Raw genomic sequence first — 121,896 nt, forward strand, 5'->3', positions numbered from 1 at the left:
TATTTTTAGATTTCCAAATTAGCGGATAATTTGTGAGATACAGAGGCCAACTTAGTTTTTTTTAAATACGGACCTGCATTTTTTATTTCAGATTTTGAAAGAACTCTGTCTGCTGAGTACAATGATATATCACACTTTATACTTTTCTTTTGTTGTTCCAACCAAAAACAACAACAAAACTATTTAATTATTATTTAAGATAATTTCAAGTCCGAATCTGTTTTTTTTTTAATTATTTAGTCTGATTATATTCATCGCAACAATCTTGATCAGCGCTAATTAACATTGAATAAGGAAAATCGAGCCAATTGGAAGATTCAAAAATAATATCCAGGTCAGCAACCCATATAACACACAATATCCGCAGGATATCCATAGAATATCGGAATAATACCATACTGTCGGAATAATATAATACCATACCATCGAAAAAAAACGGCGTCAGAGGTGGCTTGGAAATGAAGATTGCTGTTATTTTGTATGTAAAATTATATGGGAAATGTCATCGACCGTAATTTTTAAGCCAACTGAACGCCGTTTTCGCCGACATAATAATAAATATACCTACATTGTAGGCAGGGGCGGATACAGGAATTTATTTTAGAGGGGGCCCAAAATGAAAAGCAATGTAGAATATGCTTTTTAGGGCGCCATTTTTAACCCAAAAGCCTAATATTTTACACATTTCAAAGACTTTAGGGGGGGCCCGGGCCCCATGGGCCCTCCCCCTGTATCCGCCACTGATTGTAGGTATATTTTAGAGCTGTTAATAAAAATATCCAATGAATAACGTCAAAATGTGGTTAAATAAAACTAAATTGCGAATGTTGTTACTATAAACTAAGGATGAAGTAAGTATTGTCAAATAACAGTCCTCATATAATGTCCTAAAAATATTCTATAATGCTCCCAACATCCATCCTTGTATTATCCTATAAATATCCTAAATAATCGTAAAAGGTTTGCCTAGGGATGTCTTGAAGATGACTTTTTTTGTCCCATCTGAATATCCCATAAACATCCTCCTCTGGTTTTTGGATATCCATAAGATATTTACTCTATCCTTGGTGGATATCCTCAAGATATCTATAGAATTGTGTTGTGTTATATGGGAATTTAAAGATATTATTTTTAACTTTTTTTATTGTGAATTTGAAATCTCAGTGTGCGACCTAATAATATGCATAATATTAATCGTGGTTATTATAAATAAATCAACTTTTAACAAACTACTTTCTAATGTTCTACATGTTTGAAAGGGTTACCACCCTTCCTATTGCACAAATTTATTATTCGTTCAGTTTTATTTATAACTCTTTGAACATATCTTCTTGATATACTTCCGAATGCATTTTATACTTTATACTTTATTGTAAATGTTGAAAAATATTAATTTGGTTTGGTTTGGATTTTTTTTAATTTTTATTGAATTTGATTTTCCGTATTCAATGTTTTACCCCACGTCATTGTTAAGTTTGAAGGTTTATCAATATTGTAACGATCAATAGATTAAATATTAAAAAAAAACCAGAGCCGGACTTGAAATTAGTTTAAATAAATTGTGTTCAAATGTCCGAAACAAAAAAAAAGTATAAAGTATAGCATATCATTGTACTCAGGAGACCGAGTTCTTTCAAAAACTGAAATAAAAAATGCAGATCCGTATTTAAAAAAAATAAGTCGGCCTCTGTCTCTCACAAAGTATCAGCTAATTTGAAAATCTAAAAATACCGTCAGATAGCCTTAGTAAAGTGGCTATGAGAATGTGCAATTAGTTTTTTGATTTTCTAAAAAGTAACGACGGGAAAAAATAAAACTGATTTTCAAAAAAATCAGTTTTTTCCAAAAAAACTCAGAAATCCTTGAAATTTTTAAAAGTTTTTTGATGGCATCTTGGTGAACATCCTAAGGTGCAACTTTGCCCCAATTTAACTATCTTCGTATCTATTAAGGTTTCCAAGATACCAATGCTCGTACCTCGAATTTGTAGCACCCTGTATATCTGTTCCAGCACTTATGGATTCACGCACAACATAGCATATTGGCACATTTTAAAACTTTTATAGTACTTTTAGTAGGTCGATCCCACTTCTGATGTCAAAATGTAGTTTGAATTTTCCAAGAAAAACACTGGATTTCCTTATAACGCTTTTATTCCTTAAAGTGTTGTTCTTTTATTCAATAATTCCATCAAATTTACGATTGAGAAAGAGAAAAACCTCTGTCTGTCGTTTCTCGATGTCCTTGTTAGTATAAATGGAGGATCTTTCGAGATTTCTGTATACAAAACACCCACACACACGGGACAATATTTAAGTTTTTAGTCAAACCATTCTGGAGCAACCAAGCATGCATATGCAGCGACCAAGCATAACTAAATGTTGAACTAAATAATATTAAAACGGATTTGCTGTTACTCTTGAGAAGCCCCTAGACAAAATTATATTAAATTATTATTATTTTTTGGTTTATCGACCTGAGAAGAATGCTCTCTCTCTCTCTCTCTCTCTTTCTTTCTTGACTATTCTATATGTAAAAGGAGCGTCAGAAAAGATCAGGCGAATAGCCAAAAAATACAGCATTAAAACTGTCTTCAAATCCGAATCGACTCAGAAGCATCCAAACAAAAACAAGGCTGGAAACGTTGTGTTAATCAAAATAAATAAAGAAAATGGAAGTCCGAAATTCTTTTAGTAGACTGTCTTTAATAAAGATTATGAATTACATCTTAGAGAATGAAAAAAAAGAGAGAAAAACTACGCCGATTTCATAAAACATGTTTGTCCATCTTAATAAATTTATTACTATTCAGAATTCAACAAATTTTGAAGGCGTGATTTTGATTATGAACTAAAAATAGACAATTAACATATAAATAAACAAGTTTAGTTCTTTTTAACGCCCTGTTACATAATTTTTCCTGATAATCAAATCAAAATTGATTGAAGAACATTTTAAACATTAATGTTTTATATTTAACCCGATACACTTATCTTTATTGAGCTGCATTTTACAACACCCTCTATCGAAAAAAAGTCATTAAATTAAGTATCATTCGTTTCAACACTAATGATAAAAAGAAATAAACGAATGTTATTGAATAATTTGTATGTATATAATTTGAACGTAAAATATATTGTGATTAGTCTATGTAATTTAAAAAGAGTTAATTTAATTTATAAACATCGATAACAAATTTGGGCTCAAAGCAAATATTACTTGTGAAATTACTACTAAAATTTTTAGTTAATATATGAAATATTTTAAATAAACAATTAATTCAGATAAATATATTATATTAATGAATAAAAATGATGGCAACGAGGGGTCGTGTCTCACTGCTGGAATTACCTGTACATTTTCTTGGCAGTCGTTGGCAGTACGTTCATAGTGCACTATGGACGTACCCTTGACGTACCCATAGAAAACTTTTACAATTAAAATTATGGGATTATAGGTTTGGTGCATTATCGTAAATAAAGATCGTAAATAACGAATGCATACAAAATATACAAATACACGGGTTCAAATGGCGAGTAAACGAAAAAATTAGTATATAATTATTCTAAAAGTGTTAGAAAGTATAATTTTTGGAAATTCTAAACAAAAAAATAAAAAGGTAAATATTTTGATATCTTCAAAAGGTCTAACTTGCATTATAATTTATTATTCCAGTTAAAAAAATTGGTGCCGGGAGGCACATATAGCGGCCCATACTTGATATTTTTTTTATCTCAAAAACTGCGACTTTGACTGATTTTGATGTTATTACAAATTTTGATTATGAATGGTTAAAATCGATTTAGCGGTTTTTGAGTTATCGTGTTACAGACTCGTCAGAATTGAAAACCGCGTTTCGCTAGCTACTGTAATTTTGGAGTTACGATTTCTTTTAATTTTAACCCCCTCCTATACCCCCTTACCAACCCCCACCCCCACCCAAAACTAATGGCCAGATTCTCGAGTGTCACAGTAGTTTTGTGCCAAATTTGGTTAAAATCGCTTCAGCGGTTTTTGAGTTATCGTGTTACAGAAGGACAGACAGACAGAGCATGGTTCTGCTCGAGCATGGATGCTTTCGAGCATACTTGCACAGATTCAAGAGAGGTGACTCCGAACGATGCCCTCTATACGAGGAGATAAGGACGAGGAAAATAGACGGAACAGAAGACAGACAGACAGACAGACACCATGGAAATATTTTGTACAAAAAAAATTACCGATCTTAATAGTCTGTTAGTATGGTCGGCTAAAAAAATTAGATGAGTTCAACTATAGCGAGCACAGTTTTTCAGAAAATTCAACTTTTTGCGAGTCTAACTCACACTTGACCGTTTTTTGATATTAAGGAGATGTTTTTAACTAAAATGTGTATTTACATTATGTCCAATTTTTTTGAAAAATATAGTTTCATTAAACTATATATACTTGTGCTTTTATTACCGTTTTTTAATCTGTTTCTTGGGAATAACTTCTCAGCACGCGTCTGGCTGATGTTTAGTGATCAATATTTCTCACTGATAACTTAATCTTGCTTAAGATTTATCTTGAATAATGGAGGAACTGACATTTTTGTATGAAAATTAATTGTTAATGCCTTATTTACTAATCGAAAAAAACAAACCAGACATACTAATCTTTTTCTTCTACTTTAAATGGAAAATAACAAATAAACGTGATTGATGTTGCGTATTTTGGTTTGTTTGGAAGTTTTTAGTTTGTATATTGTTGATTTCAGATTGATAATGTATAGGTATGTAAAAATTGTTAGTCTTCGATAGGCAAGCATACTTAAGAATTAAAATGAGAGCCATGCCATTACTGTCATTGTCAGGAATCCTCACTTTGGACAGACTCATAGACAAACAAATAAAAAGAGACTGGCAAATTCTAAGGGCAAATTAAATGGCAAAGAGAGGGACAACGTTCCCGTAGCGCAACTCAGAACGCAAAATTTCGTTCTATTTATGTTGATCTGCGCATTGCGTCTATTGGGCCCACTATCTCATTCTAATATAACAAGAGAGAAAGAAGCAACCATATAAAACGTAATTTCTAAATAGAAATTAGAACAATCGCCTTTCGTTTTCGTCATCATGACAACCAAGATGACAACATCATGACAATTTGTCATGTTTGTTAATTTTTCTTTTGGTGATTTACCTTTTTTTCTAAACTCTCCATTTTATTGACTTATGAATATGGATAGGAAACAAATTCCTTTGTTCCATATAGGTATTTATATTTTGTTACTTATAATTTTAGGTTATACCGTATGATCGAGAAAAAACGGCGTCAAAGGCGGCTGGGGAATGACTATCGATGCTATTTTTGACGAGGTCGAACTCTGCTCAAAGTTAATTAACTTTATTTTGATTTTTTTAGTTAATTAAAATTCTTCTTCTTTTCACTTTAAAGATCTTCAAAAAAATTAAATTTTAATTAAATTGAATACTAAATGTAGAAAATCTAGAAGACAATAGTAAGTTTCCGGATACAGAAATCTATATCCAAAAAATATTTTTTTCTGATAATTTGAACTATACCAGATTTAATTAATAAAAAATCTATATTAGGTAAATCCAGTAAATCGTAATTAATACTAAATGCCTCTTTAAAAGTAAAGAAGAGAAAAATCAAAAAGCAGGGCCATGTAAGTGAAATATTAAAAATGGTTCCAGCAAAAGTTTCCCAATTATGACGGATGATGGCGCTGATCGTCAAAATTTTTGGACAGGGATTTTGCTTACCGACAATACGACGTGAGCTACGACCGGACCAGGACCAATCAGAATGATCAGTCTTTCTTGGACATTTGCCGCGGAAGTGTGTGTTAATTTCTGTTGTGATAAGTGTGGTTGTGTTTGCAGTTTGATTTTTCGGTTTTGATATTATGTTAAAATTAATTTTGAAGTATTGTATCACCTGGTTTTATGTAATAGTACTTTTTTTAGTTCTATGATCTGATATGTTATGATTTGTTAATGTTTAACAATGTTATACCAAAGAGGTTATACTTAATATATCAATTTGCATAGCCTAACTTTTTTATCAATAAACTTTGTAGATTTTCAGATTATTTAATTCCTTTTGTTTCCGTTTGTAATTTTATTTTTAAGACATATTATGTGATTGTTTCACATCAGTATTATTACTTTTTTACTTATAGAATATCTACAGGTGTGTATAACCTCTAAGAAACAAATTAAATGAACAAAACTATGTCCAAGAAATAGTCTATTGTATAGAGGATTTAAGGAAAACCTTAAAATGTTTGTACAATTTGTTTTTGAATTTCTTCTAGGTTTCTGCATCTTCGGTCAGTGAAAGTAGAAATATCATCAGCAGTTTTTTCAGTCCATAAGATTCAACATTTAAAAAAATACAGGGATACTTTTAATCATTAATTACTCTTAATTATTCTTTTTTTGAGATATAGGCACTATAGGCAGCAAAATATTAGCCTTATAATCCCGGAAGCTGTGGCCAATAAATTAAATGATAAATAATTGTAAATTGTTTATACATATATAAATCACTTGTTTTAAAATAAAAAATTGGCATTTTAAATTTTATATTGTATTTATTTATTAAATGATAAAATTAAAATATTTATATACTACATGATCTAACACTGTAAGTCTTAGTTTCTTTGGTTTGGTTTACTGTTTGCCGAGTACTATGGGTATAGTTCATTAAATTAATAGATTCTTTTCTTATGATTGACATATGCATATTAATTGTTTTCTTAAGTTATGTTACAATGAAACTCACTTTATAAACAGTATAATATAGGTATTTATTTTCTTTCGAATGGTATTACAAAATATGTTTTACTGTGAACCCTACTAATTAATATACTATGCCTGGTTCAAGAGTCTAAATCTGTACTTATTACATTATCATTTAATTTAATAACAAACCTAAAATATTTGTCTGCGACTTACTAAAAAAAACAATTATGATTTTCGAAAGTGATTAATACAGCTTTTTGTAAAATTATACATTACTTCTTGATGTATGTATTATATTAATTCATTTATTTACTTAAATTGTTCCAATGTGTATATTATTTCCTACAATCTACCAGTAGTTACGTTAAAAGTTAAGTATGTAAATAAATGACTTAGGAGCCTAAAATTATTGAGATTAAATAACGTAATATATAAGTAAATAAAATTGACAATACACCAATAAAATATTTTAGCAATAACCATTGATTCCTGCATGGAACTTTACTTGAACACAGCATCACCAATTTTGTTTTCATTAAATTCTCTATGCAATAGATTATTTCTTGGACACAGTTTTGTTCATTTAATTAATATGCTTCTTGGAAAACAGAAACTTAGGCATACACAGAAACAGATACTCTATAAGTAAAGAAGTAATAATAAAGGGATTCGTAAAAATAACTATCTCACCTTATTGCTTCTAGTACTTCAATTTGGTTTGTTTATATTTTATATATGTATAAATTGAACATCATCCACCAGAAGTATCAACAATTATGAGTTGAATATTGCAAAATATGACCATATTAGGCAAAATTTAAAAGCCTACAATTAATTTTGTCGATAAACACGATACTTCTTCCATCAACTAACGGATTATTTACTGGTATTAAACACACATTTTTATTTACTGCTATAATCAACGCAATATTAGTAAATCTGAACGGTCTAGTGTGTATGAAACAATAATAAAAGGCTAATCCGTACATTTTAACAATACAATAATCAAAAATGTTGTCGAAATGTCTCGGTCACAGGTCTCGGTCGGAGGCTTGTCGGACGACGAGATTTAGTTAGGTTAGAGCCTTACTGGTCTTGCTCTTCTTTATTTTAAAGGCGTTTACTGCATAAGGATGATTTAATATCGATTTTTTTATTGAGTAGAACTGGTGCAGATCGAAACATTTGAAAAACATTTTTTGGAAATAGATATGTGTATCTGGAAACTTTCTATTCTTTTCTGGTTTTCCTATATAAGGTATTAATTTTTGACAAATTTTATGTCAGTTCTCAGTAACTGACGTCTAGAGTTCTAACTCGTCAAAAATAGCATCGATAGTCATTCCCCAGCCGCCTTTGACGCCGTTTTTTCTCGATCATACGGTACTATTTGTTATTTTATTTGCTGCAGGAGCCAGTATCATCTATTTTCTATATGTATTGGTGCCCCCTTTCTCTGATAGATATGTTAAAGACACCCGGTAAAATAAAAGTAAGTAGTTATATTTATCATCTTAGTAAGAAAAAAGTAGAAGTATAGTAGTGTCAAAAATATTTCGAACCTCTCTTAACATAACAAATTAATACAATTGATTTTTTTCATTTTTTGGGTAGGTAGTTTATAGCTGGTTTATAGTAACCAGAAACTGTATTAATATACCTATTTTACTATTGTTTTAGGATTAAAACTGGACTTGAAAATGGCTCAGGATCATGATTCTCGTACAGTCTTCTTTGCTTGGATATTCACTTTATTATTGCAATTAGGCAGTTTTTTCGAAAATGAGATTTTTAATGCCCTTTAAAAAAATTGGCCGATCGTTTCCTGCAACAGTCAGTTCTTCTGCAGTTAAAATTGGTAGGTGGGTGGAATAAACACTGTTATTTTTTGTTATTATATTATAAAAAGTTTATTTATTTTTTGTATAAATTAACTATAAATTTTATTAAAAACACAATTAAATCGTATACTAACAATGAAAATGTAGTATCCCAGTCGATCGCAGTGCCTCTGCTGTCAAACCGAGGAAGCTGCTTAAAAGTGGGGACAGAAATTTCAAATTTGCCCATTGCCGATAAATCTCCTTTTTTAAGCCCTCCATAAATACTACTAATAATGGCTAATTTAAATTTTCCGCCAGCCAGAATGTGCGATAATGTCTTACGATACGTTTTATACCTATCCCTTTCTTTTTGATATAAAGCACACATAATAAAGAAAGATAGCAATAAAGACGTACGTCCTGCTATGATCCTGCTAATTGGTTTCAAAATTGTTATTCTGAGTTGCGCTACGGGAACGCGGTCCCACTTTTTACCATGGGATTTGTCAGTCTCTTTTTATTTGTTCGTCTATGGACAGACTATATCTCATTATGTCTCATTATAAAACCATGTTGCTAAGCAATCCCAATTTAAATAACACTTTACCTACACAACTATAATATTATTGCACAGAAAGACATTAAAATATGATAAAATTTATTATTTACGATTAATATGCATAATGAAAAATAAAATATTTTGACTAATGTGACCTAATATAACCGGATTTTACAAAATTATCTATGTAGTAGCATTTTTATCACTTCAATTTGATTGATATTTCAAGCAAATAACATTAAAAATAAATTCTACATATAAAAATTTCGAAAATTATTGTAATGCATTTTCGGTATTATGTTTGTGTTTTTCGAAATTAGATAAGGTTTTTAACAAACATACAGGATTAAGTTACCTATTTTCTTAAGTAGGTACAAGAAAACTCTCCGCATTTTTGTATTCTTTAGTAATCATCTCATTCAGTTATTGAATATAAAATATAGTAGTATTTTTTAGAATTAGTTGTATATTTTTATCCTTTATACGTAAATATACTGTTTATACGTAAAAAAAAAACTGTTTAAATATTTTTTGTTAAAGAGGACCAATAATTAATATGATCCGAGTATTCAAACTACATTATTTGACTGTTTACGCTGATTAATAATAATTGCTCCAAATACTAAAAAACTGAATTTTGTATGTGTATTAGACAGTGTGGTAAAAAGTAATACCTTATAAATTTTATTTCACTTTTCGACCGAATGCTTATTCCCAAGTAGCATCTATCTGACTTCGAACTAAATCTGACCTGAAGCGACGTCAGACTTTGTGCAAATTTAGGTAGGGTGCTGGTGATACGACCGGTGACGTCGCTTTCCTATTAAAACCGACGTCGTTGGATCCGAGTCGGTAAATCCAACGATCTGTCGACGTACAAAATAACAACGTACCATTTTTATTAATTTCCCAACGTCGTTCCCACGTTGGCTTGCACGACGTACATATACTTGAACTAGCCCGACGTCTACCCGTTGTCCGAATAGGATACGTCTCACTGATAATCTCTAAAGTAACGTCCAATAATATTTTGTTGTATTTTATGTTCATATTTATAACGTATCTCTATTTACGTCCGTAAATACAACCCATTAAGTAGCATTTGCGACCTAATGAACATCATCAATATAACCTAATAAAAAGTTTTTGTAAACATACTTAATTTTTTTATTATGCCTAAAAACACTAAAAAGGCATTTAGACATACATCTACATTTTACAGAAAGAGGTCGAGGCTTTTGCAAAATAATAATAGTAGTAGTGATGTCTTGCCTCCACACATAAATGCTTTTTATCCGGAAGAGATGCTGCATTACACTGGTGCATCTTAATTTCATTTTTTAGCTTAGGAAACCAGCAGACTCCATCCTCCGCCCACATGTGAGGTTAGGCTTAGTGGCTGCCCATTTTTTTAAGGAGAAAACAAAAACTAAAATATAGTTGCACAAATCCACAAATAACTGATACGCAAAATCAGGTTATGTGGCGTACGTTGGAATTATATACGTCATAATACGACTGCCGGTCGTCCGGTTTGATGACTTCGGTCGTGTGAGACGACTAATGTTGGAGACTCGGTTAGAATTGGTATATTGGTGGTTCATATTAAGTCGGACACAGAAATCCACCATTCTTAACAAGTATCAGATTGTCAGCCATTTTATAATCGGTTTTTGTTTCTAAAATTTATATTCACATTTCGATTTCTAGTAGAATAATATTGATAAGGTTGAGTTTGGGGGGAACCACAGTACAGTTTTATGATTAAACCAGCTAGAAAATTAAAAAAATATTTTGCGAGATACTTTTTTATAGATATTTTTATTTCATAAATCTACCTAATTTTGAAGGCGTTCGTTGTTTTCCGGAGTATTTTAATCAGATGTATCAAAAAAGTGACTTCCGTTGACAAAACTGATGTCTGGATTAATGATTCAGAATTATTATAATATGAAATTAGATAGGCACTTATAGTTATATTCGAAGAGTGATTATGAATCCATTTGTAATTAGGTAGTTTGGTTAGGTTTTTATGTATTCTTGGTAGCGAATATGAAACCAAACGTAACGTAAGTGCTTAGCGACGAATTTTAAGTAACTAAAATCCAACGTAATATGACGTTGGAAATTGGTAGGATTATATTCCCTATTAGGTCAGATACCGACGTCGAGGCGACACGAATCTGTATTCCCCATTTAGGTGCAAATAAGGGTCGTTAGGCGGTCGAACCGACGTTGGTACCCGACGTCGGGTTTATTGAACGCGACGTATACCCGACGTTAGATAACGTCCAAATGCTACTTGGGTTTATAACAACAGAGACGTTCATTTAAATAACTTATTATTGTATTGATTTCAGAGTCAAATCAAATATTCCATAGGTGTATATGAGGTCTAAATTATAAGAAAATGCATTTTCTACAAAAACTTTAAAAGATAGGTAAAGAATAAATACAATTTGATATACAATTAAATTGCGCATCTGATTCACGTAAAATATACAGGGTGTTCCATTTAAATTAAACAAGTTATTGCCGTTTAAAGCTAGTAATTATTTAATATAAATTTTTGGACACTCTGTATGAGGTAGTATAATTTTTATTATTTTATTATTTCAATAAATTAATATTCTTAAATATTTGGTATTAAAACCTTAATACCCTTGGAGAAATAAAGCCTTAAAATTTTTACTGCAATTTCACAAAATTGAAAATATTTCAAAAACGGTAAGGTTTAAGTGAAATAACCCTTAGTCAAATTTTATGCCTTTATTTCAATCGTAGAATCTAAAAATAGAATAATATACAGGATATTCCATTTAAAAAATACAACTATAATATTTTTTACTTATTTGGGACACTCTGTATCTTCTAAAATTATTTTTAAATTGTAGCTCTAATAGTCCTTCAACGAACTCAAAACTAATCTAATCGTTTAGCTACAATACTCCGTGTCGTATGTGGTGAACAACCCTGTATATTCTTGTACTATTTTCAGTGCTGTGTCAATATAAGTTGTGTCTAATACTCTTATTATTATAATAATTTTATTTTTAATTTACCTATACAGGGTGTCCTAGAAATAAGTGCAAGTATTTTAACTGGTAATATAGTTCAACAACAGAAACACGTATGAGGTTTTTTTAGTGAAAAAAAAAATTTGAAAATTCTAAATTTTTGGAATTTAGTTAAAAAAGTTTTAGTTAAAAAACATAATTTTTTGATAATATGGCAACACAGGTATTAGATTAATTTTGTGTGAGGTTCAAGTTAACGTCTCCTTTCTGCTGCAATGGCTAAACTGGACGGGACCTACTTTGTTTACGCGGAATCCGAACCGCGGTCCTCGGCCATATCATGGTCAATGGCCTACTGACTTAGGAAGTGTCTAAATTAACTCTTACTCACGAGATATCCGATCTCATCCGGCCTTGAACCGGCGTGAATGAGCAGTGTGTATCAATAGATTTTACACTTTTCCCTTGGACAACAGCACGATGCAAAGTTTCGAACCGGTCACCCGTCCATCCACTAGCATCGCCCTCTGTCGCTTAACTTCGGTGTTCTAATGGGAACCGGTGTTTCGACGTAGCTGGGCCGTTGCCCATTAGATTAATTTTACAAGAAACAAGTGGTTCCCAAAATTTTTGCAAAAAATATTTTTTTTTTGGAAATTTTCAAAGTAAAATAACTCCCTTATTTTGGACTTATTTGAAAAACGATAAAGAGAAAATATGTTTCTTTTATCGAGATCTACCACCCCTTAAAAGAACTTATTTCTGGGACACCCTGTATCATATAGTCTGATTTTTTTAATATTATAGCATGCTATACAAAGTAAATTGTAACTTAAGTAGATTTTATTCAATTTTCAAATTTGGTTTTATATTTGGAAAATGGTAAATATGTCAACAATTTATTTTGCAGATTTTATCTTTTAAAAAACAAATATTTGTTTCTTTTTTGCGGTAACTATTACTAAAAATATGCAAAAGTACTAGTTATGGTTATTAGTTAATAATAAAACAAATAAAACTATATTGCTGGAGTTATTGTGTTTTTTTTTTCAAAAATAATATACGTAGCGTTTGAGGTCTCTAAAAAGCCATAAATGAACGTAAAAAACAATTAACGTAAATCGGTAATTTGTTTACGTAAATTATAGAAAACATCAAAGAGAAGCAAATTGAATATTGGAGGTCAAAAACAACCTTTAATAAAAGGTCAGATATAGAAACATTATAAACAACTTTGTCTTATCCCGATCATCAGATACAATAATAATTGTTATGACGTTATCGAATAAAAGACTTTTATATTAGATAATGGGTAAATAATATTTTTTGTATGATTTGAGTACCTAAATAGTAAATATACAGGGTAATAGTGCGTTGGGCATCTGTAGCTCCTAGAATAAAACACTTGCGAAATTTGTATAAGTGCAACCCTAAGGTATGTACGAAGATGTATTTCAGAAAAATATTTTAACTTCTACAGGGTGGCTTAAAAAAGTCCGGATGATTTTTTTAACTGGAACACCCTGTATATTATTGCATTTTGGCTTTCTTTCAGATCACTTCACATAATCCTAAGACGTAAGTAAATATATTTTTCGATAGTTTCAGAGATATTTAGAAATAAATACAATATATATTTTTCAGCCTTTCTTAAAAGAACTATTAAAAATACAAGAACTGTCCTGAAATAAAAAAAACTATATTAGGTATTTACTTTAGATGGTCTTTACTTATTTTACTTTAAATATCGTAATCTTAAATCATACAGGATGTTCAAAACTCTACGCCAAACTTTCTTAAATATAAAGTTATTTTTCTTCGTTTTTTTTTTATATGGAACACCCTGCATATCATTTTCTCAATAGATGGAGAATTGAAAAATGAACATTATTTGTATTAAGAGTATTTGAAATTTTTTAACGGTTTCTCAGATATTCCCAGTTTTATATTTCATATGGCATTTTCCGCAGTAAATTTTTATCATATGATAGCCATTGAAAATTTCAAAATACCTTAAATGCAAAAATGTTCTCCGTTTAATAAAAAAATAATATACAGAGTGTCCCATTAAAAAAAACAAAGAAAAATTACTTTATATTTTAGAAAGTTTAGCGTAAAATTTTGAACACCCTGTAGAATTTTAGGTTACAATATTTATAGCAAAGTTAGTATAGACCATCTAAAGTAAATAACTAATGTAGTTTTGATTTCAAGACAGTTCTTGTATTGGTAATATTTTTTTTAAGGAAGGATTATATATATTTTTTATTTATTTATTAATATCTCTAAAGTTATCAAAATATATTTACTCATATCGTAGGATTATGTAAAGTGGGTAGGTACCCATTAAATTAAAGTTGCATCCTTGTATATACGTATATTGCATGCAAAACACTGAAATGAATTTATTTTAAAAGAATTCTTCAATAATTTTCAAAATTAAACAAAAGCGCATTCGCCATTTCGTCATAAAATAAACCTTGTTGAAAAAAATAATTTTTCAAACAGTATATAGAGATTGAAAAAAGACAGAAATATGCAGGTTTTACATTTCACAATCTTATTTAATTATAGTAATTAGGAATATTGTATTTGTAAATGTATTTTGATTATACTGCTGTATTTCGCAAATGCATTCTTTATTGTAAGATTGTTAATTTTAAAGGTACTACGTTCTACGAGTTTAGACAAATTTTAAAGCTTTGGCGTCATCTCTCAATATAGTCAATTACTCTGTTTGCTTAATAAAGTTCCATAATAATAAATTTAAAAAATATCTATCTGTTTAATTGGTTGCCTGTACAACTAAAATATCGATTTTCTGTCCTTCCGGCGTTGCCAAGGTTATAAACAAATTATATTTCAAAATAACTGTTTACTCTAGAAGTATTTCTCCGAAATTCTTTCCATTTTTTTGTCTAATTTTTTGGTATAACTTTAAAAAATAAATTAATTATAAAATAACATGTTAATAACATGAATAAACAAATATTTCATGCACTGCCGTTCTTTAAAAGATCAGCCTGGGGACTTTTGTTTACTTCATCAGCTGTACATAGTTAGATATTGGGTTAGATTCCGTTTCATATTTTGTCGGTTGATTTTTGGTTTTAACTCTTTGATTTTTGGTATTATTTATTATTGTAGTGCAAAAAACTAATTATTTTGGTGTTTAAGTGACATAAACTACTACCAGATATATGGTCACTCTCGGTTTCGCATAAAAAAATAGAAAAATTGAAAAATTACACGTTGTGTAAGTGATTTAACCTAAAAGTGCCCACACATTTTTTACTTATCGTGGTTTTTGTGTGTGTTTTTTAAGACTCTAACAATTCATCAATAAAGCTTAAGTGGAGTGTGTTTTTGGTGCTATGCCTCATCTTTGTTGTGTTCCTGGTGGAAAGGATAGTTATACTAGGCAGCCTAAAGTGTCCGGAAGAGCAAGAAAAGTGGGGAGTTATAAATCAAGAGAATTCTATTGAAAATATCTTTAATAAATTTAAAAATAATATTCTCCCATGATGGTATTAATGAAAATTGGACAATTATGTTTATTTTATTCATATTGTGGAATCTCCACTCCAAGTGTTGTTGGTTCAGCTTCGATAGATTCAAACACTTAAGTAGGTATGATGATCTAGGGAAAAATAAAGAATATGTGTATTAAAGATCATGAAAAAGATTATTATTTTGAGTTCAAATTTTAAAAAGATTTTGTAAAGACAAGACTGATACAGTTTAAACGAAGAATGTGTTTTTGTTTGATAATATATAATGTATGTCAAGCATAACATATATTTGTTCAGTCATTTTTAATGAATAGTGTTGATTATTTATAATACCAAATTAATATCAAATATTTAAGTGATGGCTCAATACAATACGAATAAAATAACAATAAAATTGGTATATTTGCATAATACAAAATTAAGTTTTAAGAATAAAGGTGTTACTAAAAATACTAAGAAATTCATATTTCTTTGTTTTAATTGGTCTAATGTTATTTACATTTTACGTAAGAATTATACCGTATCATCGAAAAAAATCGGCGTCTAGTTGGCTTGGAAATTAACATCGATGACATTCCCTAAATAACTGTACACATAAAATAATTAACTAGAATTTTACAATCTTGGAAAATTTGATATTCTTGAACCTTGTTTCTAAATATTCTAAATTTTTTGATTTTCTTAGGATTTAGGTTCGGGAAAAACGCTGATTAAGTTTTCATTTGGTTTTTCATTATTTTTATTTGGTTTAAAAAAAAACGTTTCGGCTAACATTATAGCCTTCATCAGTGTTGTGTTATATGAAAAAAATAGTGTCGAATATAATCCAAAAAATTACATATAAAATATTCACACCACGCACATAATGTTTACTGCGTACTCCATAGTCAATGTAGATAATTTTAGTGTTAAGAATAATAATTTTAAAAAATATGTGGTCATCTTTTGATAAGTTTATATTAGTTTATTAATTGCAGGAAACATTATGAGGTGTGAATTATATTGTATATGTAATTTTTTGAATTATATTCGACACTATTTTTCTCATATGACACAACACTGATGAAGGCTATAGTTAGCCGAAACGTTTTTTTAAACCAAATAAAAATAATGAAAACTTAAATCAGCGTTTTTCCCGAACCTAAAAATCCCAAGAAAATCAAAAATTTTAGAATAATTTTACTTATAAAATGCCAGCGATCTCCATTTCATAGCCATCGCTGACGCCTTTTTTTAGATAATATTGTATTATTTTTAAATATAATTTTTCGAACATTGATACTTGCAAAATATACATATAAATTTTGTGAATGCAAATAATAATACATCACTATTAGTAGATATTGAATGTTTTTTTGTTAAATTAGATCGATTTTCAAACCCCAAAATTTAAAATATATGTATTTACATTTTACCCATTATCTTATGTACCTATACATTATTTGTATATTGTAAAACATTTGCTGCATTTGTATGGTTCATAGTTTATTTGCCAAAGTATTTATTACTATAAATAGGTATATATGTTGTAGTTATTAACTGTATATTATGTATATTTAATGTAAACTATATCATTTTTAAAATACAAACCAAAAATCTGAGGAATAATTATGTTTTCCATGTATTCTACAACATATTTATTAATCCGTTATATCTAACTAGCGTGACGTCATAAATCTCGCCTGTGGCTGATCTTTTAATAGAAGGCACTGTTTCATGGTATTTTATTCTAAATAATTTCATCTGTGGTTGATGGAAATTTTTCCAGAATTATAGCTTTGAGTGTTAACCTATAGATGGCGCTAATTTGAAATATTGTTTTATTTTTTGGAAAAACGCAGTTATTATTTGAATAGGACTTAGGTGAGGGGTTAATATAAGTATTTTTGTATAATGAAAATGTTTTAAATATTATTTCTTACTGTAATATCAGATATCAAATGTGTTTAATCTAAAATTGGGTCAAATTGTAGTTCTTCTGATTACCACTTGGAGTGCATTTTGAACAGAGATTTTGAAGTTAAATTTATTCTGCGATTGGCAGCCATGCTTTAATGTTTTTCCTTTTACTTTTTTCTGGATAAATGGGGAATTACACAAGTTTGTCTTTGGTATTTTTTGTTATTAACTTTGTTAATATGGTGTTCTGTGCAGTACCATCAGAATTAACGTTCTAAAAACGTACAGTATCTTTGAGGTAGACCGTTGGTAAGTAAAATCCTATGTTAGTTCTAATGCTCTAATTTTCGAAGTAAAAGGTTATAATTTTATTTTTAGTCTCGATGGATTTATTTTTGGTAAATGATCAGCTAACTGAGAAACTTGCTTACTACCGTACCACTCATTGCCAAACAACACAAGACGAAGCTTTCGATCTTTTGGGATTTACAGACTTGAAAGCTGTAGTAACCATGAGCACATCCGATTCAAAAAAACTCATTTTGGGTAAATTAAACTTAACGAATATTAAGAAAGAACAACTACCAACAACTACCTTAAAAACGGACCAGTCAGGTGGTAAATACATTCATTTAAATGGCCAGAAACTGAAAGTTGTGCCTCAGAGTTTTATACCGAAAGAAATAAAACAATGCACTATGGTGCTAAAACACCAAATGGTTGATATAGGAAATTTAAATAAACCGCTCAAAATACGCGTAATCAGCAGTGTGAGCCACCTAAATAATAGTGATACACATTCAACTGATAAAATTGATAAGCCCAAACTTGTGTACGGTTCCTGTAAAAATGATAATCAGATAAGAAACAAACATATAAATCCCGATTCTGGTGAGATTACCAAGCACACTGAGAGTAGTTCCTCTACGGCTGAGTCTGTGAAACCCAAAGCTTCACTGAACTGTGCTCAAGTTGACAGTGAACCACCAGAGGAGGCGGAGTTATATCAACTGATACCGTTCAGTAGTAGAGTTGTTCCCAAACTGCTCACAACTAAAAATATTGAAATATTAAACAAGGTGAAAATGCAAGCGTTAAATTTGAGCACGAAAGATTTGAATAAGAGTGATGTAAAAAAGAAAGAGGTCACTGATAGTTCTGTTCAAACAGATATAGTTACTACTAAAGACCAAAATGTCCAGACAGATACACCAGCAAGTGTATCAATGTTGGATAGGTTTGACGAGAAATTTTTACGGTGGTTGGACTCTGATGATATGCCCATTATTAACAACATAAATTTAGGAGAGTCAGCTAGGTTAAGGGATTCACCTGTTTTGGGTAACTGTGTTAATAGAAGTGTGTCGGGAACAGTAATTGTCAATGAAGAAAAGATGTCAAAGAAGCTGAATTTTTTCAAGGATTTGAAGAATTGTTTGACTCCTAATGCCGTTGGAAACATGTAAGTTTTATTTATTTTTGCTTTGTTTTTTTTACACGTTTAGTTATTTCAAAAATTTGATTAAAAGTCTTTTTATTTATTGTTTTGTTTATCAAACTACCAGGCAATCCAAAAAAAAATCAAAGTCTGTGGTTTTTGAAATAATTTATTTATTTTTTTTTTATAAAAAATGGAGATATAGAAAAATATGTCCAAAATAATTATTTACCTATCTAGGTACATGGTAAAACTTAAATTGTTTGAATGTCATATCATATTGGCCCTAGCTGTCATAGAATTGAGCCATTAAAAATGATCATAAATCGTTTTTTTTTCAAATGAAAACCTACTTTTTTTTATTTCATTAGTGAAAAGGTTTTTTAGTTCATTAGTTTTTGATTATACATGTTCCTGAACCTAAAATAAATCGTTTTTAAGTTATTTAAGATTTAGTTTTAAAGCGTATATTTTTCTGGTTTTTATCAAGTAGCCTACGTTGTTTAAACGTCAAGCCATGTAAAACAATATATCTGGCCATGTCATATTGCGACACATGGTTAAAAATCACTATACCATGGGGATCGTCATTTCCAGACCAACTTTGTGCGGTTTTTTTTTCGATCATATGGTTTATTATTAGTGATGTTAATATTTCGGAAACTTTTGATTGTTGCAGGAAATTTCCGAAACTTTCGGAAATTTATGAAATTTTACAATTTTACATATTTTTTGTTGATACAATGAATAAATTAGATAGACATTTGATACCAACATGTAAGTGAAAAAAAAACAATAAACATAATATTAGTTGTTATATTTTTAATAAACAATACATAACTCCTATAAGTCATAAACATAACATATCAAAAATTATTTGGTAACATTATTTGTACTTTGTACAGGGTTGGTCAAATTCGACGCTTTTAAATGGAAACACCCTTTTCTATAGGAGGTAGACGAAAACTAATATCGGTATCTGGAGCTCAATTTTCATCAAAAACATTATGGTAAAAACCGCACATCAATATCTGTTACCGTTTCGGGGTTACGGGGTGTTTTTTAAAAATGTGCATTTTTAACAAATCGCTGTAACTTTTTTGCTATGGAAAATTTTGTATTTCTATGAAGACATTTCCAAAGCACGTTTTTACGTAGAATTTAATGGTTTAAGTATAATTTTTTTAAAATTAATAATTTAAGAGTTATCAACAGAAAAATTGATTTTTTATTTGGGACACCCTCTATATTTTTAATTAGCTGAAAAGAATTTAAAATTGTCTTTCCAAAAATATAGCACACTTGATATTTTGTTATAATCCCCTTCGAAATACAGAATTTTTAAAAGTTTGCCACTTTTAACTAGTAGGCTTTGGACCCCTTATTGATGATATGCCCTTAATGGAACTCGAAATCATGTTTTTCCAGCAAGACGACGCGACGCACCGCCTCAGAATGCTAAAGTTATCAGCAAATTTTTGCAGTCAATTTCAAGAATAATTGAATAGCTAACCAAGATCCCAGCCGTTGGCCGTCGAGGCCGCCTGACTTGGAGCCCATGGATCTAATCCTATGGATATATTTGCGGACGAATAAAGGTTCCTTATCCCTCCGTATAATCTAGACAAGAATTAGAAATACTTAGTTGTTATGAGGGGGTATCTTTCACTCATTCTGAGTTAATGAATTACGCGAGAAATGTTCAAAAACTGCCCCGTCTGTCCATAACAGAAGACGGTCGATATGTCGAACACCTGTAGCAAAATCTCATGTCTTGGTTTGCTATTTATTTTTATTGGTATTAGATTTAGTTTAAGTGTGTTGATGTTGGTTAAATATATTTTAAATTATTATAAAATTCTACATCTCTCTTTGCAAATATTATTTTCGTTTTAATTGATGCTCACAGCTACAATTTTTTTGCATTACAGCCGGTGCCGTTCAAAGCCTACTAATTTAAAGCGGGCGAATTTTTATATACTCTATATCTCGAAAAGGAATCGAGCAAAGTATCAAGTGTATTATATTTTTGGAAAGCTAATTTTAAATTCTTTCCAATAAATTAAAAATGTACAGGGTGTTTCATATAAAAAATAAAATTTTCTGTTTATAATTCGTAAATTATTAATTTTAAAAAAATAATACTCAAACCATTAAATTCTACGTAAAAAGGTGCTTTGGAAATATTTTCATAAAAATACAAAATTTTCCATAGCAAAAATGTTACAGCGGTTTGTTAAAAATGCATATTTTTGAAAAACACCCCGTAACTCCGAAACGGTAACAGATATCGATATGCGGTTTTCACCGTCATGTTTTTGACAAAAATTGAGCTCCAGACACCGATATTAGTTTTTGTCTATCTCCGATAGAAAAGTAGGGTTCCCAACCGTCCCGGTTTGGCCGGGATTAACCAGGAATCAGAAAGTTTGTCCCGGCGAAAGTTTTGCCTTGGCCGGGACCTGATGTTATGTTTTATGTTTAAAAATTAAAAAAGTGTGTACTACGCACATAATATATTTTAATTTCTAATATTTAATGTTTTGTTTCAATTATTTAAAAGCTTAAAAATAATTGTCCCGGAATCGCCGGTGCTCAAGTTGGGACGTTGGGTCAAATTCGACGCTTTTAAATGGAAACACCCTTTTCTATAGGAGATAGACGAAAACTAATATCGATGTCTGGAGTTCAATTTTTGTCAAAAACATGATGGTGAAAACCGCACATCAATATCTGTTACCGTTTCGGAGTTACGGGGTGTTTTTCAAAAATGTGCATTTTTAACAAATCGCTGTAACTTTTTTGCTATGGAAAATTTTGTATTTCTATGAAAACATTTCCAAAGCATTTTTTTACGTAGAATTTAATTGTTTAAGTATAATTTTTTAAAAATTAATAATTTAAGAGTTATCAACAGAAAAATTGATTTTTTATATGGGACACCCTGTATATTTTTAATTTATTGAAAAGAATTTAAAATTACCTTTCCAAAAATATAACACACTTGATATTTTGCTCGATTCCTCTTCGAGATATAGAGTATATAAAAATTCGCCCGCTTTAAATAAATAATATTTGCTATGGGTGTTTTTCAAAAATGTGCATTTTTAACAAATCGCTGAAACTTTTGCTATGGAAAATTTTGTATTTCTATTAAACTATATCTCATAACAATAAAAATAAATAGCAAACCAGGACATGAGATTTTGCTACAGGTGTTCGACATATCGACCGTCTTCTGTTATGGACAGACGGGGCAGTTTTTGAACATTTCTTGCGGTATTCATTAACTCAGTGGGGGTGAAAGATACCCTCTCATAACTGCTAAGTATTTCTAATTCTTGTCTAGATTATACAGAAGAATAAGGAACCTTTATTCTTCCGCAAATATATCCATAGGATTAGATCCATGGGCACTAAGTCAGGTGGCCTCGACGGCCAACGGCTGGGTTCTTGGTCAGCTATTCAATTATTCTTGAAATTGGCTCCAGAAATTTGCTGATAACTTCATCGTTCAGAGGCGGTGCGTCGTCTTGCTGGAAAAATATGTGTTCGAGTCCATTAAGGGCATATCATCAATGAGGGGTCCAAAGCCTACTAATTAAAAGTGGCGAACTTTTAAAAAATCTGTATTTCGAAGGGGATTATAACAAAATATCAAGTGTGCTATATTTTTGGAAAGGTAATTTTAAATTCTTTTCAGCTAATTAAAAATATACAGGGTGTCCCATATAAAAAATCAAATTTTCTGTTGATAATTCTTAAATTATTAATTTTAAAAAAATTACACTTAAACCATTAAATTCTACGTAAAAAGGTGCGTTGGAAATGTTTGCATAAAAATACAAAATTTTCCATAGCAAAAAAGTTACAGCGATTTGTTAAAAATGCATATTTTTGAAAAACACCCCGTAACTCCGAAACGGTAACAGATATCGATATGCGGTTTTCACCGTCATGTTTTTGACAGAAATTGAGCTCCAGACACCGATATTAGTTTTTGTCTATCTCCTATAGAAAAGGGTGTTTCTATTTAAAAAAGTCGAATTTGACCAACCCTGTACATAAACCATGAACTATAACTATGAACTTAAAACAAAACAAAAAAGCACGAAATATAAATTTAAAAAACGTAAAACACAAATAACTGAATTATTCTATTCCGGAATACTTTCAGGCGCAGAGCTGGTCCCATCTTCATAGGGTATTATAGTAGTAGTAGTAGTAGTAGTACTGTCTTCGTCAGTTTTTATTTCCAAATCAGGTATATTTGATGTATCATCTGGTTCTGATTTTGAAGGATGGACCTCTACCTCTACGGGTTCTAGTAGTTCTGGAGGAGTTTCATGTTGTTGCATATCATGTTCCATATCCACTTTTTGTTTTTGTAGTAATAATTTATTGTTATGAGCTACGAACATTATTTTGCCGGCTCTTGGTGCAGTTAAGTTGATTCCTTTTAGTATGGATAAAACTGTTAGTACCTGAAACTTCTCTCAGTGGCTGCAGATGACGTTGGTAAAGACAGCAGAGCAACAGCTAAATATTTCAACTGACATATTGCTTGCCACCAACTTAGACAGTCTACATTTTAACTGACATCCAAACGTAGTCGAGAGCCCATAAACCCGATTTGGCGCAATAATTTGTTACAAGACTGTGTAAAAAATGGCTTTTATTATTGACAAACTGAGGATGTTTGTTGGTGATATTGTTGATAAATTCCATAGCGGCTATGTGTTCTTCATTGTTAAGTGCTCTCCCAGGAAACAGAGGGGCGCAAATGCATTATTCTTAAGAGCCATACGTTTTCTATTTTGTACTTGGAGAAGCATTCTTTTCTTCTGATTTAGAGTAAGGCGGATTTGATACACTTTCTTTAAATTTTTGCTCAATGTCTTGAATTTTGAAAAGAAATTTCTTGCAGAATTCGGATTTTTGCCAATATTCGCGATTTTGGGACAGAATATTTCGGAAATTTCCTGCAAAATTCGAATGGAAATATTCGCTACCAACATCACTATACAGGGTTGTTCACCACATACGACAGGAGTATTGTAGCTAAACGATTAGATTTTTAGAAATTGTAAGTTTTGGGATCGTTGAAGGACTATTAGAGCTACAATTTAAAAATATTTTTACAAGATACAGAGTGTCCCAAATAAATAAAAAAATATCAAAGTTGTATTTTTTAAATGGGAACACCCCTTTATATTATTACATTTATAGTTTCTACGACAAGGAAACAAGAAATAGCCATCTTATCTGGATAGCCAAGCAGCGTTAAAGGCGATCAACTCCAGTATCAAATCAAACTTGAAATTGGTCAAAGAAATGCATAGAGAAGCTGAATAAATTAGGCAAAGAAAACAAAAGTCCTCCCACACTGGGTGCCTGCTCACCAAGGGATAGAAGGTAAATGAAAAAGCAAATAATCTTAGCTAGGAAAAGGGAGCGAACACCTGACTTAACTGGACCAGAACTGTTCTGCTTTCCAAGTGGTAAACTAACTCAAGGCGGGAACTCAAGAATCCTGTATATTCCATCCGCAAACCTGGAAATGGAATTCTTGCAATGGTCTAAGACACTCAAAGAAGTTTCTGAGGGGCTTATGATCAAGAAAAAAATCACAGATCTTCTTGGGTCTGAGTAAGAACAATCTTCGGATTGTCAATGGGTTTTTAACATATACATTGTCTCCCTCAACAAACACCTCAGTAGATTCAAATCCATGAAGCAAACGGTGAATGCAGATTCTGTGGGGGAAGATGGAGAAATTCCAGTACACCTCATCACTGAGTAAGTGCTGAGACGACAAACCATTCGTGCCATGAATTTTGGTAATGACTGATATTGAGATGGAGAACTACCTTCTATAAAACTGTCCCAGATACTCGGCTTTTGTCAAAAGCCCTGGGACTGTAAGGATGAGTTATGATTCAAGAAAGTGGGGACACAATGGATCTGTAAGGTCGAAGTGATTAACCCTCCCCACTCATTCCTAAATTTATCTTAAAATTTATGATTAGAAAACATGTGTTTTGACAGATGTCTTGAGTTTACACTAACTCACAGTTTTGAAATATTTTCACTCTTTGTGAATTGGAATCAAAATTTAAGTTTCATTTCTGCCAGGGTATCAAAGCTTTAATACTAATATTTACTGAAGTTTATTTATCGATCAGTTGTTGTGCTGCAATAATAAAAATTATACTGGTCTTTTACAGAGTGTCACAAAAATTCCATTTTAAATAATTATACCTCTAAACGGCAATAACTTGTTTTACTTTTTAAATTGAACACCCTGTATATTTTATGAAGAATCAGATGCACAATTTAATTGTCTATCGGATGCTGTTATACCAAATTTTCTAAAACAGCAAACAAGGTTTCCGTTAATGAAAACTCTGCATTTTCTTGTAATTATAAAACTCAGTTTATCAATATACATTTATGGAATACTGACATTTCTAGTTATTTTTAAAGGCTGTGCAGAATTTTTAAAGTACAGATACTAATATTGTCGATATAGTTTGTTTATTTCAAATTAAAAATTAAAAAAGAGCTTGTTAAATATTTGTTAAAGGACCAATGCCATATGATTCAGTATTCAAACAGACATCTGATGAAGCTGTTAAAGTCTTGAAATACTTCTAAATATAAAAATTGTCTATCAAATTGTGTTATACCATTTTTTACTATCTTCTTTCAAGTTTTCCGTAGAAAATGCATTTTCTTTGTATCTAAAAACTCATTTTAATAATATACCCAAGAAATAATTGACATTTTAGGATTATTTTTAAAGATGTACCAAATTTTTAAAGAGAGTACAGATACCTAATATTGTCGATATAGTTTTGTTTATTCCATTTAAAATTAAAAAGAAACTGTTTAAATATTTTATAAAGAGGACCAATTAATATGACCTGTGTATTCAAACTACATTAATTGACTGTTTTGCGTTGATTAATAATAATTACTCCAAATACTAAAAAAACTGAATTTTGTATGTGTATTAAACAGTGTGGTAAAAAATAAACACCTTAGCAAAAATGATATTTCATTACTTTTGACAAATGCTTATTTATAACAGAGACATTCATTTTCATAACTTATTATTATATTTGATTTCTGATTCAAATCCACATTTATTTAGAATAATTTATTAACGAATACAATTAAGTATGTAATTAATTAGTATTTTATGTAAAATAGTGGTATATTTAATTAATGGTATACCTTTTTATAAAGATTTAAATAGTTTTCTTTTTATAGCAAATGGGCTAATAAAATATATATTATCATTTTGCTAAAACGATAATATTACTAGCCTGTACATTTTGTAACCTTTGTTGCTTTAAAACAATCTAAAATGTCATCAATATTCAAATTAATTGATAAACAGGGTGTTATTACCGTTTAAAGCTAGAAATAATTTTAAAATAAACTTTTTAGACACTCTGTATGAGTGTAGTATTATTTTATTATTGCAACCTAATAATACTTCAGTCAATACAAATAAACTTCAGTAAATATTTAGTATTAAAAACTTTGTCACCCTTGGAGAAATGAAGCCTTAAAATTTTGACTGCAATTTCACAAAATTATGAAAATATTTAAAAGCCATATGTCATTGAAATTAAACAAGCATTGCTGCTTAAAAGCTAGAAATAATTTAAAATAAATTTTTAGACACTCTGTATGAGGTAGTATTATTTTTATTATTGCAACCTAATAACTGATCAATAAATAAACTTCAGTAAATATTTAGTATTAAAAACTTTGATACCCTTGGAGAAATGAAGCCTTAAAATTTTGACTGCAATTTCACAAAATTGAAAATATTTCAAAAACGGTCAGGTTTAAGTGTGATAAACCTTAATCAAATTTACCTTTATTTTGATCGTAGAAACTAAAAATGTAATAATATACAGGGTGTTCCATTTAAAAAAATACAACTTTGATATTTTTTATTTATTTGAGACACTCTGTATCTTGTAAAAATATTTTTAAATTGTAGCTCTAATAGTCCTGCAACGAACCCAAATCTTACAATTTGTAAAAATCTAATCGTTTAGCTACAATACTCCGTGTCGTATGTGGACAACCCTGTATATTATTAATATCAACTTTTATCACTATTATCAAGATATCACTAAAATTCTTCTCCATTGATTTTAACTCATTCAGTATGCTTATACCCTTTAAATTTTCATGGAAAATATCCTTGTACCCTTTTGAGTTGTCCTCCCGGTGTCCTCTTACCCTCTACAAGCTCACTGTAAAGAAGAGATTTCGGTAGGCGGTTTTTTTGCATCCTGCATACGTAACCGGCCCATCTTAAGCGAGATTTAGTAATCGTGACTTCAGCGCTCTCGCAGCTATCGTTTTCAAGAATCGATACGTTTGAGACATGGTTTGAGACATTTGATTCTTGACAGTCGTCTAAGATGTCTCCATTGCAACTTGTTTAATGCGTTCATGTGCATGTCTAGGGCTTGACCTCGTCAAAATTATCCATCGATTGTCATTCCCTAGCCGTCTTTGACACCGTTTTTTCGATCGTGTGTTATTAAATTTACTAAAATGTGTGTTAAAATAGGTACATCTGTACCTACCTAGCTATCTTATAGGTGTATTTAATAAATTTAATACATGTGTGACGAACAGATGGAAAAGAACACAGATAGGCCTAACTTATCTTAAAAAAAATAATGTGTGATGCTAAGTAAACAATTCCAGATAAAATTCTAAGTAGAGTATAAGTGAGATGTGTTTCAAAAATAAAATGTTTTAGCGTAATTTGAAAGATAACAAGGATTATTTGCTCATAAAAAAAAATTGGAATTTTACTAATATTCGTTTTTTTTTCTTGTGAGATGAAATTTGAAATGAGGTGGAAATTTGAATGTATTATAACTGAAAAGTAACGTATCTATCATTAAAATATATTAAATTTATCTTATTTAACATTTTGGCAAGTCAGTGAAATTAAAATTTTTTAAAGGTTCCTATTACAATTATTTATATATTTTTATATTGTATAACATTAAATGTATGTAGAAAGAAAAGCAAACTTATATTTTAATTGATTTTTTGGATCTTTCATATTTTGTCTTCGCATGTTGAATTGTCTTATTCATGGTTTCAAATTTCTCTTCGGTAAAGTTTTGAAATCTATATCCAATCATTTCTAAAGTAGTAAAAATAAAAACAATCAGTTGTAATAAATAAAGCAATGAGAAACTTACCTCTTGTAACAGTAATTTTTGAGGCCCCTTTATGTCCTTATTTTAAAAATTTCGAATGATTATAACATCATTAAAAAAATATTATTGAGAATAATTAATACTGAATATTATTTGTGATTTTATCATTAGATTGATATACTCGTATCCTGATTTTATCTACTGCAATTTTCAGTTGGCTAAAAGCTAACCTAAAACATAAAATTTAGCTTAAAAACAAACTAAACTAAACAAAATTTGTTTATTGGCTAAGTATTATTAAAACACACATAATAATAAAATTATACTTACATTTACATTCATTAAAATCTCATTTGAAAAGCATAAAATGTGATACCAAAATCGTAAAAAAAACAACTGTGTTACCCTAACCTAACTTCTTATACCGTGTGATCGAAAAAAAAACGACGTCAGCGATCAGCGATGGCTATGAAAAGAAAATCGCTGTCATTTTATATGGGGAATGTCGAATGTCATCGATATTCATTTCCAAGTCAACTAGACGCCGTTTTTTTCGATCCTATGGTATATTTGTTATATTATTAATTAATATTAACTTGCGCGGATCTTTCATTTGAATCTTTGTTGCAATGTTGCAGAAAAAACGTTTTAATCACCATTCAAAAACAATGTTTCTGTAGCAAGGTTTCATCGATCACGACACAACGTTTAGAAATCAACATTACAAAGCAAACTGTTTGGGGATTGACTGCAATGTTGCAAATGCAATGTGAGGTTTTTTGCTTGGTGGGTACATTTCCGTGATTTTTTTCGTAAAAAATGTCTCTTGGTAAAAATCGCTACGAGCAACCGTTCTCAAGATATTTAGAATGGAAATAGTCAATATATGATGTAATTATTGACAAAAAATAAACACGCGTTGTGTTTAGTTACTTGACTGAAATCATAAATTTTTATTTTTTTAAATTAATCATAAATTTTTCACCGAAAAAATGATGATTAAACAGTTTCTGTTGAACTTTTGGCACAAAAACATTTCAAATTTTTGATTTCAGTCTAATAACTATTTAGTCCGCATGTTTAATTTAATGTCAATGATTAGGCAGGTATTCATAATTTCGATTGCAAATATCTCGAGAACCATTACTCGTAGCGATTTTTACCAAGAGACCTTTTTTTACGTAAAAAACGTCGTAAATGCACATTTTTTTTACTCAGTAGTTTTATACAGGTACAGACGAAAAGGTATTACTCTTCAAACGAGTTAAAAAATATGTAGGTGGCGCCCTCTACAAGTAGGAGTCATATTGACATCAAACTCAAATTTCTTATGTCAAAAAACTCCCAGACGCCAATTTTCACTAGTAATACCACTAGAGGTCAAATTATTTCCGGAAATTTTTTCGAGCTCATGAATATTTTGAAAATTATCCCGAGTCGAAGACGATATTCATGAGCGAGAAAAAATGTCCGGATTTAATTTGACCTCGTGTGGTATTCGGTAAGAAAATTCCACACCAAATTGTGTTTGAAAATCAAATAATTAAAATGTATTTTTCGATTTTTGGTCGAATTGATTATTTAGTTACTATGACAACTAAGTGACACCCAAACTGACCCAAACCTAAAAACTATTTCAGTTTTGAAGCTGTCAAGCGGCACGGCTTAAAAAAATGTTTCGCTTCGGTCATGAAAGCAAAGAAAATATTCGCCAGGAAATTAAGCAGTTGACACCCGCGAATACTAGGAAATCGAAGGCAAGCGTATGGAAGCAGTTTACAAACTTTCATCTCAGCTTTGTAATTGAAATATTATCAAAATTATCATGTAAACAAATAAAAACCAGACTCTCTAAAAGATATTCTGTCATTATAAACATAAAAAAAATTCGCTGTTAGGTGTCCACAAGGAAAACATTTCCACTAAAATGTATCCGCTGCCATGGTGATTTGTCAAAAAACACGTTTTGATTGGTTAAAAATTACAGGTGTGGAATTTTCATCCAAATATTGACGTTAGTTCAGAAATTATTTGGAAAAAATCGAAATAAAAATCAAACTTTTACACCCTGTATCTCCGAAAATAAGCATTTTAGGACATACATTTAAACAAACTTTTTGACTTATTTTTATCTGCAGAATATGCTGCCGAAATTTCCGGAATACAGTTGGGACCACCCTGTATACACTTTCACTACATAATATCAACTTTTCGCCATTATTTCTTACTGTTAAACGAAGCTAATTATGAAAAATAAATCTTGTTCATCAAATTTTAAATATTCACGATTCATTTATTATAATTTATTTAAAAAACAGACACCAAAAATAATGTTTTAACGGTAATTTTATGACCGGGGAATTACTTAGTTAGTTATGCATTTAAATGGTTCATCGTCAATATCGTCATGCCAGCTTGCGTTTCATACAGGTGAATCCCCGTAAAACCATTGAATTGGAACTGCATTTTTGTTTATTTTTGGCGCTTATCTATGAGGGATTCCCCTAGGAAGCCCCTCGATTTTTTGTTTTGTTTGTTGTTCCTGCTAATTTTGATAATATTCCTCGAAATTATTTGAGTCCAAACGATTTATTTTGTTAAAGCCTTGTTTATAGTATGATAGTGTGCAATTCATCTTTTATTTACAGGAATTTGTTTTTTTATTTATTACTTCAATTAGGGGATTTATTAATAAGTGTTTTTAAAAATAATACCAATATGTTATAATGTGATTTATCAAGAAGTTATATTTTATTATGATTTTTTTTCTATTTTTTTTACTACTTTAATTTTTTTGAACGTAATTTTTAGCCGACCATACCAACGGGTAGGTATGGTAAGAGCTATTAAGATCGGCAAAAAAAAGGTTTTTTTAATTTCACTCAAAATGAGTTATTTGGGCCACAAATGACCTAAACGAGGGGTAAACCGCAGAGGAATTATGGTGTACACTATGAAGGAATTCTACAGGAATTCCAAGGAATTACGAGGAATTCCAAGAAATTCCATAGGAATTACTAGGAATTCCAATTATTTCCGTAAGAATTCCAAGGAATTCCTTAGAAATTTAGAGGAATTCCAAGCAACTTTATAAAAAATTAACGAACATTAGTAAACCATGAATACTATAATAGGTAGTACTAAATTTAAAGAAAAACATTTTGCAGGCGATTTTTTACTATCCGTTTTTCGTTTTCGCTTCCAAAATTTCCCAATATCAAATATCTACAGGTCAGATATTCTTTTAATTTAATATTGTACCCTCGATTATATATCTAAAATATTTTCCAATAGTACGGCCGAACCATCCCCGAGAGATCTACTTATAACGTTCCCTGATTTCGCCATTTTAAAGAAACCCTCATAAGATTTTTTTATTCAGTACTCCAGAAAGTGTAAAGTTGATTTTTTCATTTCCTCGGAATAATACCTAGGTATATACTATAGGGAAATTAATACAACTTTAGGTGCACTTCATCAATGATACCATGCGTAATCTTATGGAATTTACTGGTGATCGTATTATGACGTGCAACTGAAGTTTTATTAATTTCCTTTCCTATAGATACGAGTATAACTAGGTACCTATCGTTTTCAAAAAATCCCGAGAAAAATTAATTTTAATAAGTAAGTGCCGACATATTTCCAGTATTTTCACCTCATGATCCCCTATTGGTCCTAAAATTTAACTAAAAAAACGTAAATCTCGTAATAGTACTTTTTATTGTAAGATCTAGTACTTATAGAGACATTAGACATTTATAAAAATTACCTGAAAATTCATAGCGGAACTGCGAAACCGAGGTGGCAACGCTGGTTCAGACTGACAGAGTTACCGAGTTCGTACCAAGGAATTCCAAGGAAGACCTTGAATGATTGACCTTGACCTTGAAGACCAGGAATTCCGAATTACGAGGAATTCTGAGGAATTATTTGAGTAAAAGGAATTACGGCGTACACTTTTCCCTCTGCGGTTTACCCCTCGGACCTAAATATAAAATATTTTCATGGTGTCTGTCTGTCTGTCTGTCTGTAACACGATAACTCAAAAACCGCTAAACCGACTTTAACCAAATTTGGCACAAAAATACTGTGGCACCCGAGAATCTGGTCATTAGTTTTTGGTGGGGGGTGGGTGGTTGGTAAGGGGGTATGGGAGGGGGTTAAAAATTTTAAAAAATTGTAACTCCAAAATTACAGTAGCTAGCGAAACGCGGTTTTCAATTTAAGATTAGGAATAATATTTACAACAAAATTTGTAATAACATCAAAATCAGTCAAAGTCGCAGTTTTTGAGATAAAAAAAAAATTGGAAAAATTCCTTTACTTTGAAACTAAAAGAACTGCCTACCAACCTTTTATTAACATATTTTTGTATGAGCGGCTATACGTGCCTCCCGGTGCCAATTTTTTTTTGACTACTTTAATTTTTTTGAACGTAATTTTTTATTATCGACTCTACTGTAAATAGCAATATTACCAATTAAACAGAAACTATAAAATTTTGACATTTTGATTTTTGCTTTTGACATTTTCCTTAAAAAATGTTGTTTTTAAAAGTGACACCAGAGTGACACTGTCAAATCATGTAAACTCATGAAATGACTAAGTGGTTATGTAGCGTCTTTCAATATTTTTTTAATTGTTACAACCTAAATTGGTATTAATAACTCAATTTCTAAGAAATTAATTACAAAGAACTTTTGTAAATAAATTTAACTGTCATTCTATGTTGTGAAATCCTGAGCCATATTGTGACCACTCAAGTTAAGATGATTATAATCAGTGATATTATTACCTAGTAAACTCAACAGCTGTTTTGATTATGTAGCATCGTAGGTATTGTTTAAAAAATATATACTTATTATTGTTACCTATTTACATAGGTAACAGGTATGTAGTTATACTGCTGTTTAATATACCAAGTGTCAAAGTCGATTTTAGAAGTTCTATAAACAAAAATATAAATTTTCAAAGACAATTTAAAGAACTGATTCAGCATTTTATTAATAAATATTTTTATTCATTATCATGTGCGTATTTTAATCGATTTTATATGCGTTATTCTGTGAATTTTTGTTAATAATAAAAAAAGATAAAATTAAGGTTGTTCATAGAGAACAAAGATGAAAGTGCCTACCTGTAAACACAGCTTCATTGTGATAATTTTTTTTATCGGATCAGATAATATAGAATGCCTTAAAAGGATTATAATTATTTAAGTTGTGATAAAAATGGTGACAAATATAATCAATTTCTTTCCAAATTTATTTTTATTCTTCCGGATCTATAGTCTGTCCAACGAGAAGATCCTTGACAGTGATAGATGTGTCTGTCGTTTTAATTTCAAAGTAGTTTATTTTATTTTACAAAGAAATAAGTTGGTACAACTGGAACGCATAGCAGGAAATTAATATATGTATTTAAAATTTGACTGACAAGTATCTTCAAAATATTGTGAGAAAAACTATATAAAACTGTAAAAATGTAATCGAGTTATTTTATTTAATAAAAAACGGTATGTGTTAATACAAAACAAACAAAAACAAGACACCACATACCAAAAAATATAATTGAAAAAAGAACTATTTCTTACTTTCAAGCTTTATGAAACTTCCCGCATTTATGATTATATTTATCAATATAACTTATGGACAAATACAAATTTGTAATATTGTGCAGGAATAAATAAACACAACATAAATAAAACAAACTATTTTATTAATGATAACACTTACCAAATTTTATACCTCACAGGTTGATTAATTAACTTTAATCTTAATTTTTTTAAACCAGTACCTTTTGACATTATTTTTCTGCAGTACTAAAATCCATTATTTACCTATCGTGTGATGTCGATATTTTACAGCTACTCCAGTTTTTAGTATGTGTTTAGTATGGTCCTTCTATCATATTCGAGAGGCACTTATCTACGACGAGATGGTATACGAACTTTATTGATAGTAACTTTATTGGTGTATCTGTATAAGACTTTCTGCCTGGGCAGCGAGTATTAACCATAAACTGTGCTCTGGGTTCTACAGTTAATTTTCACTCAATTTTTCCTCCACTTGACTTCAAAAGACACAAAACACACGTAATAACACGAATCAAAATGCATCATCTTCCAAAACGCAGGGTATTTGACAAAAGTTGTCACAAAATTATAACCTATAATTTGGCAAGACTTTGACAAACGTCAAAAATCTAAAGGCGGGTTCATACGCATCGGCGTCCGTTTGTCGTTCATCGTTCCGCCAAACCAATAAAATTGAAATACGATCTGTCATTTTTGAAATAAACCAATAAAACTGGTTAAAAACAACAAGTGACGACGCATGACGAATTTATATTTAAACCCATCCATAGTTAACTTAAAAATTATTAGAAACTTTTTTTAGTAAAATAAATAGATTGGTATGGGACGTCATCTGCCTTTCTTTTGTCAATCTTACCTGAGAAAAAAAACAGAGTCTATCTAGTATTAATGAATGGCTTAACCCCTACTGGCGTGGTGGGGTCTCGCGGACCCTGATCAAAATTTAAACCTCTGTAAAATGTTTACGTTTAAGAATTAGGCCTTGCCGCTCCATTTACCTTTAAGTTAGGGTACCAACATGCAACTGTTTAAAACGCATTTTATTTTATCAAGTATTGTTCCTACCAGCGGAGGCTAAAGTTTCATTGGTGTGGCACCACCACGCCAAGAATTTTTCATTATTAGGATAGTCTGGGTAGTCTAAAAAGTGTGCCTCACTGGGACGCTAATTTTGAGGAAGCATTAATTGAGTGGTTTGATGACCTTAAATAGGCTTAAGTGAGATGAAGACCATCGAGACATTGATTTTTCTCCGAAGAGTAACAATAACTCCGATTCTGAATCTCTTACTTATAGAAGAGAGAAAATTGAAGAATCAATACCAGAAAAGAAAGAGATGTGGTATATTGCAAACACATGTCAATGAAGAAATGACAAAAAACAAAAATCTCATGAATCAGATGTGCACGATCCATGTGCGGCAAATGCAGATCCTATGTAGCATGAAATATGACCATGATTGGTAACAATGAATTTAAAAATCGCGCCTTTGATGACGTAATTAAAAGTTTATTTGGTATCGCTTATAGGTAGACGTACGCAGAGTTCCATGTAAATGATTGTAAGTCGACTGGCTGTCTAATAAATATGTTGTGATAATCTATATATATAAATCTCTAAGTCCTGACTGATCACTGACTCATCAACGCCCAGACCAAACCCTTGACCCTAGAAAGCTGAAATTTTGCACAGGGGTTCCTTTTATGATGTTTACGTGAGATAAGAAAGGATTTTTTAAAATTCATCCCCTAAGGGGGTAAAAAGAGGGGTGGAATATTACAATATTTTTTATTTAAAAAACGGTTAAGTTTCCGAAAAAACGCTTAAACACGTATATTTTATTTTCTTTTTTACATATTTTAAGATTTTTTAAAAATTTATACAGGGTGTTTCAGAAAATATGACCATTGAGTAATCACGATTCTGCTTAAGCTGCTTGACGTTTAATGCTGATTTTGGCAAACGGATTGACTGTGGAGTGTAGAGGTTCGATAAGGAAGGGTTTCTCGAATCTCAAATTCCAAGAGGGTGAAAACGCCCCTCAAATATTACAATATTTGTTATTTAAAAAACGGTTAGTTTTTCGGGAAAACGCTTGGACACGTATAATTTATTTTGTTTTTTACATATTTTGAAATTTTTTAAAAAATCATACAGGGTGTTCCAAAAAGTTGGGCAATTGATTAACCACGATTCTGCTCCAGTTTGTATGTTAATGGAAATTCTTGCTTTGCTTTATCATATCACCATTACAAATGATTAATTCGACGCGAACGAAGTCGCGGGTACATGCTAGTATCTAATAAAATTAAACATAATACTAATAAGCATCTATCATGATTTTAAAAAAGATTCTTGGAATTATTATCGATATAATTCTTGTTTATTTTCCAGGCCTATTCACGAAGGTGTTATCAACAATGATCTGATGTTAGTAAAAAGAATGTGCGCCGTGTTGAAAGCCTTAAGAAGACCGGTAGACCTGGAAAACCACAATGGATGTGTAAGTATTTAAGATAAGTGAAGAATATAGACCACAATATCACAGTTGTTTCTCGACATTACTATTTCACATACAGGGTCCGGAAAAAGTGCGTCGGGCATCTCTGTAGCTCCTATAAAAAACTTGGGAATTTTTTTTAAGTGCAGTCCTAAAGTATGTAGGTACTAGAATGTATTTGAAGAAAATATTTTAACTTCTACAATATGGCTCAAAAAAGTGTGAGTGTACCGGAGTTATTTTTTTTAAATGGAACGCCCTGTATATTATTGCATTTTTGGTTTCTTTTCATAATCCTAAGATATGTACTTATAAATATATTTCGATAGTTTCAGAGATATCTATTAATAAATAAATAAAAAAATATATACCGGGTGCGTCTGAAAAGTGACTCACCCCTATAACTTTTTTATTTTTTCAGTTAAAAAAACGAGATTTGGTATGTTAGTATATGACATAAATTAGGATTGATTGGCGTATTCAATTGTTTTTGGTCACTTCCTATTTCACCGAAAATGACGACAACTTTTGATTTTTAAATGGCAATCTCGGTATTTTTTTTCTTTATTCGATAGAAAATGACATTCTGAATAGAATGACATATCCATATGTCAACTTTTGACATTCTCGCTTATTAAAAAATTGTATTTTAAAATTCAATCTAGAGTGCCATGGCTATGTTAAAAACACTAATTCTCCATCAAGGAGCCTTGGAAAAATAGATTTGATCGTCTAATTTTTTTAGTGTCTTGTCCTGGCGAGTTAGAAAATGCTCAAATCGTATTTGTAATCATATCTCAATTTTTTCAAAGGGAACGAGGGTGGCTCATTAGCATATTTGGAAAAAGCGTTTTTTTACGAATAATTTGATACCACTCACTTGGTATTTTGAGTCAAATTGTCGTTATGAACCGCATGTTTCAATTTCAAATAAACCATATGCGAAAATGTCAAAAGTTGACATATGATATGTCATTCTATTCAGAGTGTGATTTTCTATCAAATAAAGTAAAAACAATACCAATACCAATAATAAAATTGCACTTATTCATTGAATTTAATTATTATTAATCATGATAATAATAATATGAATGAAACTACAAATTTTTATGAATTAATTTTTATATAGTATCGAAGTTCAACTACCTTTTTTAATAATAATTTATAGTATTATTATTTATTTCTAAAAGTGGCGTAATTTTTCACAATTTCATATCTTACTAATAAAGATGAGTTGAATTTTATTTTAGATTAAAATATCTATCGGCTGTAAAATATTGATTTTACAATGACTGAAAATCGTACGAGGAAAGGATTTTTAGGAAGGCGAAGGTACGTCTGATAGAGTTTTTCTATGAAAACTTATATCAGTTAAAAAAAATCATTAAGTGGAAAAAATATTTTATGGGTATATACAGGGTTGTTCACCACATACGACATGGAGTATTGTAGCTAAACGATGAGTTTTTACAAATTGTAAGTTTGGGGTTTGTTGAAGGACTATTAGAGCTCCAATTTAAAAATATTTTTACAAGATACAGAGTGTCCCAAATAAATAAAAAATATCAAAGTTGTATTTTTTTAAATGGAACACCCTGTATATTATTACATTTTTAGTTTCTACGATTAAAATAAAGGTAAATTTGATTAAGGTTTATTATACTTAAACCTTACCGTTTTTGAAATATTTTCAATTTTGTGAAATTGCAGTAAAAATTTTAAGGCTTCATTTCTCCAAGGGTATCAATGTTTTTTAATACTAAATATTTAATGAAGTTTATTTATTGATCAGTTATTGTGTTGCAATAATAAAAATAATACTACCTTATACAGAGTGTTTAAAAATTTATTTTAAATAATTATTAGATTCAAACGGCAATAACTCCTTTAATTTAAATAGAACACCCTGTATATTTTACGAGAATCAGATGCACAATTTAATTGTCTATCAAATTATATTATACCATTTTTACCTATCTCTTTAAGTTTCCGTAAAAAATGCATTTTCTTGTAATTTAGAACTTATTTATCAATATACCCATGGACTATTGACATTTTAGATTATTTTTAAAGATGTACCAAATTTTTAAAGAGTACAGATACTAATATTGTCGATATAATTTGTTTATTTCATTAAAAAATAAAAAAAAAACTGTTTAAATATTTGTTAAAGAGGATCAATTAATATGATTCCAGTATTCAAATTACATTAACTGACTGTTTGCGTTGATTAATAATAATTGCTCCAAATACTAAAAAACTGAATTTTGTATGGGCATTAGACAGTGTGATAAAAAGTAACACCTTAAAAATGATATTTCATTTTTTAATAAATGCTTATTTATAACAACAGAGACTTTAATTTGATAACTTATTATTATATTGATTTCTAACTCAAATCCACATTTATTTATAATAATTTATTAACGAACACAATTAAGTATGTAATTAATTAGTATATGGGCGGAAATAATGGTGTTATATTTAATTAATGGTATACTCTTTTATAAAGATTTAAATAGTTTTCTTTTTGCATACAAATGGGCTAGTAATATTATCGTTTTGCTAAAAACGATAATATTACTAGTCACTAGTCTGTACATTTTGTACATTTGTTGCTTTAAAAACAATCTAAAATGTCAATATTCCATGGATATATTGATAAATGAGGTCTAAATTATAAGAAAATGCATTTTCTACGAAAACTTGAAGGTATAGGTAAAAAATGGTATAATACAATTTGATAGACAATTTAATTGTGCATCTGATTCTCCTAAAATATACAGGGCATTCCATTTAAATTAAAGAAGTTATTGCCGTTGGAAGCTAATAATTATTTAAAATAAATTTTTAGACACTCTGTATAAGGTAGTATTATTTTTATTATTGCAACACAATAACTGATCAATAAATAAACTTCATTAAATATTTAGTATTAAAAACATTGATACTGCAAAAGATTTTTACTGCAATTTCATAAAATTCAAAATATTTCAAAAACGGTAAGGTTTAAGTATAATAAACCTTAATCAAATTTACCTTTATTTTAATCGTAGAAACTAAAAATGTAATAATATACAGGGTGTTCCATTTAAAAAAATACAACTTTGATATTTTTTATTTATTTGGGACACTCTGTATCTTGTAAAAATATTTTTAAATTTTTCCGTTCATAAAACCATGCTTCCATTAGTAAACAGCGCGTTGAATTTTTCTTCTTCTACACAATTTTTTCAACTGTATTAAGTAATACCTGTTTTTTTTATTGGAAATCCGCAAACGGCTAAGTTTTCAATCCAGGTATCATTTTTTTTTAATTTCTCTTGTTAATCTCGTTAGTCTTTGTCAGATTTTTCTCTAGAAGTTTTAATTTTGTCATGATAAAAATGATTCAAAACCACTTCATTCACAAACTATTCGAAGATTTTAGTCATTCAAGTTGTTTAAATTTTTCTTGGATGATTTTTTTCCATGAATGCTTATTTATGATCGCTATATTTGTTTTGATTAAACTATTTGGTATTATACATCATTCTAGTTTTAGGAAGAGGGAAAAGTTTCTAAGGAACAAAATAATTGGGAAATTTTGTTATATGCGATTTTTCCACTAAACGATAAAATTTCGTTTTTAGGTATAATCGGAATTTTGTGTACAGATAGGTATATTGTATTCGTCGTAAAGTGTAAATATTTAGTTTTAAGGAATTATTGAATTAAGGAGTTATATAGAGGGTGACCCGATAATAGATGTCAGATATAAACTTTGTGGATATAGCCCAACCACTTTAGTTGAAATATGGCGCAGTTTTTTTTTTGTAAAAAGTATTTTAAAACAGCGTACCTTAAGGGTTGATTAATTAACTTTAATCTTAATTTTTTTAAAGCAGTATCTTTTGACATTATTTTTCTGCAGTACTAAAATCCATTATTTACCTATCGTGTGATGTCGATATTTTACAGCTACTCCAGTTTTTAGTATGTGTTTAGTATGATCCTTGTTTATATATTCTTAAAGTTGCCCAACCGACTAGACAAAATGTGCTGCCAACTGAAGGACAAATCGTGAACCTTTCGGGGCGGAGTCAAAAATATCGATTATTTTCGTTATTTTCCTCAGAGTAATGTAATAATATAGCCAGGGTTTCTGCGAACTTTAATAGTGATCAGCTGATTAAGAAATTTAAACGAAACTTTTATTTTATTGTAAATTGTGGATTATTTTTGCCTGTTATTTTAAGAATTCTAAACCGTATTAACAAAGAAATTATTATTTCGATATGTTGGTACATTATTTATAATTTATGATAATGCTAATTGCTGTTAATTACTATTTTAAAAAAAGTTACATACCTATTTTAATTTGATTTAATGCAGGTTTATAAAAGAATCATTTCATTCTTAGATTATTTTATTCTAAATTGAGTGCTTTACGAATTTTATGAATTTTTTTTGTGAAAACATGAAACTTTTTACATTTTTGATGCCAACTAATTGGCAAGGTATTATTGGTATGGAAATTAGCCAAGAAAGAAAAGAATTGGCTATAACTTGTAATTTTTCGAAAAAAACATATTATACCTATATCGCTGAAAAGCTTAAAAAATGGCGCTTTTTATGAAGTCATGGCCAACTATGGTTTCCATTTAAAAAAAATATAATGTTTGTGTCATATGTGAAAAATTACAGGCTTTAGAAAAATTACAGAAAATACAAACTCATTAGGTATGTGATTATCTACAACTTTTATCTGAAAAGTTTTTGTCTAAAATACCGTATGGTCGAATAAAAACGGCTTCAGCGATGGCTATGAATTGACGATCGATGATATTTCCCATATAATTTTACATAGGTATAAAATGACAGCGATCTTCATTTCATAGCCATCGTTGACGTCGTTTTTATTCGATCATATGGTAGATTATAATGGAATTAGAGACAAAGTTTTAAAATAGCCAAAATTTGTTTTTTTCGAAATATCTAGTAAGCCTTGAATTTCTCCGAAAAATCCGAAAGGCGCATATTTATGACCCCACAAAACTGCAATTTTTTTCCCATTTAACTAACTCTATCTCCAGTAGTTTCCGAGATACCCATAGTAAGAAACTCACTCTGTTTAGTATTTAGAAACTAACTATTATTATTATTTGACTAGATTAATTTGATTAATAAAACCCGATTAATTTAATTTAAAATAAATTTGATCAGATTTTTTCTTCGTATATTCTACTACCAGAAAACCAAAATTATATGATAACGCACTTTTCAACTAAGTTGAAGGAAGATAGAGTGTATCTATCACAATACTTAATAGAATTACTACAATTAGAAGAAAAACAAAAAGAAAAAATACCCAAATACCTTCACCTACTACTCATCTACAAAATAAACTAATATAATCTCTTATAAAAACACTACACAACTACTTCTTCACTACTTCAACCACTTCTACACTGAAAAAATTATCAAACTTACTAATTAATCAAACAAAAAGAAAAAATAACCAAATTATCCTTTCACCTACTACTTAACTGCAAAATAATAAACTATAAAAACACTACTAAACTATTTTTGGTATTCTAAACTAAACATTATAATTAAACTTAATAAAATTAATCTAATTTTACACTACAACCACTACAACTACAAAGAAATAAGAACATTTTTTAAAACTAGGAGAAACAGAACCTCGATACGTGCAACCAGTATAATAGATCAAGCGGACAAAGAATATAAAATACTTTAAAAATGTGCATTCAGAAAGAAAAAATATCTCGAAAATTATCTCAACAAACATTTTTTTTTCTTATCAGTGAAAAGCATCGGCCTCGTCGGCCTTGCGAAATTTGTCGGGTATTTACAATGGCCGAATTGTATAATTACCAGCTTTTATAGTATATCTAATAGACAAAAAGTATCTGGTCGATTAGTAACCAATTGGCACAGTCCGAAAATTATCGATTTTTATTTTCGCTTCTGTTTTTATTGGTCGCTTCAAAATTCAGAGTAACAAAAAATATTTTTCTGTAGTAAAAGACTGTGAAATACGCCCCGCCATCTGGTGTTTTACATCCATAAACGTATTAGGTTGAGCTACTTTAAAAATTCATATACAAGGGTATGATCCTTCTACCATATACGAGATGCACTTACTTATCTACGACGAGATGGTATACAAACTTTATTGGTGTATAAGACTTTCTGCCTGGCAGCGAGTATACTGTGCTCTGGGTCTACAGTTAATTTTCACTCGGATTTTTCTTCCACTTGACTTCAAAAGACACAAAACACACGTAATAACACAAATCAAAATGCGTCGTCTTCCAAAACGCTGAGTAATTGACATAAGTTGACACAAAATTATAACCTATAATTTGGCAAGACTTTGACAAGCGTCAAAAATCTAAAGGCGAGTTCATACGCATCGGCGTCCGTTTGTCGTTCATCGTTCCGCCAAACCAATAAAATTGAAATACTATCTGTCATTTTTGAAATAAACCAATAAAACTGGTTAAAAACAACAAGAGACGACGCATGGCATAGTGTGTATGCCAGAAACAATTCGAAATATGTCAAGGTCGCATTTCGTCGCCCAACTTTGAACGCATTTCGATTTATTTCCAGTTGTCTTAATCCACTTCGGTTTGCCTCGACCTACTTTCAATTCTTAAAAGCACCTGAAAACTACTCGTGAGGAGGGCGAGGGGGGATTTTTTTGGCGTTTTTTATCGCCTCGTTCAATTTTGTTTTGTTTTGAGCTATTTCCAAAACGTGTCGGTATCTATACCCGAGGCAAAGTTTTTTTTTGCATAAATCTCAGTGAAATAGGTAAACCTAGACGTTCCTAAAATAGCTGTTATTACGATGATATTTCGTTAATTTATATTGATATATTTTTTAGAATTTTTAGAATTTAGAATGAGTAGGAGGGGGGTTAATCACTTCGACCTTACAGATCCATTGTGTCCCCCTTTCTTGAATCATAACTCATCATACAGTCCCAGGGCTTTGACAAAAGCCAGTATCTGGGACGGTTTTATAGAGGGTAGTTCTCCATCTCCAATATCAGTCGTACCAAAATTCATGGCACGAATGGTTGTCGTCTCGCACTCAGTGATGAGGTGTACTGGTGTTACCCCATCTTCCCCACAGAATCTGCATTCGCCGTTTCTTCTTAGTTTCAATCTACTGAGGTGTTCATTGAGGAGACAGTGCCCTGTTAAAAACCCCGTGACAATCCGAAGATTGTTCTTACTCAGACCCAGGAAGGTCTGTGATTTTTCTTGATCATAAGCCCTCAGAAACTTCTTCGAGTGTCTTAGACCATTGCAAGATTTCCATTCCAGGTTGCGGATGGAATCTTCCAAGTTCTTGAGTTCCGCCTTGAGTTGGTTACCACTTGGAAAGCAGAACGGTTCTGGTCCAGTTAGTGGAGTGTTCGCTCCTTTCCTAGCTAGATTATTTACTTTTTCATTGCCTTCTATCCCTTGGTGAGCAGGCACTCAGAGTAGGAGGACTTTTTCTTTGCCTAATTTATTCAGCTTCTCTATGCATTCTTTGACCAATTTCGAATTGATTGATACTGAGTTGATCGCTTTTAACGCTGCTTGACTATCAGATAAGATGGCTATTTCTTGTTTCCGATAGTTCCTATCTAAGATAAGTTGTACGCATCTCTCGATAGCGTAGATTTCTGCCTGTAGGATACTAGGGTAAGTGCCCATTGGTTCGGAGTAATTAGCTTAATATATTGATATATATTCCACAGAATTAATATTTTGTATTTGTATTTGACTAAGGCCGCTGCTCCACTGCGGCCGCGAGGGCCTATTGTGGCTCAGTTTCTACAAGCTCTTTAATAGAAAAAGAGCATTAAAGTTCACCCTCAAAACCCAGCCTTTTAACATAGGCCGTTATGTCCGAGGGCGATATGTCTGCTAGGTCTGATAGGTCTAGCGTGGGTTTGCCAAACGCCTCAAACCTGGTCCTGCCCCCAGCGGGGCAGGTACGCATAACGTGCTTCATTGTTTCGTCATCTTCCATACAGAGTCGGCATTCGGCGTCTTCCACCAGTCCCATCCTCTGTAGGTGTGATCTCAGCCGGCAGTGGTATACTGCAGTAATTGTACGCGCTCCGTTCCTACCAGCCTTTAGGAGTTCATCTGTTCTACGTTTGGTTGGTCCTGCTAGGATTGTCTTGGCATGTTCCATTCCGGGACTGTCATACCAGTCCCGAAACGTCGCACCCCTAACCCATTCACAGAGCCTATCTCTTGCGAGATTTTTAGGTACGCTAAGTGTCGGTTCTGGGCCCACGAATGGTGAGCCTGCACCATTTTTGGCGGGGGCATCAGCACGTTCATTTCCCTCTAGGCCGACATGTCCCGGTATCCATATTAGCGACACTTTGTTCCTATCTCCTAATATATTGAGTAGTTCCTTACAATGAAGAATCGTCATAGACGTGCTTTTCGTTGCCTCAAGTGCTTTCAACGCGGCTTCACTATCCGAAAATATGCTTATTGTTTTCCCGGTGTATTGCTGTTCTACCAGCAGTTCCACACAGGTTTCAATAGCATATAGCTCAGCTTGGAAAATTGTGGTGTGTTTTCCAAGACTGTGGTAGATCTCAGTCTTTGGACTGCTGCAGTAAATTCCTGCGCCTGATCCTTTATCACATTTCCGCATGTAATAAGCCGTTTCTCGGCTTATCCCATTCGGAAACAGGACGTTGTAGGTGCGCGTCAAGAGTTGCATTGGTGGTGTGAGATCCGAGACCATTCCCAGAATCTCATCCGATTGTAGTTCGTCTACTAGTCGGTTTTGTATGAACATGATTGTTCCTTGGCTCTCTCGTGCCATATTTAGAAACCTATATGTAGCCCATCTCGCCTCTCTCTCCAAAAGAATTTGAAGTGGTAAGTCGAGTAGGGTTTCCATAGCTTTTGACGGCGTAGAATGAAAGGCACCAGTCACCGCTAAGCATGCTTGTCGTTGTAATTTTGACAGTTTATTCTTTGCCGTTGATTGGTTGGCTTTCTGCCACCAGACAACTGCGCCATACGTGATAATAGGTCTGATGGCTGTCACGTATAGCCAGTACAATTAATATTTGAACACGCGTTAACTTTTCGCTTAAACTGCAGTAATATAATTACAATATTTTATGATTTAATGTTATTATAACAAATTAGTATATAACATTGTATATATGTTTGTTTACGGCCTTAATTGGTTTAATATAAGAGTAGTATTGCTTGATGAATACTACTGGTAACATTATCAATATATCCGCTTGGTAAAATTATTAATTGACCCGATGTCAACAAAAATGGTTCACGGACATTATTTTATTTTTATTATTTTTTTTTTAATTTATTATTTTTTTTTATTTTTTTTTATTTTTTTTTTTTTTTTTTTTTTTATTTTTTTATTATTTTTTTTTAAGAGAAATATGTAAACGATACTTAAATCCATTCAACTAGTATTTATTATGCAGGGGGGATTCAGACAATTAATATTAAAAAAACAAAACTAAATTCGTAAATTAAACTTTGCTACAGACTACAGTATAAATGTTACTTTACCACAACCAGAAATAATAAATAATTAGACGATTTTTTAAATAATTTTCGGTATATTTTGTTCGTGAGGCGCAATATCGTCGATTATAAGCCGATAAATGGTAGATCGCCAGAGTGACTATCTACTCTTTTATATTTTTTTTACTATATTGTAATTAATAATATTAGACATTGATTAAAACTTAATATTCTTGTGGAATCTTCGAGGAATAGCTAATTTAATTTACCATCGGTAACTGTTTTCATATCAGTTTTTCCATGTTTACTTATTTTTCTGAAGCCAAAACAGCGTTTGACTCAAAAAAAAACGGCTCAACTTTCGTTTGGCTGAAATCTGTTATATAAAAAATGACTTTATATATGCGTTCTAGAAGGCGTTAGGAGTACAAATATACAAAAATTTTCCTGCGGAAATGCGTTATTTTCATTTTTCGAATTTTAGTATAGCCGAAATCTGTTACATCAAAACTAGTCTTCGGGGTGTGTTTTAGACATTTTTCTAACATAAAAACACAAAAAAGTGCCTGCGGAAATGTTTTATTTTTATTTTACGTAAAAAAAATGCTTTGACTTTAGAATAGCAGAAATCAGTTACATGAAAAATGAACTTATATTTGTATTATACGAGCCTTTACGAGCAAAGAACTACAAAAAAATTCCTTCGGAAATGTGTCAATGTCATTTTGTGCACTTTGTTTTTCATACATTTTTCAGTTTAGAAGCTTACGGGACCCGGGAGCGAATAGGGGTGTTGGGTGGGGTAAAACATATTTCGGAGGAATAACAATTCTTGTAGAATAGATAATAAGACATCTGTCTAGAGCAGGTCCAAAAATACAAATATCTCGGCTCTACCATAAATTCTGAAATGGACCCTGATCAGGAAATTAAGATCAGAATTGAAATGGCTCGAAATGCATTTATGAAATATTCCACATTGCTCATAAACAGAAATTTAAACCTTGTCATCAGGTTGAGATTCGTGGAGTGTTATGTGTGGTCGGTGTTAATGTACGGAGTAGAAACTTGGACGCTGAAGACTCAAATGATTAAAAAGCTCGAAGCATTTGAGATGTGGCTCTATAGGCGCATTCTGAAGATACCTTGGACTGATAGAATAAGCAACGACGAAGTGTTGAGACGCATAGGCCGAAAACGAAAACTTCTCACAATCATTAAGATAAAGAAAAACATCTTACGTGGGACACATATTACGCAGTGACAAATATCTACTGTTACAAAATATTATGCAGGGCAGAATTGAGGGGAGGAAGGGTATCGGCAGAAAGAAAAAATCCTGGCTCCGAAACATTAGAGAGTGGACAAATCTTGGCGTTGGAGAATTGTTCCATGTTGCAAAAGACAGAGAAGAATTTAGAAAAGTGGTCGCCAACCTTCTATGAGAAGACGGCATGGAAAGAAGAAGAAGATAATAAGGTTCTTGTAAACTCTAAGTATCTCTAATGTTGCACTTATTCTTGTTTCATGTTCAAAAAATCATTGGATCATGCAGTTTTCTTTGATATTTTAATAATTAATTGTGATTTTGCAAAAATATTAGATTGGTTAGCATTTGGGTTGCTTTGGTTAGCTTTTCTTTGTTAGATTAACACCCTCCTAAGCTGTGGTTTTTCTATTTTAATAATTAACTGTGATTTTGCAAAAATATTATTAGATTGGTTATGATTTGGGTTGCTTTGGTTAGTTAGTTTTTAGACACTTTTAAAATGATTTTTTTTGTTCAAAAGTGATAAAAAGATAATTTTTTATGTATTTATGCTTACAAAAGTGGAAAATGAAAATCAAGCATTTCCGCAGGAAATTTTTTAATTTCCTGAGTTTGTAAACGCTTCTAAAAGGCAAAAATATATTTATTTTTTATATAACTGATTTCAGCTATTCTAAAGTCTAATAAATTTCTTTAGAAAATGAAAACAGCTTATTTTCGCAGGAAAATTTTTGTGTTTATATGTTCAGAAAAATATTAAAAATAAAACACAAAATGTATTTTTTATAGCAGATTTCAATTATTCTAAAGTGCGAAATTTGGAAATTACGCATTTCCGCAGGAAAATTTGTGTTTTCCGTGGTTCACAGTAGCTTTTTAAAGACAACATTTTTTTTTCTAATAACTGATTTCAGCTAAACGAAAGTTGACCCAAAAGAACTCTGTGTGAACACTAGCATTGACTGTTGGAGGATCGTAGAGGATTACTTTTTTGAAACCCAGCATTTACTTCTTGCAAACCAAATAGATATGTACCAATCGGCAGTAACAGTTCTTTAATTTTGTAGAGGAATTGTTGCTACATCACCCGCTTTAAAAAAAAACTCAAATCTGTGAATTTGAACAGTTTCTCGTAACCTACATCGTTCCATTAACTAATAAAACTATAAAATAGTTATTCAACGTCTGTTTGCCTTTTTAAATATTTAGTTATTTACAATGCTCTTATCGTTGGCGCATGCATTAAACAAATTATTTTTAACAGTATTTCCCTTGATATTTTAAATATTTATCGCTAATATATCTGTATCTGTACAGTTTTTTATTATTATATTTACTTAATATTTTCAATTAAATGTTGAGTAATTTGAGTAAATATAAATGTAGTTTTTTTTAAATTTAATTACTACTTATTTTTATTTATAATATATTAGATTTTATCAGAAAAAGCGTTTCACTTTTACAGTGCCAATCAAACGAAAACACGTGTTACATAATCATTTTTCAGCTTATTCAACCATCTACAATAAACTAACCTATAGAATTTCTGGGTTAAAATGAAAGACAGGATTTTTAGCTCAATTTTAAAAGGTGTCGGTGCACATTCAAAGTTTTCCATTTCAATAACACGTAAAAAAATCTTTTTCCGTTAAAAGTGCCATAACTTTGAAACGGTTTACGATAAAAAATTTTACATCGCGAATTCTTGTAGAGCAGAAAATTTACAAAAAAATCTGTCTGAGAATAATTTTTTTCAATTCAATAATGCGTATATTTGAAAGCTTTGAAAAGTGAAAAAAATCAAAATATACACTTTTAGTGTTATTGATTAAAAATTTTCATATTCAGCAAAAAAACTAGATTATTCTCAGATAATTTCTCGATTATTCTCAGATAGATTTTTTAGGAATTTTTATGCTCTACAAGAATCCGTGATGTATTTTTAACATTGAAAATGTTTCTGTTGTCCTATATAAGGGAGCCCAAATCGAATTAAAATGCTACATTTGCCACACCATGACGTCATATATACAAGGGTATAGGAAATCTCGGCGCAGCGGCGGCAGTCGGCCAGCGCGCGCGCAAAAACCATTACATCGCTAATTGTTTATTGATATATCTTTATTAGTTTAAAAGCAAAAAATATGGGGTTTGCTTTGATACCTTGTCAAGACATAAGCGAAACTTTTAAATTGTTTCTTTTTTTCATTTAGGCCTTCGTTTTTCGTTAAATGAAAGTTATATTAAAAAAAGTCTATTTTTAAATCAAATTTTCGCATGATTGAAATGAGTTATTCATGTTTTTTTAAAGTTTTTTTTGGTCATAAGCGCTAATGGAAATGTTTTTTTTTTAAATAATTATAAAAAATTACTCCCTACGAAGACTTTATTGTGTACTGGATCAAAAAATAAGTATTTGTTTTCTCTATACGGTGGTATTCATATATCGATTTTTGATGATAGTGCCCTTTTACCCGGTCTAATTTTGTACTACTTTCGGAATAAGGGTCCCCATATCATGTACTGTACTTCCATCCCTGAAAAATTCAGCTTGTGACACCGAAGGGAGACGTAAAGTCAAAATAAGCTTTAATCTACCTACATCATAGGTAGGTGTAGGTACTCTAGGTATATTCTACCTAGACAGTAGCTGACAGTAGTAATTAATTTGTTATCCGATAAGTAGTTGTCATCATATAAGTTTAATCATCTTATACCTCCTATAACGGTAGGTTTTGGATTTTTTCCTGATTGGTTTGTTAAACAAAAATATACTGGGCATATAAATGTAAAGTTTTTATTATAAAAAACAGTGATTATACAATTTATTTGCAGCCCTTACACTGTTTTCTGTAAGGGGTGTAACCAGGAGTATATTTCGTAACCTCTTACGATATAAGACGGCACAAGTGTTTTATTACTTAATGCTTAGATTAAAATTTAATAATATATTTGTACATAAAATAAAATAGACTAGAAAGTAAATTAATTAATATTGACGTAATTACTAAATAATTACAAGATTTTTTTTCTATTTATTTTAGTGTATTTTTAGTCACCTAATTATAAAGGAGAGATATCTAACCATTGCATTATTTTACTCACAAATAAATGTTTTATGGTTTTTATTATAAAACAAGGATTAATTTATTATACACCCCTTAACCCAAATACTCCAAGGAGGATATTGCGTGACCCCTTATTTAAAGTGGACAAGCTTTATTAGTCAATGTTTTAATTACCCAGCGTCTTTAATAAAAATCTAATGTAATTTTTCATAGAAATGATCTGACATAAAAAGCAAATTTTATAAAAACTTTTTGATTATCTACAAGGAGTAAACCGCTGACAAATGTCTGTATACTAATGCCAAAGTAATGCCAAAAATACAAATTAAATACCAAAATTTCTCATATAGTGCCCCACTAATGCCAAGCTGATTCCAATATAATACCACGAATAATATGTAACACATTTGTTTAACGAATTAACCTGTAACAATAGCGGTAGGTACGTGCACAGATTTTTTCCTAGGTAACTTAAAAGTCGTTAAAAAGTCTAATTATATTTAAAGAAGATATAATTCCAACTAATTGCATTATAAGGCCAATAATGCACAAGTAATACCATTAAAATTTTAGCGTTTTTAATTTGTGTAACATATTTTTATTTCAAAAATTAACCTGTAACAATAGTGGTAGGTACGCGCAAAGATTTTTTCGCTAGGTAACTTATTAAGTCGTTAAACAGGCCTATAAAAGCTATAACAACATAGGTAACTAATATTTATAATTTCATTCGAGTTTTAATCTCAAATAATAAATGTTTTTACTGGTGTTTTCTGAAGTGTTCATTATTAAAATTAGATATTCTTCAAGTTATGTGAAGTAATAAGTAATGTTTCCGGTGAGACCGCGTATATGTCACCGGATTCTGGTTAGTATAGACTTTTTTCTATAGAAAGAGTTTTTTCTATATTTTTCTTTCAAAATAAGACTAATTTCTTCTTATTCTTTTAAATATTACAGTGTTTCTTTTTCCTAAAATGTTATACTTAATTTTCGCTTAAAATTAAAAAATCACAAATGGAGGAAAATATACTTTTTGGAGTGAGTTCATACCGCCAGCTTTAGATACATAAATATTAGCACAAAGGTTCGTTTAAACGACATTAGTGAATTAGCTACACCAAGCGATTTTAGGAAATTCATCCTCTCAGAGAGTAAAATTATGTCGGAACAGTTTGTTGTATGAAAATTCCTTACTATTTGGTCTAGAAGAATGAAATCCTACAAAAAGAATTAGAAGAAATATTTGAAATTCATCAACCAAATGGGTAAAGTTAGTAAAAATTTATATAAAACTTGGTGACCTCTGGATTATACACATAAAAATTGGCACAAAGATAAAGCGAATTTATGAAATTTATACACTTAGGGAGTAGAATAGGGAATGAAAGTTTGCTGTTCGAAAATGCAATACTATAACATTATAAACCAGAACCAGTATAAAATTTTATACAAGGGTTTATTTAGTGACATCATAACGAAATATATCTTCCTCAATTATCCTTCAAAGAATAAAAAATAACCTATAAAGAGAGTATTAGTGCTCTTAATAAATAAAAAAAAAGATGAAAAATAAAAAATATCTATGCTCACTAGTTCTCTATAAAGAAGTAAAAAATCATTTAAATCAATGCATGAACGATTCGAGTAAGTAGTAATTTATTAAATTATTTTATTTAACTGATTAATTTTCATTGAAAAGGAATTTTTGTAATTCGCCACTATATTAGTTAAAAACTAAGAAACTCATATCAAATTTAAGTTTTGCGATTTTGACTTAAACTTTTTACAAAATCTGAACACATTTTAAAAGAAAAAAAGCTTTTGATAATATTTGTGTAGATTGACTACAAGTTGTATAACATAAATTTCTACGACCGGTCTACCTAGTGGTCTGCAGCATCGCCTTGTGGTGCAAACGTGGGCCTGTTAATCTGTGACGTGACGCACAACAGCCAAGAAAAACAGAAGCGTGGCTAAGAATTTAGTAATTTAAAAAAAAATGTCTTTTAGATATAGTAGTAGGTATTAAAAAGTTTTGTGTTTAAATGGGGTTTGCCTTTAACAATTAAATTATTATTTACATCGACAAAACTTATTAGCTATTACTACCGCTTTCTCGTTTAAAATATTTTAATAAGGGTGCTATGCGTTTTTTGCAACGGCTATATCTATGACAATGTCAGGAAATAAATAAGTAAATGTGGCAACTTGTCATTTTTTACTGAATTCCCAGCGGGAAATTTGAATTGAATTTGAAACTCGATTACGTAACTAAAAGTTTAATTGGTCTCGTTATATGTTTATCATTTATTCTTTTTTATTTGGTTTAAATTTTGATATACAGGGTGTCCCAGGCTGAGCGTATTTGATATCATAAAAATAATATAAATTCATAAAATGGCAGAGAATTTAAGTATGTAATAAAAAATGCTTGTACCCATTTAAAGTAAGAACGTTGCTGTCAACTTCCGGTATTTCCGGAAGTGCCGCCGTATTGAAAATATTTTTAATCGAAAATTTCACACCTCTACTTTTCAACCAATAACATGCTTTAATGTTGACTAGTTACCATGGCAACTGAAAAAATTTCCGGAAATTTTTTCGAGGCGCCACGAAACTTTAGTGGAAATTTTTTGACAGTTGAAAAGGTAAACATAAGATCTACAATCATAATGTGAATGAACTACAATGTCTATATATTGAAATATTACCCATTTGAGTTTTAGCATTTGATGTAACTAAGGTTGGTAATATTTTTTATTTAAGGAAATATGTTAGATATACCTACATATGAATTTCTTCAAGAAATTGCCATGTTCTAAAAAATATAGTTCTGCCGCCTTTATTTAACTAAAGCTGGTATTTTTCGGGTGTTATCTGGTTTTATATTTTCAATTTCTTCTTTAATGACTTGTTGGTTTACTTTTCCAAATCGCGACATTTCGCTATACACTTCTTACTCTACGTACAGACGTTTTAAAACTAGTAATAGCTTAATGACAGAATCGCAAACAAAAATGACAAAACACATAATATGTCAAAAACATCAATACCTTGGCCAACTTAACAAATTGAAATTATTTTAAAATGTCATGTTGGATTAATATTTTTTTTTTCAAATTTAGGTGTGAAATTTTCTTACCGAATACCACGCAAGCTTAAATTATTCCTGGAAATTTTCTTTCGGGCACGAATATTTTAGGAAAATTATCCCTCGTCTTCGACTCGGGATAATTTTCAAAATATTCTAGTTCTCTAGAAACTTCTAATATGCACGCTCAGCCTGGGACACCCTGTATATGAGTGCATTACAAATTATGTTCTATGAAAGTACTATTTTTAATATCGGATTATATACTTGAATCAACTCTACCACCTGTACTTAACCGTTAAAAAAATAATATACATATGTACTATCTAATAAAAACGGTACGATTATTTGAGCGAATCGTGTGTAGCTATTTGTATTTCATCATTGGGTTTAAGTAAAATATCAGTTTTTGGTACTTACCCATATGATAAGTTACGTGTTATAATATTAGCATAGAATGCACACATTTATTTATCTAACTACTTGTAGTTTTCATTAATAATTATTTATATTTTTCGACCACTTACATATTCCAAGAATAGTGATTTTTTTTTAGTTAATTATAGTGACAAAATTAACATATGACAGCAAATTACTGTACTAGGGTCAAGCAAATGACATTTAGGGCTTGACCTCGTCAAAATTATTGTCGACTGTTTGACGCAATTTTTTTTGCGATCTTACGGTATTTTTAATTAATAGTTCGTACATATTATAGTCTTATCAGTTCTTGTGATTCTAGCTAGATTTCTGAGAAGGAATTTCTGCTTATCTGTTAAGATTTTTATTAGACCGTTCACAGCCACATAATCCTTATGTAATTTTAGTGAGACGATTTTCAATGCTGAATTGAGGAAAATAACAGCACACGTATTTGAATTGGAAAAAAATCTTGTTTGAACATAGATAAGTTTGATAAGAGTATTATTGGTGTAAAGCACAATAATAGTAAAATAACTTTGAAACCACTCACTATGAAGTTTCTAGGAAATGGGAGAAATAGAATTAAAGACTGTTCAGAGCCATATTTCACCGATATGTCATCGTTATTTGTCAAATAGGAGTTTTAGAGTGCGTCTGAGATTGGTTCATATTGTTTAGAAGACGACTGTGTAAATAATAATGTCTTAATTAACAAATTGCAATACTATGGATTCAGGGGAGTGCCGCTCGAATGGCTCAAGTCATATCTTGGCAACAGAAGGCTTACCAGGGTTTTAGTACTTGACCCTATTTTGTTTCTGGTGTTTATCAGCGACATTAGCGGTAAAATCTGCCTCTTTGCGAACGATACTAGTTTCACTCGGAGGGGCCCAGATGTTACGGCACTATATAATACTATATCCAGTGACTTACATCACTAAATTTAGGTGCGATTCTAATCTCCTATGCCCCAACCTATTAAAAACTAAAGTTTTGTCATATAAAAGTACTATACAACCTTTTGTACTTAATAACACCACTATTAACGTCGTGGACTCTATGAAATTCTTAGGACTTGTTGTAGACAACTCGTGAAAATGGACACATCGAAGCTTTATCAAAGAAACTAAGCGCTGCCTGTTTTGCGCTAAGATCAGTTTCTAAGGAACTGAACTTATCAACCTCTAGAATAGTCTATTATGCCCTTTTTGTGTCACATCTTCGTTATGCTCTTCCATTCTGGGGTACTTGCTGCGCGACAAAATTTGATCGTATTTTCAAACTTCAAAAGAGAGCAGTTCGATATTTATTGGGACTGAACAGTAGAACTCACTGCCAGAATTTCTTTAAAAGTTTCAAAATACTGACTCTTCCTTCTTTATTCATTTTTGAATCCGTTATTATTATACTATTACGCGAAAAGCAACTTTTTTTCAAAGCCTACCATGACTTCATTGAATCATCTCTCATTTACTTGTTCACTGTTACTAATGTCTTAATTATTAGATCTGGTATTATGGTATTCTGGTATTTCGTCGATTTTAAAATAAACTAACTGTTTCTATCTTATTTTTTTGTTAGAATGGGCATAATTAAGAGGGCTACTGATACCGTGTTGTCAAAATAAGGTAATTAAGTGCTTATTTTTTGGTATTTATTATAATTTTGCTAATATCTTCGGTTTGAAAGAAGATATCAAGATGCGGTTTTCGCAGAGTTTTTAAGCTTTACTATCAGCTAAAATTACATATACAGTAAAACCCCGGTTATCCGAGGTAACGTGGGGGACATCCTCCTCGGATAACCGAAAACTCGGATAATCCGGATTTATTAAAAAATAAGCACCAATACATACTTTAAACGGTTTATTAACATTTTTAACATGTAAATACATAAGTACCTACATATGTAGATACAATCTACATTATAAAACAGTGAAATAAGTATCTATGCGCTGCTGTTTCATATTGCATCTTCTTTTTCTCGCTGCCATGTTTCTCCATCTGTTAAGAAGAAGCAAATCTGTTGGGGTTGCCTCTGATTGTTGTTCGATATACTTCAGAGCTGTTTCCAGAGAAGCAAAACCTTGATGGGTAATCTTAGTGGCTTAAGGCTGTTCATCCACCTCTTCGTCATAGTTATCGTCATCTGATTTTTCGAAGAAAGACGTTCGCTGAGAAACGCATTCGCTATTTCTTCAATGTTCATTTCTTCTTCTAAATCATCTGCTGTAACCCATTCATCAACGTCTTGTCTTGTCACATTTTTGCAACCTTTCAAGTTTTGCATTAATTCTAATAAACTTTCTTCTTCTCCTCTCTCGTTTAAATTTGTACAGGACATTTCTCCGCGGCTTTTCCATTTCAAAGCCAATTCATTTAATGGAATATCATCTTCACTGTCATTATAGTCCTCAATATCAATAACTTTCGACCAAGATTTTTGAATAGTGGAACCGCGTACAGAATCCCAAGCTTGGCTTACCCAGTAAATAACATTTTTTAGTGTAATCTTTCTTATCCCAGTGATAATATCCTCTTTTTTTTCTGTGCATTCTAGTAGATGTTCAAGATATAAACGCCTATATTTTTTTTTATCTTTTCGAGGACGCCCTGGTCCATTGGTTGCATTATACTGGTTACATTTGGAGGAAAGAAATTTACAATTTCGCCCACGTGGAGTCCTCCAGGGTGAGAGGGGGCATTGTCCCCCCCAACAAAATTGCTTTAATAGGGAGGCTGGTTCTCTTCAAAAATTTAGTCACAGATGGCACGAACTCTTCTTTAAACCAGTTAGTAAATAACGTCGCATCCATCCATGCACTCTTCTGACTTTTGTAATAAACTGGTAGGGCTTTGGGTGAGATGACTTTTAACGCTCTTGGATGTGCAGACTTGCCAATCACCATAAGTGGAATTTTGTGATTATCAGATGCATTGGAACATGTCATTATGGTTAATCTTTCCTTACTTCTTTTGTGCCCAGGAGCTGATTTTTCCTGTCGAGATGCCAATGTTTTTGATGGAAGCATTTTATAATTCAAACCACTTTCGTCACAGTTATAAATTTGATCACATGTATACCTACAATATTTGATTAGCTTTTTAAAGTCCTGTTTAAATTTTTCAATTGATGACACATCAGCAGAAAGTTTTTCTCCATATATAGTCAGTTGTCGTACACCGTACCGTTTTTTCCAGCGGTCAAGCCATCCAGAACTGCCGGTAAACCTATCTGTCTCTGGAAATTGTTTACTAATCATTATTGCTTTCTGCTGCAAAATGGGACCTGACAGAGGCACACCTTTTGATCTTTAATGAGTAAACCACGTAAGCTTCGTTATCTTTTTCATAGTCGCCTTTTTTCATTAATTTTCTTCTTGAAGACGAAGAGTGCTATTTTAGTGCTGTTTCTGTTCCAAAAATTCTGTTCCTGAAAATTTAAACAAAGCAGTTGGTATACACTTCACTAGAACTCCACCCAGATAAATCATGCGAGTACATACGTATACTACTTCTCCCTAGTGAACGCAATAACGAACTGCATTCACTCAAATTTACATGCTGAAAGAGTCCAAAAATATAAATAAGGGGAACCACTCACACCGGCCAAGGGGATTTCCCGTCGGTCCCAACGATTTTAAACGGAAATATGTAAATATACATATACATTACAGAGCATAGACGCGCGACCTCGGATAATCAGGGTCTTTAGATTGCATCGGTTAATCCAGAGCTCTGATAATTGCGACTCGGATAATCGGGGTTCTACTGTACTATTGCATTTATTTATTTTTTTTTGAAAAAACGCACAATGTTTGTTAAATTGTAAGACAACGCCTCCTAGCGTCTAGGTTCAAAAGCTTATTATTATTGTTTATATGGTACAATATAGAGTAAGAAACGCTCTTTTAAACGAGCCCTCGTTTGTTGGATTCCGATCATCCAGTCCAGAGTTATTAATATTTAAATAAAAACAGATCTAACCTTCCCCCACCACTTTATTTTGGTAGATAGGGGAAAATGGCTCTAACAAAAAATATTCAAAATTTACTGAAGATTATGAAGCTATTACTTATAGTACACCTTATCTAGGCAAAATTGTGTAAAAACTCCATTTTCATATTTTTTGTTGCAGTTGCGCCCCCTAGCGGTTGTTCTACAAACTTGACAATAATTTCCAGCAATTTCTCATAGCCCCTTTAGTTACAAATATTTTTTTCCGTAAACCCTACGGCTAATAGTTTCCGAGATACAGCCGAGAGCTATTCTTAGTGGGACACCCGGTACAATAAAGCGTTTTAATTTAAAAAAAATATATTTTGTAGAATTATTAATTCTGAAAAATAAGAAAATGTTGTGAAATGAGGAAGAATAAATTCCAAGAAAAACTGCGAATATGAAACGGAACAACATTTCTGGGTTTACTTATAGTTAAGATTTCTACAAAGTCCTTACGAGATTATTTTATTTCTGTTAATACCATAATAATAAAAATAAATAATATAGATAAAAAAATATCGTCAACGAGATACAATATAATAATGAAAATATAAACCTAAGTCCGTTAACAGTACAGTTAAAATTGTTTAGATAAAACTTTAAGTGTAGCTATTGTCAAAAAGAACAATACAAATAAAGATAAATCTCGAAATATTTGCATTTATTTTAAATTTGTTTTAAAAACACAACAAAATGAAGTGATTATCTGAATTTTACTGAAAATTTGTAAAAATCACCCAACGAATTGAAAAATTATACCGTATGTCTACCTAAGTATTTTATTCTAGGAGCTACAGATATCCGACGCACTATTGCCGAACCCTGTATAGGAGTAATAATAATAAGTTTTTATTATCCATTTCAGACGCCTCTTCAATTAGCTGTCATTCACAATTCTTCGCCCGAGATTGTCGACGTTCTGCTTAACTTCGGAGCCGATGTTGGTGAAGCGGATGGAGAAGGAAACACCATTTTACACATGGGTGCCAGATTTGGTCGCCACCAAATTTTAAAAGTCATTCTGTCCCATCCTGTATTTAGTTCGGTTAACAATCGTCCCCTAATCGACAGTTTTAATTTTGACGGTAATATCTTCCTTCGTATAGTGTGAATATACCGATCTGGTCATCGGAATTGCGTGGCCTGGATTTTAACGTGTAAGACAGCGACGTAGACAGCTTAAATTAAAAATTAAATGTATTGAAAAGAGATAAAAGTTGGGTTGATACATTTCTTCTACGCGGTATTGCCGGATTTCGCATCAAAATTCAAACCGCACAAGTAGGCGTTTACGAAAAATGTTGCATCTAGGGTTGGAACCGTATTTTTCACAATTAGTTACTTATTTTACTACAGCTGTAATAGATTATATTTAGCTTAGATAATATTATCTTCATTTCAGTAGTATATGTCAAGGTTTTTAAAATTGTTTTTTTTTCTACCGCATTTTCCTACCCAAGTAGCATTTTCACGACTTGCGACCACATGTTTACTAATCACAACGTTGGATTAGTTACAAAAAATAGTTAGCTCCCTACCTTGGGTATTAAAATAAATTTAAACGTTTTTATAACGTTGTGCCGACGTTGGACTAGTACTACAGCAAAGTAGGAAGCTTCTGCGACGTCGAATAAACGTTGTCTTGTAACCTTTTTGCTTAAGTGATCTTTAGGTGATTCGGACAACGTAGTTACAACGTTGGACAATATAAAGTTTTCCGACGTCAGTTTCAGGACCTATTCCAACGTTATGCAAACGTCGTCTGTTTTACTAATTCCAACGTTGTTTAGATTTCCTTATTCTTACGTTGGTAGGACGTCGAGTCACTACCTTTTTGCAACTGTATTGAACCATAACCTTAAATCTTAAATTTTCACTTCATTGTTCTGTTCAGTCAGACAGTTCAGTGCTGTTTTTGTTTTTATAAAAAAAACTTAATTAAAATGGGACATAAGAAAGGTACATAAAAAACTAAATTTAAATATATATCGACATATATTACCGATAGTTTATCCACTCCCTCGTTTATTTAGATTATAGAGGGCGGCACAAGCTAGATTCTAGGATGACTAAATTAGGCAATCTTGCGACTAGTATACTACCTGTTAAGGCCGAACTGCGACTTTATTAGTCCAGTATGCGACTACTCGAACTACTCCATCTTAATCTCCAAAACAACAAAGTGAAAACCGCCATGTTGTTAAATAAGAAAATATTTCGTTCCTAAAATAGCAATTCCTGCTTTTTGAATCCATTAACTTGAAATATTTGACCCTAAAAAACACGCGGAAACAATTTTTTCGACTGCGAATAAATTATTTTCATTTTACTAAAAAAAAATTCAAGAAAATTTTTAAAACTTCTTTAATTTTAAGGCCCATTAGTATTTTTCAAAGTAGAAACAATACATTTATCAATAAAGTTGTTGGCGTTTAACTTTTTTGCCTTGGGTATCGAGTTACAGAGTCGGTTAAAGCGTTTCACTAATTATGATCTTCAAACATCCTCCACACTTAAATACTTTTCTTTTGTTTTCCTTCACTGCCATCTGACATATGTCTCTAACTAAATCGTAAAAATAATATTTTTACTATAATTATCCCAATTTAATATAAAACGCGACTTAGACGCCATATTAGTTTTGTATTTCTGTGAATTAGGATTTTAAACAACGTTGCAGTTTGTACTAAATTAGGCTTCTAGCCAACGTCGGTATCCAACGTCGTTTCGACCCAAAAATTATTCTCCAAACTAGTGCAGACTAGGGTTGGCACGAGGTTGTGCCGACGTTGCGCCCCGACGTTTGGTCACGTGACACAACGTTGTCCCGACGTCCAAATGCTGCTTGGGTACACACGTTAAAAACCGGCAACACTGTATGTAGGTTTTTATTTTTCCTCTGTCTGTCAACCGGTCATTTATATTTATTTATCTCTGTCGCATGCATTAAAATACAGACCACGCAGATGAACTGTCCAGGATGGTATATAACGGGTGCGTCTCAAAAGTGGCTCACCCCTATAACTTTTTTATTTGTTCAGATAAAAAAACGAGATTTTGTATATTCGTGTATGACATAAATTAGGATAGATTGACGTATTCAGTTGTTTTTGGTCACTCCCTGTTTCACCGGAAATGACTAAAACTTTTGATTTTTCAATGGCACCCTCGATATATTTCTACTTAATTCGATATAAAATGACACTCTGAATAGAATGACATATCATATGTCAACTTTTGACATTTTCGCATACGGTTTATTTAAAATTGCAACATGCGGTTCATAACGACAGTTTTACTCGAAATACCAAGTGTGTGGTATCAAATTATTCGTAAAAAAATGCTTTTCCTAAATATGCTAATGAGTCACCCTTGTTCCTTGGAAAAATTGAGATATGATTAAAACTACGATTTGGGCATCTTTTAACCGGCCAGGACAAGACACGAAAAACATTAGACCATCAAATCTATTTTTCCAAGGCTCCTTGATTAAAAATTAATGTTTTTAACACAGCTCTTGATTGAAATTTAAAACACGATTTGTTTTTAAACGAAAATGTCAAAAGTTGATACATTGATATGTCATTCTATTCAGAGTGTCATTTTACATCGAATAAAGTAAAATTATACCGAGGGTGCCATTAAAAATCAAAAGTTGTAGTCATTTCCGGTGAAACACGAAGTGATAAAAAACAATTGAATACGTCAATCAATCCTAATTTATTTCATATACATACTAACATACCAAATCTCGTTTTTTTTATTAGAAAAAATAAAAAAGTTATAGTGGTGACCCTTTTTCGAGACGCACCCGGTATATACATAGTGTGAACCAGCCATATGTGAATACTGTATGATCGAGAAAAAACGGCGTTAGCGTTGTCTGTGAAATGAAGATCGCTGTCATTTTATATGTTAATTTATATGGAAAATGTCATCGATCGTCATTTCCCAGCCAACCGGACGCCGTTTTTTTTTGATCATACGGTACTTATTCGAAATTCTTTTAGGATTGACACCGTTGATGATTTGTTGCTTGGCCAGTTGGACAGAGGGCGTTTATCTGTTCGTCAATCACAGAGCGGAAGTCAACCTAAGAGATCAGACGTCAGGACGCACAGCACTGTTTCATGCATCCGAAGCGCACAGTGGTAAGCTATGCCCACTGGGGTCAGAACCGGGAAATCCCAGTACTGAAAGGGAATTCCCGGTTGTTAACCGGGACTCGAAATTATTAATTCCCGGTTCTTTCGGTACTTTCGGGGCTCGGTAATAACCTTGTTTATATATTCTTAAAGTTGGTCAACCTCTCGACAAAATGTGCTGCCTCTGGTGAACAAATCGTAAAGCTTTAAAAGAATGAAGCATGTGATTAGGGGCGGAGTCAAAAATATCGATTATTTGCGGTATTTCCCTCAGAGTAATGTAATAATATAGCTGGGATTTTTGCGAACTATAATAGGGCTCAGCTGATTAAGAAATTTAAACAAAACTATTATTTCATTGTTGATTTTCGATTATTTTTACTGTTATTTTAAGGATTCTAAACCGTATTTAACAAAGAAATAACAATTTTCAATATGTTGGTACATTAATGCTAATTACTGGTAATTATTAATACTTAAAAAAAGTTACATACACTTACTTTATTTCGATTTGACCCAGGGCTATAAAATTTTATTTCATTCTTCGATCGTTTTATTCTAAATTGAGGTTTTACGTTTTTAAGATAATTTTTTTTTGAAAACAAAACGTTTATACATTCTTGATTAATTTTTTTCTTAATTAAAAATACAACTTGGCACTTGTTTCAATAATATTATTTGACATTTAAATAAATATTATGTACTTAATACACCATTTAAATCTTTATTACACGAAATAAATCTTTCTTAGCGTAAAACATGGTCAGAGTCAAATTTGCTTTAACTTTGTACCATATGAAAAAAAACGGCGTCCAGTTGGCAGGGAAATGACGATCGACGACATTTCCGACGGTCGACGATATTTCCCACATAAATTTACATATAAAATGACAGCGATCTTCATTTCATAGCCATCGCTGACGCCGTTTATTTTCGATCAAGAATTATAAAAACTGAAAATATCATTATGTTTTAACTCACAAAGCCCGTTAAACCATAAAACTTTCTAGTATATTGTTTTATTAGGAGTAAAAATGACACTTTTCACAAAAGTCATTTTTACTCCGAATAGAACATGCTATTTTTTCAAACGCCACAAATAATGTTTTAAACAATTTCAAACGTTCCAAATAATATAAAAATATTTAAAACTCATACCTTGTAAGTAATTATCATGATACAAAAAAACAAGGTATGATATTGCGCAGGTTGGTCACCACGTCACAGGTGATAAACGGCAATATTGGTCGGCAAGCTCCACGCGTCAATTTGACACATAATAAATGTGTATAATGTGTCATAACTTTTCAAATGTCCAGCTCGATGATTTTACATAACTTTAGGGGTTATTTAATTCTTCCCTATTTTAGGTCTTTTTTTATTAGTGGCAATTGAACAATACGGATATTTTGTTGTATGGCATATGACGTCACAGGCGATATGCGCAAACTGAACGAAATTGGAGACCCTATCGACCATACCTTGTTTTCAAGTTTTCTTTGTACCATGAGTAATTATATATCGAGAAACTATGGTTACGGCTCGTTGAATTTGAGACTTATGTCATTTTAATAATATATTTTCATACTTTTATGCTTAGGCGTAAAGTGCTTTACTTTTATGCCTAGGCGTTAAAATGACTTTTTTATATTGTCAATCACGTCGCAAAAATTAATACTTTTGTGACGTTTGAAAAAAAAATAATATTTTGAAACTAACTGGTATATTTTTCTGCCACAACAAAGTTATTATACAGTGATAAATGATAAGATCATATTGAAATACGCTACTGGGTAAAAAAAATTCATTAGGAATATATCTGCGTGTAGTGGTATTTTTTCTATAGATATCAAATTCCAGGCAATTATTAGTATTTCTAATAACTAATACATCTAGAAATGGTAATCTGTCGTTGTTCTCAATTTCATGTGTAAATTTAATGGAAGGAAAACGATTATTTAATTTAGAAATAAAATTATCTATGGTGTCTGAATGTGTGTCAAAAACAGCAAAAATATCATCCACATACCTAAACCATACTCTTGGAAAATACTCAAACTGATTCTTAGCTTCCACTTCAAACCTGCTCATGAATAAATTAGCCAAAAATGGAAACAATGGATTACCCATTGCTGTACCTTCCCGCTGTTCAAAAAAGTTGTTATTAAATTGAAAACAATTTTGTTTCATACATACCGATGTAAGCTCAATATATTCAATCACAGTTTTGTTGTCGAGACCAATTGCGTTCAGTAATTCCTTCAAGTAGCCCAAAGTATGTGGAATTGGAACACTTGGGAACAACGAAGATACATCAAAGGAGACCAAAATTTCACCTTCACGCAATGTTATATTTTTAATTTTATTAATGAATTCAATATTATTTTTAACTGAGAAAGAAGGTTCATGATTAGGTAAATTTTCGAACTCCCTTGATAACCATTTTGCCAAATTATAAGTCGGAGAACCTACAGCCGGTTTATGAATTTTTGGCAACGCATAGAATTTTGGTAATGAGGGATTGGATACTTGCAATTTTCTCTTTAAAGAAAAATCAATAAGGTTGTTGCATTCTTTTAAAGTTTTTTTAACATCTGTTACCATCTTAGACAAAGGATTCTTTTTCAAATTTATGTAAGGACCCCTATCGATTAAGTTTTTAACCTTATCGTAATAGTTTTTTTTTTATCCAATATAACAACTTTATTTCCCTTATCAGCTTTTAGGTAGAAACAATCTTTGTTTTGCAAACTCTTGACAATCTTGTGCTCATTGTTAGATTTTAATGATTTACTTGAAACGATATTTTTTGATAACTGATTTCTACAAGCCTCTCTTGTAAATAACTTTAGAAGCCTTGGGTAAGTGCTGAATAGCAGTTTCAACACCCACGACGATTTCCTCCAAAGCGCTACCAGAGTTGGGCAATGCAAACTTTAAACCTTTGTTTAATAAACTGAGCTCTTGTTTATCAAAAGTCTGCGAAGAAAGATTCTCTACAGTATATTTGCTGGATCTGTGTCTATAAAAGGAATGCGGACAAAAAACATTTAAATAAACAGCAATATATTTTATACGTCGACTTGACGAGTACGTCACCGCAAATCGCTCCGCCCACTCATTTTATTGGCCATTTGCAAATTTGTCGAATTTTTATTGATGGGACGCGTCGTCTAATTTTTTACGAAAAACTTCAAGGGGATATCGTTTCCCCTCTCACTGATACCCCGTAGCTACAGAACGGACAGACGTACTGTACTATGTTTATGTCTCTCTGGAAAACATGTTTGTTTTTAGAGCTTTTTAATTTTTTAAACTTATTATTCAAAATGGACATTTTCTTTTTGACAAATTTTGAATTGATAACCACAGACATATTCCTCTAAAAGAGACACCAACATTCATACTCTACATTAGTTAGCTTATAAGTAAGTTTTTTGTAAAGTCCATATGCTTCAATTTCAAGCATACTTCGTTTACTATACAGAAATTTGATTTCTAAATCAAGCCATTTTTGTTTTGCAATTTTCTCTACCTTATCACTAACGTTACTTTTTGGAATATCAACTTTAATAAAACTAGGATAAACTGGATTGGCTTTGCATGATTTAAGAAACCAAATATCTGCTCCTAATAACCTAATCTTAGTACTAAACTTACGATAAAGATTCAGTTCCGTTGACCGTGAAGCCATCGAAGATTACAGTTGAGGGTTGGAGCCTTTGATGTTACACAGCAAAATAAACACTAAATCACCACAATACACCAAAACACTTTTACTTTTACACTCGACGCGCGTTTCGCTAACCATGTTAGCATCATCAGCAGATGATTATACTTCTAACTGTTACGCTCGGTGGGTTCTGACTCGGTTGGCTAGATATTGCCACGCCCACTATGTGCCCACTGAGCGAGTATATAAACGCTCCAACTGTAGATTGTATTTTAGTTTATAATCATCTGCTGATGATGCTAACATGGTTAGCGAAACGCGCGTCCAGTGTAAAAGTAAAAGTGTTTTGGTGTATTGTGGTGATTTAGTGTTTATTTTGCTATATCTAATTGTTCTTGCTTCTTTTCTCTTTTGAAGTTCCTATAATATTTATTTTGTTATGTTTTAATAGATATTTGCATTTCTAATTCAATATTTTTTATCAAATTTTATGTTGTTTGATGTAAAATTTAGGTTACCTATATTTTTTCTTTACTTGTGTTTATGTTAATTTTTTCATGACTGATTACTGAATAATTTGATATTATTTTCATTAAAAATCTCAATTTTTTATCCATTTTAATTTGAAAAACCATCTCTTGCTTTCTGATTGATGAACTGTGCCCCACCATTGAACAAAAATTAGTCAGCACGAAAAAAAACGGGGAATCCCGCTACAGAAATTCCCGGTTCCGCAAACCCTAATGCCCATATATCAAATTTTAGTTTTATACATATTTTATATCGTTTTTATACTTTACATACATTTTGCTGGATAAACTTGAATAAATATTGTGGTTTTTGACACTGATGCATAAACACACGTGGGATTTTTTTTTATTATTTGTCAGTTTACTTATTATAAACTAAAATATTTTTTTTTGTTTGCAGAGGAAATCGTTCGGTTTTTACTAAATAACAGGGCGGATCCGAAAATAAAGAATTTCTTCGGTACCAGTCCCCACGATGCAATGTATGAATTAGACGAGATACCTTTTGAAATCAAAAATTTAATATTTGGAAAAACTAAGAAACGTACGATAGGTAAGTGCCTTTATTTTCAAACACGTACATATTTCTAATATTTTTTTATTTTCTTTTTGATTATTTCAGAAGCTGAGATGAACCCTGCAAGGACCGCAAAAGCTGTTAAAACCCTAAAAACCTTTTCCAAGTTACAAAAAGTGGAATCTAGTAGATCGGTTCTAGTGCCTATTATTAAGACCTACAATAAAACAAGTCAAGTGAAATAACGGTATGTATTATTATATATTTATACAGGGCGTTTCAAAAAACATGTGCCATCTCTGGTGGGGAGATTCCTCACGTAAAAATAAGATTTATTTTTCATATCAACATAGGTTGGATTCTGCTTTGTTTCGTAGCTATAGGCTGTTAAAGTCTTGCGTTATACAGGGTGTTTCAAAACAAATGCGAAAAACTTCAGGGGGTGATTCCTTGTTCAAAATAAAGGGTAGTTTGCTTTATAAACGTTGGGTCAAAAGTCAACCATTAGGGAGATATTGCGGTACAAAGATGGCGAAAAAATAATGTTTTTATTTTTATCTTGAAAACGAAAAGAGATAGACTAATGAAATTTTACGGAAGTATTACTGTTATGCAAAAACACTTTCTGGTAATTTTTTCACTTTTTTAAAATGAGTGGAAGGGGTTGAAATAAACTACCCCTATCATTCTTGTTAATGAAATTTAAAGAAAAATCTTATCAAAGACATGCAAAAAAAAATAATTTTAATAGTTTAGTTTATTTAGAAACTTTTTTATCTCTTGTGTTTTTTTGATAAAACTCACCGATTTGAAATTAAAAAATAAAATGTAAAGCATTACATGTCAGGACAAAAAACATTTTTAGCTAAAGAATCTAGTGGGCAGCTGTAATTTTTTTAGGAAAAAATCTAGTTGGCCGCTGTCACTTTTTAGGATGTTTCTAATATTGTTTTATTTGAGATTAATTTTTGATTTTTATTTTGGCAATACGTTATTATCTAGATTATTATTATCATTATTATCACTAGATTCTTAATCTAAAAATATTTTTAGTCGACATGTAATGTTTTACATTTTATTTTTTAATTTCAAATCGGTGAGTTTTATAAAAAAAAATACAAGAGATAAAAAAGTTTCTAAACAAACTAAACTATCCAAATTAATTTTTTTGCATGTGTTTGATAAGATTTGTCTTTAAATTTCGTTAACAAGAATGATAGGGGTAGTTTATTTCAACCCCTTCCACTTATTTTAAAAAAGTAAAAAAATTACCTGAAAGTGTGTTTTCATAACAGTAATGCTTCCATAAAATTTCATTAGTCTATCTCTTTTCGTTTTCAAGATAAAAAATAAAAACATTATTTTTCCGCCATCTTTGTACCGCGATATCTCCCTAATGGTTGACTTTTGACCCAACGTTTATAAAGCAAACTACCCTTTATTTTGAACAAGGAATCACCTCCTAAAGTTTTTCGCATTTGTTTTGAAACACCCTGTATATGATAGAGAGATGTATGATATGATAAAGAGATGAGAATTTTATTTGCTGGGGAACAGTAAGACTCAATATTTCGTGTTACATAATTTTTTTCAGACACAATAGGGAGATAGCAGATATTCGTCTTGCAGAAATAAGAAATAAAAATATACAGGGTTGTTCACCACATACGACACGGAGTATTGTAGCTAAACGATGAGATTTTTACAAATTGTAAGTTTTGGGTTCGATGAAGGACTATTAGAGGTACAATTTAAAAATAATTTTACAAGATACAGAGTGTCCCAAATAATTAAAAAATATCAAAGTTGTATTTTTTTAAATGAAACACCCTGTATATTATTACATTTTTAGTTTCTACGATTAAAATAAAGGTAAATTTGATTAAGGTTTATTATACTTAAACCTTGCAGTAAAAATTTTAAGGCTTCATTTCTCCAAGGGTATCAAAGTTTTTAATACTAAATATTTACTGAAGTTTATTTATTGATCAGTTATTGTGTTGCAATAATAAAAATAATACTACCTTATACAGAGTGTCTAAAAATTTATTTTAAATAATTATTAGCTTCAAACGGCAATAACTTGTTTAATTTAAACGGAACACCTTGTATATTTTACGAGAATCAGATGCACAATTTAATTGTCTATCAAATTATATTATACCATTTTTTACCTATCTCTTTAAGTTTCCATAGAAAATGCATTTTCTTGTAATTTAGAACTTATTTATCAATATACCCATGGAATATTGACATTTTAGATTATTTTTAAAGATGTACCAAATTTTTAAAGAGTACAGATACTAAAATTGTCGATATAATTTGTTTATTTTATTAAAAAATAAAAAAAAAATGTTTAAATATTTGTTAAAGGGGACCAATTAATATGATTCCAGTATTCAAACTACATTAACTGACTGTTTGCGTTGATTAATAATAATTGCTCCAAATACTAAAAAACTGAATTTTGTATGGGTATTAGACAGTGTGATAAAAAGAAACACCTTAAAAATGATTTTTTAATAAATACTTATTTATAACAACAGAGACTTTAATTTTGATAACTTATTATTATATTGATTTCTGACTCAAATCCACATTTATTTAGAATAATTTATTAATGAACACAATTAAGTATGTAATTAATTAGTATATGGGCGGAAATAATGGTGTTATATTTAATTAATGGTATACTCTTTTATAAAGATTTAAATAGTTTTCTTTTTGCATACAAATGGGCTAGTAATATTATCGTTTTGCTAAAAACGATAATATTACTAGCCTGTACATTTTTGTACATTTGTTGCTTTAAAAACAATCTAAAATGTCAATATTCCATGGGTATATTGATAAATAGGGTCTAAATTATAAGAAAATACATTTTCTACGAAAACTTGAAGGGATAGGTAAAAAATGGTATAATACAATTTGATAGACAATTAAATTGTGCATCTGATTCTCCTAAAATATTCAGGGCGTCCCATTTAAATTAAAGAAGTTATTGGCGTTTAAAGCTAGAAATTATTTAAAATAAATTTTTAGACACTCTGTATAAGGTAGTATTATTTTTATTATTGCAACACAATAACTGATTAATATGTAAACTTCAGTAAATATTTAGTATTAAAAACATTGATACCCTTGGAGAAATGAAGCCTTAAAATTTTTACTGCAATTTCCCAAAATTGAAAATATTTCAAAAACGGTAAGGTTTAAGTATAATAAACCTTCATCGAACCCAAAACTTGAAATTTGTAAAAATATAATCGTTTAGCTACAATACTCCGTGTCGTATGTGGTGAACAACCCTGTAGTTCTGGAGATAGCAACCTTTATTGTTTGAAATTTTGAAAATGGAATTGAATATTACCCAAACAGATTTAGAAATAATGAATTAAATTTAAAAAATATGATATTCATAACCATATATTTAGAATATCGTCGGTCTAGAAGCAAAACATACCAGTCCAAAAACGAATAAATTTTTAAAGAACTGAAGTAGCAGCATTTTGGACTTAATGAATATGAAAATAATTTAAAAATTAAACTTATACTTTTTGGAAGATATGGTAGAATCCTTCCATGCTTATCTTAATTTTTATATAACGGTAGTAGACCGAGCTTGAAAAACTGCGTGATTTTATTAAATTTTTATTACTTTTCTCCTTATTTTTTTAATTTTTATAAAAATTATGTATCATTTACGTGGAAAAACGTTGAAAAAAATTAAACTGATTAGGTATTATGGAAATTCTTGTACAACTAAGTAATGTTATTTACATACATTATTATTATTTAAACTACGAATAGCACGCCTATGAATTGCTCATATATAGAGAATTTCGTTCATTATTTATTCTTAACAATATTTGCTTTTGCATTGCATTGGTTTACCTTGCATTAGGGTAGTTCCCTGATTTCTATACAGGGTGAGTCTTACATAAGTGCAAATATTTTCAGGGCTGGTAAATCTCGATAAAAGAAACATAATATTTTCTCTTTATCGTTTTTTCAAATAAATCCAAAACAACCGAGTTATTTCACTTTTAAAATTTCCAATTTTTTAATAAAAAAATAGTTATAAAATAAAATTGAACTCATAATACATATCTATTTTTGATACAACGTTCCCCAAAAATAAATTCTTGAGCATTCTTCGTCGCTAGGTGCTCTACAAAATACATAGCTGTTTTTCAAGAATTAAGATTTTAATGTTTTTTTTCTTTTGATTCTAGAAATTTCCAACGTTGTTGAAGAAGATGAAAATACATGAGGCTCAAGAAGAACGAGCCACTGGAGTGGATTGAGTGTGGTATAAGATCTTGCCATAAAATGAAGAATTTTAGAAAATGCGAGAGCCATGAAAAGTAAACCGAATTCAAAATCTTCTTATCTGCTACAATAGAACAACTATTAAACTGCGTTCAGATTCTCGAAATTACTGGTTTCAATTAGCGTAGAAGTTTGTTAAAATTAGTGGTAGTAATTATCAATTAATAGAAAAAGTTAACAAACTTTTTCCCGCTAATTATACTTCAAAATTTACGAGCCTTGTCATTTTGGCCTTTGATTATATCATACCTACGTCAAATTGAAAATCAAAAAAAAATCATCCGTAGTTGGAAATGACAAGAATAGTTCGATTCATATACTTCCTATACTGTCAGTTTTTTGACGTCATCTAGGGACCTAGTTGAATTTCGCGAAGATTTTAGATAGTGACAGCAAGTGACAGTGACGTTTTCGTTTGACCTATCCTAGAAACGGCGTATCGGCGTAACGAACCTTTAATAGATTTCCAGTAATTCTATTGGCTGAAATTTTTGACAGATGAATTTTTCAGCCAATAGAATTGCTGGAAATCGATTCAAGGCCGTTACGCTGTTTCTAGGATAGTGTGACTGCACCCTGAGTAACATAAGAAACGATTTGACGCGATCGAACAGTCCTTTAGAATATACAGGGTGGTCCGAACTGTATTCCGGAAATTTCAGCAGCATATTCTGCAGATAAAAATAAGCGAAAAAGTTCGTATAAATGTATGTACAGAAATGCTTAATTTCGGAGATACAGGGTGTAGAAATATCATTTTTATTTCGATTTTTTCCAAATAATTTCTGAAATAACGCTAATATCTGGATGAAATTTTTTTTGACATGAGAAATTTGATTTTGATGTCAATATGACACCTAATTGTAGGGAGCGCCACCTACATGCGTTTTAACTGTTTCGAAGAGTAATAACTTTTTGTCTGTATCTGTATAAACAAGTGAAAAAATATACATTTCCATGATTTCTCACATAAAAAATGTCTCTTGGTAAAAATAGCTACGAGTAACTGTTCTCGAAATATTTAGAATGGAAATAGTTAATACATATAATTATTAACAAAAAATAAACATGCTGAGTAGATAGTTATTTGACGGAAATGATAAATTTGGAAACTTTTTAATTTTTTAAATTAATCATAAATTTTTCTTCCAAAAAATTATGATAAAACAGTTTCTGTTGAACTTTTGGCAGAAAATCATTTCAAATTTATGATTTCATTCTAATATAGTCTATAAAATGAATAACTTTGAATTTTGACCGTTATTTTTTACCAGCATAGCAAATATAAAATCCCTCTATCCAAAAAGTTACTGATATTCTTTAAAATGAGTGCCTGCACGAATCAGATAGGTAACTCTTTTTACTTTCGTGAAATAGAAAAGGAAAATAATAAAACAAGTGACAGTTCTTCCTCTTGTAAAAATTAACGCGAAATGCCATAATTGACAAAAGTAAAATAATCTAAATATTAGACCAATGCCGCCTCTAATAGAACAGCCACGGAGCGAGATTTATGACTTCACGCTAGTTAGATACCACGGATTAATAAATATGTTGTAGAATACATGGAAAACATAATTATTCCTCGTATTTTTGGTTTGTATTTTAAAATGATATAGTTTACATGAAATATACATAATATAAGTTAATAAATACAATATATACCTATTTATAGTAATAAATATTTTGACAAATAAACTGTGAACCATACAAATGCAGCAAATGTTTTACAATATACAAATAATGAATAGGTAATAGGTACATAAGATAATGTGTAAAATGTAAAATATATTTTAATTTTTGGGGTTTGAAAATCGATCTAATTTAACAAAAAAACATTCAATATCTACTAGTGATATATTATTATTTGCATTCACAATATTTATATGTATATTTTGCAAGCATCAATGTTCAAAAAATAATATTTGCAAATAATACAATATCATAGAAAAGAAGGCGTCAGCGATGGCTATGAATAAAGATCGCTGTCATTTTATATGTAAAATTATTCTAAAATTTTTGATTTTCTTGGGATTTAGGTTCGGGAAAAACGCTGATTAAGTTTTCATTTCGTTTTTCATTATTTTTTTTGGTTTAAAAAAACTTTACAGCTAACGTTTATAGCCTTCATCAGTGTTGTGTCATATGAAAAAAATAGTGTCGAATATAATCCAAAAAATTACATATACGAGGAATAATTATGTTTTCCATGTATTCTACAACATAATTAATCAGTACTATCTAATTAGCGTGGCGTCATAAATCTCGCTCCGAGGCTGTTCTATTAGAGACGGCATTGCAACAGCATGGCCGCAAGTTGCTAACCTAATAAAATTTACACTAGAAAAGCCCGCGGGAACTGTCAAATTCAAAGTTATTCGTTTCACAGAATATAACAACTATTTAGTCAATTATGTCAATGATGACAGGTATTGATTTCAATTCCAAGTATCTCGAGAATCATTACTGGTACCTAGCGATTTTTACCCAGAGTTTTTTTACGTAAAAAATGTTGTAAATATATACTTTTTAACTCAGTAGTTTTATACAGGTACAGACAAAAAGTTATTACTCTTCGAACCAGTTAAAAAATATGTAGGTGGCGTCCTCTACAAGTAGGAGTCATATTGACATCAAAATCAAATTTTTCATGTCAAAGCACCAATTTTCATCCAAATATCGATATTAGTCATGATGCACAAGGTATGATATTGCGCAGGTTGGTCACTACGTCACAGGTGATAAACGGCACCATTGGTCGGCAAGCTCTGCGCGCCAATTTCAAATTGTCAAACAGATTGTGTCATCTGTGAAATTTGATTGTGTCAAAATGTGAAAATAATTTTTCAAATGTCAAGCTCGATGTCAAAACATAACTTTTGGGGTTATGTCCTAATTCTTCCCGTATGGCGTATGACGTCACAGGTGGTATGCGCAAACTTAACGATATTGGAGCCGCTATCGATCATACCTTGTTTTCTTAGTACCATGGATATTAGTTAAGAAATTATTTGGAAAAAATCGAAATAAAAATGAAACTTCTACACTCTGTATCTTTCAAACTAAGCATTTTATGAGACATACATTTATACAAACTTTTTTACTTATTTTTATCTGCAGAATATTTATTGCTGCCGAAGGAATACAGTTCGGACCACCCTGTATATAGTCCTTGGGAAATAAAAAGTTTATTGTTTTATAACCTAATTATTTGGCTTTCTCTATGGATACAACTGACTATACCGCAAGCTGTTGCTAGGATATTTTATTAATTTTAATCCATGTATTTTTTTAATCCATTGCGAATGATCGTAAATTTTTAAGTGTAAATTATAATTGAAACCAATAATTTTGCTTTAAATTTTGAGAATGTAATATTTGCTAGACGGTAGGTTATGTTCTTTAGCGGTAAAGATATCAATAAGTACTACAAGTTTTCAATTGTATTATATTTGTTTGATTATTTTGAAAGGAGTTAGATAGTCTACAAAATGAATAACTTTGAATTTTGACCGTTATTTTTTACCAACATGGCAAATATAAAATCCCTCTGTCAAAAAAGTTACTGATATTCTTTAAGTATTCTTTAAATTGAGTGCCTGAACGAATCAGATAGGTAACTCTTTTTACTTTCGTGAAATAGAAAAGGAAAATAATAAAACAAGTGACAGTTCTTCCTCTTCTTGCAAAAATCAACACGAAATTGCATAATTGTCAAAAGTAAAATTTCATCAGCTTTTGACATTTTTAAATACAGACTAATGCCGTCTCTAATAGAACAACCTCGGAGCGAGATTTATGACGTCACGCTAATTAGATACGGATTAATAAATATGTTGTAGAATACATAGAAAACATAATTGTTATTCCTCGTATTTTTGGTTTGTATTTTAAAAATGATATAGTTTACATGAAATATACATAATATACAGTTAATAAATATAATATATACCTATTTATAGTAATAAATAGGTATATTATATTTTGGCAAATGAACTATAAACCATACAAATGCAGCAAATGTTTTACAATATACAAATAATGAATAGGTACATAAGATAATGGGTAAAATGTAAAATATATTTTAAATTTTGGGGTTTGAAAATCGATCTAATTTAACAAAAAACATTCAATATATGTATACTAATAGTGATAAATAATAATTATTGTAAAATTTTTGATTTTCTTGGGATTTAGGTTCGGAAAAAACGCTGATTAAGTTTTCATTTGGGTTTTCATTATTTTTTTTTTTGGTTTAAAAAACACGTTTCGGCTAACATTATAGCCTTCATCAGTGTTGTGTCATATAAAAAAATAGTGTCGAATATAATCCAAAAATTTACATATAAAATATTCACACCACAAACCACATAATGTTTACTGCAATTAATAAACTAATATAAACTTGTCAAAAGCTGACCACATATTTCTTAAAATTATTATTCTTAACACTAAAACTATCTACATTGACTATGGAGTACGATTTCAGCCATATAAGGAATAATTATGTTAGCGTGACGTCATAAATCTCGCTCCGAGGCTGTTCTATTAGAGACGGCATTGCGTCAGCATGGCCGCAAGTTGCTAACCTAATAAAATTAACACTAGAAAATCCCGCGGGAACTGTCAAATTCAAAGTTATTCGTTTCACAGACTATAACAACGTCTAATATAGTTTATTAACATTTAATTAGTTATAATAACTTCTAAAACTGAAGCCTTCTATCAACTGATTATTTTCCATATTATTGATTTGCAATTTCTTGTTTTGAAAGTTATATTAATTATACAGGGTCCGGCAATAGTGCGTCGGGCATCTGTAGCTCATAGAATAAAAAAAACTTGGTAATTTTCTTTAAGCGTAAACTTAAAGTATGTACGAGGATGGTATTTCAGGAAGATAGTTCGCCTTCTACAGGATGGCTCAAAAAAGTGCGAGTGGAAGAAAGAAAAATTATTTTATATTTTACAAATTTTTACGTAGAAACACTCTGTATGATTTAAGATCAAGATATTTATAGCAGAATAAGTATAGACCATCTAAAGTAAACACCTAGTATAGATTTGATTTTAAGACAGGTTCTTGTATTTGTAATATTTTTTTTAGGAATGTTGAAAAATATATATTTTTTTTATTTATTAATATCTCTGAAATTATCGAAATATATTTACTCATATCTTGGGATTATGTAAAGTGATCAGAAAGGAAGCCAAAAATGCAATGATATACAGGGTGTTTCATTTAAAAAAAAATCATCCTGATCCACTCACACTTTTTTGAGCCAACTTATAGAAGTTAGAATAAAAAACTTGGAAATGTGCAAATATAAAGTATATACGAAGATATATTTCATGAAAATATTTAGCTAGAGATGCCCGACGCACTATTGCCGGACCCTGTATATGCAAATCACTGGGAATAATATTACAATAATCGTAAAAGTTAAATTAATTATTTCACAATCTAGAATATATTGATTTGGCATATTTATTTGTAATTTTATTTTGTAAAATATTTTGTTAATTAGTTTCGATTAGTGTTAAGTTTAGCCTACGTCAGGTTTAGTCTTGCCCAGACACTGTGGAACATTTTGAATTGACTCATTGTTTATTTATTTATACAGTATGTCTTTAACAAATTTTGAAAATTGCATGCTTTATTAAAAATTTTCTTGTTAAATTGGTTAAACCCGTTTATGCTTCTCCAAAAATCCTAAAAATCACAACGCGTTATGCTAATACCGTACGATCGAAAAAAAAACGGCGTCCAGTTGGCTTGGAAATGACGATCGATGACATTCCCTATATAATTTTACATACAAAACGACAGCGATCTTCATTTCATAGCCATCATCGCTGTTTTTCGTCTTCATTCTTTGATAGAAACACCTCATAATTTTTTTTTTCTTCATGTTTCACTGTACACATTTTCTAATCGCTAGAGGTCTTCTAGTCTTAAGTTGATTCAACTTTATTGAAACTCGAACATAATATAATAAACTAGTTCTACGAAATATATACCAATAAAGGGTTTTTTTTTGCTACTGTCTGTTCAGTGATTGTTCAACGTTACGTCATCATTATTTGTCAATTATGCGTTTTAGAGTGTGTCTGAGATCAGTTCATATGGCTTAGAAATTTTTAAGTACGTTCCGAAATTATGAATTGAGTGAGTTCCGCTTTTATTAAATTTATATAGGAATATTAGGAATTAATTAATTATCTATTTTGAAAATAAACTTGAGATTCTGTACAATAAAATACACTTTAATACTCTAGAAGTTCAAGATGTCTAAAATAATTAAATATACTGGTATTTCTTAAACTGTCTAAAAAACGCCTATTTTCAAAGCATCAGCAACAGGGTGTATTATTTAAAAAGTCAATTAAATTGTGTTTACTTACTGTATATACGGCATCCACGGGCAAAAGAGTTTTACCAGAGTCTCTTTTTTAGCGTAGAGTAAGTAATAAACGTATTTATATTTTTAACTGATAAAAAAATTGAATTCCAAATTAAAAATTGACAAAGCTATCAAATTTTAATTGTGACTTTGATCGATGTCCGCCAATAAAATATAACCTCAATCAAATGACAATGACAATTATCCTTCAATTTATTATGAAACGCAAATTTTGACAGCGAGCAATGTCCGTCAATAAAGTTATAACCCTATATCAATTAATAACTTTGAATAAAACGATTCAGGAAGGAGTATAAGCTACACGCATACTGGTGCGATCACGGTCGCGATCACGATCACGATCAGGGCAGCGATAACATATATTTTACTTATTTGGGACACTCTGTATCTTAAAAAAACATTATTTTTAAATTGTACCTCTAATAGTCCTTCAACGAACCCAAAACTTACAATTTGTGAAAATCTAATCGTTTAGCTACAATACTCCGTGTCGTATGTGGTGAACAACCCTGTAAATATACATACGTGTAGTAAACCGATCATTTATGAAATTCACTTAAAATTAACTAATTGTGTATTTTTTCTTGCACTTTTGCTTTTATTTACTACTTGTCAAAGAATTTAGATACGTCAATTTCACTTAACCTGCTTCAGTAGCGTCTCAGATGTTTGTGATATTATATAATACTATAACTCATCTATTTTTATTACAATTATATATTTTTATAACAATTTTAAATACTACCAACGTTTATTGACAACTTTGAATAAGAAGACTAAGGAAGGAGCATAATGCTATCCATGTATTCATGCATGGTGGGCGGAAAAGCCACCATAAAAGCTCTCTAGGGTGGGGATCCTTGACAGTTCTGTTTGACTATTCATTTGACACATTTGAATTTGATTTGAAATTTTGTGGATTTGTCATTCTTTACGGAGCTTATTTTATGTTATTTATTATTTATTCTACTACTGATAGTTGTATAAAGGTAGTAAATCTAGATGGAAATTGTGGCAGAACTTAAATTAACAGTGACACTATCGCGATTTATCGAAAAATACTCTAAAATAGTTGGTTTTGTAGCGTGCGGTAGATCTCGGCAAAAATTGAGTGAAATAATGGAACAACTTTTCGCTAGTAAGTGACTATATAATATACATACGTGTAGTAAACCGATTATTTATGAAATTTACTTAAATTAACTAAATTATATATTTTTCTTACATTTTTAGCTTTTATTTATTACTTGTCAAAGATTAGATGTCAAAGAATTTAGATACGTTAATTTGACTTACCTGCTTCAGTAGCGTATCGGATGTTTGTGTTAATAAATACTTATTATAACTTATCTATTTTTATTAGAATTATATATTTTTATAACAATTTTAATAACTACCAACATTTATTCACAACGTAAAATAAAACAACAAATTATTGAGTCTACCCCACGTCTACCCTACATCATAGTTTTACATTTTTTTAAATAAAATTAGAACGACACTGATAAACCGGAATTTAAGTCGGCCATATTTGAGGCCCATCGCGGTGTACCTAAGATTTTTGATATGCTCCTTCCTTAGTCTTCTTATTCAAAGATTGACAACGTAAAATAAATTGAGTCTACCCTACGTCACATTTTTACATGTTTTGAATAAAATTAGAACGACACTGATAAACCGGAAATTTAAGTCGGCCATTTTTGGTCCCCATTGCGCATAAGTTTTTTTTATATGCTTCCTTAATCTTTTTATTCAAACCGTTAAGTTGAAGGATCGCTGAACAAAAATTAAATAAAATATTCTAGTCTAAAGAACATTATACGATGCTAAATGGGTGTAACTTCTGGACAGTATTGCCAACTTGCAGAATAACTTTTGTGTAAAATACTTACTATGTTACATTCCATTTCTTAAATTTTATTTATGTTTATTTCATTGCATACATAATTATGAATATTTTTTGCCAGACAATTCGAATCTTATATTAGTAATTTTATTTTACAATAGTACCCAGCGGCTGCTTCTCCAAATATTAATTTATTTTTGATAAACATATATTTTGTAATTATTTTTACAGTACTAATTGTGATTGTTACAAAATGAAAGGGCGATATATAAATGATTTGACGCAAAACATTGCTCAAAATGTGAACGACATCTTGAAGGTTTTGTGCCATAACTATTTATATATCCTTGTTCATTTTTTTTCATATTTATTTTGTAAAAAGAGATAGATCAGTATTATTACTATTGAATAAATAAAAGGACATTTTTTTTCTGCAGCCTAAAATTAGTCTCTCTTACTTATAGTATGTAGATGATATTTTTAATTTAGTCTTATAATTTATATATCTATATAGAGCGGGTAAAATACTAAAAATTTGTATATTTTGGCTAATATCTAAGTTAATGACTATTGAAGTTAGGAATGAAACAATCTGTATAAATATGTAAGTTTAAGTATACTGAAAAAATAAAACGTATTATAAAAATTGTATCATTTGTGTTATTCATATGATCACATATAGTCCAGGGCAATTAAGGTGCCTTGTGAAACAAAATTCCCTAAAGCTGAATTTTCGTAGGTATAAGCGATACCAATTAAACTTTTAGTGACGTCATCGAGGGCGCGATTTTTAAATTCAACCTTCCACATGTATTTATTTATTTCCTCACATTGTCGTTCGTTTTAACGGTTTAGTTTTGTATTACGAGTTTTTGGTTTAAACGAGTTGTGTTGTGATACTTTAAGCTTAAACATTTTTACTGGCAGACTTTGCAGTTGAACATATTGTTCTTTTTAGAATCTCTTTTCGTGCGAAGTGTTAAGTGCGTACAAGATAGTTTAATAGCCATTGCGAAAATACTATCGGAACCTTATTAGAATATTTTGAACGGAAAAGCGGCAGTAAAGATGTCCCTTAAGTGCTGTTAAGGAGATGGGGCTTGTTGATGTAAATAATAACTGTTTATATTTATAATTAATTTATTTTTGTTTCCTAATATATTTTGATTAAAAAACAATATGCAAAGTGGGCATCGCTGTGCCGGTCAAATTTAATCACGTGACTTAGTTTAATTCGTATGAACCACCACCCCCTCCACTAAAGGCCATGCAACCTTTTCCAATATGGCGGAGATAGAAGTGCTTTATTTGGCGTGTATTTTAAACGCTGTTTTATGTATATTCCAAAAAGACATTTTTCACACAAATGTCAGGTTAGATAATAATAATAATAGTAATATTTTACTGTTTTTTTAATATACAGGGAGTCTAAAATTTCCCACATAAGTATGGAATTTTTTGTATTATTACTTTTATGAAAACATCAGTTGGATACTTTTTATAAAAAGATCTGCTCAGAAAATAGGTAGTGTTAATATATTCAAACTTGAGGTAGCATATATAGGGTGTTCAAAATCATCGGAAAAAGAATTACCAGAAATATATGACAGAAAATAGCAATATAAACTAAATATTCAATTGCAACCACTTACCTACCATAGTTAAGAATTTACTGAACGTTTGATAAATATATACTATTATGGACAGTATAGGAAGTTACTTGTCTTAGTAAAAGCCTTGGTAAATGCCCTTGGAATCATAAACTACACTGGCTTGGATAAAAAATATGGAATATTTTTTCTATGTTTTGCAGCGTTACACAAATGGGAATAAATTTAAACTATAATAGGTGAGGATAACTAAAAAATATAAAATGTGTTTCAAGATTTTATATAGAAAAAAAAAACTAAATACTTTTTTGGGGGTTCGTAAGTATCTAAAAGTTACGCTTAGCTTAGTTTTCTTTACATAGGGCATTGTCTTTGTGGTAAAGACGTCATTACTGTTTTTGCATAGTTCTTCAATAAAATATTAGATATTCTGAACAAGATGGATTTAATAATAAATTCTGATATATGTAAGGGGCAATTTTGGCTTAAAAAGACTTACATCCAGGCCATATATTTTCAAACGTCAATGTTGTCGATATCTTTCTGTGATCTTTTTGATGTAAAAAGCTTGATTCTTCCAATATTTTACTTATAGTGAGGTAAGTGTAAGCACTGTAAGCAGTAGCCACAACTACATCCTCACTAGAGTAACAGGCTTTGGCCTTTGGCCTTTTTGAGGCATATTTAATGCACTTCTTACCCGAGAACTACTAGTAGGAGTGAAATTATCTCTTTTAATAGCTGTCAACCATTTTTTACGAAGCTCGTCATTTTTGGGGAATATAAAAGCAGAAACCTTGGGACCCCCTCTATAATTCCCGTGACAATTTGGAACAGAGCATGTAAAACGTATGTATATAAACGGCATGCTACAATAAAATGTTAACCCTTTAATACCTATCTTTTGATTATTGTAAGTAACCATTCTAAAGTACTATGCAGACTGGCGGTGAAGGCTGTTTACTCATGTAGGTGTAATATCTTGATAAATACTTCTAGTTCTTACCTTAAAATAATTAATAATACAAGAGTACAAGCACAAAAGTTTGAAGTTCCCTATGTGGAATGTCTGGTTTGGATTTTTATTACACTCTTATTTTATCACAATTTTCTGATCACACCATGCACTGAACACTAAGAACTAAACAAACGTGTTGCAGAAGCACAACAAACTAGAGATAATTAATTATTTCTGGTATGCAATCGGAACGAGAAACCACTACCGGCTTTTCAGGTTAAAGGTAAACAATTTAAAAATGCACTGCCTTCGCCGCCATATTTGCCTTGAGCATATCATGTTGAAAGGCCTTAACTGTAGGGGGTGGTGTATGAACTATATAAATAATAATATAATAAAAATAATACAATTTTGGAGATAATTTTATATTTTTATTTCCTTGTGTCCTAATACGAATATTATACAAAATTTATCAATGTGTCGCCACGAACAGATTGCCTACTAAATTCACTAACGCCCTGGAAATCATTTCCACAAACGCCGTGTATCTGGAATCCTCCGTGGCACCTGCCTTCTTACTTATGGGAAGCTGTCTCACTCTTCGTCTTGTATATCGGCTTCTGACTATAATACAGTTTAATATACAGGGTGAGTCTTAAATAAGTGCAAATATTTTCAGAGCGTGTAGATCTCGATAAAAGAAACATACAGTAATCGCAAAACAATTTCCGATGCACGTGATCAACTTCGAGCGACAAGCGATGGCGACAGCGCTGCCAGATTGTGATGGATTTATGAGATGAATCCTAATTTAAAATAATTGACAAACAATATACTTATATCATTTTTTTTAACATTTTTAAGTACGTTTTATTTTTAATTGAATAACTAATATTTTAATAATTAATTGATTTATTTGCTTTATAGCTTATTTTACTTATTACATATTGGTAAAAACTAGTCCATTATGAAGATTATTATGGGTTATTTATTTATTGATGTACATCTTACAACGCCATAAGTGGTAATAACAAGAGGGTGTTATTAATGCACAAACTAATAATAACAGAATTTAATAAAATCTAACGTAGATATAACTTTGAAAGTGGTATAATATGGGCTTATTAGTCAAATTTCTCTGACTACAGTCAAGAGTATAATAAAGGACCTTTATTGTTACATTCTCTTTCAAAATAGTTTATCAGGAAAGCTACAAGCTCTTTGCTTCAACTATTTAAATGTTTCGGCATGTTTTCAACACATAATTTCAAGAAATGTAATACAAAAACTCGAAAATTTAGTTCTTAAAATAACTCTTTGTGCTTAAAAGTACAATTCTTAAATAAGGACTATGAAAATAGGCAAAAAACGAGAATTACTCACAAAGATTCAACAACAACACGATATTATAGAAACTAGATTGACATTAGGATAAATTGTCAAATAATAAACGAAAACGTTGCTGAACACGGCGCAGTGTGACCAACATAGCGATAATAAAATTCGGTTAAAACTAATTTTGGCAGCTTTAATCTAAATAAAATATCTGTTACAATCATTTGCTCTATAAAGTAAAATAAATAGCTGCTTGGAGTGCTCGGTAGTAGTGTTGCACACGACAAGAATTCTCGTCTTGAAAATCAATTTCTTGTCTTGTCTTGAAATTCAAGTCTTGGTCTTGAAAGACTTTTTCAAGACTCTTGTGCAACACTACTCGGTATTTATCTTAAATTATACAGCTTATAGACTTTAGTGTCAATGTCGATATGATTGATGACGTGCATCGGAAAATGTTTTGCGATTACTGTATTTTCTCTGTGCCGTTTTTCAAATAAGTCCAAAATAACGAGTAAATGATTTTTGCTAATATTTTGAGATCCACTGAATGGGAACCACTTGAGAACCACTTTTGTGGGTTTCCTTTCTTATACATTTCTACTACCAAAACATAAGCTAGCACGAAAACTCAATACATTCTTTATAAGATTTACTTACCTATAATCGAGCTGTATTTTTTTCTACAAACCGGACAAGTATTCTTCTTCCTCGACCACTTTCTGATACAGTAAAGACAGAAACGATGCCTGCAATTTTTCGGTATCCCCAACAGCCTTTTGTGAACGGAGCTCAAACATATGGGGCAAGTTTCATTCGAACTAGTCGTTAAGTTAGCTGAAGTTTCGCTAGTTTTCGATACTTCCAAGTCAACTTTTCCCCGTTTTTTATCCGATTCATTTCTGTCTTCGTTACTTTTCCGCTTCCTGTTTGGTTCGTCCATGATCTATTAACAATTTAGCGAAACAAATATAAGATCGAGAACATGAATCGATCATGAGAAGTTCAAACTGTCAACGCTGACAGTTATCACGAATAAATTATGTCAATATTTAGTTAATTTGCAGGTAAATAACTTCAAACGTTTGGGGTTCAACACCAGTAAAGAAAAGATTGTTATACAAGGTGTCCTAGAAATAAGTGCAAGTATTTTAAGAGGTGGTAGATCTCGAAATAAACATATTTTCTCTTTATCGTTTTTCACATACATAAGTCCAAAATAACGGAGTTATTTTACTTCGAAAATTTCCAAAAAAAAAAAAAATTCCTAAAATTTTGAGAACCAACTTGTAATATTAATTTTATTTTAACTATAAAAACTAAAAAAAAAATCCTAAAAGTTTAGTTTTTGATAAAAATTGAGCTCCAGACACCGACATTAGTTTTCGTCTATCTCCTATACCGGGTGCGTCTCAAAAGTGGCTTACCCCTATAACTTTTTTATTTTTTCAGATAAAAAAACGAGATTTGGTATCTTCGTATATGACATAAATTAGGATTGATTGACGTATTCAATTGTTTTCGGTCACTTCCTGTTTCACCGGAAATGAGTACAACTTTTGATTTTTAAATGGCACCCTCGGTATTTTTTTACTTTATTCGATAGAAAATAACACTCTAAATAGAATGACATTTCATATGTCAACTTTTGACATTTTCGCATATGGTTTATTTGAAATTATCTATAACTTGCGGTTCGTAACCAAAATTTGACTCGAAATACCAAGTGTGTGGTACCAAATTATTCGTAAAAAAATGCCTTTTCCAAATATCCTAATGAACCACCCTCGTTCCATTTGAAAAAAAAAATGAGATATGATTAAAAATACTATTTGAGTATTTTCTAACTGGCCAGGATGAGACACTAAAAACATTAGACGATCAAATCTATTTTTCCAAGTGCTCCTTCGTGGCACTCTAGATTGAATTTTAAAATTCAATTTTGTTTTAAGCGAGAATGTCAAAAGTTGACATATGATATGTCATTCTATTCAGAATGTCATTTTCTATCGTATAAAGTAAAGAACAACCGAGGTTGCTATTTAAAAATCAAAAGTTGTAGTAATTTCCGGTGAAACAGGAAGTGACCGAAAACAATTGAATATGTCAATCAATCCTAATTTATGTCATATACTAACATACCAAATCTCGTTTATTTATCTGAAAAAATAAAAAAGTTATAAGGGTGACCCACTTTTGAGACGCACCCGGTAGAAAAGGGTGTTTCCCTTTAAAAGCGTTCAATTTGACCCACCCTGTACACTATAGTTGAGCTTTATTTTTTAAGCAGACTAACATAGTTTACAGTACGTCTGCTGGATCTGTGTCTATGAAAGGAATGCGGACAAAAAACATTTAAATAAAGAGCAATATATTTTATACGTCGACTTGACGAGTACGTCACCCCAAATCGCTCCGCCCACTCATTTTATTGGCTACTTGCAAATTTGTCGAATTTTTATTGATGGGACGCGTCGTCTAATTTTTTACGAAAAACATCGAGAGAATATCGTTTCCCCTCTCACGGATACCCCGTAGCTATAGAACGGACAGACGTACTGTAAAGTAGCCACACCTAAAGAAGGTGCCACGTTGTCAACGATATCAATCCGTATCAATCGTACCAAAATTTATGACACGAATGTGACGAGGTGGTCTGGTGTTTCCCCATTTTCCCCACAGATTATGCATTCTCCATTATTTCTTAGCTTTATTCTACTGAGGTATTCATTGAGGAGACAGTGTCCAACTAAAAACCCCGAGACAATCCGAAGATTGTTCTTACTTAAATCAAAGAAAATCTTTTTAAGATTATTGACAGGTCAGGCTTCTTCTTTATATGCGGCTACTCTATAATAGAGATACCATAGAAAATTAAACACGGTTTTAAAAAATATATAATAATTATAATATTTAGATAATATTGCAATCCCACAATTACACTATCTGTCAGTAAAACAGTTAAAAATATACATAAAAAATATAAATTACATATACCTATGTAATTTTCAAGTATTTGAAATAAATAAATAATAGTAAGTACATAAAAATGGTTGTATAAAATCGATTTAAAAATATAATCCTATCACTTTATAAACTACGTATAATAATACCATTTGTAGTATCTTCTGGAACCAAAATAATCTGAAAAATATAATATAAAAAAATATTAAGTATGTTATCAAATTTCAGTGTAATTGTTAATAAAAAAAATCAAAAGAGATATATAGGAGAGTTCATTTAAATAACAACTTTTACATAAGTATAGGGTGGCGCCCCTCATACGCCGCGGAAGTTCCAAGGAGAACGGTAGTTTATATGGAAATTAAATTTGGGCAGCATAATAATATGTAGGTTAACAGAAAGCATTTTACAAAAATATATATACAGGGTTGTTCACCACATACGACACGGAGTATTGTAGCTAAACGATTAGATTTTTACGAATTGTAAGTTTTGGGTTCGTTGAAGGACTATTAGAGCTACAATTTAAAAATATTTTTACAAGATAGAGAGTGTCCCAAATAAATAAAAAATATCAAAGTTGTATTTTTTTAAATGGAACACCTTGTATATTATTACATTTTTAATTTCTACGATTAAAATAAAGGTAATTTTGATTAAGGTTTATCACACTTAAACCTTACTGTTTTTGAAATATTTTGGTTTTTGTCAAAATACAGTAATAATTTTAATGCTTCATTTCTCTAAGCGTATTTAAGTTTTTAAAACCAAATATTGTACTCCAGTATTTATATTTACTGAATTTTGTCTTGCAATAATAAAAATTATACTACCTTATACAGAGTGTCTAAAAATTTATTTTAAATAATTACTAGCTTTAAACGGCAATAACTTGTTTAATTTAAATGGAGCACCCTGTATATTTCATGAGAATCAGATGCATAATTTAATTGTCTATCAAATTGTATTACGCCATTTTTACCTATCTCTTCAAGTTTCAATAGAAAATGCATTTTGTTGTAATTTAGAACTCATTTATCAATATACCCATGGAATACTGACATTTTAGCTTATTTTTAAAGATGTATCAAATTTTTAAAGAGTACAGATACTAATATTGTCGATATAATTCGTTTATTTCATTAAAAAATAAAAAAAACTGTTTAAATATTTGTTAAAGAGGACCATTTAATATGATTCCAGTATTCAAACTACATTAATTGACTGTTTGCGTTGACTAATAATAATTGCTCCAAATACTAAAAAACTGAATTTTGTATGTGTATTAGACAGTATGGTAATTTTTTCACAAATGCTTATTTATAACAACAGAGACGTTCATTTTCATAACTTATTATTATAATCATTTCTGATTCAAATTCACATTTATTCAGAATAATTTATTAACGAACACAATTAAGTATGTAATTAATCAGTATTTGGGCGGAAATAATGGTGATATATTTAATTAATGGTATACTCTTCTATAAAGATTTAAATAGTTTTCTTCTTGCATACAAATGGGCTGGTAATATTATCGTTTTGCTAAAAACGATAATATTACTAGCCTGTAAGTTTTGTACATATGTTGCTTTAAAAACAATCTAAAATGTCAATATTCCATAGGTATATTGATAAATGAGGTCTAAATTATAAGAAAATGCAAAACTTGAAGGGATAGGTAAGAAATGGTATAACACAATTTGATAGACAATTAAATTGTGCATCTGATTCTCCTAAAATATACAGGGCGTTCTATTTAAATTAAACAAGTTATTGCCGTTTAAAGCTAGAAATTATATAAAATAAATTTTTAGACACTCTGTATGAGGTAGTATTATTTTTATTATTGCAACGTAATAACTGATCAATAAATAAATTTCAGTAAATATTTAGTATTAAAAACTTTGATACCCTTGGAGAAATGAAGCCTTAAAATTTTTGTTGCAATTTCACAAAATTGAAAATATTTCAAAAACGGTAAGGTTTAAATGTAATAAACCTTAATCAAATTTACCTTTATTTTAATCGTAGAAACTAAAAATGTAATAATATACAGGGTGTTCCATTTAAAAAAATACAACTTTGATATTTTTTATTTATTTTGGACACTCTGTATCTGGTAAAAATATTTTTAAATTGTAGCTCTAATAGTCCTTCAACGAACCCAAAACTTACAATTTGTAAAAATCTAATCGTTTAGCTACAATACTCCGAGTCGTATGTGGTGAACAACCCTGTAGAATTATACAGGATATACCAAAAAAGATTGTATTTTTTCTAATGAACACCCTATATATTAATTGATTTTCGGATTCTAGGAAAAAAATAAAGGGGAGTTTTATTAAAGAAGCATATACCTGAAATCTAAGGATTTTGACATATTTCAGATTTGGTGAAAATGAAGAGTAAATTTTAAATTTCGATAACAGCTACCTAAATTTTGGTTGACCTTCTATAGCCTGATATTTAATTACAGTAACCATTGTATGTTAAACCAAATTGAAATTTGACCCGAAAAGTTATACAGGGTGAGACGAAATTAATATGGAACATTAGTCACTTTTAAAAGCAAGTTACTCCTTTATTTTAAATGACACATCCAGTATATTATTCCGTTGTTCAATGGGGAATTTATACAGGGTGTTTCAAAACAAATGCGAAAAACTTCAGGGGGTGATTCCTTGTTCAAAATAAAGGGTAGCTTGCTTCATAAACGTTGGGTCAAAAGTCAACCATTAGGGAGATATCGCGGTACAAAGATGGCGGAAAAATAATGTTCTTATTTTTTATCTTGAAAACGAAAGAGACTAATGAAATTTTATGGAAGTCAGCATTGTTATGAAAACACACTTTCCTGGTAATTTTTTCACTTTTTAAAATGAGTGGAAGGAGTTGAAATAAACTACCCCTATCATTCTTGTTAACGAAATTTAAAGAAAAATCTTATCAAACACATGCAAAAAAATTAATTTGGATAGTTTAGTTTGTTTAGAAACTTTTTTATCTCTTGTATTTTTTTTATAAAACTCACCGATTTGAAATTAAAAAATTAAATGTAAAGTATTACATGTCAGGACTAAAAATATTTTTAATATTAATCTAGTGATAATAATGATAATAATAATAATCTAGATAATATTATTAATTATTACAGTACAGTATATATATTAACGTATTGCAGTAGGGTAATGTCAAATAAAACAATATTAGAAACATCCTAAAAAGTGACAGCGGCCGACTAGATTTTTTTCTAAAAAAATTACAGCTGCCCACTAGATTCTTTATCTAAAAATGTTTTTTGTCCTGACATGTAATGCTTTACATTTTATTTTTTAATTTCAAATCGGTGAGTTTTATCAAAAAAACACAAGAGATAAAAAAGTTTCTAAATAAACTAAACTATCAAAATTAATTTTTTTGCATGTGTTTCATAAGATTTTTCTTTAAATTTCATTAACAGGAATGATAGGGGTAGTTTATTTCAACCCCTTCCACTCATTTTAAAAAAGTGAAAAAATTACCAGAAAGTGTGTTTTCATAACAGTAATGATTCCGTAAAATTTCATTATTCTATCTCTTATCGTTTTCAAGATAAAAAATAAAAACATTATTTTTCCGCCATCTTTGTACCGCGATATCTCCCTAATGGTTGACTTTTGACCCAACGTTTATAAAGCAAACTACCCTTTATTTTGAACAAGGAATCACCCCCTGAAGTTTTTCGCATTTGTTTTGAAACACCCTGTATATCTTCAAAATATTATTAAGGTTGCTTACCTCTCAGACAAAGATTTTCCTATATATTTTAATTTTTACGATTTTGCTTCAGTAGACCTTTATTATTTGAAAAAGTCTAGGGTGGCTGTGATATACCTTTTGTTAATTTAACAAAAATTAAAGATCGTAGAGTAAAATACTCAACGCTAATAAAAAGATACACGTTTAAAACATATTTTAATTATTACACAATTAAAACTAGAAATAAACCTATAATTATGTCACAAAAATTAGCTAAATGAAATCAAGTGCTCAAAATGCTTCCTTTCTTATTAACTGCATAAAATGATCGTCTTTTCAAAAGGATCTTTTCATTTTAAAAAACATAATATGTGGAGTTTCACCTCGAAAAGCAGCTACAACCACTTCTCTCATGTTGTCGACAATAGTTGGTCGAGTTTTTTGAACACTGTCTTTAACATATCCATGAATAATGGATATGAATGCACACTGCATTCGCCAACTAATAGAATCATATCAATTCTTTCTGATGTAGGATAAGTTTGCATTGTCGGCATATTTCTGAGAATTTTTTTGTTTTAACTGACACAAAATGATAACTAGTTGTTAAAGTTGGACTAATTAGACAGCTGTTGAAGTAACGTCAGATATGGCTCTCTAAGGTTCTCATGATATGCAGAAGACTGGCGGGAAATAAGTCTAGCATTTTGCGCTGGATGTAAGTATACCATGATAGTAAGACCCATGATTACTTATGGAGCAGTTGCTTGGTATACAAAACTAGAGCAACGTACAGCAAGGCAAAACCTGTGCAAAGTACAGAGACTGGCATGTATCTGCATCACAGGTGCTATGAGAACATGTCCAACAGCAGCAATGGAGGTCATTCTAGACCTAACACCACTGCACATTGTCGTCGGTAGTTATGCCAATGCGACAATGATTAGAATGGTTACTGACGGAGACAGTACTGGGAGAATTTTCAGGTCAGGGGCTTGGAACACCCTCAAAAAGAAAATTCCACTTCTCCAACTTCCAGTGGATGACATACCAAGAATTTACAACTTTGAGAAACACCTCACTGTAGTATTGAGTAATAAAAAGGATTGGAAGAAAGAGACGCTTACTCAGCATATAAAAGACCATATCATCATGTGTTATACGGATGCTTCCAAAACCAAAGCAGGGACAGGGATAGGAGTATTTGGGCCGAAAACTGAATACTCCGAACCAATGGGCACCTACCCCAGTATCCTTCAGGCAGAAATTTGCGCTATCGAAAGATGCGTACAATTTATCTTAGATAGGAACTATCGAAAACAGGAAATTGCCATCCTATCCGATAGTCAAGCAGCACTTAACGCGATCAACTCCATCAATTCGAAGTTGGTCAAAGAATGCCTGGAGAAGCTCAACAAATTAGGCAAAGAAAATAAAGTCCTCCTACTCTGGGTGCCTGCTCACCAAGGGATAGAAGGCAATGAAAAAGCAAATGATCTAGCTAGAAAAGGAGCGAACACTCCACTAACTGGACCAGAACCGTTCTGTTTTCCAAACGGGAACCAACTGAAAGCGGAACTGAAGAATCTGGAAGACTCCATCCGTAACTTGGAATGGGTGTCCTCCAACGGTCTAAGACACTCGAAAAAGTTCCTTAGAACTTATGACCGAGAAAAATCAAAGGTTTTCCTTGATTTAAGTAAAAACAATCTTCGGATTGTCACGGGGTTTCTAACAGGACACTGTCTCCTCAACGAACACCTCAGTACGCTGAAACTGAGAAACAACAGCGAATGCAGATTTTGTGGGGAAAATGGAGAAACACCAGAACACCTTATCACTGAGTGCGCCGAGACGACGACCATTCGTGCCATGAACCTTGGTACGTCTGATGTCGAGGATGGAGAGCTGGCCTCTGTGGAGCCGTCTCAGATACTGGCTTTTCTTAAAGCCCTGAGACTGTATGATGATCTATAACTCGTTATAACTCAAGAAAGGGGAACACACAATAGATCTATAAGGTCGCGGTGATTAACTCCCCTCCTAAACATTCTACATTCTACAACGTCAGATATATCACAGCCACCTAGATTTTATCAAGTAATAAAAATCTACTCAGAACAAATCATGTAAATGAAAAATGAAAATATCTAGGAAAATCTTTGTTTGAGGGGTAGGCAACCTTAATAGTATTTTGAAGAGACATGAACTCTCCATTGAATATCGGAATAATATACTGGATGTTCCATTTAAAATAAACGAGTAACATGCTTTTAAAGGTGACCAATGTTCAATATTAATTTTGTCTCACCCTGTATAACTTTTTGAATCAAGTTTTAATTTGATGTAATGTACAATAGTTAATTTAACTACGCATTAGGCTATACCGGGTAAATTCCAATATAGGTAGCTTTTACTGTAATTTAAAAATTGTTCTTTATTTCTAGAAAATGTTAAATATGTCAAAAACCTTACATTTTAGTAATTATTATCTCTTATAAAACTTACCTTTATTTTTCTCCCAGAATCCGAATTAATATACAGGGTTGTTCACCACATACGACACGGAGTATTGTAGATTTTTACAAATTGTAAGTTTTGGGTTCATTGAAGGACGGTTAGAGCTACAATTTAAAAATAATTTTGCAAGATACAGAGTGTCCCAAATAAGTAAAAAATATTATAGTTGTAGTTTTTTAAATGGAACACCCTGTATATTATTCTATTTTTAGATTCTACGACTGAAATAAAGGTAAATTTGATTAAGGTTTATTGCACTTAAACCTTACCGTTTTTGAAATATTTTTAATTTTGTGAAATTGCAGTAAAAAATTTAAGGCTGCATTTCTTCAAGGGTATTAAAGGTTTTAATACTAAATATTTACTAAAGATTATTTATTGATCAGATATTATGTTGCAATAATAAAAATTATACTACCTTATACAGAGTATTCAAAAAATTATGTTAAATAATTACTAGCATTCAAAGACAATAACTTGTTTAATTTAAATGGAACACTCTGTATATTTTACGTGAATCAGATGCACAATTTAATTGTCTATCAAATTGTATTATACCATTTTTTACCTATATCTTTAAGTTTTCGTAGAAAATGCATTTTCTTATTATTTAGACCTCATTTATCACTTTACCCATGGAATATTGACATTTTAGATTTTTTTTAAAGCAACATATGTACAAAATATACAGGTGGTAAAAATAATAATATTGTAAGCCCATTTGTTTACAAAAAGAAAATTATTTAAATCTTTGTAAAAGGGTATACTAATTATTACTAATTATTAATATACTCCGCCTATTATTTCCGCCTAACAATTAGTTAATGACATACTTAATTGTTTTAATTAATAAATTATTCTAAATAAATGTGGATTTGACTCAGAAATCAATACAATTATAAGGTATGAAAATGAACGTCTCTGTTATAAACAAGCATTCGTCAAAAAATGAAATAAAATTTATAAGGTGTTACTTTGTACCACACTGTCCATTACATATACAAAACTATTTTTTTTAGTATTTGGAGCAATTATTGCTAGTCAACGTAAACAGTCAATTAATGTAGATTAAATACTGGGATCATATTAATTTGGTGCTATTTCACAAATATGTAAAGAGTTTTTCTTATTTTTTAATGAAATAAACGAATTAGATCGATAATATTAGTATATGGTACTATTTGAAAATTTGTTACATTTTTAAAAATAATCTAAAATGTCAATATTCCATGGGTATAGTGATATATGAGGTCTAAATTATAAGAAAATGCTACTTCTACGAAAACTTGAAGAGATAGGTAATAAATGGTATAATACAATTTCATAGACATTTGAGTTGTGCATCTGATTCTCGTAAAATATACAGGGTGTTCCATTTAAATTAAACAAGTTATTGCCGTTTAAAGCTAGTAATTATTTAATATAAATTTATAGACACCCTGTATAAGGTAGTATTTTGTTTATTATTGCGACACAATATCTGATCAATAAATAAACTTCAGTAATTATTTAGTATTAAAAACTTCGATACCCTTGGAGAAATGTAGCCTTAAAATTTTTAGTGCAATTTCATAAAATTGAAAATATTTCAAATACGGCAAGGTTTAAGTGTGATAAACCTTAATCAAGTTTACCTTTATTTTAATCGTAGAATCTAAAAATATAATAATATACAGGGTGTTCCATTTAAAAAAATACAACTATAATGTTTTTTACTTATTTGGGAAACTCTGTGTCTTGTAAAAATATTTTCAAATTGTAGCTCTAATAGTCCTCCAACGAACCCAAAACTTACAATTTGTAAAAATCAAATCGTTTAGCTACAATACTCCGTGTCGTATGTGGTGAACAACCCTGTATAGAGTGTTCCATTACAAAAAACAGAACTTTCATATGTAACTTTTTTGGAGAATACTCTGTAGAACTCTCTATATTTTTAAAAAGTGCTCTAAATTAACCTACATATGCTCACAAAATTTCATTTCAATACAAACTGTCGTTCTCCTTGGAGCATCCTTCGCGGCGTATGAGAGGCGCCACCCTGTACAGAGGTCTCGCTAAGGCCTCCGAGTGAGGGACCAAACAGGATCCCAAACCCCAGCAACCTAACGTAGTCTAAACTATTTCTGACTGCTGATTCATTCTGCAAACGAAGCTATTAATGTACCTGTTTAATTTGGACTTGGCTTGGTCTAAACTAGCTATGTCATCTTTGAGAACGAATTGACGGATGCCTTTGAGAAAGTCTGCGATGTAGTCGTCCCAGTCGAATCCGTTTTCTGGCGTAAAATCTACTTCAAAACATTCTCCGTCACCTGCACCTTTTACGCATTCTACCAATTTCACCACGGAATCATCTTTAAACTCCCATTCGTTTGTCGAGAAAAAACTGCCTTCTTTTAGGGCCTGGTTAAACTTTTTTGCCAATTTGAGCATCCTGAAAAAAAAAGTACAAATACTGGAATCGTAAAAAGCAGCGGCGTGCGGTCCATGGAAGCGGGGGAAGCACCGCTTCCCTAAACTTTATAAAGATAAAAAAATAAATAGTTAAACGTTAATAATACTGTTATTTTATAACAAAAGATTAATTCAATTTGTTAAAATTATTTATTTGAAACCTTACATAAACGTAGTCAATTTAATTTGCCTTTTACTGCATGGATGCGCGCCTGGAAATCGCCGCCGGTCGCTTATCTCTCCTTCATATAGGTGTTATTGACGTCGAACGCAAACGACAAATTTGAGCCGGAAAATCGCGCACAGTTGCTAGCCACGGCAGCGATCTTTCGACCGCCTTCCTCGACTTTTAATTTATCGAGACGGGTTCGCTTGCGATTTTATAGGTAATATTATAATAAATTAAATCCAAAATTTTATGATGATGTTATAGACAAATTTGCAATGGCTGATAGACGAATTAGCAAACTAGGGCACTCTCTTGCCCTTGAGAGCAGAAATGATCTCAAAAGGCGGATGAGCTATACGATGACGAGTATGAGCCAACGGCATAGGATCAGGCAGGCAAGGGGAAACCACCTGATTATTATCCCATGAACACTATGATGTTACGTGACAATGGTATATGGTTGCCATGCGATCCGAGTAGCGACCGGCGCTTGACGGGGTTCTGGCCATCAAGTGTGAAATTAGCAACCGAGCAGACAAACGTAGGTGACCAGGCTTTGTCTGCAGCTCGAGTTACTGGAAAAAACAACAAGCTTCCTCAGAAATCCAAGATAAATATTGGTACGTGGAATGTCCGAGGACTCCTGAGCGTAGGGAAACTTCAAATATTGGAGCGTGAGCTGATGACAGCAGAGATGGATATATGTGGTTTGTCGGAAACACACTGGAAAGGTAAGGGACACTTTACAACTGCTGAACATCGGATTTTCGTGTCGGGCTCAGACAATGCAAGCCAGAATGGAGTAGCCATTGTGGTTAACAAAAGAATGGTACAATACGTGGACAGTTACCAAACCATTAGTGACCGCATTATTAAAGTCACCATCCGTACAAAACCTACTAACATGCATCTTATTCAGGTATATATGCCTACAACTGACGCAGATGACAAACAAGTTGAGGATATTTATCAAGAAATAGAACAACTAGTATCAGCCACACCCAAAAAGGAACCCCTAGTCATTCTAGGTGATTTCAACTCCAAGGTGGGAAAGTCAGCTGACAATAACAACCTACAAAATATTATAGGAATGTACGGACTTGGAGACAGAAATGCCAGAGGAGAGAGACTTATACAATTTGCAATAGACAACAATCTTGCAATAACAAATACCATGTTCAAACAACACCCTAGACGATTGTCAACTTGGACCTCACCCGATCAAAAAACGAAAAATCAAATTGACTATATCTTAATAAGCGGTAGATGGCGGTCATCTGTTACCAATGTTAAGACAAGACCTGGCATGGTATGTGGATCAGATCATAAAATCCTAGTGGCAAAGTTCCATCGTAAACTACAGGCAGTGAAATTGATCAAAACGAAAAGGTATTCAGTACCTACTAAAGAAGGAATAATGAAAACAATGAAATCGGTAAAAATGCCCACACTAAAAAATGACGTACAAGAAATGTGGAATGACACTAGGACTTGGATAAATGAAATAGTTAAAGGAAGTTGCACATCTGGAAACACTAAATTAAAGTCCAAAACTTGGATGTCGAATAATACGATCAATTTGCTTGAAAAAAGAAGAAACCTAGTCATATCAACAACATTTGACAAAGAACACAAACTAAGAAACATCAATAAAGAAATAACAGCTGTAGACAGGATAAAAACACGCACGTCCACGAGATTTGCACAGAATTGGAAAGACACTCGGCAACTAACGAATCTAGAGAGCTATTCAATAAGGTAAAATATCTCTCTCGTGAGTTTCAACTACGTACACAAATTATACAGGATGAAAATGGTCGAAAGATTACTGATCCGGATGGTATTGCTGAAGTCTGGCGAAAGTACTGCACAAAGCTTTACGAAGATGGTGAATCTTCTAATAATATTAATCGTCCCAACCAATTCGAACATGAACCGGAGATCCTTAAATCAGAAGTTGAACACGCCCTAAATCGTCTCAAAAAATAAAGCCCCAGGTATAGATGGTGTAGCTGCTGAGATATTAAAGTCAATAGGGCAACCGGTAATTGATGTTATTCATTTCATATGCAATCTGATTTGGAAGACGGGAATTTGGCCAGACGACTGGTGCAGCTCGCTATATATACCACTATATAAAAAGGGCAATCTGGCAGACTGCAATAACTATCGAATGATTGCTTTAATTCCTCATGCATGCAAAATTCTCCTGCAGATTATTAACAACAGACTCAGGCCATATCTACTACCACAGATTGCAGAAGAACAAACTGGCTTTATGCCTGGTAAGGGTACCAGAGAACAGATAGGGAACGTACGACAGTTAATAGAAAAAGCGCGAGAATTCAACATAGAAATGTATCTCTGTTTTATCGACTATTCTAAGGCCTTCGATCTAGTCAAGTGGCAAAAACTTTGGCAAATACTCAAGGAAATGGGGGTTCCTGATCACCTTATTCTACTTATCCGACAACTATACCAACATAATTACGGACTTATAAGAATTAATGATGTCACATCAAATAGATTTCAAGCAATGAAGGGTGTCAGGCAGGGGTGTGTTCTCTCACCCCTATTGTTCAATATTTATACCGAGTACATAATGCGTGATATTCTCGATAACTGGCAAGGTGGAGTATCTGTGGGGGAAGGAAAATCAATAATCTAAGATATGCCGACGATACACTAATCATAACATCAAGTGTGGAAGAAATGGAATTTATTATGCAACGTCTCCAAGAAACTAGTACAGAATTTGGGCTAAAACTTAATCCTAACAAAACTACTGTCATGATTGTGGACCGACAAAACAACAACCAACCTCACGTGGGAAACATAGCTGGATTTAAGGTGGTTAATAAATACTTATATCTGGGATCGCTAATCGACAACAGCGGCTCATGCGAAGGCGAAATAAGACGTAGAATTGCGCTGGCTAGAACAGCCGTAACTAAATTAACTAAGATATGGAAAGATACAGCCATCACTAAGAACACCAAACTAAGACTGCTGAACTCGCTTGTTTTCCCGATTGCTACGTATGGGGCGGAAACATGGACGCTGAAGAAAAGCGATACCAGGCGAATAGATGCTTTTTGAAATGTGGGCATATAGACGTCTGCTACGTATACCTTGGACAGCCCATCGTACGAATGAGTCAGTTCTCCAAGAACTAAACTCACAACTCAGCCTCTCAAAAAAATAAACCGATGTTTTCTGACATATATTGGTCACATTGCTAGAAGAACGGACTCACTGCAGCTGCTAATAGTCGAGGGAAAGGTAGAGGGAAAGCGACCACGAGGAAGATCACCCAAGAGATGGGTTGATCAAACTAAAGACCTAATCGGCCAAGGCCTTCATGAAACCGTCAGCATGGCTCAAAACAGAGCGGACTGGCACAATACGATAAAAACCGCTACAGGAACATCATAGTCACTAATCCCTCTTCAGAGAAACGGACCAAAGAGAGAGAGATAGACGAATAGACCTCAAATACAAATAGGTGCCTATCGCGCGTCAAGTGCTTCGGAAAATTAATTTAAAATATCGTATTTTAACTATTATAATTTTAGGTGTTTTTGTTTGTTTAACAATTTTCGATAGAATTTTAATCGAACAACGGAATTGGCCTCGGAATTTTCAAAGGTAAGTTTTTTAAGAAAATGTAAAAGTAATGTCTCGAAATAGGGTTTTTTACCGATTCGCTTCCCCACCTATAATTGTCACCGCACGCCGCTGGGTAGTAAATATCTTACATCGTCTTTTGTCCGCTGAAATACAGATAGATGTCCAGTACAAAGGACGGAACGTTGTGGTACATGAAGGTACACATGGAGTGTATGTTTCTGTTGACTCTGTAGGTAAATCCAGGGTACCATGTCACGTACTTGCTGGGCCATCGTACAGAATGTTTTAAAGTATACTTCCGGAATTCTTTCCATGTGATCGGACTAGTCTGGCCGCTGGTGCAGTTGTAAACTTCAGCAGTATTTGGCCTAGAATGTTCTATAGGTTATTACAAATGTTTATTAATAGTCCGTTTTACTAGTCCGAAAAAGTAGCAAAATAAGCTTTCGGCCATTTAACGTTTTATGTAAAACTGCCTAGGTATTTTTACATAAATGAAGAAGGAAATTGAAGATAAAGGATTATATTAAATCCGTATGGCAGGACATTTTTAGATAACTTTTTTATTTTTAAGATTTTAATGGTCAAACATTAACAAGATATTACTTATGTTTGGACAAAATTTTCTCGAAAATAAAGACATAATTTAAAATTCCGTTACAATACGGAAATAGATTGAAGTTTTGTGATTACAGTGATATATAATTTATATGGTTTTGTAACAAATTTCTCGCTATTTTATGGAAAATTCTGAAGCTCTGCAAACCTTAATCAAGTTTTAATTAATACTCGTGTGATTGGAATTTTAGGTGTGGCTTAACACGACAGGATCGGGCTAAGCCTTTGGCAGATTTCTGAAAAATAATATATATTTCCTTCGGCAACACACCCGCTTTACTCCACCCCTGAGATCGACCCGAAAGTACAGCATAATAGACTCCCAAGAAATTGATTTAATAATTAAATAACACTTTAATATTCTGGGCTGTTGTAGCTTGTACGTGATTGAAATTCAAAATAGAGACAATGTTCAAGAGGATATTTTATTTTTTAACTTATCATTGTCCAACACTCTCAAAGGATCTATTTCATCTGTGGCATAAATAATGAAAGGCGATTATATTTAATTATCTTAAATTTCATACCATACCTCACCATTGCTACGTGCCAAGCGCTGGCGATTAGGATGCTGACCACTATATCTACTGGGATGAGTTCCATTCTGCAGCGATCATCGCAGATGATAGATCTAATTGTTCCACGTCCACACTCCATCAAGATTCCTGTTATTCCACTGATATTATCCACCCAACCGGGACACGGTTCTTTCCAAGCGGCAGTAACTGAAATTGAGATGCAAATTATATTTTTTCAGTGTATTTTATAGCACCTATCATTATAACGTCGCCTTCCACACAAAGTGTCATAACTAACAAGATACGTCCATAGTGCACCGGCTTTGCAATGTTAAAGAAACATTATTTAATAATAATTGCTTATTTTATACAAATATTTTTCTCATTCCTGCTATTAATGTATGGTAATCGCAAAATAATTTCCGATGCACGTGATCAACTTTGAGTGAAAAGCGATGGCGACAGCGCTGCCAGATTGTGATGGATTTATGAGATGAATCTTAATTGAAAATTGACAAACAATAATATTTATTATATCGCAAAATAAAAACACTAAATCACCACAATACACCAAAACACTTTTAGTTACTTTTACACTGGAGGCGCGTTTCGCTAACCATGTTAGCATCATCGGCAGATTATTATAAACTAAAGTACAATCTACAAGTTGAGCGTTTATATACTCGCCCAGTGGGCACCGAGTGGGCGTGGCAAAATCTAGCCAACCGAGTCAGGGCCCACTGAGCGTAACAGTTAGATTTCCGCCACTAGAGTAGTAGGAACAAAGAACTTGAAGGAATTGGACCGTTGTCTCTGTTCATACTATCTTTACATTTATTAATTCTGATGCTTTCATATGCATCTAATTGCCTGTAATTTGAGACTTGTTTAATTAGTTTTAAATTATTAAGATCTATACAATGTTCTTTATCAACAATATGTTAGGCAACGCAAGATTTATCCGGTCTACCATATCTTATCTGAGCTAAATGTTTTTTAAATCTAGTTAATATTGATCTTCTAGTTTGCCCAACATATTTCTGATTACAATCTTTACAAGAAATTTCATAAATACCCGACCTTTCCAGTGGAGGTGTTTTATCCTTTGGATTACCTAATAATTGTTGTAATTTATTATTAGCACTATACACAAGTTTATAATTGACATTCTTAAAAATTCCTTTTTAGAGGATAACTCTCTATCAAACGGTATCGAAAAATATTTAGACGTATCATCTTTCTCCACTTGAAAAGTCGATTTTTCAGAACGGTCCAATTCCTTATACCTACGTTTTCTAATTAATTTATCAACTAGTGAAAGAGAATATCCATTACACTCAGCTACATTCCTAATGTAATCTCTTTCTATTTCATATCTTTCGTTGGAAAGTGGGAAACTAAGTATTCTATGAACTAAGAAATTTAAACTAGCCATTTTATGTTCAACACTATGATGTGATTCATTAGGAATATATCTGCGTGTGGTCGTATTTTTCCTATAGATATCAAATTTCAGGCAATTATTAGCATTTCTAATAACTAATACATCTAGAAATGGTAATCTGTTGTTGTTCTCAATTTCATGCGTAAATTTAATGGAAGGAAAACGATTATTTAACTTAGAAATAAAATTATCTATGGTGTCTGAATGTGTGTCAAAAACAACAAAAATATCATCCACATACCTAAACCATACTCTTGGAAAATACTCAAACTGATTCTTAGCCTCCACTTCAAACCTGCTCATGAATAAATTAGCCAAAAATGGAGACAATGGATTACCCATTGCTGTACCTTCCCTTCCCGTTCAAAAAAGTTGTTATTAAATTGAAAACAATTTTGTTTCAATTTAATACAAAAATAAAATTAAATTACAGGCAATTAGATGCATATGAAAGCATCAGAATTAATAAATGTAAAGATAGAATGAACAAAGACAACGGTCCAATTCCTTCAAGTTCTTTGTTCCTACTACTCTAGTGGCGGCAATCTAACTGTCACGCTCAGTGGGCTCTGACTCGGTTGGCTAGATTTTGCCACGCCCACTCGGTGCCCACTGGGCGAGTATATAAACGCTCAATTTGTAGATTGTACTTTAGTTTATAATCATCTGCTGATGATGCTAACATGGTTAGCGAAACGCGCGTCTAGTGTAAAAGTGAAAGTGTTTTGGTGTATTGTGGTGATTTAGTGTTTTTATTTTGCTGTGTAACACCAAAAGTTCCAACCCTCAACTGTAATTTATTATATCACTTTTTAAACGAGTTTTACGTTTTATTTTTAATTTAATATCTAATATTTTAGTAATTAATTGATTTATTTGTTTTATAGCTTATTTTACTTATTACATATTGGCAAAATCTAGTCCATTATGAAGATTATTCAAGTGTTATTATGGGGTTATTTATTTATTTATTTATTGATTTACATCTTATCTTGTTAATAAAGGACCTTTATTGTCACGTTCTCGTTCAAATTGTTTATCAGGGAAGCTACAAGCCCTTTGCTTCTACTATTTAAATGCTTCGGCATATTTTCAACACACGATTTCAAGAAATGCAATACAAAAACTCGAAAATTTAGTTCTTAAAAGAACTCTGTTTGTGCTTAAAAGTTCAATTTTTAAAAAGAGACTACGAAAATAGGCAAAAAAACGAGAATTCCTGACAAAGATTCAACAACAATACGATATTATACAAAATAATGACTGACATTAGGATAATAATAATTGTCAGATAATAAAGGACATTTGCTGTCCTCCATTCGCGAATTTCAAGTTCCAGAGCTTTACGCCCTGGGCTGCTCAGAACGGTTCTGAAAGGAGCTGTGCGCGATAGCCTAAGGCGCTATTCTGTAAAACCGTCGGTATCGGTAAGTTACGACCAGGGGGGTGACAGTAAACCGGAAAATTGGAAACAGTTGTGGCGCGGTTCTACCCAGGCAGAAAGCATGGCCTTCTAGACTGTCCTAGACAAAAATCTGAATATTTCTATATGATTTCTGTCAATTTCTGCTACGGAACATTTTTATGCACGTCGGCGTCCTGTTCTTTTGTCTTTTGTCTGTGTGTCAGCGTCAGCTCCCGAGTCCTCTGGCAAGGTCGGGCGCCATTTTAATTTTTGCTGTTTAGATTTGATTGGAAGTTTGTTTCTGATATTTCGGCTGAAATTTATAAGTACAAAGATGTTTTTTAATATAAAGTTCCTTGTTAACACTTTAATAAAGTATATATGATATTAATTACATGAAGAAAATGATGAAATCGACGTTTCTGCGTGTAGTAGGTATGGGCCATATTATATATATAAATAGGTAATATATTAACTGTTTTTATATTTTTTTAGCTTTAAACCCAAAGATCTTGGGATATTCTTTGCCAAGGATTTTTCCGTATCTCTACTTTAAAGACTGATCGGTGATTTTGAGCAATTGAAAGCAAGTTATACAAGGTAAATTATGATTATTGAACTATTATTAGCCTACATTAATTTTCTACAAGATGAACAGAAATGCGTAATTACATATCACATAGGTACCTATTATGTATTTTCATAGCAATAATGCTATAAATCTATGTATGTAGATTATTTTTAATATACAAATGAGGTATTAAATGTATATGTATCATATTTTTTATTCATTTTATTTTCATTCAAGTCCTGTTTGATTTAATTCACAAAAGTCTTATGTACCTATATTTATGTTTTTTACATATTTTTTTTTTGATTTCAGGTTTTGTGTGGGTTCCGGTTGTCTTTTTCCTGCTTCCAGTTATTTAGTTTTATGCCCGTGAAGCTGTGAAAACATTTATTTATCTTCAAGTTTCTGTAAGTCAATGCACTGTTACTTTACTAATTCACTTTAACACAGCATCTCTGATATTATTTAAATATTTGATACTCATACAGTAGTTTATTGGATTATAGCTCTTTAATTGTGTTGATTTGCATATTTACATTGTTCTAAATTCCAAATAAATATTTTTTCAGTAATTTTGTTGTATTATTTACTACTAGAAAGAGTAAAAAGTATATTAACCCTCATTTAAACCTCCTGAACAGCCCGCCATTAAAAACCGGAAACGGAAATAAATTTCATAAAATTGAAATTGTCATGTCTATGTCATGTCAAATGTCCCAGCCGCCATATCTGAAAATTAGTTACCCAGGCAGCCACGCTGTTTCCATAATTTAACATTGACTTGACACTTCTTCTTGTATTTATTATTTTATGGTTACGACAGCTTTCGATACGTATTTGTATATCGGTAACTATGACAACATCGGTAACTATGACAACAACAATCAAGACGACGCTCATTGGCCGTACGTACCGATAGCTGTCGGTAACTTACCGATACCGACGATTGTACAGAATAGCGCCCCTGGTGCCTCCATATGGCGCGGAACAGTTCTGAACTTTATGACTCAATTGAATGGAGTGAGAGTATCACGTTCTTGAACAGTTCAGAGCGGCACAACTGCGTGAATGGAGAACAGTAAATATCGTTCAATTTGTGCTTACTTATAGATGGTCTGACGATAGCTGTAGGTATTTTAGCTGAATAATGTAACACTAATTGTTCAGCTAAAGCTTTCGTAAACGTATACGTGTTCGGATGCTTTCCCTAAAAAAAAATAACATTTTTTTAAGTAAATACAATTACAGAAATGCACCAAATGAGCTCCAATATACCACTAGTTTATCCGAGATAGCTTCAATCAGTTCATCGGGTAGATTTTCAATCAAATTAATAATTGTCTCAGCATCGAAAGATGGAACGTATACTTGTTCCTCGATTGTTCGTTTTTCTGCATTGGAAAATGCGGTAGATACATGAATAAAACTCTGAAAAACACACAAAAAAAATTATCAAGAGCCAATCGATAGGTTAAATTATAGGATTGTAATGATTACCTTCAAATTTTTCATTTTTATACATATTTCTAGTAGTCTCTTAGTACCCAACGTATTTAATATTACTGCGTTTTTAAGCTTCTCGTTAAATCTAAAATAATATGATTATAGTTTAGCTATACAGTATGTCCCCGGATTGTCTTTACAAGAGGAAATCCTTTTTTATTATTGATATTTTGAGAAAAAATAATTCTTCATAAAAATTTTTGCTTGTTCTAAAATGATTAATCCCGTTTTAGAGCGATCTGATATAACTTATTTTCACGTTTATTTATTTACTTATCGTATGACTCATATACATGCAAGAAAACCAGACACTTAAACATAGACATAAAATAAACTACAATGTAAATGAAAACATTACAATGTAAATATAAAAAAAAAAAACAAGTATATTATAAAAAGACAACATAAAAAACGTATTTACGAACACTATATATTAACATCTAGATGCCCTATCCATTCCAAAGCTGATGGAGAAGCGTCCAGAAAGTCCCTCCAGTCTTCACCATAAGCGCGTAGGTTGCACTCTCTAGTTATGTTATGGATGGTTTGGTGAGGGGATCCGCAATCACATTCTGGGGAGGTATTTTTCCCCACTTATAAAGGGAATCCGCTCATCTTCCATGGCCAGAGCGTATCCTATTCAAAGTTGACAATGTTTTCCGGTTTAAATCGGTACCCGGTGTCCGGCAATAGTTATTTTTTGAACCAGGAGTATAGGTGCGCATCGGCCATTTCTCTCCATAACTGAAGCCACTGTTCTCGAGAATTGTAGTTACTGCTTTTTAGTTGTTCAGCTGTTCGCAAAGGTGGATTCCTCGATTTAAGTCTATTCACCTGTAAAGCAGGAAGTGTTTCATGAACAGGTAGCGTTGGGGTAGCTATTATTTTATCAAATTCTCTAAGAAGAGCCTCGTTTCTGCGTAGATTTGGAGGTAGGATGTTACTCAGAACTGAAAGCCAATAACTAGGTGTGCATCTGATTGTCCCTGTAATCAGCTGCATGGTGTTGTTCAGCTGTCTGTCTACGAGATTTGTGTGGTGGCTGTTCAACCACACGGGTGCACAATACTCTGCCACACTGAATACCAGACCAAGGGCGGAGATCCGAAGTGTTGTTGCTTTTGCACCTCAAGAAGTACCACAAAGTTTTTGTATAATGCTGTTTCGTGTTCTGATTTCGTGTTCTGAGCATCATTTTCTATGTGTTTTTGAAATGAGGGTGTACGGTCTAGAGTAATACCCAGATATTTTGGATATTTGTTATTACGCAGAGTGGTGTTACCAAACTGGACGCTTATTTCAGTATTCGCCAGCTTGTTATTAAGATGGAAGGTAGCCACTTCTGTTTTATTTGCACTGGGTTGAAATCTCCATTTTATAAAATAGGCATTCAAGGATGCGAGATCCTTTGTAAGCGTTTCTTGGGTTCGATATAGCAATTCATGTTCCGTTGCTATGGCTATATCGTCTGCGTAACAAAATTTTCTAGATTGCGTATCTGGTAGGTCAGAGATGTATAAGTTGAATAAGAGAGGGGCGAGAACGGAGCCTTGGGGTAAGCCGTTGTTAAGTTTTTTTAGGTTTACTTGTGCTCTCTCCCTAAAATACTTGGATATACCGGTTACTAAGCATGTTGTTGATAACTCGAGCTATAGTTTGACAAGAAAGTGCTTTAAGTAATTTATAAACTATACCATCTCTTCAGACTGTGTCGTAAGCAGCTGTTAAATCGACAAAAACTATGGAGGTTTTAATAATAATAGTCTCAGATACTATCCTTTATTCTATTGAAAATAAGTCGTTTTAGGAGCTTATAGGTACAACTAAGAAGGGCTATGGGTCGATAATTCTGAGGTTGATCTTTAGATATTCCTGGTTTTAACACAGCTATTATTTTAGTTTTCTTTAATTCCTTTGGAATGTTGCCGGTTGATAAAATTCTCGAGAAGAAACTACAAAGCCAATTGAGGGCAGGTTTTCCAGCGTAAATAAGGAATTCTGGATGAATGTTGTCATATCCAGGAGCTTTGTTCGGCTTGATGTCTTTAATAGCTGTGACTATGTCTTCAATTTCGAAGGGCTTACAGTTGAGGGTTGGAACCTTTGGTGTTACACAGCAAAATAAAAACACTAAATCACCACAATACACCAAAACACTTTTACACTGGACGCGCGTTTCGCTAACCATGTTAGCATCATCAGCAGATGATTATAAACTGTTTTTGTCTCTGCTGATGATGCTAACATGGTTAGCGAAACGCGCGTCCAGTGTAAAAGTAAAAGTGTTTTGGTGTATTGTGGTGATTTAGTGTTTTTATTTTGCTTCGAAGGGCTGTGAATATTCCGAGATATGGGGAGTGGTTGTTCTTAACTCCTTCAATTTCCTTTTAATCTCAATTGTGTGCTCCTTATCACGTCGAGACCTAGATGTCTCAGCTATATAATTTGCAATTTGATTAGCTGATATTTGAGAGCTTGGCCTATTTTGTCTTGTTGAACCTCCTAAATTAAGTAGAAGGGTCCAGGCCTTCGTACTAGATCGATGGAAGTCTGTGTTTTCCACTGTTTCAATCCGGCTGTTTCTTCTAGCAGTGTCTAGACTATGGAGGAAGTTATCTGCAACTTCTTGATCTCCGCTCTCTTTGAATTCCTCGTATAGATGTTCACTGTATTCGTTCCAGCCCGGTATGTATTCTTTTATATACCCCCTAGGAATGTATTTATTCGCTGCTGAAATTACTGCCCCGATGAAACGATTATAGTTTTCTGGTTCAGGTGGTATAAAGCGGATACATTGCTCTAATTTTTGTGCATATTGGTTTGGACGAGGTGTGGATCTGACCACAGGGATTGATACACCCACATTCAGGATCACTGGTCTATGTTGGCTGTGGGGGAAGTCACCGGCAACTTTTCTTTCGACTGGCAATGGAACGCCCTTATGGTTACTAGTAACAAAGCAGAGGTCTGGATTGTAGTCTCTTCTCCAGGCAGCAGATCGAAAAGTACCCTTATCTTTGGCATCGAAAATCAGGTGAAGATTGCACAAGGATGAAACTTAGGCTAAAAACCTTAGGCTCTCAGTAGTGCTCTCATGTGCTTTGAATACCTGCGTGTTTATGGGGTTTGCCCTGTGCACAAGCGAAAGCACATGAGAGCACTACTAAGAGCCTAAGGTTTCATCCTTGTGAGAATAAGTTATGTCTGATCGCTCTGGGATCTTGGACTATTTATACTTTTCTAAATTTTCACACCGGTTTAGAGAGAATTAAAAAAAACATATAAAAAGCCATGAAAATAAAAGCTTACTTGACGGTAGCTGCCGAATGGAATACCACATTGACCTTATCGATAAGGAATGCCAGATCCTGATCGGACAAGCCTAAATTAGATAAACCTACATCGCCTGGAATCACTTTCACTTTTTCAAAGACATCCGAATTTTTTTCTCTAATCTTATTGAATACCTAAAAATCAGAAAAAAGCCACCTCGTCATTATGAAGAATAACATCAAAAAGTAACGGTAATTGAAAAAATTGGAAAATGTTTGTGACAAGTTCATTTGGATCTTATGCCGAGTCCAGACCAAGCAGACAGAAACATTCATGTTTTACGACAAAATTGCGACAAATCCAATACATTTCTGCGACATTTTTGTTTCATTTTTGTTTTGTTTCAAAATTCGGAGACTTTTCAATGTCCCGTCTCGAGTCGGTAAATATCAAAGTGTCTATGTTTTGTTCGCATATTTTACGACAAGTTGTGGTTGGCGTGTGCTGTCAACAGTAGGAGACTAGTGAAATCACACATGGTTAATAAAACTCATTTGCAACAACAAACTTTTGACTTTGTTGTACTTTTGTCCTTGCGGTGTGGACAATTTGACTCAAGTTTGTCTTGTCAGAATGCCCCATTTTTTGTCGCAACTTTGACTTGTTTTTGTCTGATAATCGTGTTTAGTTTTTGTCGCATTGGTCTGGAGCCGGTAATAAAAATTAACCAAGGCATGTGTTGACAGGAATGAAAAAACAAGATATTCAGGAAACATAGTTCTGACCGAAAAATATTTTTTTAGGAACATCGCACAGGGTGTTTTAAAGATAAGGTAAAAAAATAACTATTCGTTTAACCCTGTATAATAAGCAAATACTTTAAAAGGCTATAGCCGGATTAATATGGGAAATCTACCCCCGCGGCTTTTTTGAATCGCACTCAGGGGATCGATTTGGTGTCGAATCAAAAGAATTCACCTAAATTTTTAGCTCTTTAACTCAAACGGTTTTCGAGATTTTCAAAAAAACCTGTTTTTTCATTTTTATTTTTATAATAAAATTAAAATCTAATTAATGACGATTTTTTTATAATTTTTAGAAGTCTAAGACATGAAAAAATAATATGATCATGATTCTTAAACGAAAAGCCGATTTTTAGTGAAGGAAAGAAAATTAAAATCTTTATTTTTTTTACCTTTGTGAAATATATGTCACTCACTAAAAATCGTCATAAAATGTCTTTTATACTTCTTTACACTCAGGAATTTTTTAGAATTTTTTGAAGTGGTGGAACAATATGAAAAAAATTAAAAACTCACTTTTTTTTTCTAAAATCTTCTGTTTTAACGTTTTAACTGACTTATATTTTTTTAGTTTAAAAAAGTGCGTAGAAAATATTTTTTTACTTCAAATTCACAATGATATTGCTTATTACACATTTTCAATGATATTGCTACGCAATGATTACGCAAAAACTGAGTTTTTGAAAAATTCACGTTAAACTGAATAAATAATAATATATCTTCATTTTTTTTATAATAATCCTTATATTTATTTCTGGCAATGATGTATTTTTAATGAAAAAATATTTTCTACGCACTTTTTTAAACTAAACAAAAATATAAGTTAGTTAAAAAAGAAGATTTAAAAAAATTAGTTTTTATTTTTTTTTCATATTGTTTGTTCTACCACTTCAAAAAATTCTAAAAAAATCCTGAGTCAAAGTCATTTTATGGAAAGCACTGTTCATTAAAATGTTGTATCCTATGTTATAGGGCTTGTTTCTCTCTACAATTTCCTGTCTCACAATGTACCGTTTGTGTCGGGGAAGGGATCATAGTTTCATAGTTGTCGATTTTCGAAAGAAATCAGTACATGCATATTATTTCGTATATTTTTCATTTCATTCATTTTATGGAAAGCACTGTTCATTAAAATGTTGTATCCTATGTTATAGGGCTTGTTTCTCTCTACAATTTCCTGTCTCACAATGTACCGTTTGTGTCCCGGAAGGGATCTTAGTTTCATAGTTGCCGATTTTCGAAAGAAATCAGTACATGTATATTATTTCGTATATTTTTCATTTTATTGATTTTATGGAAAGCACTAATCATTAAAATGTTGTATCCTATGTTACAGGGCTTGTTTCTCTCTACAATTTCCTGTCTAACAATGTACCGTTTGTGTCCGGGAAGCGATCATAGTTTCATAGTTGTCGATTTTCGAAAGAAATCAGTACATGTATATTATTTCGTATATTTCTCATTTTATTGATTTTATGGAAAGCACTGTTCATTAAAATGTTATATCCTATGTTATAGGGCTTGTTTCTCTCTACAATTTCATGTCTTACAATGTACCGTTTGTGTCCGGGAAGGGTTCATAGTTTCATTGTTGTCGATTTTCGAAAGAAACCAGTACATGTATGTTATTTCGTATATTTCTCATTTTATTGATTTTATGGAAAGCACTGTTCATTAAAATGTTGTATCCTATGTTATAGGGCTTGTTTCTCTCTACAATTTTCTGTCTCACAATGTACCGCTTGTGTCCGGGAAGGGTTCATAGTTTCATAATTGTCGATTTTCCAAAGAAATCAGTACATGTATATTATTTCGTTATTTTTCATTTTATTGATTTTATGGAAAGCACTAATCATTAAAATGCTGTATCCTATGTTATAGGGCTTGTTTCTCTCTACAATTTCCTGTCTCACAATGTACCGTTTGTGTCCGAGAAGGATCATAGTTTCATAGTTGCCGATTCCCGAGAAGGGATCATAGTTTCATATTATTGATTTTATGGAAAGCACTGTTCATTAAAATGTTGTATCCTATGTTATAGGGCTTGTTTCTCTCTACAATTTTCTGTCTCACAATGTACCGTTTGTGTCGGGGAAGGGATCATAGTTTCATAGTTTGGTTTAGTTTGTCGATTTTCGAAAGACATCAGTGCATGTATATTATTTCGTATATTTTTATTTTATTCATTTTATGGAAAGCACTGTTCATTAAAATGTTGTATCCTATGTTATATGGTTTGTTTCTTTCTCTACAATTTCCTCTCTCACAATTTACCATTTGTGTCCGGAAAGGGATCATAGTTTCATAGTTGTCTATTTTCGAAAGAAATCAGTACATGTATATTATTTCGTATATTTTTCATTTTATTGATTTTGTGGAAACCAGTGTTCATTAAAATGTTGTATCCTATATCCTATGTTATAGGGCTTGTTTCTCTCTACAATTTCCTGTCTCACAATGTACCGTTTGTGTCGGGGAAGGGATCATAGTTTCATAGTTGTCGATTTTCGAAAGAAATCAGTACATGCATATTATTTCGTATATTTTTCATTTCATTCATTTTATGGAAAGCACTGTTCATTAAAATGTTGTATCCTATGTTATAGGGCTTGTTTCTCTCTACAATTTCCTGTCTCACAATGTACCGTTTGTGTCCCGGAAGGGATCTTAGTTTCATAGTTGCCGATTTTCGAAAGAAATCAGTACATGTATATTATTTCGTATATTTTTCATTTTATTGATTTTATGGAAAGCACTAATCATTAAAATGTTGTATCCTATGTTACAGGGCTTGTTTCTCTCTACAATTTCCTGTCTAACAATGTACCGTTTGTGTCCGGGAAGCGATCATAGTTTCATAGTTGTCGATTTTCGAAAGAAATCAGTACATGTATATTATTTCGTATATTTTTCATTTTATTGATTTTATGGAAAGCACTAATCATTAAAATGTTGTATCTTATGTTATAGGGCTTGTTTCTCTCTACAATTTCCTGTCTCACAATGTACCGTTTGTGTTCCGGAAGGGTTCATAGTTTCATAGTTGTCGATTTTCGAAAGAAATCAGTACATGTATATTATTTCGTATATTTTTCATTTTATTGATTTTATGGAAAGCACTAATCATTAAAATGTTGTATCCTATGTTATAGGGCTTGTTTCTCTCTACAATTTCCTGTCTAACAATGTACCGTTTGTGTCCGGGAAGCGATCATAGTTTCATAGTTGTCGATTTTCGAAAGAAATCAGTACATGTATATTATTTCGTATATTTTTCATTTTATTGATTTTATGGAAAGCACTAATCATTAAAATGCTGTATCCTATGTTATAGGGCTTGTTTCTCTCTACAATTTCCTGTCTCACAATGTACCGTTTGTGTCCGAGAAGGGATCATAGTTTCATAGTTGCCGATTCCCGAGAAGGGATCATAGTTTCATATTATTGATTTTATGGAAAGCACTGTTCATTAAAATGTTGTATCCTATGTTATAGGGCTTGTTTCTCTCTACAATTTTCTGTCTCACAATGTACCGTTTGTGTCGGGGAAGGGATCATAGTTTCATAGTTTGGTTTAGTTTGTCGATTTTCGAAAGACATCAGTGCATGTATATTATTTCGTATATTTTTTATTTTATTCATTTTATGGAAAGCACTGTTCATTAAAAATGTTGTATCCTATGTTATATGGTTTGTTTTTCTCTACAATTTCCTCTCTCACAATTTACCATTTGTGTCCGGAAAGGGATCATAGTTTCATAGTTGTCTATTTTCGAAAGAAATCAGTACATGTATATTATTTCGTATATTTTTCATTTTATTGATTTTGTGGAAACCAGTGTTCATTAAAATGTTGTATCCTATATCCTATGTTATAGGGCTTGTTTCTCTCTACAATTTCCTGTCTCACAATGTACCGTTTGTGTCGGGGAAGGGATCATAGTTTCATAGTTGTCGATTTTCGAAAGAAATCAGTACATGCATATTATTTCGTATATTTTTCATTTCATTCATTTTATGGAAAGCACTGTTCATTAAAATGTTGTATCCTATGTTATAGGGCTTGTTTCTCTCTACAATTTCCTGTCTCACAATGTACCGTTTGTGTCCCGGAAGGGATCTTAGTTTCATAGTTGCCGATTTTCGAAAGAAATCAGTACATGTATATTATTTCGTATATTTTTCATTTTATTGATTTTATGGAAAGCACTAATCATTAAAATGTTGTATCCTATGTTACAGGGCTTTCTCTCTACAATTTCCTGTCTAACAATGTACCGTTTGTGTCCGGGAAGCGATCATAGTTTCATAGTTGTCGATTTTCGAAAGAAATCAGTACATGTATATTATTTCGTATATTTTTCATTTTATTGATTTTATGGAAAGCACTAATCATTAAAATGTTGTATCTTATGTTATAGGGCTTGTTTCTCTCTACAATTTCCTGTCTCACAATGTACCGTTTGTGTTCCGGAAGGGTTCATAGTTTCATAGTTGTCGATTTTCGAAAGAAATCAGTACATGTATTTTATTTCGTATATTTTTCATTTTATTCATTTTATGGAAAGCACTAATCATTAAAATGTTGTATCCTATGTTATAGGGCTTGTTTCTCTCTACAATTTCCTGTCTCACAATGTACCGTTTGTGTCGGGGAAGGGATCATAGTTTCATAGTTGTCGATTTTAGAAAGAAATCAGTACATGTATTTTATTTCGTATATTTTTCATTTTATTCATTTTATGGAAAGCACTAATCATTAAAATGATGTATCCTATGTTATAGGGCTTGTTTCTCTCTACAATTTCCTGTCTCACAATGTACCGTTTGTGTCGGGGAAGGGATCATAGTTTCATAGTTGTCGATTCTCGAGAAGGGATCATAGTTTCATATTATTGATTTTATGGAAAGCACTGTTCATTAAAATGTTGTATCCTATGTTATAGGGCTTGTTTCTCTCTACAATTTTCTGTCTCACAATGTACCGTTTGTGTCGGGGAAGGGATCATAGTTTCATAGTTTGGTTTAGTTTGTCGATTTTCGAAAGACATCAGTGCATGTATATTATTTCGTATATTTTTTATTTTATTCATTTTATGGAAAGCACTGTTCATTAAAATGTTGTATCCTATGTTATATGGTTTGTTTCTCTCTACAATTTCCTCTCTCACAATTTACCATTTGTGTCCGGAAAGGGATCATAGTTTCATAGTTGTCTATTTTCGAAAGAAATCAGTACATGTATATTATTTCGTATATTTTTCATTTTATTGATTTTGTGGAAACCAGTGTTCATTAAAATGTTGTATCCTATATCCTATGTTATAGGGCTTGTTTCTCTCTACAATTTTCTGTCTCACAATGTACCGTTTATGTCGGGAAAGGGATCATAGTTTCATAGTTGCCGATTTTCGAAAGAAATCAGTACATGTATATTATTTCGTATAGTTTTCATTCTATTCATTTTATGGAAAGCACTATTCATTAAGTACAGTATAAAACACATTTTCTGACGATTTTTAGTGAGTGACATATTTCGCAAAGTTTAAAAAAATGAAGATTTTAATTTTCTTTCGTGTGCTAAAAATGGGCTTTTCGTTTAAGAATCATGACCATATTATTTTTTCATATCATATACTACTAAGATTTAGAAAAAAATCATCATTAATTAATTTTGAATTTTACTATAAAAATAAAATTGAAAAAACAGATTTTTTTTGAAAATCTCGAAAACCGTTTGAGTTAAAGAGCTAAAAATTTAGGTAAATTATTTTGATTCGACCATATCAATCCGGCTATACCCTTTATAATAAATTGAGTTTACAAATTAAAGTTGATAAATTTATATACAGTTTGCTAAAAAAACAAGGAAATAGGGCTAAAAATAAAAAAAGATAAATTTTAAACTTGACAAAAAAAAATCCGTTTTTTTTGCATCTGGGTGTATAATATTAAATTTTATACAAACCGAGTTTTTTAGTAAATCTTTAAGCCGCTGTTCTACTGCCACTCCCTTCTTAGGTCTCATTAACAGAAATATTGCGTCAATTTTGTCACAAGACCTCAGCAACTTCTCTAGCAGGGCTTTACCAAGAAATCCTAAAAAACGATATCCCTTTATAGGAATTATATCTTCTTGCAAAATTATTTTAACCATAATATTAATGAAATACTAACAATATTTTATCTGAAATAATTTAATATTATCTTTATAATTTTTACTAGTACATACCTGTAGCCCCTGTGACGAAAATTTTAGCGTTATTATAAAAATCTGCCACATTTTCAATATCACAATCTCCTCGGTCTTCTGGTAAAATTTTGTTCAAATGGGACATACTAGCAAATAATTTTTGTTGAGGTACACCCATCGTAAATTTCAGCTAAAAAATTTAATAAAATGTGCATTTTTGATTAAAAATTTGTTATAATTATATGAAAAATGTTAACACATACCCCCTGGATGGTGGTGGAGTACTAAGTAATATAGCTGTAAACTTAGTTATTTCTTTATGCATAATAAAAAAAATATGACAGAAGTAGGTGATGTTTTATTAACATTGTCAAATAATGAGGTTATTTTTTTTAAATCATGTTATACAAGTTGTCCCAAACCAAGACTTTGTAGCCAAGACGCCACTTTTATCATCTTTTTATAACCCCTGGTTTACGATATTCGTGTAGTGTACAGTCTTATATGGGACACCCTGTATATCACTTGTAATAGGGGCTTTAATTTCTCTATAAATGACTAGAAAAAGTTTTATATCAGATTTATGAGTTGAGTTCTTTATTTATTTATCTGTTTACATTATTTTTGTATTTATTTATGGTTTATTTCTTTATGTGAATATGGAGAGTCAAGTTGCAAAACGCGTCTTATCCCAAAAACGTTGTTTCGAGATAATATGCAAAAACTATTTTAGCAAATGTTTGAAGCATTGTTTTACAAGAAAAAACGTGCCCATTGAGTGGAATCATTGTTTTTTATCTGGTTTTTCTAAAAATAAAAATTAATATTTAATTTTTAAAGAAAAAAATGTTTATGTAGATTTCAGAGTCCACTATTAATATATGTCATTAGGCCATTTTTTTTAAATTGATAACGTTTTGCAACTTGACTTATCATCTCTATTATTTGAAAAAGGGTTCAAACAAGGTTCAAACAAATAAATTCTGGGAAAATACAGAGGAAAATTTGAAAGTTCTAACTTAAAAAAATCTATTTTTTTGACACGGGCTTAAATGTCATTTGACAGCCATCAAGTGATCAATTTTCTAGCCAATCTAGTTACTATGACAACCTCTCTAAGATGTCGTGAGTTAAAATAAAAATAATGAGATAGATATACAGGGTTGTTCACCACATACGACACGGAGTATTGTAGCTAAACGATGAGACTTTTACAAATTGTAAGTTTTGGGATCGATGAAGGACTATTAGAGGTACAATTTAAAAATAATTTTACAAGATACAGAGTGTCCTAAATAAGTAAAAAATATCAAAGTTGTATTTTTTTAAATGGAACACCCTGTATATTATTATATTTTTAGTTTCTACGATTAAAATAAAGGTAAATTTGATTAAGCTTTATTTACTGATCAGTTATTGTGTTGCAATAATAATACTACCTTATACAGAGTGTCTAAAAATTTATTTTAAATAATTATTAGCTTCAAACGGCAATAACTTGTTTAATTTAAATGGAACACCCTCTATATTTTACGAGAATCAGATGCACAATTTAATTGTCTATCAAATTATATTATACCATTTTTTACCTATCTCTTTAAGTTTCCGTAGAAAATGCATTTTCTTGTAATTTAAAACTTATTTATCAATATACCCATGGACTATTGACATGTTAAATTATTTTTAAAGATGTACCAAATTTTTAAAGAGTACAGATACTAATATTGTCGATATAATTCGTTTATTTCATTAAAAAATAAAAAAAAAACTGTTTAAATATTTGTTAAAGAGGATCAGTTAATATGATTCCAGTATTCAAACAACATTAACTGACTGTTTGCTTTGATTAATAATAATTGCTCCAAATACTAAAAAACTGAATTTTGTATGGGCATTAGACAGTGTGATAAAAAGTAACACCTTAAAAATGATATTTCATTTTTTAATAAATGCTTATTTATAACTACAGAGACTTTAATTTGATAACTTATTATTATATTGATTTCTGACTCAAATCCACATTTATTTATAATAATTTAATAACGAACACAATTAAGTATGTAATTAATTAGTATATGGGCGCAAATAATGGTGTTATATTTAATTAATGGTATACTCTTTTATAAAGATTTAAATAGTTTTCTTTTTGCATACAAATGGGCTAGTAATATTATCGTTTTGCTAAAAACGATAATATTACTAGTCTGTACATTTTGTACATTTGTTGCTTTAAAAACAATCTAAAATGTCAATATTCCATTGATATATTGATAAATGAGGTCTAAATTATAAGAAAATGCATTTTATACGAAAACTTGAAGGGATAGGTAAAAAATGGTATAATACAATTTGATAGACAATTTAATTGTGCATCTGATTCTCCTAAAATATACAGGGCATTCCATTTAAATTAAAGAAGTTATTGCCGTTTGAAGCTAATAATTATTTAAAATAATTTTTTAGACACTCTGTATAAGGTAGTATTATTTTTATTATTGCAACACAATAACTGATCAATAAATAAACTTCATTAAATATTTAGTATTAAAAACATTGATACCTTTGGAGAAATGAAGCTTTAAAAATTTTACTGCAATTTCACAAAATTGAAAATATTTCAAAAACGGTAAGGTTTAAGTATAATAAACTTTAATCAAATTTACCTTTATTTTAATCGTAGAAACTAAAAATGTAATAATATACAGGGTGTTCCATTTAAACAAATACAACTTTGATATTTTTTATTTATTTGGGACACTCTGTATCTTGTAAAAATATTTTTAAATTGTAGCTCTAATAGTCCTTCAACGAACCCCAAACTTACAATTTGTAAAAATCTAATCGTTTAGCTACAATACTCCGTATCGTATGTGGTGAACAACCCTGTATATAAATAACATTTTTTATACATGTACTGTAGTTGACATTATATTTCAAAACTAACTAACATTATACAAGGTGTCCCAGGAATAAGTGCAAGTATTTTTACTGATAGTATACTTCAATCGCAGAAATGAGGTTTTTTTCACAAAAAAAAAATTTGGAAATTCGAAATTTTTTGGAAAAAATTTTGGAATTTTTTTTAGTTTTTAGTTAAAAACATAATTTTTTGATAATATGGCAACATAGGTATTAGATTAAATTTACAAGAAAGAAAATTCAAAAAAGATCCAGTGGTTCTCAAAGTTTTAGCAAAAAATCATTTTTTTTTGGAAATTTTCAAAGTAACATAACTCCGTTATTTTGGACTTATTTGAAAAACGATAAAGAGAAAATATGTTTCTTATATCGATATCTACCACCACTTAAAATACTTGCACTTATTTCTGGGACACCCTGTATTGTATTCAAAATTGGTTCAGTGTCTCAATTATTTTTTTTATATTGTTAATCGGAAATCTTAAGTCGAAACTAAATCACATTACTTACCAATTTTTTTTCAAAAAATCCCTTTTATATATTTTCACGTATTGTTACATATTTTCTTTAAATTTACTGCTATAGTTTACTAGACAATTGAAGACACCTTATTATACAACCATTATATATGAGATCAATAATTTCAAGTTTAATTTAATGAAATCTAACTGAGTACTACAAAATTTTGTACAGTTTAAAATTGAATTTAATTTTGTTGGTGCCTACATTTTTTTCAATTGCGGTTTATAAAAAAAGACAGAACAAACAAAATTAAATAACTGCGAGGTTAAATCAACCTTAATCTTTTCAAATTTGTCAACTACCACGCTTCAGTAGTTTTCTCTATGAATTAAAATATTTTTCTAAATTTAAAATGATTTTTAATACCTCTATACAAATTAAAAACAAAAGTTCCCTTCTGTCCATAATTATACGAGGGAAAATAAAATGTGGATATTTTGGTGAAAGTTTGAAACACCCTGTCAAATATGTTAAGACAGTAAGGAATTTAAGAATCGTTTTATCAACTAGGTACATCCTTTCTGGATAGTTTGTTTTCTAGTTCACCTCAATAGCATTATTTTTTTTGGAGATATTCGCTTTTGAAGAAGGCACTAACATTTTTTCGTAATTTTTACATTAAAACCATTCCTTTTGGTCCTAGTCAACAGACCTAGTAAGTTGTGGTTCTGAAGCAGGCCTTCTTGATAAAATTTGCTTCGTTTAATTTTCTTCTTACAGTTATCCGTTCTAAATTTACATGTACGTTCCTTAGGTGCGATTCGTTATAAATTTGAAAAGCTGACAAACGGCGGTTTTTTAGCGATAAACTCACAATCAGCGGCGTGCGGTCCATGGAAGCAGGGGAAGAGCCGCTTCCCTAAACTTTTTAAAGATAAAACGTTAATAATACTGTTATTTTATAACAAAAGATTAATTTAATTTGTTAAAATTATTTATTTGAAACCTTACATAAATGTAGTAAATTTAATTAGGCTTTTACTGCATGGATGCGTGTCTGGAAATCGCCGCCGGTCGCCTATCCTTCCTTTATGTAAATGTTATTGACCTCGAACGCAAACGATAAATTTAAGCCGAAAAATCGCGCACAGTCGCTAGCCACGGCAGCGATCTTTCGGCCGCCTTCCGCGACTTAATTTATCGGGACGGGTTCGCTTGCGATTTTATAGGTAATATAGTATTTTTTCGGATTTAACTTAGTGTTTAGTGTTTCGTTTGTAATGGAGAGTCCAGAAGGACAGGGAAATTCAACAAGCGAAGACAGACTTTCAAATTTAGCCGTGTTAGCAATAGAGAAACAGCGCGTAAAACAATTAACGGAAAATCCAAGATTTTATGATGATGTTATAGACAAATTTGCAATGGCTGATGAAAGGAGTAGACCTCAAATACAAATAGATGCCTATCGCGCGTCAAGTGCTTCGGAAAATTAATTTAAAATATCGTATTTTAACTATTATAACTTTATGCGTTTTTGTTCGTTTAACAATTTTCGATAGAATTTTAATCGAACAAGGAAATTGGCCTCGGAATTTTCAAAGGTACGTTTTTTAAGAAAATGTACAAGTAATGTCTCGAAATAGGGTTTTTTACCGATTCGCTTCCCCGCCTATAATTGTCACCGCACGCCGCTGCTTAGAATAAGTCCATCGTCTCAATTCCCAGTTCTCATAGAAAATACGTTCTGGACGTCTAGCATTTGAACTTGTCTCGAGGAAGAGACTGCACTGTACTTTGTACACACCTAATTTTGTTAGCGACGTAATTTTGATTTCTATCATCTTCAATTCAAAGCAGCTATAGCGGATACAACTTCTAGGCTTAAAACCATCTCTGCTATAGTTCTAATCTGCTTATAATACGATTTTTCAATAACATAAATCATAAACATTATTTTATAAATCTGTTGACTGGGATCAAAAGCAATTGCATGGTTTTAATGAAAAAATAGGAACAAATATTAGTGTCTACTTCAAAAGCGAACATCTCCATAAAAAATAAAGCTATTCAGATGAACAAAAAAATAAACTATCCGGAAAAGATACACCTAGATGATAAAATAATTTTCAAATTCCTTCCTTTTTAACATATTCCACAGTGTGTTCCAGATTTTCAACAAAATAAGAACACTTTGTGTTCCCTCGTATAATTGACAGATGCAGACTTTCGATTCTAATTCAGAAAAAGGTGTTAAAAAGTGAAAGAATTTAGCTACAAATTGCTTAAAAAATCATCAAAATAGGTCTACTAGAACATAACATATACAGGGTCGTTTTATATATGGAAACGGTCGATTATTAGGTAAAATATAGGAGGTACCGCAAAAAGTTAAATTAAGTATACAGGGTCGGTCATAAAGTCGTGGCACATCAAAGTTTAGTTTTTAATAGAACCTCCTGTAATATTATTCCATATTTCATTTCTTCTTTCAATTCTAAGCAAAAATCGAAATGCACACAGTGTACCTCAAACCAACCGTTTCCGAGTTATTGACTTTTGAACATACTACTTAAACAATTTGATTTAATTAATTTCGATATGTTCAGTTTCATTTAACGATGCCATTCTGCCGAAACTGTGATACTTTGTAATATTTGACATTAGTTCATTTCAAGTTAGCATTTATAAATGTATAAATTGAGATTATATCAAGTCTGGAAATTACAAAATTTTCGTTTAACATTTCAATTCTTCAATTTATGTACATTCTGTATTACGATTATTGCTTAAAATTGAAGAAATAATTGAAATATGCAATAATATACAGCGGGTTTTATTTAAAAAAAATTGGCGCCGCCGCACAGTGCTTCGAACATATGGCTCTAGAGGACAAAAATCCAAAACTTCTCTTTTATTGTAAGCAATTTATTCAAACTAGGTTTATTTGACACAAATAATGAGTACTCTCATTGTACTAAATGATAATGTTCTTAGTCCCACGTTTATGAAAAAAAAATCTTATAAATAATAATAATGTTGGAGCTGTGTTCCATCTAAGCAAATAATAAGTTATAGTATGAAAACGGTGTAAGTATTAAATAAATTCCTGTGATAAAATAGAATTGAAATAACATTAGAACATGATTCCTACAATATAAGCCTAATATAAGATAAAAATGTTTTTCTTTAATGAAAAAGAAACATTAATGTTATATTTAATTAAAAAAAAACTTAAGATACTATAAATTTACTTTAGGACAACAGAATGCATAGATCGTAACTACTCTTTCATTCAGGAGAATCACTGCTGACAGAATCTTCGAAATTTATAGTATCCAAATCACAGGTAGTTGAAGTATCCTCACATATAAGATATTTCTATACATCATTTTCTAATATGTTACTTTTTCGCGTTGTTACTGTTCATTTTGTCGGTATGAGGGGTTCGGATGTTAATAGTGTTGCGGGCCGGTGTGGACTCGACCTAACCTCACAATATGGCCCGCCCTCGGATGACCTTAACATCGCATAGACACCGCAATGATTCATTCGTTCGAGAAGAATCGAGTCCCACTGGAATGGACTAGTACATACGAGAACATTCGAAAACCTTCTCTACGCACCTAAAGATCTATGGACAATTCTAGAGT

The 121,896-nt window shown here is 31.3% G+C and overlaps 3 protein-coding genes across 3 annotated transcripts; 1 reads left to right on the forward strand and 2 right to left on the reverse strand.

The window, feature by feature from the left end:
- The first annotated feature begins 17,638 nt into the window (after window positions 1-17,638).
- Window positions 17,639-71,558, forward strand: LOC115888661. Its single transcript, XM_030908441.1, has 8 exons — window positions 17,639-17,853; window positions 17,923-19,006; window positions 36,185-36,293; window positions 58,551-58,770; window positions 61,696-61,836; window positions 66,434-66,586; window positions 66,656-66,797; window positions 70,786-71,558. Exons 2-7 carry the CDS (start codon window positions 17,928-17,930, stop codon window positions 66,793-66,795), a joined length of 1,842 nt encoding a protein of 613 aa, XP_030764301.1. The 5' UTR covers window positions 17,639-17,853; window positions 17,923-17,927; the 3' UTR covers window positions 66,796-66,797; window positions 70,786-71,558.
- Window positions 71,559-82,139: 10,581 nt separating this feature from the next.
- Window positions 82,140-84,083, reverse strand: LOC115888671 (PHD and RING finger domain-containing protein 1-like). The gene is made up of 2 exons (XM_030908452.1): window positions 83,717-84,083; window positions 82,140-82,345 (listed from the first exon to the last, which is right to left on the reverse strand). The coding sequence occupies exons 1-2, from the start codon at window positions 83,997-83,999 to the stop codon at window positions 82,194-82,196; spliced, it is 435 nt and encodes a 144-aa protein (XP_030764312.1). The 5' UTR covers window positions 84,000-84,083; the 3' UTR covers window positions 82,140-82,193.
- A 1,909-nt stretch (window positions 84,084-85,992) lies between these two features.
- On the reverse strand, window positions 85,993-115,227 carry LOC115888680 (putative fatty acyl-CoA reductase CG5065). The gene is made up of 11 exons (XM_030908460.1): window positions 115,129-115,227; window positions 114,905-115,055; window positions 114,641-114,771; window positions 107,906-108,063; window positions 104,591-104,681; window positions 104,369-104,521; window positions 104,198-104,300; window positions 99,688-99,880; window positions 98,666-98,905; window positions 94,449-94,718; window positions 85,993-86,200 (listed from the first exon to the last, which is right to left on the reverse strand). Exons 2-11 carry the CDS (start codon window positions 115,041-115,043, stop codon window positions 86,125-86,127), a joined length of 1,554 nt encoding a protein of 517 aa, XP_030764320.1. The 5' UTR covers window positions 115,044-115,055; window positions 115,129-115,227; the 3' UTR covers window positions 85,993-86,124.
- Window positions 115,228-121,896: the final 6,669 nt, after the last annotated feature.

The sequence above is a fragment of the Sitophilus oryzae genome, unplaced genomic scaffold (assembly GCF_002938485.1).
Source record: "Sitophilus oryzae breed Bouriz unplaced genomic scaffold, Soryzae_2.0 scaffold_806_pilon_pilon, whole genome shotgun sequence".
In the NCBI taxonomy this organism is placed as follows: Eukaryota; Metazoa; Arthropoda; class Insecta; order Coleoptera; family Curculionidae; genus Sitophilus; species Sitophilus oryzae.

What these genes read in the sequence shown, in the direction of transcription:
- LOC115888671 (XM_030908452.1), bottom strand. Translation starts at nt 83,999, where the DNA reads ATGGACGAACCAAACAGGAAGCGGAAAAGTAACGAAGACAGAAATGAA. An exon ending in AAAATACAGCTCGATTATAG is followed by an intron (nt 82,346 to 83,716) that starts GTAAGTAAATCT and finishes ACTGTATTATAG; the next exon opens with TCAGAAGCCGATATACAAGA.
- LOC115888661 (XM_030908441.1), top strand. Translation starts at nt 17,928, where the DNA reads ATGGATTTATTTTTGGTAAATGATCAGCTAACTGAGAAACTTGCTTAC. An exon ending in CCTAATGCCGTTGGAAACAT is followed by an intron (nt 19,007 to 36,184) that starts GTAAGTTTTATT and finishes TTTATTTTCCAG; the next exon opens with GCCTATTCACGAAGGTGTTA. An exon ending in AACTAAGAAACGTACGATAG is followed by an intron (nt 66,587 to 66,655) that starts GTAAGTGCCTTT and finishes TGATTATTTCAG; the next exon opens with AAGCTGAGATGAACCCTGCA.
- LOC115888680 (XM_030908460.1), bottom strand. Translation starts at nt 115,043, where the DNA reads ATGGGTGTACCTCAACAAAAATTATTTGCTAGTATGTCCCATTTGAAC. An exon ending in CATTCGGCAGCTACCGTCAA is followed by an intron (nt 104,682 to 107,905) that starts GTAAGCTTTTAT and finishes ATATTATTTTAG; the next exon opens with ATTTAACGAGAAGCTTAAAA. An exon ending in TAAAAATGAAAAATTTGAAG is followed by an intron (nt 104,522 to 104,590) that starts GTAATCATTACA and finishes TGTGTTTTTCAG; the next exon opens with AGTTTTATTCATGTATCTAC.